General features: G+C 47.0%; 1 protein-coding gene across 1 annotated transcript; it reads left to right on the top strand.

Moving 5' to 3' along the window:
* Positions 1–13,607: 13,607 nt before the first annotated feature.
* MARCHF10 (membrane associated ring-CH-type finger 10) lies at positions 13,608–97,227 on the top strand. Its single transcript, XM_065897454.1, has 10 exons — positions 13,608–13,697; positions 22,671–22,790; positions 45,032–45,203; positions 58,039–58,182; positions 69,471–70,887; positions 75,596–75,762; positions 78,372–78,481; positions 87,916–88,029; positions 93,979–94,021; positions 97,166–97,227. The coding sequence occupies exons 1-10, from the start codon at positions 13,608–13,610 to the stop codon at positions 97,225–97,227; spliced, it is 2,439 nt and encodes an 812-aa protein (XP_065753526.1).
* The last annotated feature ends 8,377 nt before the right edge of the window (positions 97,228–105,604 follow it).

The following is a 105,604-nucleotide window of genomic DNA, read 5'->3' on the forward strand; positions in this document are numbered from 1 at the left end:
TTTGGCCTGAATATTCATCTGTCCAGAAGCGTGTTTAATAATCACATGAGATCCCTGATGTAGCTTTTCTGAAGCCCGAGTCTTGTTCAGAGCTTGGTGATCGGTCCACAAATTAAACTCTTGGCCAAACATATATGCCTTGAGTTTATCCAAAGTCCAAACAAATCAGATATCCCTTCTGGACAGAAGTCAAGTTCTTTCCTTTGGTAATAATTTCTCAGAAATTCAGAAAAGCAGTATGTTTTATGTTCTCAAAGTTCTTATAATCACATCCAATCCTGTATCAGCTGCATCAGTTGCCATAATGAAGGGTTTCAAAAAGTCTGAAGCTTCCAAACTGGATAAAGAAATCACAGCCTGTTTGAACTCTTGAGAAATATCCCAGCAAACTTTAATAAGTTTGCTCTCTCTTTGTAAAACAGCACAACAGACTGGCTACAATTCCAAATGAGGAAAATTCTGAGGGATCCCCCAAAGGACATGCTGTTTTAAACTTAATTGTAGAGAGTTTGCCAATCTCTAGTAGAGTCTACTTTATTCTACAAGAGAATCATATCTCAACTATTTGACCTATGAAAGCCCAACAGGCATTATGGCTGCAAGCCCCAAATTGGACACACCTTCACGATTAGGTATGAGGTCACAAAATGTCACTCCCTGAAATTCAGGATAAAAAAAAAATATCAATCTAAAATTAACCACCATGATATTAGCATTTTAAAAAAATAACAAGCTTTTGGAGATGTTTTATAAATTCATGGGGTGATGTACCTTGATGTATCCTCAGACTTCAACAAGGAGAATTAAATCTACATAATACAAATAATCATGATAGCTACCATTTGCTGAAGAAGCTATCACGTGGCAGGTTCAAGGCCAGAAACTTTGCACTTGCTATTTCATTAATCCTCACGCCAAGCTGGTGAGGAGGCTCTGACTGTTCCCATTGTAACAGTGAGGATCTCAGGGTGTGAAGAGGGATAAAAGCTGTTCACTAGCATACAGCAAGGGCCATCGATGAGATTCAAACCCAGGGCTTCTCAACTCCAAACTATGCTGTCAATGGTGTAAGTGGAAGAGAAATGGTCCCATAAAGTTGAGTAAAAAGGCAGTTAACTGAAACAAAGATGAGGTCAAAAAAAAAAAAAAATCTAAAGCTTTGAGGTGAATAGTCCAAATCAGTTATCTGGACTGAAACAGCTCTGGAGGGAAGGAAGGTTATTCCTTAAAGCCTCCTCGGCCTGCTAGATATATCACTCAAGAACACTCAATCCCCTTTGATTTAATTCAATACTCACCGAACCTTCAGATCTTTAATTTGATCTCCCAGGGATGCCTTTCCACCAGGAGGAAGTACCTTTTGTGGAGGAAGTACCTTGTGCATATGACCAGGGCTGCCAGCTTTAGTCTCTGGGATAAAGCATCAGCTTGGTCAGGTGGAGGACATTTAGTCTCTGCTGAGTGGAATTACTGGGAATCAGTTCCTATAAAGATCAGCGCTGAATTAACTAAAATGGCATTTCTGATCTTAAAAGACCAAGGACCCAATCCTGGGTCTTCAGTGACTTCCATCAAAATGTATACATAGCCTAGAGGGTTCACCTTGAAACAGCCTACTAGGCTCTCTAGCCACCTTAATTACATCAACAAAGGAGCACTTTTAATGAGTGACGTTGAGATGATCACATTGCATACCCACAGTCTGGCCAAATTATCTCTATGGGGTGAATGCAGAATGTCACAACAGCCCATGCCATATTCAATAAGCCGTTAGCTAGTTTTAAAAATTAATCAGATGAAACAGACTTATGGTTACCAAAGGGGATAGGAGGGCTGTGGGGGAGAGAGATATTAGGAGTTTGGGATTAACATATACACACTACTGAATATAAAACAGGTAAACAACAAGGACCTACTATATAGCACAGGGAACTATACTCAATATCTTGTAATAACCTATAATGGAAAAGAACCTGAAAAAGAATATATATATTATATATGAATATATTTTATATAAATATATATATATATATATATAAAAAACGGAATCACTTTGTTGTACCCTTGAAACTAATACAACATTGTAAATTTACTAAACTTTGATAAAAATTTTTTTTTAATTAATCAGATGAATCCCCTACCCAGAGGGGTTCTGGAGGAGAATCCATGAAGCTTTAAAGAACTACGTGCCCACAGTCCCCTTCTCAGGAAAGCCACTCCTAGAGATTCTATCTGTAAACAATCTGCCATGGCACATAGCTTGTGCATTGAATGAAGGCAACGTCACCTCATTGGCCTCAGCTGATGAGAACAGAAGCCTGTTAGTCACAGTGAGGCCCAGGTAAAAAAACGACCATGTTGTTTATGACGGAGCCCATCTCCTTCTGGGGCCACTTGGCCTGAAGCTCTATGCCCATCAGGGGAGCTCCTGATTGGATAATGACAAAGCGACCTAGTTAGACTCTCTCTTAGGAAGAGGAAATACTCAGTGGACAAAGAGAGCATGGGTTGTTCCAGATCAAGTGAGTAGCTGGGCCAGGTCTCATGAGGTGCCTAACACTTGGGAGGCTTAGAAAGCATAGCTACCCCTCTGCACAGCTTACTCTTTGCAATGAGTTCAACATTGCCCTCAAAAATGTGATTTCCAGGGCTTCCCTGGTGGCACAGTGGTTAAGAATCCTCCCGCCAATGCAGGGGACACGGGTTCGAGCCCTGGTCCAGGAAGATCCCACATGCTGTGGAGCAACTAAGCCTGTGCGCCACAACTACTGAGCCTGCGCCCTAGAGCCTGCAAGCTACAACTACTGAGCCCATGCACCTAGAGCCCATGCTCTGCAACAAGAGAAGCCACAGCAGTGAGAAGCCCACGCACCGCAACAAAGAGTAACCCCAGCTCACTGCAACTAAAGAAAGCGCACGTGCAGCAACGAAGGCCCAATGCAGCCAAAAATAAAAATAAATTTTAAAAGTGTGATTTCCAAAACCTAATGCAGAGTCTACTTCTGAAATTTTATACTTGAAGTTGCCCTTTGCAGAACTCTTAGATTAAACTGAAAATTTTCTTGACACTTATTTGCAAACACCAAATATCTCAGTCATTAGAATCTATTATCTACTTAAGTTGGTTTTTTTTCCTTAATTTATTTATCACCTATTAGGGACACCATGCAAAGAGCAACGAAGAGTAGGATCCTTTCCCCAACCAGGAATTGTGTTTCTTCCTCACTTTAATATTTTACTTTCTTGGCATTTTGCTCTTTAAAGCTAGAATGAATCTTATTGGTAATTTACATGCCAAGCTCAAGTTTACTCACTATACACTGAACCAGGAGTTGCTCAGTAAATTTTTACAGGCTGACCTCTGGCACTCTCACCCTCTTTCAAGGGCACCATGGTACTTTTCATAGAACTTAATTTTCAGAAACACTTGAAATGTAGAAGAGTTTAAAACTGAGACATGAAGTGATGTCTCCAAACTTTGTTATTTAAAAATCTTAAAAAATATATGATTGACACACATACACATTAAATAAAATCTTAAAATATGCCTCAGAAAGTAAGGCTACTGATTACTGAGTGCTTCCTGTACACCAAGTATGATGGTAAGTGCTTCACTTGTCCTGTCTCATTGAATCCCCACAGCAACCTTTTGAGGTAGAAACTATTATTTTATATAGATGTTGAAGTAGAAGGAGAAAAATCTGGGTCCAATATGTACCAAGATGTTTTTCTTACTAGGTAGGTAACATCAGGGATTTGGGAATGGGAAGCCCTGCTTTTTAATATATATATAAATTTATTTATTTTTGGCTGTGTTGGGTCTTCATTGCTGCGTGCGGCGTTCCCTAGTTGCGGCGAGCAGGGGCTACTCTTTGTTGCGGTGCGCGGGCTTCTCATTGCGATGGCTTCTCTTGTTGCGGAGCATGGGCTCTAGGTGCACGGGCTTCAGTAGTAGTGGCACGTGGGCTCAGTAGTTGTGGCTCACAGGCTCTAGAGCGCAGGCTCAGTGGTTGTGGTGCATGGTCTTAGTTGCTCTGTAGCATGTGGGATCTTCCCGGACCAGGGCTCGAACCCATGTCCCCTGCACTGGAAGGTGGATTCTTAACCACTGCACCACCAGGGAAGTCTAGAAGCCCTGCTTTTGAGCCCTGGTCTTCCACTTACCATGTGTCCTAGGGCAGGTCACTTCTCTTCGACTATCTCACCTGCCTTTCAACTTCCTTCACTGTTAATCATTAATCGTTATAATTATTTTTATTTGAGGGGGGCCTAGCTCCAACAGAACAAACTCTCTACCTACCATTTCCCTATTATAGTTTCAATGCAGTGTGTCTTAAAGATTTTGCGTTTTTAAGCATTTCCTTTTGAAAAGCACAAACCATGGGGAGAGGTCTTAGGTTAGTACCTACCAGTTAATGCTTCAGTTATCAGTTGATGCTTTAATAAGGATTACTCGATAGCTAGCTGAGAACAAGAACAGAATGTGGGTTGGGCTACTGGAGATGGAAAGGTACTAGGGGTTACGGAAGGACTAATAAAGGTTGGACGACAAAATGCCCAAAACAAAGACTTCACCGAAGTACGTTTGCTCTGGGCTCTGCCTGGCTCAGGATATGCCTTAGAAGTTGATATAAAGTCAGGGAGTAATACTCAGTGTGTAATAGAGTCTCATCTGGCTGAAGTATGATTGAAGAAGTGCTGAATGAGGAAAACCAAGAATGTGAGCCCTGGGGAAGGGATTTCACTCCCCAGGGAGTAAGGAGTTTTGAGAGCTTCATAACATGGGGCCAATGACATTGGATCTATGCCGATTATGGAACAGGGAAAATGGTGGCGATAGGGTGTGGAAGACAGGGGCCCAGGGTGTGGATAGGAGGCCCTTCTGATAATCCACTTAAAAGGTCATGCAGCCTAAAACTAGAGTGGTGGTGATAAGAATAGAAAGAAGGGTGTGATGCTGCAGGAGACATGGACGTCAGCTGGGTTTGTGGGTTGCTGAGAAGACACCCAAACCACAGACACCTGGGGATTCTGGGCACTGATGAAAGGTCCAAGAATTTCTATTCTCCTTTTTCCCTATTCTCTACCCAGTCAAAAATGCCCTAACTTGACACCAGTTGGCAAGTTATCAAGTGCCTAAATGTGCACAATAGATGAAAGAGAGTCATCTTTGCCTGTGAAAACCACAGACAGAAATAAACCTGGCAGAGGGTGTGTCTAGCACAGGTTCCAGTGCCTTCTTTCTAAACCTGTGGGCACTAGTCTAAGCCTCTAAGAACCTCCTACCTTGGGAAAGGCAGCCAAGATTACTGATAACCAAGATATAACTGGGTTCCTGTCTCGTTTCTGCCACTGATGGGGTGCCTCCCTTAATTATTTATTTCTTCCTTTTAATGTTGGATCAGATATTTCAGAGATCCCCTGCACAGCTCAAACTGCAGGGCTGCACTCTTTCCCTCCTCTATCCGTGTATTGCCTTTAATACTATTTTATTCAGTTAAAAATACTTTCCCCTCACGTTTTCTAATCTCATTTTTTGTAAATCACAGCACTGAGTCGGGGCAGGAGTGAAGGCCTCCATATCTGGGCTTTGGACTGGGCTTTGGACTTCAAGACAAAGCCATTCCGCCTCCTCCTGCTCGCCGCCATCACCGCTTTGCCTTCCCGACCGCATCCCGACTAGTTCCCAAGGCAACCGGCGCAGCGCCCACGTCCGGTTTCGGGACCGCCTGGCCGCAGCCCAACCCCGCCCCCACGGCCGCGCTCCCCGCACCCAGCTCCCGCGCGAGGGAGGAGGACCGGGTTGCCAAGGAAACGGGAGGACGCCAGGCAGCCGCCCCCACCGCCTCCGCCCCTAGAAAGCCCGGCCGCCGCTAAAAGCTGCCTCCGGGGAGGAGGAGGAAGAGGGGCCGGTAGAGGGAAGGGAGAAGAGCGAGGAGAAGGAAAAGGAGCACAGGGACGGCCCCCGCACGATTGATGGGCTGCTCCTCCGCCCTGGACCAGTCCGCCTGCCCCGCCCCTCGGCCCCTTTAGCCCCTCGCAGGGGGAAAAGACTGACCCGAAAGGTAACGGCCCGGCTCGGCCCGGCCCTCCCCAACCCTGCCCCCGCCTGATCCTCCGAGAAAGTCGGGGCAGTAGCGGGGGGATCACCTCTCCTTGCGACTTCTACGATTCTGGAGGGAAATCGGGCCTGAAGCCTGGGAGCCTGGCCGCTCCCTCCTTCCGGCTGACCAGAGCCTCCGTATTTTTCTGCCTCAAAGAGACAGGTTTGGGGGCTCTATGATCATTTATTTGCACCCTGGCAGCGGCCCCTCACGTACATAACTTCCCCGCAGACTACCCTTTTCTGCAGGTCCAGGAGAGGTATACGGATCACGGCCTTTCCAGCTCCTGAGTGCGAAATTATTGATATTGTTGAGAGCATCGAATTGCTTGTCCAGCCTGTGACATCCCGGCCCAGTCCCAAAGTTAACGAATTACACGTTGAGTCTCTCTTCTGGACTTGATGGTCAGTGTATGCCCGCCCAGCTCTTTCACGGTTACACAATAAAATGAAGAGTCACCGCCAAAGAGCTTTTCTCATAAGCCCTTTATAGCACAGCACCTCCCACCCCGCCCCCTGATTTCCTAAGCAAATTGGATGGAACCAATCTACCATCTACCCCGTCTTTTTCTTTGGTCACAGTATTCTCTGAGGAGTGCAGTGTTAGGAAGATTGAGCCCAAATCACTCATCTTTGTTGCTTATAACTCAAAATATTTTTATAAGTTAAGATTTAAAAACCCTTTAGACTTTATGTTTTGTTCAGATTTTCAAAGTTCTAAGATTTTTGAAAGCTAAACAAATTCTGTAATCTTTGTCATTACGTATTAATTAATTAATATTAATTGTGTAAAAGGATGAATAAGGTCTCCTGCAATGCTTCTTCCCAGCACCCAGTTATGGAAAGGGGGGTAATTTATAAACCTGATGGTCAAGTATAAATATAGCCATTTAGATTTTGGTTCAAAGGAACCCTCAGCCGAAAGAGGGGCTTACATTTACATTTTTCTTTATAACTGAACCAACAAAATATTCACTTTAACGACATTTCTAACATGAGAACACGGTAAGAAAACAGTGAAATCGCTTGATTGTTAATAAAATGAACTCCCTTCCAATCAATTCGTTTGACAAACGTAGCCATAGAACAGAAAGACAGCGCATATGATTGTTTTTTAGAGAACTGAAATACACTCTGCCATCAGATTTTGTTCTCCTTAGGGAAATTCGGTTTGAATTCATGGGAAGTGTACACTAGAGAGGAAGACATATGTCACAAAGTTCTTAGAATATTCCGCCCTAGAATTTTGAGGCCAAGATGAATCATGCTCACTTTTAGCAAAGCAGGACTTCCTTTCCCACATGCCTCCTCCTGCCTTCTCCTCTCCTGCCCCCTCTCCCTCATTTAACATGGCTTCTTACGTAGATTTCTAAAACACAAAATCGGTACATTATCGCCAGAGACTTAAAACAGAAGCGTGCATAACCGTGAGTGGATAGTAAATTGAAAAGCAGTTCAAAGGTGAGAAACGGAAGAGAATACAGAATGCTATTTTAGAAACATGTGCCCTGCCCACGTTTTATTATCACTCTCCTCCCCTCCACCTGTCTGTATTTGCTAAGAAAACAAATTTTTTTTTGGCTTCAAATGGCCATCTGGTTGAGGAAGGCCACAAAGCTGAGATCCACGAATTAAGCATGATCTCATGTGGATTTATTTCCATAGAGTTATTTCCGTTTCTTGTTCCTCCTGGTCCGTTTTTAAACCTGAAGTATAGTATGAAGTTCAAGTGACACTTGAGAATGTTTGCCTAAACTGTGGTGATCTACCTACTATCTCCTTGATCTGTCTATAATAATCTGTTTCCTTGGGGCCTGGAGTATTTGTTTAATCCCACAAAGCACTGACGTGCTTAAGAGATTAAATGTGGCACCATGATGCTTCTAAATATTCATTTTACAGTAGAGTACAATAATAGAGAGTTTATGGGAGGGCAAAGAGACTTTTGCAGGCAATTTTAAAGTCCTTTATTTGTTCGGTGATTGTGAAGTCAGAGGTAACCTAGCAAGGAGTAATTCAATAGTGTTATTTCCTACCTATTTAGACAAAGTGACTTCATGCCTCTTGATTTAGAAGCCTCCTTAAAATTACACTACATTAAAGCCAGGATAGATTAGTTGGCTTTTCTATGTTAATTTTGTAACCAAAATGTGTCATCCAAGTGGACTCTGGGATGTGCTCCCTTAGTGACCATTAACATATTTTCATTACGAATCCTTATGTACTCTGCCTGATTAATATTCAGACAGGTTTTTCTTTCCAACAGTAGCAGCAGGGGTCCATCTTTCTGCCGGTTTTAACACCATCGTTTTCTGAAAAGCGTTAGCAGCAGGGGTCCATCTTTCTGCCGGTTTTAACACCATCGTTTTCTGAAAAGCGTGGGAACATAACTTTATTCTATGCAGGTACAAATTCACATGAAAAGTTAAAAGTGGTCTTTTAAAGTAGAGTTCCATAAATGACTATTAAAATGCTCAGAGACAAAATTTAGATTTTGTGTGTCATCTGTGGATCTACCTATCAGAATGTAGTTTTAGATTCTGACTCACAAAGACCAACCTTCTATAATTGAGAGAAAATATTCCCCAAGGGACCAGAACAAGTTCTTAGATGATACTGCTTGGGGCTCATGATAAACCTTTTAAGAGTTCATAGTGACCAGACCAGACATTGGGCCACGGTGAGTCAGGGGCAACCTGATTCTGCCGATATCTGCACAAACGGAAAACAAAAACAAACACAAACCGGAAAAGGGAAAGAAAGCTATAGAATGTAGTCACTTGAGGTCAGGGATGTTGTCTGTCTTATCCTGCTGTTTCCCCAGAACCTAGAGCAGCACCTCTCACGTGGCTGTCATTAAAAAGTATGTGTAGGAAAGAAGAACCAAGCTGGAGAGATCACGCTTCCTGATTTCAAACTTACATTACAGACCTACAGTAATCAAAATAGTATGATATTGGAAGAAAAACAGACACACAGATGACTGCAACAGAATAGAGAATCCGAAATAAACCTATGCATATATGGTCAATTAATTTATGACAAAGGAATCAAGAATATACAATGGGGAAAAGACAGCCTCTTCAATAAATGGTGTTGGGAAAACTGGACAGCCACATGTAAAAGAATGAAACTGGACCCCTATCTTACACTGTACACAAAAATCAACTCAAAATGGATTAAAGACTTAAACATAAGAGATAAAACCATAAAACTCCTGGAAGAACACTTAGGTAGTAAGTTCTTTGATATTGGTCCTGGCAATGATTTTTTAAATGTGACATCAAAAGCAAAGGCAACAAAAGCAAAAATCAACTAGAACTACATCAAACTAAAAAGCTTCTGCACAGCAAAGAAAGCCATCAACAAAATGAAAAAGCAACCCACAGAATGGGAGAAAATATTTGCAAATCATATATCTAATAAGGGGTTAATATACAAAATATATAAAGAACTGAATAGTAAACAAACAACTCAATTTAAAAAATGGGCGGAAGATCTGGACAGACTTTTTCCCAAAGAAGATACACAGGTGGCCAACAGGTACATGAAAACGTGTTCAACATCACTAATCATCAGGGAAATGCAAATCAAAACCACGGTGAGCTATCACCTCACACTTACTCGAATGGCTTTTATCAAAACGATAAGAAATAACAAGTGATGGCGAGGTTGTGGAGAAAAGGAAACCCTTGTGCACTGTTGGTGGGAATGTAAATTGGTGCAGCCATTTCGGAAAACAGTATGGAGTTTCTTCCAAAAAATTAAAAATAGAATTACATGTGATACAGCAGTTTCACTCCAGGGTATTTACCCAAAGGAAATGAAAACATTCACTAACTCAAAAAGATATATGCACCCCTATATTCACTGCAGCATTATTTACAATAGCCAAGACATGGAAGCAACTGATGAACGTATAAAGAAAACGTGGTGTGTATCTATAGTGGAATATTATTCATCTATTAAAAAAAGAAGGAAATCTTGGCATTTGTGACAACATGATAGACCTTGAGGGCTATGTGAAATAAGTTAGAGAAAGACAAAATACCATATGATCTCACTCATATGTGGAATCTAACAAAACACCGAACTCATAGATACAGAGAACATAAAGAGAACATACAGAGAACATAAAGAGAACATACAGAGAACAGATTGGTGGCTGCCAGAGGCATGGAGTAGGAAGTGGGTGAAATGGCTGAAGGAAGCTAAAAATTACAAACTTCTAGTTATAAAATAAATAAGTACCGAGGATGTAATGTACATCATGGTAACTATAGTCAATAATAATGTATATGTCAAAATTGTTAAGAGAATAGATCTTAAAAGTTCTCATCACAAGAAGAAAAAGATTGTAATTATGTGGCTGACGGATGTTAACTAGACATACTGTGGTGATCCTTTTGCAATACATGCAAATATCGTTGTACACTTGTAACTGATATATTGTTATATGTCAGTTATATCTCAGTAAAAAAAATATGTAGAAATAGGACTTCCCTGGTGGCGCAGTGGTTGAGAGTCCACCTGCCGATGCAAGGGACACGGGTTCGTGCCCCGGTCCGGGAAGATCCCACGTGCCGCGGAGCGGCTGGGCCCGTGAGCCATGGCCGCTGAGCCTGCGCATCTGGAGCCTGTGCTCCGCAACGGGAGAGGACACGGCAGTGAGAGGCCCGCGTACCACAAAAAAAAAAAAAAAAAAAAAAAAATGTAGAAATAAATGAAAGAGCTTCACTGGACAATAAGCAGGAATAGCGTGGGACCTTTGATGACCTTATAGATGAGGTCTAGTAGACTCACTATGAACGGTGCCATTTACTAACTCAATGTTTTGGTCATAAATTTAGACAACACCAGTCAGAGACAAACTTCTTGAAAGCATCGTTTCCACGTCCTTACCTCCCATTTACGCAACTCAATGCAATCTATCTTCAGCCCTGTCATGCCACTAAATGCTCTCACCAAGGTTACTAATATTCCCCTCCTTGAAGCTTGCACTTGGCAGCATCTATGAAACTGCACCCACCTGATTCTCAGTTTTCCTCCTGCCTCTCTGGCTTCTTTCCAGAGCTCCTCTTCCGCTACCTACCTGTCCTTAAGATCCAGTGGTCCTCAGAATTTTGTCCTGGGTCATCCTCCTTTCTTCAATAGCCATCCTGCCTTCAATTTCAGTTGTGACCAAAATGCCAGCAACGCCCAATTCTTTTCTTCTCTAATCAGCTCCAGAGCCCTACGTCTAACTGCTTACTTAACATCTCCATTTGCTGTCCCCCAGCCCCTTCAAAGTTCACATTACCTTCTCACAAACTTCCTCGTCCCTGCGAGTTTTCTGAAGGGAATGTTGGCATCGACCAGCCAGCTGCCCAAGCCGGTAACCTGGGCCTCCATCTCCCATCTCATTCGTATTGTCAACAATTCCTGATGATTCCCTGCCCTGAGTATCCCTTGATTCCATCATGATTAGAGCGTGGGCACTGGCATGAGACTCTCAGGGTTCAAACCCCAACACTTGCACCTACCAGTTCTGTAACCTTAGGCAAGTTACTTAATCCCTTTGTGCCTCAGGTTCCTCATCTGCAAAACAGAGATATAATTCTTCTTTTTTTATTTTATTTTAAAATTTTTTGGCTGTGTTGGGTCTTCCTTGCTGTGCGCAGGCCTTCTCTAGTTGCGGCGAGCGGGGCTACTCCTCGTTGTGGTGCGCGGGCTTCTCATCGCAGTGGCTTCTCTTGTTGCGGAGCACGGGCTCTAGGTGCACGGGCTCCAGTAGTTATGGCACACAGGCTTCAGTAGTTGTGGCTCGCAGGATCTAGAAAGCAGGCTCAGTAGTTGTGGTGTGCGGGCTTAGCTGCTCTGCGGCATGTGGGATCTTCCTGGACCGGGGCTCGAACCGGTGTCCCCTGCATTGGCAGGCGGATTCTTAACCACTGCACCACCAGGGAAGTCCCTAGAGATATAATTCTTGCCTCAGTGTGGCTGTGAAGATTGCTTGAGCTAATATGTGTAAATGTTTAGACCAGTACATAGCACTTCCAGAGGCTCAATACCTCCCCCTCCCTCCCTCCAGTGTTGAGACCCAAGTCTGGGCACCACCTTATCGGGATTAGTCTAACATATCCCCAGTGGCCCATCCACTTCCCTTCATCCTCCGCCGCCCCCACGCTCCATCCAGTCTCTATACTACAGCTGGAGGGACCTCTTTTTTTTTTGGCCACGCCCTGCAGCTTGTGGGATCTTAGTTCCCCGACCAGGGACTGAACGCGGGCCCTTGGCAGTGAGAACCTGGAGTCCTAATCACTGGACCGCCAGGGAATTCCCTGGAGGGACCTTTAAACATGTAAATCTAATCATGTCCTCCCCCGATTGGAACCTGCCAGTGGCTTTACATGACTCTTTGAATCACGACCTCCAAGGCCCCTCATGAGCCAGCCCCTGCCTATCCTACAGCCCTTCTGTTACTGTTCTCTCCTCTCTCTGCTCCAGCCGTACCAGCCCCTGAAGCCCTGAAGCCTTGAAGCCTCTGTACCTGCTGTCCTTTCTGTCCCAGATCCTCTCTGTTCCACTTCTGGCCCAGCTCACTCCTTAGCAAACCCAGTGTCATTTCCTAAGGAAAACCTTGCCTCCCCCTCCCCCAATGACACTTTCTCAGAGAACCCCATATTTCTGCTCCATTGCACTTATCACCATCAGGGTCCACTTGTCAATGTTCAAAGACTTGGGATTTGAACCCAGAGAGTCTCACGCCAGTACCCATGCTCTGATCATGATGGATTCCAGGGATACTCAGGGGAGAAAATCATCAGGACTTGGTTTTTATATGGATGGGGCAGGAGAAGGAAGTGTGAAGAAAACTGCCCAGGTTACTGGCCGGGCAGCCGGCTGGTTGATGCCAACATTTCCTTCAGAAAACTTGGAAGGAGGAGCAAGTATGTGAGAAAGTCATGTGGAGTCTGAAGGGGTTGGGGGACAGCAACATTCATTGCCATTCTTCCAGGCTAGATGGTAGCAACACAAAGGCCGGGGCCATGTCATCTTGCCGACCGCCATACCCCAGAGCCCAGCAGAGTGTCTGAGTTGGAATAGGGGTGTGATCATTTGTTGAGTCAATGAATTTAAGTCACCAGGGGCTCAGAGCTTTGATCATTGCTGAGTTAGCTAGGTTCTTGCGTTTTCTCTTCTGTCGTGTGGTAGAACTGCTTCTGAATCAGGTGTCTGCCAGTCTAACTCCCTATGACTAACCAGAACAGGCTCACTGAAGCCAGCCCATGAAAGTGGCTGCATTACTTATGTCTGGAACAAGACGGCCGTAAAGGCATCGACACCCATACAAAGAGTCCTTTCAGTCTGAAAGGAGCATCTGTGCCTTTCCAACAATGGATATTAGATTAATAAGAGAATAAAAGCAATTATACTAAGAAAAATCCAAATATGGCAAAGCAACAAAGGATGATATCACAGCACATTTATTTATCTTTTATATGCAGGTCACGGATGAAGAATCATGTTGCATGAAGCAAAGGACAGGCAGAAGTTCGTCAGTGATGTTCAATATCTGCGGGACATGCAGCATAAGGCGGGCCCAGAATATCAGGTAATGGCAGGAAGTGGGAGTATCTTCTACTTTCACTTACGGTATTCGGAGAGAACTCAGGCTACAGTATCAGTATATGATAAGCAGTGATAGCTTTCTAAAATCCAAAACCCACACTGACTAGCTGTGTGACCTTGAAAAGCTACTTTACCTCTCTGAGTCTCAGTTTCCTCATCTGTACAATGGGGATAATAGTCTCCACCTGATAATATCGTCATGGAAATAACATTTTTCAACTAGTTAGCACAGAGCTTGGCACACAAACGTTATTAACCAATGACATGGGGCTTAACCTGGATAAACCAGCCACCAAGAAAAAAGACATTAAGGAGTTAACCGGGTTACCCTACCATTTATAAAATAACACGCCCTTCCTGTTGTCCTCCGGCCAGAAGAAAGGTGGTTAGCGCATTCTACAATAAGCTAACTCTTCGTCACCCTAGCTACAGTGTTTACAGGCAAAACCAAAACAGACAGGGAGCCTGAGGAGTCATGATGTAATTACCCAGAGCTGGCATAGGACAAACTTGCCAGGCTGGGTTGTGGGATTCTGGGAGCAGTTAGAAAGTGTCACTCAGCCTGCTGGCCGGAGGTCAGCCCTCGCCAATCAAGGAGGCAGGTCCTCAGCCTCAACTGAGGATCGAAAAGCGCTCCTTCCCTAAGGAAAATACAGGCCTGCCGTCATCAGGTTTTCCTCCTTCTTAGCAATCTCAAATATAACTGAACCTCCCGGGGCACCAAGGAAACCAGAGCGATCTCAGTAACCTGATTTCACCTGTGTAGCACAGCTTAGCTCTGAGCCTGGAAATGGAGCCAGCAACTTCCTCCTACACTTGCCAGTCCACCTCCAAGGCTGTAAAGTTGAGGGAGTCTCTACAAACTAAATAAGAACATAAACATCTAAACGGGTCACACTGGGGGACCCTCTCCTCTCCACAAAGATGCCTCTGCCACACAGCCCAGGTTTGGAAATACTTGTCTGAAATTGTCTCTAGAACAGGCACGTAAGAAAATCAATCTTATTATTTGATGGTCTCTGCTGAAGAAAACCGCACAACTGCATGGCTTGGAGCCACTGCAGCTTTATTTTCTAACTTCATCTGGGCTTTCAACACTGTCCTTGTTAATAAGGACACTTTCAACACCGTCCTTATAAGTAATAATATTTATTAAATGCCTACTATGTCCTGAACAAAGTCCCTGCTCTCCCGGAGTTCTTATTCTAGGATTGAGAAACAAACTACACACACAAAGTAAAGTAAATATGTAAGACAATATAATGTATATGATAAATATAATGAGGCCTATAAAAGCAGAGGCAGTAGGGCTGGGGAAGCCTCTTTGACGAAGTAGCATTTGGTCGTGGAGGTAAATGATGGGAAAGCGCCTACCAGAGCGTCCCGAGCAGAAAGAAAGCAAGCGCAGGGGCCCTGAGGCGGGAACTAACTTGGAGCGCTGGAGGAAACAAACGAAGGCCAGAGCGGCTGGAACACCAAGGGAGAATGCGGACGAGGTGGCTAGGACCAGATGGTGTGGAGTCTCTCAGGACAAAGCTTGGTATTTGGAGTTCATTCTTAGCCCAGTGAGAATTACTGAATGATTTTAAGCAGGGCAGTGGTATCATCTGCTTTACCTTTTTTTTTTTTTTTTTTTAAGATCACTGTGGCTGCTGTGTGGGTAAACAACTGAAAGGGGCAAGAGAAGCAGCAGAAAAACTTGTAAGGAACCTGATAGAAATTTAGGAGAGACCAGCGTGGTGGGAGCAGGGGTGGCGAGAAGTAGCCCGAACCAGGATATAGAAGCAGCGCAGACATCTTGCTGATGGACGGGGAGGCGGAGTGAGGGAAAGAGAGGAATAGAGGATGACTCACTTCAACATGTTTTCTTGTCCATTAGCTCCCTCCGTTATCACAGTTTAAACTTTACTTTTTTCAAACCTCCCGTCCCCATACTTTCAACAAGGACCGTCTCTTCCTGTTTTACATACACGTGTAACCAAACAGAGAATCTGAGGCCGTCAGGTGGGGAGCCACTCAGCTCTTCCCCTTCTATCCCAGGCTGCATGCCCGTCCAGCCCTCAAGTCTCGATGGGTGAAGGACAGTCTCCCTCCTGGTGCCGGACCTGAGATCTTGGTCCGTGGCCCTCTGTCTCCAGCCCCTCTCCATCCATGGACCTCTCTGCTGCATCCTTGGAATTTCTCTTCTTCTTACTGGCTCAGCCCACAAACATGCTCAACTCTCTCTCATACTGAGAACAAAAGAACAAAGCCGTCTGTGGACAATGTGTCCTTTTCTAGCCACAGCCCTGGCACTTCCCAGTCTCCAGATGTCCCCAAACAGTCAGCTACACTTCTGTCTCCACTCCGCCCCGCCATCCCATTCATGCCCTCACCTGCTGCAGCCTGGCGGTCTCCTCACCTCCCCTGAAACGGTGCTCGCCGAGGTCAGTAGCGAAATCAGCAGACGCCTTTGTAGTCTTTGTTTTCTGAAGCTTTACCTGCATTTGGCGCCATTACTCTTTCCCTCTCGCAACATTACTTCTCTGGCTTTCTGACATCGCACTCTCCTGGTTTTCCTCCTGTTTCACTCACATTCCTCTCCCTGCCCCTCACAGGTTAATTCCCCGAGCTTTCCATCAGCCCAATTTTCTCCTAATTCACAACGCCTGTGGCCCATCTCATCCCCTCCTATGTTTGTAACCACCACTCATACACTGATGACTTGTAATCCTGTGTCTTCTCAAAGTGTCAGAATCCCATGCACACCTGCCTGCTGGATGGTTCCATCTGGGTGTCACACGGGCACATTGAATTCAGTGTGTCCACAGTTGGACTCCATGTGTCCATCCCCTGCCATCCTCTTCTGTAGCCCCTCTCTGAAGACAGTGACGCAAGCCTTCCCTGACTCCTTCCTCGCCCTCACCACCCATATCCCCCAGCTACCAAGTCCTGCTGAGTTTACCTCAAACCTCATGAGCTTGTGCCTCCCTTCTCATCCTATGGCCATCGCCCTGGTTGCAACGTCCATAGTTTAGCTCCAAGACTATTACAATGTCCTCATAACTGGCCTCCTGGCCTCCAGCCTTGCCACCTTTCAGACTGAAATTTATGTAAAATGCAAACTATGTAATTCGGTTGTTTCCTCTCACGTAGAGGTGTGTCCCAGACCCAAGAACCACAGCAAGACCAGTCCAATCCTCGACCACTTCTCTAACCTCCTCTTCCCTCTTCCCTACTCTCTCGACAAGGGTGGTGAAGACCATAGTTGTTTGTTTTAATATTTATTTATTTGTTTGCACTGGGTCTTAGTTGCAGCAGCCAGGCTCCTTTAGCTGCAGCTTACAGGCTCCTTTAGTTGTGGCTCACCACCTCCTTAGTTGTGGCATGCGAACTCTTAGTTGTGGCATGCGGGATCTAGTTCCCTGACCAGGGATCAAACCCAGGCTCCCCTGCATTGGGAGCATGGAATCTTAACCACTGCGCCACCAGGGAAGTCCTAAGACCATAGTTTTAACTTAGAACTAAAGGGAACCTCTGTATTCCCAAAGCACCCTCTTTAAAAAACAAAAACAAAAACCCCTTATTGAGGTATAATTTACATAGCATAAAATTCACCTGTTTTAAGTTTAAATTGACCAAATTTGCCATCATTGCCATCAGCTGATTTTAGAACGTTTCCATCAGTCCAATACCAAAGCACCCTTTTCATACCTCTTTTTCATTGCTGATGAAATTGTATTGAAATTGTCTTTTGTGTGTTTTCCTATCAAACTGGACTGCAGCTTCCTAAGGGCAGGGACAGAGTCTCACTCTCCTCTGTGGAACCGAATGCCTTGTCATTGATGAAAGCCAGCGTTACCGAACTTGACCACCAACTCTTTATCAGACATAGATCCAGCTGACTTGTAACTAATCCTCAAAGTTAAATCCACCTTCACTGAGCATTTTCAAAACCACTCACCACAAGGTCTGCAAAGATAAATATGGTTGTCTTTCATATGTTCTGAGGATTGTCGAATTAAGTATATAGAAACCCACAGAAATGATTACTTTGACGGGAACAGCAATGAGTTATATTATTGACTCTGTCCCTTGCCTTGTTCCAGAAAAGATTTAAAGTTGGGGTTTAAGAATTGCATGGCTTTAATGACCCCTCAGTTACTTGGTCCATATACGACCTTTGTGTATTTAGATTATTTACTAAGGTAGAGTTTGCACTGAATGGATATTGAAACCTTGGGCCATCGATGAGCTTGGCCGGTTACTCGTGGACATCCCAGCTTTCACGAGCAGCCCAGCGATGTGCAAGGGATTCCCTGTTTCAGGGTGTACAAATAGTGTAAGACCTACTGACCAGATGTGACTCCCAAATCATAGACGTTTGCCACACATGCCTTCCTGAGATGGACTTGCCTTTAATGAACTGACTCAGATCGAGGCCCTTAGAAACCTCCTGTATACACTCTTCCTGCTATAGCCTAAAATATGGGTTGGTAGGTACCAAATTAGCAGTGACTTTATAGGTCTGTCTGCTAGTGGCAGGAGAGGAAGGTTAAACCCACCCTGAATTATTTTGATGCTACTCCTTTCAGTGGTTGGGTGGGACCCGTTTGAAAAAAACGAGAGGAGATAATTTGGCATATTACATGCTATTTCAGAATCGGGTGACTAGTACATAATTATACGACATCTCAGAATTTGGCTCTATGTCTTCAAGGGTGTTCATGCCGTGTAGCTTTCTTCCCCCTTCTTTCCGTCAAATGTGTTTATGTAACTTGTGGCGAAATTTAGCCATTAATGTCCACTGAAAGCTAGAGAGAAAGATTACACTTGGAGTTCCAGGATGATTTTCTAGACTACCACATGTGTTCAAGTGGGTTTTATTTCATGTCGCTTATTCATTCTGATTCTTCCAAGTGCAGATCAAACAACTAATATGATGATATAAACTTGTTCAAGGACGTGATGGGTGACTATACCAGGTGGCGAGGGTTTGGGGACTGTCCACTCAGGGGGTTGAGGGAATGGAGATAATTCAACTTTCCCTCCCGTAGGAGTCATGGGGAGGGACACGTGACATGTGTGTTTCTCTGCTCTTCACAGAAGAGAAAAATAAACTCAGGGGGATATCATGGCAAACTCTTTACACCTTTGATTTCTTAAAACCTCTTAAAACTAATGAACTTCGATAACGCCCCCAGTGACAATTAAAACCCCAAACTCTGAGACGTGTTGGATCGTAAAAACAACAACAACAAAAGAAGCGACTGAAGGCAGGTCCTACTTCCCAAAACACTCACAGGGTTCAAGTAACAATAACCTTGACAGAGGCCACTGCTGATGAAGAGGTAGAGTTGGGTCATAGTTACGATGTGGGTTTTTTTTTAATCTTTATTGGAGTATATTTGCTTCACAATACTGTGTTAGTTTCTCTCATACACCAAAGTGGATCAGCCATATGCGTACATATGTCCCCATATCCCCTCCCTCTTGAGCCTCCCTCCCACCCTCCCTATCCCACCCCTCTAGGTCATCACAAAGCACAGAGCTGATCTCCCTGTGCTACACTGCTGTTTCCCATTAGCTGACTATTTTACGTTCGGTAGTGTATATATGTCGATGCTACAATGCTTTTTAGGCCAGAACCATGAGGCTGGGAAGTGTCCCTGTGGTGCATGGCTTCTTAAGGTACCAGGAGCCCGGATGATGACTAAAAGAATGGGGCTGGTAATAAAGGGAACAAAAGAAACTTTGAGCATCGCTGTGGGTTCAGAAAGCTGTAATTCTGAAGAAAAAGCAGTTTGCAGAGCTCCCTCAGTTGGCTTCCTGGGGGAACGGGCAGTCTTAGGAAACAGACCTCTACGTCCAGGGGAGAAAAACAAGGATGAACTTCAAGTCTTTTTTCTTCCACAACCAAGATCAGAATCGCATTATTTAGCAAAGGCTGAGTTTAGAAAAAGGAGTAAACCAAGAAATGGGATTGGAAACAACCGCTAGAGCCTGATGGTGGTGGTGGTGGTGATGACGATGGTCATGATGATGAGTTTTATTGAACGCTCACCGCGAGCCGGTCACTCTGCTAAGCGTCTTACCAACAGAGCCTCATGCTCTCCCGGCAATCTTGCAGCATAGAGGCATCTCCCTCTCGCAGATGAGGGAAGCAAGAATCCATGGAGTTAGTCAGCCTGCCCAAGGTCACAACGCTAGAAAGTGGCAGAGCTGTGGTTTGTCGTGTTTACCTGTACTGAGTTACGGTGAGTCACAAAACCCATGTCATCCCCCACAGGCACAGATGCACATTCTGCGTCCTGCCCTACAGTGGTGGCTTCTGCACAGAAGGCAGCCTGACCGCGAGCACTGCAGTCAGAGGGACGGGCTTGGGGGGCGAGGGGGCGCGACGCGAAAGGAGGAAGCCCCGATTCTCCGCAGAAATAAGAAAGAAGAAGTTACTTGAAGCCTCCCGTTTCAAGACTCGGCCAGTTTTGTCACATGAACAGAAACTTATTTATAGCAATCTAGCTCCAGACACGTGAAATTGAAAGGGAAATAAAGTTCCAGAGTAAGGGGAGCCCCTGGTGATGATGAATTACAAATCTGTTCCTTCTCCCCTTCCTGTGGATTTCAGGCGCCTCTGCCCCTGTCCCTTCAGGACCCTCCAAGCAGAAACAAAACCAGCATCAAAAACACCAAAAACATCATTCACTTTACAAATAACAAGAAAACCAGCCCCTGACGGGGGTGCGGGGGGAGGTATGGCTAGGTTCTTGCTGTTTCTAGGACTGGAAGTCCGAACTTGGCTCTGTCCCCGTGTTCCTTCTCAGCGAAGCAATAACTTGGAGAGGGCTAACGTTTGATTTACACGGAAAGATTGCTTGGCTGTTTCAAGATAAAAATGAGGAAGTACCTACCTTGCCACTGGTTTCTTCTCCTGGTCCTCTGTGAGAGGAAGGATAAGGAATCAGAGGGGAAAAACATTTTTTTTTTCAACGTTGCAAACCATTCTATTCCTCCTCCCCTTTTGGTAAAGAAATACTTAAGTTGCATGCATTCTTGGAGAGAAGTTTCAAAAAACACTCCGCCCACAGGAATTCTGTTCATCCCACCAAGTCTGCCTCGGTCCTGCGTGCAATAGCTAACACAGGCTCCTCCACTTTCAGCCCATCAGCATTTTCTTCTTGTGCCTTTAATACAAGTGGGTTAGGATAACAGAGACATCTGTGGCTCCAGGAAACAATACTCTACTCCAGGCCAGAGCTCCCCCCTCAACAGGGAGCGCCAATCTGAAGTCATCGTAAAGGAATAAGAAAAAAGAGGCCCATATTTAGTTGAACTCCATTAAACTCTCCAGCTGGCTCTCTTTAGTTTTACCTTGGTTTATTCTATTATTTGGTGTCTGTTTGTGTAACTGATTTATTATAGTTACTACTATTCAGCATTGGGCGGTGGGGGGGACTTCTTATTTATTAAAACAAACACTATCCAGGATTATTAAAATGGGTTGCTGTCTATACGGCATCGTTTTTGAAAATAAACCCAAGGGGAAAAAGAACCCCACCATTTTGGGGTGCTCTCCCTTTCCAAGCAAGGCGGGGTGAAACAGCACCTTTCTCTTGGGAATCCAGGATTCCACTAGCTGTGGGTAACTGATTCACTGTTCCCAAGTCCAAGTGGTAAATGTTTTATTAATATCAGGTCATTTCTACTCTTAACCTTGTAGCAGAATATTGGCTTTCTCCTTGGCCGTGAAATTCTGGCAAGTCCTTCTACATCAAGGAAGGAGATGCATTTTCTAACAGAGGGGAAAAGATGGAGAAGGAGTCTTTCCTTTCTCAACACAGGCAGGAAGAGGGAGATGGAGGGCCTAGTTGAGAACAATAGTGTCCATCTTTACACTGTACTTCTTTACAGTGGGTAATTTGGCCCTGGTAGGACAAAGGTGAGTTCAGTCGTTGGATCTATAGAAATGCTGCAAGAAGTTTTGCTATTTTGGAGTATTTGAAATATCAGTTGAAAGGGAATTAAGCCAGGGACTTCCCTGGTGGCACAGTGGATAGGACTCCGCACTCCCAATGCAGGGGGCTCGGGTTCGATCCCTGGTCAGGGAACTAGATCCCACGTGCATGCCACAACTAAGAGTTCACATGCCACAACTAAGAAGCCAGTGAGCTGCAACTAAGGAGCCATAACTAAGACCCAGTGCAACCAAATAAATACATAAATATTAAAAAAAAAAAAGAAAGAAAGTGAATTAAGCCAGATAGAGAAAGACAAATAGCATGATATCACTGATATGTGGAATCTAAAAAAAGATACCAATAAACTTATCTACAAAACAGAAATAGACCCACAGACATAGAAAACAAACTTATGGTTATCAAAGGGGAAAGGGGGGAGGGATAAATTAGGAGTTTGGGATTAACATATACACACAACTATATATAAAATAGATAACCAACAAGGACCTACTATATAGCTCAGGGGACTATATTCAATATTTTGTAATAACCTATATGGGCAAAGAATCTGAAAAAGAATATGTATATACATGCACACATATATATGTATGTATAACTGAATTACTTTGCTGTACACCTGAAACTAACACAACATTGTAAATCAACTATACTTCAATTTAAAAAAGAGAGAAAGAGAACAGAAAGAGAAGTAAACGCAGTATATTGGGTACTTCCTTAAGACGGCAATTGTTGGGTAAGTACTTAACAAAACGCCTCTTAGTATGTCTGTTGTTTGAACTTATTAAGGCAGTGACTAATATTTTTTGACCTGACATTTTGGGCAAAGGGAGGAGGGAGTGATGCCTGGGGGAGTGTCTCCACACCTGGTGACAGGTATTGATGAACACTTAGAGATGGACGCCTGTATTGCATGTTTCTCACAACAGGAATTAAGTATAAAGTTATCAAAGCTAGCTGTGGACCTAAACCAAAGAAGCATCTTTTTTTTTGTTCTGCAGGCTTGCCTGAGACGACAGGAATACAGAAGAGACCCAAATGGGAAGAAACGAGATCCATTTTGGGGACAAGAGACAAATTTTGAGAGATCCCGGTTTTCAAGTGGGTCACCTTCCAAACAGGTACTTAGAATGCTGGGAGACGCTCTTTTGCTGCGGGGTGTGTGTGTGTCTGTGTGTGTGTCTGTGTGTGTGTGTATAACTGACTTAGGAAAAAGCCAGCCCCAAAAGGAGATGCTGAAGAATCTTAAAGGGCAGGGTAGGGAGAGGCAGGGGCAGGAGCTCTCGCCCTGGGTGCCACCCCTGCCCCTCCTCTGCTGTGTGACCTTCCCCCTTCACCCTGGTTGGGCCTCACTCTTCTCTCCTGTAGACCAATGGAGATGGTCTCTGAGGTACCACCCAAATCAGAAATGCTGCAATTCTTTGATTTTAAGAGTCGGAAGCACCGGGCCTTCTAAAGCACTGCATCATAATATACCTATATACCTATATCTATGCCTACTTGATCTGTCTACATTAATATAGACATATATATATATATATATATATATATGTAGGCTTATAGTCTTACCCATTGCGTGGCTTAGTATAGTTGTTATTTCAAATAGAGTAAAATGCAGTAATAATTGCATCAGGTAATAACTAGAAATTGTTCAAATATTTTTGTCTGGATGATAGCAGTAAATAATAAGATCAGTAAAAGATGATAACAATAGGGAAATGATGATTACAGTAGTAGTAGTTACCATTACCTGAGTGATTGCAATGTTCCAGTACCGTGCTAGGCGCTTTATACCTATTCACTTATTTAATTCTCATAAATCTCTCTATGTTTGCCTCATTTTACAGATGAGAAAACTGAGCCCTAGAAAAGTTAAGAAACTTTACTTAAGATTTCACAGCCAGTACGTGGTGGAGTAGAGTTTTTTTTCTAGGCAGTCTGACCCCTGAGAGGGTGCTCCGAACCCCTGAGCTATATGATCATATTTCATGTTTAAGATCTTGTCTGTGTAAGAGTTTTACTTCTCCTATGCAAGCACTGAATACCGCAAGCTGCGTTCAACAATGGTTGTTAGTATGGCAAATTAAGACGAGTAATATGCCTTTTATGAATTCTTATTTAATGTTTTATGCCTGAAATATACTCTAGAGGACGGACTCTCTTTTCTATCACTGGTGTGGATCCTCAAGATAGATCCTGGATACCTGATATCAATCAAGTTCTTGTTGGGGTTTCTTCTTTAATCGAGGATGTTCACATGGTGGTTATTTCATGTTCGAAGGACACCTTAAAAACATCAGTGATTGATGTTTATGGATGTATCCCTGGGAGAGATCTATATTCCCTATTAAGGAACATAAAATCACACAATAAAATATTCCACCTAAAGCCTGAAGGTGAAAGAGACTATCTCACAATGTCGGCAGCGCTGAGAAGAACACATTGCCTGCATCTTTTCATGTTAGCCAAGGACTAAATATAATGCCTGCTGCTGATTAAACTTAGGGAGTGAGATTAATCCAAAACTTAAATCTAGTTTGGCTCGAACAACACATTTTTAGCATTAAGATAAATTCTCACAGTTTTGCACTTAGAAACAAAAATCAAGGACAGATGAAAAAAATGTAATTTCAGTCAAACAGTAGCATGAAGCCATATTCCTAGTTTGGAATTACTAAACAGATGGGCAGCTGGGTTCTTCTGTTTTCATGCAAAGACTCATATGCAGAGTCCTGGCCATTTCGCATGGCAACACTCATGCATTTGGGATATTCTAGAACTTGAAGGTTCACGCTCCTCTCCACAAACTGTGTTTAGGGGACAAACTGGTGACAGATTCCTGTAGTTCCCTTCTTCATGCTACACAAATTACTCATTCTTTAAGGCATCATTGCAAAACACTCAGACCACATCTGAAAAAGGATGCAGCTGTACATATAAAAGTAATTATGAAATAAAGACAAAAATATGTGGTAAAGTGCATAAAACTGGCAATTTCTAAAGCACGCGAACAGGATTTTTCATGTTTGCTTTATGTCACCGCACCTCAGTTTGTCGGAGAACTTGGAACAACATTACTTGATACTCTCGATTTTTTCCAGATGATGCTATCCCAAGGGTTTGGGTACTGACTGTACAAGTAACTTCCAAGTTGCACCTTCTCTATCAGGAAGAGTGACAAGATTCGAATTTTCCACAGTGAATTTCACCTCTGCTTTGCTCCCTGTATTACAGATATTCTTTGGGGGATACTGGAGGATTTTGCCTCTGGATACAAAAGTGCAGGAAGGTCAGGGTGAGGGGAAGTGTCATGGAACGCATGCTTGTCAACAGCCATCAGGACTGTGTGTTTATAATCCCAATCCCTCCTCACTCAATCCTTCGACTTTTGCCTGGTACAAGTGAAGCCAGAGAGCCCTTATGACATTCAAACCAGAGCCCAGAAATCTTCAACTCCCACAATCATGGGCTAGTTTGAAGATTTCTCCTCCCAGGTTTGGACCCCCACCCAAATTCTGTGAAAATCTGGTTGTTCTTAAACCTTCATAATCTGGGGCTGCCCTGCTCTGTATCAAATCCTGAGGGAATGCAGAATTTATGAAACCTCTTTCTACAGGGTCCCCAAGGCGAGGGAGATCCTAGAGCTAGTTTCCCAGGATAAGAATGCTGGCACCAGGACTTCCCTGGTGGTCCAGTGATTAAGACTCTGTGCTCCCAATGCAGGGGGCCCGGGTTCGATCTCTGGCCAGGGAACTAGATCCCACATGCATGCTGCAACTAAGAGCCCGCATGCCACAACTAGGACCCGGCACAACCAAATAAATAAATAAATATTAAAAAAAAAAAAAAAAAAGAATGCTAGCACCTCCCAAAGGAGAACCCAGGCCGGACTGATGCAATTTCCAGAGCTTAGTGTATGGAATGTCACATCAGGCACTAGAGCTGCAAAAGATCCTCGGTCAATCAGAAAGTGGCAGGAGAAAGATAGAGTCCAATGAGACAGTGTAAACCCAACCCAAGCCCTCTTACCTAGGGAACATTTCCCTGAGTATTTTCCTTCTAGACATTGCTGTGGCTGAAAACTCAAAAGAACATTTTATCCCTGGTTTGAGAAGGCAAGTTCATTCCCTGGTTGAGTGGGCTGTGTGACAGTGGATTGCTTAATCCATGGAAATCTTTCCACTGTACAATCACGACGCGAAGCGTGCTACCACCAAATTTTGACCCTTGTATTGCAACTTCCATCACTTGTCCATTCCTTAACCCAGTCTTAAACCATCACAATGCTGATGGGCCTGGAAAAAGTGAGGCATTTACCATCAAGTAATAGATCCAGTATCAAGATGCCATTTCTAAACACCTGCCTGGGGGTGGGCAGATCCCCAGATAAATGCACAGTTAACATGGCAGCCCCTCCCTTATGGCACAACCTCTTCACTCCGACCCGTGGCTTTAACCGTTGGTTATGCAGAGATTGTGTTCAACCTAACACCAAGATAAAGCAATCACTACCAAGCCTGTGCTGAGGGGTTCTTTAAAGCATCACCTCCTAGAAAAGGGAACCCTCCTATATACGTTGTTGGTGGGAATGTAAGTTGGTGCAGCCACTATGCAGAACACTATGGATGTTCCTCATAAAACTAAAAAGAGAATAACCATATGATCCAGCAATCCCACTCCTGGGCATATATCCAGACGAAACTATAATTCAGGAAGATACACGCACCCCTATGTCCATAGCAGCACTATTCACAATAGCCAAGACAGGGAAACCACCTAAATGTCCATCGACAGAGGAATGGATAAAGAGGACACGATACGTATATACAATGGACTATTACTCAGCCATAAAAAAGAATGAAATAATGCCATTTGCAGCAAGATGGATGCAACTAGAGATTATCATAGAAGGGAAGTAAGTCAGAAAGAGAAAGACAAACACCATATGATAGCACTTATACGTGGAATCTAAAATATGACACAAATGAACTGAAATAGAAACAGACTCAGGGACATAAAGAACAGACTTGTGGTTACCAAGGGGGAGGGGCTTGGGGGAGGGATGGAGTGGGAGGTTGGGGTTAGCTGATGTAAGCTTTTATAAATAGAACGGATATACACACTGCTACATTTTAAATGGATAACCAACAAGGACCTACTGTATAACACAGGACCTTCTGTATAACACAGGGACCTACTGTATAACCTACTGCTCAATATTATGTAACAACCTAAACGGGAAAAGGATTTGAGAAAGAATAGGTACATGTATATGTATAACTAAATCACTTTGCTGTACACCCGAAACTATCACAACAGTGTTAATCAACTATACTCCAATATAAAATAAAAAGTTAAAAAAAAATCATTAGTAAAAACATACACACAGAAAAAACCCCACAAAAGCACACACGCACACACACACACACACAAAATAGAATGGATCAACAACAAGGTCTTACTGTATAGCACAGGGAACTATATTCAATATCATATGATATAACTGAATCACTTTGCTGTACAGAAGAAATTAATACAACATTGTAAATCAACTGTACTTCAAGTTGTAAAAATTACAAAAAATAATAATAAAGCAGCACCTCTTAAATACATTTAAGTTAGTTGTGTGACACAGTACAAAGAACACTTATCATCAAGGGTTCCCTCATTACAGTGTGAATTCGGACAAAGCACTTTACTTCTAAGTACTTCAATTTCTCGTCAAGGAGATCCTTATTATTATGCTATTATCTCATAGGATCACTGTGAGAACGTGTGAGATGCTCAAGTGTCATACTAACATTAGATTCGTTATAAGCTGCCTTGGTGTCCAGCTATGCTTGCAAATGATGCTCCAACATTTAGCGATAGAGGAGCAGCTCCTGAGGCTTCTAGAATACCTTCTTTCCTCTCAGCCCCATCTCAGGCCACATTTCGAAGAGCTAACCTAACGTAGCAACTTAATTTCACACCCTTTTCAAAGTTACCTACAACCCTGTGAGCTGTTTAATCAAATTAGAATTTAACAGGGAAATAAACAGCAGCTCTACAGAACCAACTACACCTTGGATGATTTAGTACATTAAAAAGCAAAGCAGTCTCTCAGTGTGAACAGGAAACAATGTCCCCGGTACACTGCTGGCCCAGAGGAGCCTGCTGTGGTGCCAGGGGCACCAGGATATTTTGACCTCTCAAAACTTCACAGAGGGGACTTCCCTGGTGGCGCAGTGGTTAAGAATCCACCTGCCAATACGGGGGACACGGGTTCGATCCCTGGTCTGGGAATAACCCTACATGCTGCGGAGCAACTAAGCCCATGCACCACAACTACAGAGCCCTGCGCTCTAGAGCCCACGAGCCACAACTACTGAAGCCCCTGAGCCTAGAGCCCACGCTCCGCAACAAGAGAAGCCAGCACAATGAGAAGCCCGTGCACTGCGACGAAGAGTAGCCCTCGCTCGCCGCAACTAGAGAAAGCCTGCGTGCAGCAATGAAGATCCAACGCAACCAAAATTACATAATAAAAATAAGTTCAAAAATAAAAATATTTTTAAAAAGAAATTGAATTTAAAAAAAAAAAAGACTTCACAGAGAAGGGCCAGGACCCCCAACTTCCCCAGAGAAAATGATGGAACTGATTAGCCCAGGACTTGGGGGACAGCAACCTTCAATGAAGAAAGTCATCATGGCCCCTTCTCATCTTCCAAGATCCTGCATCCTTGCTGGATGGGCCACTTCCAAGAGCACAAATCTCAAGGACTGAGGACATGTGGTCACTATATTTGGCAAAGAAGGTGGGCACCAGCCCTCAGTTTTTCAAGAGCACCGTTCGCTCCGATAATAGGAATAGGATTGTCATCCTTTCACCATCAGCAACCGAGTGGCTAAACGTTTAGATTCCAGGTCACCAGGACCCAGCGTTACACTGGAAGGAGGCGGCTAACCTGCCCCCAGCAGCAGCCGGCTCTGCCCCAGGCCTGGCTCAGCAAGATGGTTACATCCGTGAGATCGCCCGAACCTCCCAGAAGGCAAGGTGAGCTTAAGTGTGAAGGCGATTACCCAACATAAACATCTTAATTGTTTTGTTCGTGATCATCCACACAAACGTTGGAGGTTGAAATGAAAAATAAAGCTTCTTCAAGTAATCTGCAGTGGCTTAAAAAGTCAGAAAGTGCATTCCTACACGAGGGCAGCAAAAGCCTAAAACTGTGCTGTCCAATACAGCGGCCACTAGCCATGTGGGACTATTTAATTAAAATAACATTTTAAACGCAGTTCCGGGCTCAGGAGCCACATGTGGCCCATGGCTGCCATATAGGACATTTCCAACACTGAAGAAAATTCTATAGGACAGCACTGCTCCTGTTTATGGTCAAGTCCAAAAGATGAAACAAGACAAGATCCCACGGGCCAGCAAGGGGTTTTGTTTCCCAGAAACCGTCGTCACGTACTCCACACTACAATGCTTTTGCCCACCGCAGCTCTTTGCAAACGTTTGCTCTCCGTGGCTGAGTCAGGTGTCCGCGAAGGCTGGCTCGCTTTGCATTTGGTGTTTTCCTCCAACTTGGGTATATTCGCATGTCTCCTTTCATTACCTGCCTCTCCAGCCTCTCCTGCCTGTGAAACCTGCAGCTTCTCCTCTTTCAAACCGCTCTTGGGGAGCTGTTTGTTCTCCCATTAATCTGTCAGTGTCAACCTACCAACACCCTTGATGGTGTCACGGAAGCAGCCAGCTTAGCACACGGCATATGCGTTCTGTGACTCACACTTAATTTTCTCTAACTTCTACCTGTCCATTGTCAGACTCCCCGTGGGCCGGGCCTCCCGTCGTTCTGGCCCCGGGCCTGCGTGAAAATGAGGCAGGTCACACACATACATGCTGGCTCTGACTGCCGGGGGGGGGGGGGGGGGGGCGGCCCACCTGGGAGGCTGTGAGTCATCCCTAACACCTGGCCAGGTGCGGTCACCGCCGCCCCCTCGACTCGAGCGCAGATTCCGTGCCCTCCAGGTGCACCTGAGTCACAGTGCAGCTCCACACCCAGCATCTCGAGCCCAACACGGACGTCAGGAGGCAGAAAGTGCAGCCCATGGTTTGTCGGGAATTTTCGTTGGAGTTTGTTTTCCATTTTAGCTGCTGGTCTGTCCTCCTTGGCCTGTCCCACCACCCCCTCAGACTCAAGAGGCTGAATCCATTGTCTTCTCCCCTCAGATTGGTTCCTCTTCCTGACTTCATTGCTGCCCAGGCCGGAATTCTGGAGATTATCTCAGACGCCTCCTTCTGTTGCCCCTTCTCAACTTCATGGCCGTCAGACACCAGAGTTAGACTGTCTTCCCTCCTCTCTCTTGAATCTGTCCACTAGCACCTTCCTTTGCAGGGCCCTGTCTTTTTTTTTTTTTGCCTGGATTATTGTAGGAGCCATTTTCCTGATCGTTTTGATTTCACCTCACCCCTTCCAGCCAGTCTCCCAGGCAGCATTATGAGTGGATCCCTCTAGAAGCAAACTGGAACATGCCACTCCTCTATTAAAAGCTCTTTAGTGGTTCCCCATGTCTTTGGGATCAAGTTCAAACACCTTAGCAAAGTGTTTGATGGCTCTCAAGGCCCTGGATGGCCTGACCCTCAACTCTGAGGACACTTCCTCTGGGAATAGCTGCTCCTGGGGGTCAGGTGGCTTTGTTCTTGTCCCTCCTTTGTATTCCCCAGAACACCGTCTGGGCTCAAGCCCATCTTAGGATACGTCTTCCTGTCTGTCTCATCCTTCGGCTGGGAGCCACTCAGGCGCAGGCACTGGTTATTGCTCTTTTTTGATGGTTGGAATTTGCTTTAATAGACTTCAGCAAGAGGAAAAAAGAATAAATGAAGTAAATGTGCGAAAAATCATGCCAATTTTCGAATCTGAATGATGGGTATATAGGAGTTTATTATTATTCTCTCTACTTTGCCATGTTTCATATTTTAAAAAATCTGAGACAAAGGCCCCACCCAGGGGCAGGAAGTTATAAGGCAGGACCCAGGTGAGGTACCCAGGGAGGGCACAGGGCAAGGGAGATGGAGGGACAGAAGGAAGGAAGAGATGGTGCAGGGGGCCTGGAAGCAGAGATGATGCTGTCCCTCAGAGGGTGGCATTCTCTAGGACCTGCTGTCTTGTTGGGCAGGTCACCTCCCCACCAACAGCTCTCTGAGACTTCATTCTTCAGGACTCACTTCCAGACTCTTCCAGAAACCAAATCTGCTGGCACCTTGATCTTGGACTTCCAGCCTCTAGAACTGCTTGAGCGGGAACCGGTCCCGGGCGTTGGTGCACAGGGCGATGGCCAGGTGAGGGGCAGACAGGAGCACCCCGCTGAGTACCGCGGTCCGCGTGTGCACGGGCAGAAGCGTGTGGATGGTGTAGATGAAGAACACATTTTTTTGTTTTTTTTTAAATCATAGGTTCACAGCACAGGAAAGGGACCTTGAAGGACATTTAGTCTAGTCACCCATTGCAGTTTTAGACACACTAGTTGTTAGAAAGTTCTTTTTTTTAAAAATTTATTTATTTATTTATTTTTGGCTGTGTTAGGTCTTCGTTGCTGCGCGCGGGCTATCTCTAGTCGTGTTGCGCGGGCTTCTCATTGCGGTGGCTTCTCTCGTTGCGGAGCGTGGGCTCTAGGCACACAGGCTTCAGTAGTTGTGGCACGCGGGCTCCGTAGTTGTGGTTCATGGGCTCTAGAGCGCAGGCTCAGTAGTTGTGGCGCACGGGCTTAGTTGCTCTTTTTTCCACCACACGCTAGGAGCTCCATGAACGTTTGATGACCGCCAGTCACAGGAATGTTTTAGGAATGTGCACATGATGAAAATCACAGCAGTGTAGCCCCAACCGCCAGAGCAGGACCCTGCCTCGAGCGAGAGAAGAAGGTGGGCACCGTTACCACGAGTGGTGGGCAGACCCGGGCCTGGCCTGAAATCATCAAGAAGAGAGTGGTTTGCTGAGACCGCCAACGCGCAACGGCCAGTTTGGGTCTGAAGACTGAAACCGCATCAACCATTCGGAAACCACCTCCTCATCGGTGGCGACCAGAGTGACTGGCTAAAGAGAACGTTCTTTTCCTGGCCTACCACTCCGCAAAGCGACAGGTGGCTTCCTTAAAGCTCTGGGTAAGTTCCTTTTGTCACAGGTGGGCAAGCACACAGAGACAGAAGCAGCTCTCCGTGGACAGAGGAAACTCAGAACAGCCCAAAGTTGACCCAGGACTCACTCGCACTTCGTAAGAGGTCATCTTGGTGTGCTTAAATGTCCCACCGGGTAACTCACCAGACTGAACTGAAGGTTTCCTTTGTGATCATATTATAGAGTAATTGGAAGCCCTGGGGTGCAGGCCCCTGGGCAAACCAGGGTCCTGGAAGGCTTTCACAGCAGTAAATGGCACAAACGAGTGATAATTGGTCTGGGCAAAGCCGGCAGTGCTTCATTTCTCCTCCGCTTCTGCGCTTTACCTGAGCTCCACTAGGTAATTTAAAATAGGGCATGGCAGGGAAATGGGGCAGCTGTCAGTTTTAACTGCAGCTGCTTCCAGAACGTCCTCCTGCCTTTTGAACAGATAAGCAGGACGGCCTAGAGTCAATCCTTCCACGGGGTGATCCTGCCACTCGGCCCAGCGAGACAAACACCAATTGTCATCCCAGCTCAGTGAAATCGCCGGTGCCGAGCAACGTTGACCTCTGACCCCAAGAGGTCCCCGTGTTAATTAGACTCAGCAGCTCAGGAATCGCATGAGAGAAGATGATGATAAAGCGGCTTTTTTCGCATTTTATGTATATTTCAGTTTACAACATCTTATTAAAATCCCCTACTTAAAAAAAACGGTTCTACTTGCTTCTTAAAACCAAGAAACTTGTTAAAAACCTATTAAAATTCAGATATCAAAATTTTAAATGCTTTCAGTCAGTTGCGAGACATGATTATTCAGGGGCATACTCGCATTAAACATAACCTATAAATACAGCATTTCACCCTAAAACCTTCTTTTGTTGACAACAACAATTGCTTTATTTGTTAAGGAATTATAAATCACTGGTGTCCAAGACACTGTGTTGGGTGGTATGGGGATATAGTAATGAATAACCTCTGGTCCCTTGGTTCCTCTCCCTTTGTCCTTTCATTGTCCCCTCTCTACCAACTTTTCCCTTCCCAAGCAGCCTATGTTCTGTGCTTGATCCTCTTAACACTTCCCTTGCCCTCCGTTTTGTTGACACACCTCTCTGGCCAAATCCTGCCCATCCACGGTCTCTGGGTCTGCACCCATACCACTGGTGACTGCCGGAAAAAAATCACCCAACCTTGAAAAATGGTGCCCCTGGAAGGTCACGGCCACTAACCTCCTGCAACTCTTCGATGCTGCCCAGTTTCCCTGGTCAACTGTCCCTTCCACTTCAAGCCTTCTTCCCTTTCCCCAATCCCTCCTCTCTTCCACCCCACTCCACAGTGGTCCTCACGTGGAAGCTCCCTCAGCTCGCTGCTGCCCAACCCATCCACCCCTTTCCCTCTGCACCACCCTCCCCTCATTCCCACCCAGTTACCAACCCTTCCATCTCTGCTCAGGACCCTCACTCCATCCATTGTCCCTTCCGTTCCCGCGTCTCCAACTCTGTACCAGAGCCTTCCCTTCCCATCAGCATTTAATCATGATCCAAGGTTTCCTACCAAAAATCATGAGAGCAACAGAAGAGACCTTCCTTGAGCCCCCATCCCCTCCACTTACTGCTTCTCCCTCACAAAGCTCTCAAAAGAATCATTTACGCTGACTCAGTTTCCCCACCTCCTACTCACAACGCAACCCACTGCAATCTGGCTGCCACACAGGTCATTCCACAGAAACGGCTCTTCGTCAGATGCCTTCCACGTCTGTGATGCAGGGCGTCTCTCGCAGTCCTCACTGCACTGCACCTCTCGGCAGCTTTAGCTCGCCTGGCCACTCCACTGTCCTCAGAATGCTGCGTCCCCGCGCTTCTGCGAAGCCACGCTCTCCTGGCTTCTCCTCCTTCTCGGCGCTGAGTCCTGGGATTCCTCCAGGCTCGCTTCTCTTCTCACTCTACACCTGGGGGTTTATCCTGGTTTTGTATCACAGGCCTCTTAGGCAATACGGATGACCTCTCTGGATCCTCTTCTCACAATAATATTTTCAAATGCATAAAATAAGATGCACAGGATTTCAAAGGAAACCACAATCCTTGAAATAATCATCAAGATATTTTTAGAAATCTGTGACTCAGTAATATATGTGCTTCTTTTTTTTTTTTTTTTTTTTCTGTACGCGGGCCTCTCACTGTTGTGGCCTCTCCCGTTGCGGAGCACAGGCTCCGGACACGCAGGCTCAGCGGCCATGGCTCACGGGCCCAGCCGCTCCGCGGCATGTGAGATCCTCCCAGACCGGGGCACGAACTCGTGTCCCCTGCATCGGCAGGCGGACTCTCAACCACTGCGCCACCAGGGAAGCCCAGTTCCTTTTTTAAAATGTATCAAAATTCACTTTTTTAAACGAGTTTTGATAAATGCATGTAACCATGTTTCGAGTTTCCATCACCCCATGACCCTTTCCAGTCAATTCCTGTCTCTGTCCCTCTTAGAGGCAACCACTGTTCCGAGTATTTTCACCATAAATTAGTTTTGCCTTTTCTTTTTCTATTTCTTTACACTGTTTTCAGTTCAACTTTTAAGTCACTTTTTAGACATTGGTGGAATATAGATTCTAAATAGATGAGCTAAATAAATGAACCTACTTAATAATTAAATGAGGGGACTTCCCTGGTGGTCCGGTGGTTGAGATTCTACGCTTGCACTGCAGCGGGCACGCGTTCGACCACTGGCTGGGGAACTATCCTGCATGCCACATGGCGTGACCAAAAAATAATAATAATTAAATTAAAATTACATACAAGTTACAGATTAAAATTATAGTCGTTTCCCAAAATGACAAAGTCGCTTTTAAAAAGATAATACGTAGTTGGAAAAGTTATGTAGAAATTGGCATTCTCACGTACCTCTGGAAATGTAAATTGGTACAATGTTTCCGGAGGACAATTTGGGAACAAAATATTGTAAATCTTTGTGATGCTGTTAATCTACTAATATAAATTCCCACTTTGGGAACTTAAAGAAATAATTGATGATGTGCATAAATATATAAGAATATTCATCATAGCATTATTTATCATAGAAAAAGTTGGAAGCAACCTAAATGACCAACAGAAGTAAGTATGACAGAGCCATACAATAGGAATATATTGTAAAGACAAAGAGAACTGCCAAGAAACAATAAAGTTTTACTTAATGGGTCTATTCTTAGAGTATATTTGTACTGTGATTCTGAAATTATTTCATGTTCATTACAGAGTAAAACAAATGAATACATATATTAATATAATTAAGGAATAAAGATTTTAAATTAAATACATATATTAATTAATTAAGGAATAAAGATTTTAAATATAATTAAGGAATAAAAATTTTAAATAAAGATTTAAAATCTTTAAAAATAAGGATTTTAAAGATTTAAATAAAAAGATACAAATATAAAACAAAAGAAAGGAAGGGAAAACCCCTTCCACTAAATATGTATTAGCGTTAAATACGTATTTCTAATTAATTCCATTGAAATGACTTAGGAACAATGTCCCTCTAGGAGCAATGAACACACACAGCATGAAGATACTGATTTCTAAATAGCTTTCTAAACTAAAAGGAACCAGAGCTTATTGGGAAAATAGCTGATTCTAGGTCTGAGCCAGGTAAAGTACAAGGTGAAGCTATGAAATTCTATTGTGCCATAAAGCGTAGAAGTGCTCGGAGACTCAAGTCAGAGCAAACTTGAATGAACTCCCGTTCACCAATTTTGGGACGATTTGAGCCTCAAAAGATGTGACGAGACGATTGAATAAAATGTGTCCTTGAAACCACAGTGATGCTAACAAAGAGGCAAACAAACAAACAAGAAGGGAGGAAAGCTCTTCTTTAGAGAAGAATGCCAGCTAGTAATTGTAGAAGAAAGGACAGAAATAGAAAACTCATCATTTTGCGACCTTGACGTAATTATCAATCCAGGCAAAGCACATCAAAAGATGCTAAATCACTGGGTAAAATGTATCGTGAATAGGGTATTTAGTGTCAAAGAATCGTCTCACAGATTTCCGACTAATTACAAAAGGGAAAAATGTACTTTTATAGTGGAAAAATCTGGCAGTTACCGCCTTACCCTAGAGACCAAACAGCATTGTTAGGCACTGAGCTGATATTATAAAGAGGGATACCACACCACCTATGGAATATTCTAACCCCAAATGATTCACCTGAATTTTATTATGAGAAAGCCATCAAATTCAGAACGGTCGACCTTCTATGAGGCTGGGACTCTTCCAAAGAGTCAAAATCACGAAAAGACAAAAAGGGCCGAGAACAAAAGAGACATAATAACTGCGTGCAATGGGTGTATCTTGATTGGATCATAGATCAAAATACACAGCTAAAAACACATTTTTGGGACAGTTTGGTTTGAATATGCTCTACATAATAAATAATGTTATGGAACTATTAAATTCTCTTGGGTAAGATAATGGTATTGTGGCTTTGTAGGAGAATGTCCGTTTTGATAGGAGATGCGTATTGAGGTATTCAGGGGTAAAGTATTATGAAGTCTAGAGAGAGGGAGGGATGGGGGAGAGGGAGAGAAAGCCAGTTGGCAAGGCAAAGGGTAATGGATGTTATTTGTACTATTCTTTCAACTTCTCCATTGATTTGAAAATTTTCAAAATAAGGATGACAAAATTATAGAAAGGTATCTATTGATGCAATGTATTGTTAAGCGACAACGTATGTATGGCTCAATTCTATTTTTGTTAAAAAACAATATTTATACAGATGCATAAATATGTGTGCAAGAGTAATGTCAGCTGCTATAACAAAGGGACCAAAAATATGATGATTCAATCAAGAAAGAATTTATTTCTTGCACCTGTGATGGCCCAGCTGCCAGAGCAGGCCGCTCTCCTCCACCAGGACTTACAGGGATTCAGGCCAATGATGGTTCTCTTGTCTTCAACACGTGACTTTCAAAGTTGCTGCCTCTCCAGCCGAGAAGCAGGGCCAGAGATTATCTCTGAAGCAGGCTGTACATGTCAACTGTGCTCCCACTCCACTGGTGAGACTTTCCTCCTGAGGCCACACCTAGTTGCAGTGGAAACTGAGTCATTCGGTTCAAGGTGGGCAGCCACATCCAGCTGTAGCTCTTATCACTTGAGAAGGGATTTCAGTGGGAAGCTAGTAGTCTCCATCACACTCATTTGTTATACAGCAGAAACTAACACAACACTGTAAAGCAATTATACTCCAATAAAGATGTTTAAAAAAAGGGGGGGGGGTTGTCTGAAAGAACACAGACCAAGCTATTTGCAGTTTTTATTTCAAGGTTAATGGAGTTTTGAATGCTTTAAAATTTCTCTCTTTGTCTTTAGTTTTCCATTATGAACATGGATTTTTTTTTTTGGCAATAAAGAAAAGACTTACACTTTACAAAAATAAGCCATTGAAACTACAAAAAGATGCTTTGTTTTCTTCCTCTGAAAGAAACATACAAGCTAATCTTAAGTACCACATTAAGCATTTTTCTTCTCAGAAACCTTCAGTTGGACCCTATTCTCCATCACATTAACTCTCAATTCTTTGCTTGACTCTCAGAGCCCCCCACAATCTGACCCCAGCTTGCCAGCCAACTTTGTCTCTCACCTCTCCTTCTCACACCCTCTGCTCTGGCCATACGCCTTGCTGCCTGAGAATCACGCCGTGGGTGTCACTCCATCCGTACCTTGGCTCCCATGCTGCCTCCAGCCGAAGCTGGTCCCTACTGCTCCTTCAATTCCTAGAAAACACCATCCCCTTCATGAAGCCTCCCTTGACGTCTCACTTTTTTGCTGTGAGTTTCTTTGAAATTTAGAATTGGTGCCACCCAATGTATCACTTAATTAAACTTTGTTTTGCATTTTGCTAGTATGGTATAAATTGTGTCTCTCCCATTGCAAGTATCTTGTCTTTATATTGGGTTGAAGACACAGTAGATACATATGATGCTGTTCAATTAATTCCCATGTTTTATGACCTATTATTCTGAGTAGGAGGTATTTTCATGGATGACCTCCATTTAATGGCCAAGTCTTTCATGTTCTTCAAGTGTTCCTCTCAACTAAAAGGAGAATATGAATTCAAATAAAGAATGAAGGAGAGGGGCTTCCCTGGTGGCGCAGTGGTTGAGAGTCCACCTGCCGATGCAGGGGACACGGGTTCGTGCCCCGGTCCGGGAAGATCCCACATGCCGCGGAGCGGCTGGGCCCGTGAGCCATGGCCGCTGAGCCTGCGCATCCGGAGCCTGTGCTCCGCAACGGGAGAGGCCACAACAGTGAGAGGCCTGCGTACTGCAAAAACAAAAAAACAAAAAACAAAAGAAAAAAAAAGAACAAAGGAGAAATACATTGTAGCAAAACCACTCCTGAAAAATACCCAACGGAGGGCAACGTGCTACTAAACACTACACCTTAGTGCTCAGATTTTTTACATCCATCAATTTCCTGGCCACATGCCACTTCCTTACCCACTGCCCACCACACAGAACTCCATTTCAGAGAATACTACACATACTTGTTCCCCAAAGCATGAAAATGTATCGTCACCACCCATGTAAACCAACCAAGATTTCTGCAGCACACGAAGGATTCATTTGCATTTTAAGAAATACTAGCAAGTGTCATAAAACATGTCATATTTGCCATTTCAGTAGTTTGCAGCTCTGTTTCACCCAGAGGACCTTCCCTAGTGGGATAGCTTGTAATCAGGAAGCAAGTTCTATTAAAGTCCCACGTGCCTCTCCCTCAGAGAGCAGCCCCAATGGTGATAAAACATTATGAAGACTTTAACCACTGAGGCCACTGTTGCTCTCAGACCAGCGTCTCAGGCTGGGTCATTCCAACTTGCTGGCATGAGAATCAGAGAGAAGGTGGCACGTAGGAGAGAGTTCTCTACAGAATTCATTGGTAGAGACAACTGCCCATGAAATTTATGCACATGGCAGCCCAGCCAACTCCCAAAAGCTTCTTGTGGCAAAGTGGAAAGCAGGGGCTTCTACTGCTGAGCCTGGTCTTGCCCAGCCCCACCTGGGAGCCACGTCTCCAGGTGGGGAGATGCAAATGGGGTTAAGCAGCAGTTGGATTCAGGTGAGTGGTACCTGAGTCCAAACCCCGCCCCCAAATTACTAATCCATTCTGTATTGTTGTTCAAGTTTACAATCCTGGTAAACTCAAAATTGTCCTGAGGGCTCCCCTGGTGGCGCAGTGGTTGAGAGTTCACCTGTCAATGCAGGGGACACGGGTTCGTGCCCCGGTCCGGGAAGATCCCACATGCCGCGGAGCGGCTGGGCCCGTGAGCCATGGCCGCTGAGCCTGCGCGTCCGGAGCCTGTGCTCCACAACGGGAGAGGCCACAGCAGTGAGAGGCCCGCGTACCACAAAAAAATAAAAATAAAAATAATTGTCTTGAACATGGGAAGGACTTTGCTGCCCTTAGTTTCTTCTAGAAGAGAGAATGTTTAGCCAGCTTTGGGATATAACAGCACTCTGTGTAGGACATGCTAACTTTATATTTCTTGAATCCATAAAAGTCCCCATCCTGTCCAGAATGCTATTTATACAAGCTGCCCTTAATTCCCAAAGGCCATTTTTTGTGTTTGAGGCACGATATGAATGTGGACTTTGGGGACAGCACTCTGAAGATACTCATTTGCACCCACAGTTCCTTGGTCACCCTTCCCATGTTGTGACCGTTTGCATGTCGAGGTTCACAGCCTTGATCATTCTCTTTTGTGATCTCGGGAGAGCGTTTTATCTCAAATGTAATAAACACACCGTCTTTCTCTGGCACCAGCCTGACACTACTCTTTGTCTGTTTTCCTATTCAGAGCAAGTCGTGTCCTGATCTTTACACTATGTCATAAGATCCACTCAGCTCAGCCTTCCATCACATGACATGTGGCTACAATGCGTTTTGTACACGTCCATCAGAATTCATCAGCACACCTTGTGGGAGGGAGGGAGGTGGCATACCAGTTGAGAACCAGCTCTGTAGATCTTAGAAATGAGCCATCAGGCAAGAGCTGGAAAATGACTTGGTCTTTTCTGTCCCTGACTACTTCTGTCTCTTTGCCTTTCTGATCATCTGTGCTCACCGTCACCTTGCCATTTCAGACTCAACATTGTTAGGACCCAGTTTAAAAATCTAGGCCTTTTCTCACCTTCTGAGATGGCCCACACTCTGTCTGTGGAGTGTTTCTCTCTCTAAATAAATCCACTTCTTACCACTTTGTCTCTCACTGAATTCTTTCTGTGATGAGACATCAAGAACCTGGACTTCGCATTAAGTCCTGAAACCAGAGCAATGTACAACATCCAGGAAAGAAGAGATTTTACTTTCAGTTTTAATATTGGAATGGGTGACCAGTGCTAGAGACTGGGTAGGAGTCGTCAGGATTGAGGATTGTGGTCGAGAATCCCAGTTCATACTCCCCACAACGTGCCCAGCCACTCACTATCCAGCACAGGACTTGACCAGGCCTCCAGGTTCTGAGTGACATGGAGAGCAGCAATCAACTGGAAAAACAAGGCAGAAGCCATCCCAGGATAAGAACAATAAAAGTTTTTCTCCCACATATCCAGAACCATGAGGTGTCCTACATCTAAAATAGTTCCAAGAAGTTCCAATATCATAACCATGGTGGTGTTGTTTTAATTATATATACACTCAAAGACAGAAATATTAGAAAGAACTGCATTAAATACTAATGAAAGCTGTGTTTAAAAAAAAAAAATCTAGTCACTCTAACATCCCTGAAGAAACGCATCCCACTTGGCAATCCCTGGGTCTCCATCATCCAGGAGGTCTAACTAGAACCATTACCATGTTTCGAAGTCGCTACTGCAGTGCCCAATTCCCTAACGTAAGTCCCTTCTTTTCCTAGCGTGAGTCTTGCTCTGAACTTTTGAGAGTTTCTAGCAAGGTCATATCCCTACTTTATTATGGATGATGCCAAAAGAGCAAGTTGGGGATCTTTGGAAAATGTTGACTGAAAAAACCATAATACTCCAGAAAAATATTAATTTTGACAATAACTTCTTTCAGTTAATGTGGCTTTATTAGGACGCTCATCAGATTACCAACAGAGAACTTAAAGTCTACACATGGGGCTTCCCTGGTGGCGCAGTGGTTAAGAATCCACCTGCCAATGCAGGGGACATGGGTTTGAGCCCTGGTCCGGGAAGATCCCACATGCTGTGGAGCAACTAAGCCCGTACGCCACAACTACTGAGCCCTGCGCTCTAGAGCCTGCGAGCCACAACTACTGAGCCCACGTGCCACAACTACTGAAGCCCACGTGCCTAGAGCCCATGCTCTGCAGCAAGAGAAGCCACCGCAATGAGAAGCCTGTGTACCACAACGAAGAGTAGCCCCTGCTCGCTGCAACTAGAGAAGAGCCCATGCGCAGGAACGAAGACCCAAAGTAGCCAAAAATAAATAGATTAAATAAATAAATTAAAAAAAAAAGTCTACACATGTATTATGCAGTCTGGGTTTTTTAGTTTAGTTTTTTTTTTTCTTTTAATGTTTCAGGCTTTGATTTTGAAACACAGCGCTAGTTTTCTTCCCCTAAAGGAAGAGCAGTAGGCTCTTGCCTCCACCTCCATGTGACATTTCAACTTAGGAACATATGGGGGAAGAAAATTGTAATTACCCTTCAAAATTGCGAGAGGAGGGCTTCCCTGGTGGCACAGTGGTTGAGAGTCCGCCTGCCGATGCAGGGGACACGGGTTCGTGCCCCGGTTCGGGAAGATCCCACATGCCGCGGAGAGGCTGGGCCCGTGAGCCATGGCCGCTCAGCCTGTGCGTCCGGAGCCTGTGCTCCGCAATGGGAGAGGCCACAACAGTGAAAGGCCGGCGTACCGCAAAAAAAAAAAAAAAAAAAAAAATTGCGAGAGGAGGAGACAGTTTTAAAATCAGCTTAAAATCAACATAATTTAATTTTTATTGTCTGCTAATCTTTAAATGTTGTTAAATGTTTGCCATTAGAACTTTACTGTCTGAAAGAGAACTTGTACCACAGAACTGCCCCACCTTGCTGTCCATTGCTCTTTGAAGTAGGTGACAACCCATTTGAATTTTTCAGTGGGGTTTATGGTTTTGGTTTCAACAGCAGGTAGTTAATTTTCAGCAGTTAGCTGGTTACTTTTTTAAATGGCTGAACATGAATGGCTAATTGCAAAAGCCAACACTTACATGGCACTTTCTCAGTGCCTGGCACCACTACTCTTGGTGCTATAAACATACCTTAACTCATTTCATCCTCACAGAATCACCAAAAAGAAGGCACTATTGTTCACAGATGAGAAAATCTGAGAGGCAAAGAGATGAACTAAAACTAATCCTATGTCACACAGTCACTACGTGAAACGCCAGGATTCACTCCCAGGAAGCTGGGCTCCAGAGTCTTAAATACTGCATTTTATTGCCAGAATGAGTTACTTCAACTTCTTTCACCCAAGGAGCATCCTCCTTGGATAATATAATGGGCTTTCATGAGAAAGGATACATGAGAATGGCTGAATACATGACAGGACACGAATGAAGATACAAAAAGTTGAAGTGATTGGCTTAAGATTACTCAAAGCAAGCACAAAAAGACCCAGTAGCACATTCATAAATATGATAGTTCTCACCATTGTGGCTTTAGTTTCCAACTGACAAAACACCCACTTCCAGCTGTAATTTCTGGACTCAAGGGTGATTCCCAGGGACTTCCCTGGTGGTTCAGTGGTTAAGAATCTGCCTGCCAATGCAGGGGACATGGGTTTGAGCCCTGGTCCGGGAAGATCCTACATGCCACGGAGCAATGAAGCCTGTGAGCCACAACTACTGAGCCTGCATTCTAGAGCGCACGAGCCACAACTGCTGAGACCACGCACCTAGAGCCTGTGCTCCGCAACAGGAGAAGCCACTGCAATGAGAAGCCTGTGCACCGCCACGAAGAGTAGCCCCCACTCTCCGCAACTAGAGAAAAGCCCACACGCAGCAACGAAGACACAACGCAGCCAAAAATATAGATAGATAGATAGATAAGATTTGCAACTGGAAGTAAGGTTGATGGAACCAGGAACCAGAGAAGGATATACTTGGAAGGCAGGTGCATGATACCATATGTAATTGGCATGGTTTAATTGGCCAAGTTTTCTTCCACCTTTGGTGCTATTAATGCTGGAGGTACAATGAATGGGTGAAAGAAGGATAAACATGGCTTAACACCCCACCCAGTAAAAAGTCTCTTCACCAGCTCCTCCCGATTCACCACTGCCTGGGGTAAGCAAAGAATTCTAGTCCTGGCTGAGGGTGAAGGGGACGGACCCACCAGGAGTGGACACTGTTACTGCTCCTGATGCTGTAACCATGGATATTGGTAATCTTAGCCCAGAGCATCTTTCCTGCCTTTCCATTGGCTGAAAAACAGATGTGTGAGCAGGCTTCTCCATTCGCTAATGTAAGTTGTTTGTGTTGAGCAGTTTGTGGAAGAAATTCAGTCACATGTTCACCGCTGTTCTTCTTGCCTTATGACCATCTTAGGCACCAGAATTAAAATTTGCCCACATTTCCTTTTCTGAGAATGGAAAGCCTATCTCATGTTCAGAAATGACCTCATGTTTCATCTTTGACATTTCAGAATCATTTTCAAGGATTTCTGTTAAATTCCAGAACCAAGAGGGAAAAGGGAGAACAACCAACTCATTATGTCCTTTCCTTTTTCCCGTCCCTTTATCTGAGGGTGGTCTGTTTTCTGAAAATGCAGGGAGAAACAATAATTATTTGTTTGAAGGCTGTCACCAGGCTCTAAGTCACCAAACATGATTTCTAATCCTGGAGAATAATGATCTGTCCACCTGTAGATTTGTACCGACATCCTCGTAGAAAGACTGGCAGGTAGAGGACTTTTTTGAGAGTGTAGTTTGTCTTACGTTACCCCAATAATTCAAAGCTATTCAGAGTATTTTCCTGAGTCAGAAGGCTTAAAATGAAAATGCCACAACTGTCAGAGAGAACGGGAAGCAAAATCAATACCAATTGGCACCGCTGGGGAGGCGTGGAGGACGTTGATTTAGCACTCTGTGTCCGCAGAGGACGACACTTTCAGAGGACTTGCCGATATAGACCACTGTGCAGTGCAGGAGTATTTACTGACCCTGCCCCTGGGGCGGGGGGGAACCCCGTGGTTTTGTTTGTTGGGTGCATCGCCTAGCAAATCATATTAACACCAGGATCTAAGACCTTAAGGCAGGACTTAAATCGCCCTTCAGGACCAAGTTTCTCCTAATTGTTCATGTTTGTTTTCATTCATTTCTTTGGTGGGTGTAAGTGTGGCAAAGTGTAAAGCTATTGAATGCCTGGATAATTTTTATTGCGTCCGCAAGGCTGTGTTGAGATATTCTGACACCGCATGAGTCAGGATTTGTCCGTGCATAGATTTGTCCGTGCATAGATTTATACTGACTTCTTTATAGAAGACTGACAAGTAGGGGCCTTTTAAAAAGATTAATCTGGGCTTCCCTGGTGGCGCAGTGGTTGAGAGTCCGCCTGCCGATGCAGGGGATGCAGGTTCGTGCCCCGGTCCAGGAAGATCCTACATGCCGCGGAGCGGCTGGGCCCGTGAGCCATGGCCGCTGGGCCTGCGTGTCCGGAGCCTGTGCTCCGCAACGGGAGAGGCCGCAACAGCGAGAGGCCCGCGTACCGCAAAAAAAAAAAAAAAAAAAAGATTAATCTGTCTTATGTTGCACCCAATAATTCAGAGTATTAAACTGAGGTCTCATTGATTCAGTCCCAACACACTTATCTAAATTTCCTTTTCATTGTCAAGTATATGATTAACATAAGGAACATTTTTCCTCCCCCTCCCCACAAAGTAGTTCAAATAACAAATAGCAAGAAGTTTAAATGCACGATGGTTTCTCCTGTTTTCATATGTAGCTCTTAACGTGAGCTGTTTATTGGTCATCCGATTACTTAAGGGTCAGGAATTCATTCTTTTCATAATGTTCTACAAAACAGACTCATTAACTTTGCTATTATTTCTAAATTGATACGCCCAGTCCATGAAAATCTGATGAAATCTGGTGAAAGGGCACACTGAGCTCGCAGGATGCTCCAGTGTCTTTGTTGAGGGGTTGCTGCATTTGGCTTGTCTCTTCTTCCTCTGCCCAGCCAAGATGGCCTATTGACCACAGATACTCAGACACCTTTCATTTTCGGCAGAGTTCTGGTGAGAAGGATGCTCTAGCCGAACCAGGATTATCTGCCAAGAGTTCTGCGCATAAGAGTGATTCCAGACTTCCAGCAATTGACCAAACATCAGTCAAGCACAAACATAAAGGTACCATGACTCCAAAGAAATCAGAGAACGCGGGCCCCAGCAAACCCTCTCCAGGTGAGTGGCGGGTTTATTGAAATTCACAAGCTCTAAAATCCCAGCATCAGAGGGAAGGACAGCAATCAAATTCATGGTCCCGATTACACCTAGTGTTTTCCAAGCGGCCAATTCAGGTTTTGCAGGGTCTGATGATCTTATGCAAATGATAAAATCCATTTCGGAGTAGACCCTCAGGCCAAGGAGGTGTGAATTATGCAGAGTAACTGTCTCCACTGCCCACATTTTCTGCCCAGTCATCGGCTTTCTGTGGCACTGGCCCAGAATGGCTGCCTTTTCATCTTCTTCACCCTTCTGGGAGGGATAAAGGCATTTGGCCCCAGGTATCAGATTTTATGACTCAGTCCAGAGCATGAAGGGACGCTTTCAAAAGCTTCTGAATGGCATAATTTACGGCTGAGAAAGTCCTCCAGTTCTGGGGTTGTCCTCTCTGGGAAAAAAAAGGGGGGCTTGGTAAATCTTCCCCTTTGTGCAATTTGGTAAATAATTCACTCTTTAGCTGCCTTTGAAGCAAAGACCGGTCCTCTGCTTAAGGCAGGAGAAACTTAATAGTATCCAGAAAGGGGATAAATGCAACTGAAAGTTTAGAGTCCCTCAGGCTCATCCCCATTAAAGCCAACATCTGTAGGACAAACTTGATTCCCCTGGGAACTGACGTGGAAGTTGGGATAACGAGGCAGAAAGGTCTGCCTTCTGCTTGCGGTGGAATGGAAGCGATCCAGATGAACTGCCGAAGAATTCGTAAACAGCATGCAATTCGCTTAAATCCAAATCACGATGACTTTCTAATCCTAAATAGCTCCTGTCGTGCTACCACCCGTCTGGTTAAGTCTTAATGCATTTTTAGACAATGGCAGCTCTCACTTAGATTAACCACCCACATTTTATAGCTATAATGAAGTTTAAAGAAAAATTGACTTCCGAAATGATGTCCGTTCAGACAAAGCCCCAACTCTTTTTCCTTATTTAATCAGGGGAAAGTATCATCGTAGTTAACAACTTCTCATTTTGATTTAGTAGGAATTAGGACTTTAATTCAGCTGTTTAAGAATGAAATAGGGCAGGGGCTTCCCTGGTGGTGCAGTGGTTGAGAGTCCGCCTGCCGATGCAGGGGACACGGGTTCGTGCCCTGGTCCGGGAAGATCCCACATGCCGCGGAGCGGCTAGGCCCGTGAGCCATGGCCGCTGAGCCTGCGCGTCCGGAGCCTGTGCTCTGCAACGGGAGAGGCCACAACAGTGAGAGGCCTGCGTACCACAAAAAAAAAAAAGAAAAAAAAAAAAAGGAATGAAATAGGGCAGATAAGATCATTCCCCCAATATTTCAAAATCCATGTTGTCATGTATCAAATTGAGGATGTCTTTAATAGAAAAAAATAAATTTAAGTAAGGCAACACCAGTCACTCGATATAATTTTTAGCCTTCTTGCTAAAACTAGGTAGCTGTTTGCATGATGCGCTTTGCCCTCTGTAGAGATAAATCATTCTAATGGACAGTTTAGGCCCACTCCATCTTAGCTCGTCTGATTAATATAGATGTTCTTCCGACTGAGCGGATGCCACATGGGACTTACAACACTGACAGAGAGGGAGAATTAATTCACTTCACTTTCTATAAAACCTCAAATTCAAAGAATTACCAGACTAGAAAGCACCAAGGTTTAGGCAAGAGAGCCAAGTTGGCAGAAAGATATCTATTTCACCACATAACAGATGTTACTTGTAGTAAACAGCCTTTAAAAACCACCAGCTTAAAAATAATGATAATAAAATAAATAAATTTTAAAACACCAGCTTTATCACCATATTATAGCTCTAGACCGTGTCCAAGCCCCATGCAGCCATGAGCTGGACTGTGGCCTGGCCGTCCAGCAAGTGTAACAGCCCTGCTGGTTGATGTCAGTTACTACAGAAGCCGACTCAGTTCTATAGCAAACTGGGTTGATCATGTGAGCTAAAAGCAAAGCCTTGGTGTGTTAAGATCCATTCGTTTTACATGTAGAGTCTCACCCTCAGAGTTTCTTCATCAGCACAGTGAAATGACAGACCAGGGACATGGCAAGAATTTAAGCTGAGTCCATTCAGGCAAAGTTAAGTCCAGTGGTGGTGACAACTCAGATATTATAGAAAAAGAGTCTTGGGGACCTGAATTATCTGGACACATTGATCCAATTCACTGGGTAAACTCATAGGTTCCTGCTTTCCTTCACCTCTGTAGGGAAATATTTTTCTAAAGCATTTTGTGGGGGGGTGGTCACCCAAAGTTGGCAGTAGGTCACCAAAACTTCTTCCATGTCAGACCTGAGTTCTGTGCAAAACTGAAGCATTAAGACAGTGAAATCCCTTTGCAACATCTGCCTAATAGGCTCACCTTCCATACTGTGTTACGCCAGACCTTTCCTGCATAAAACAATACAGCTGGGGAATGTGGCTTGACTTACATGCAAATGTATGTAATGATACTCCCTTATAATCCTTCTATGTGAATGATTTCTGGAACGCCTAAAACAGCTAGTTATCAATACAACAGAGGAGCCATCAGTGCCCTCTACTAACAGATGTATAACAGATCTTCATTGTACTTCGCACTCTGTTAGAAGAGATTCACGCGTTTTAAATTCATTCGTACACGCCATGGAACTATTTCTAAATGAGTTGGCTTGGGATTCTCCTTGTTATCTCCCTCCATGCAGTTTTGGGCAAGTGCTTTAGCGTCAAGATGCTTGGATTAGCATCTGAGCCCCGTTTCTCATCTGCTGTTACTTGGAGCAAGTAACTTCCCTGTGCCTCAGTGTTTTCATCTGTAAAACGGCAGAGCCTGGGCGTCAGCACAGACCCTACCTGCTGGGATGGCTGTGAGGACTCAATGATAAACATATGGTCAGCCATTAGAACGGCCCCCGACGCCATAGCTCATACGTGACAGCCTTAAGGTATCGGGTACGAGGCAGCTGTATTCAGTAGGGAGAATGGACCAGAAAACTTTGTTTTCTTTGTCTTCACGTTACCTCCTCCCCACCTCCCACCCCAATCTTTTCTCCTTTACCAAAAATCAGGGTTATATTTTTAAACTCCTAACACAAACGCAGGTACAGACACTTCTACTGTGCCCCGAATTTCCAAAGCAAAACACCAAATGGAAAAAGATGAACAATCAGAAAGCATTCACCAAGCGAGAGGTTTGCTTCCCCCCCAAAAAGACGTGGAAAACTCAGTGAGTCAAGACCCAGCTGGGTCTGATGTGCATTTGATTCAGAAATCCTATTTCATGATCAAGGTGAACACTGACACAGGGTGAGAAATAAGCCTGGCCGAGTTACATATTCTGCTTTCAAGCAGAGGGAGGCTTGGGGATTAACCTTTACCGAAAGCCCAGTCTGTATGCAGGATCTGCATCCTCCCATGAATGAATCAGGGGGAAGCAGAGCTGACAGCAGGCCCCGTGAGTGCAGGGAGCTGTGGTGGCCATCAGCTCCTGGACTCCTGCCTGTTCCCAAAACCCCTACCAGCCCCATCCTGCCTTGGAAAGGAGCCACCTCTCCTTTCCAGGACACGCAGAGGCATCCAAAGGCCATTGTGCTGTGGGGGTCTGGCACCTGGAGTCCTAAGTCACTCTTGATCCCCGTGCCAGGCTCACAGGAAGTAAGTACCCTCTCCTGCCCTTTCCTCTCACCTGGAGCCCGGGCAGAGTCCTGCTAGTTACGTGCCAGGAAAATGGATCTGGATGGAGTCTGGTGAGCCTGCTTCCAAAACCTTGCCCTTTAAAACAAAGCCAAATGTTCTGAAATTCTCCTCACTCCTTATTGAGTTCAGTGTTAGTCATTACCAGATTCGAATTTGTAGGAGTAGCAAAACCTAGTCAGATTAATAGTGGCTTATAGTGGAGACTGTAAAACTAAGAAAAAGCAGTAAACTCAGATTTTAAAATGTACACATCTAAGACAACTGTGGTCTCTTTTGGATTGGGAACTATTCATTTGAAGAGCAGCCTGGAAGGGAATTTTGAGGGCAAATCCCAATCTTCATGACTTACCTGGCAAATAAATTCTGTTGAAGATGTCCTCTGAAAGGCCAAGATTGATGGGTTTCCAGGCAAGTCCATTGGCATCCAACAACTTTCCAAGCTGTCTGCCCAAGTTAGAAAACAACCAACATAAGCAAATGCTCCCACATTTGTAGAGAGAACCATAATTCTCAGTCCATTTACAGTAACGCTCCTAAGACAGAGGGGCCTGGGGCATCACAGAGCCCGGAATTTGAAGCTCTGGCTCAGATTCCTGGTCTACCACATACCAGCCCTATAAATGTAAACTGGCAACTTCTCCAAACTCTGTTTCCTCGTCAGTAAAATGGAGTTGTTACCAACCCCACCAGGTAGACAGGAGGACTGAAATCCTGGGTATAGACTGGGCTTCAGGTAAAGGTTAATCCCGAAGCCTCCCTCTATGTATGAAGCCTGCTTCCAACACCATAGACTGCTCCCAGGTTAGCACCTTTATAAGAGAATAGCTCAACCAAAGAAATTTTAGTTTGAGATGTGAGAGGTCATAACTTGGTTATTAAAAAATTTACCTCTTTGATTACCAATAAACTCATCCATTTGTACCCCCAGTACCTATGGGATGTTAGCATAGGTACATTCAACTGCCCCACACACAGGACCTGCCCTCCAGGGGCTCACTGCCTAGTGGGAGGGCAGGACACCAACACGCCCCAGCCAAGGCAAGTTCTAAGGATGTGTGGGGAGGGGCCGGCGGGGTGAAAATCCTGAAGGAGGGGATTGAGCCAGGGCCCGGGGAGGAAGGCGAGAAAGGTGCGCCCAGCAGGAGGTACCGAGGGTGCGAAGGCATGGAGGAGAGAGCAAGGAAGAGGGGGAAGCGATGACAGACAGACAGACACGGAGGAACTACAAAGAGTCTAGGGCCTCAAAGGATCCCCAGACTAGGGGCAGAGGCATCACGGGAGAGCTTGTTAAAAATGCATGAATCCCAGCCCGGCCTTACTGACTCAGAACCTGCATTTAACAGGCCCCCGGGAGATTTGTGTGCACATTTGAGCTTGAGAAGCGCTGGTTTAGGGTCAGGCTACAAGTTAGGAAGTATAAAGTTGACGCCCTACGTGTAGGCAAGGACCAGGCCACCAAGGGCCTTGAACGTCATGCTGGAGGCGATGGAGCATCAGATCGGCATCGTTAAAAGCTGACTGTGTTGGGCTTCCCTGGTGGCTCAGTGGTCAAGAGTCTGCCTGCCGATGCAGGGGACACGGGTTCGTGCCCCGGTCCGGGAAGATCCCACATGCTGCGGAGAGGCTGGGCCCGTGAGCCATGGCCACTGAGGCTGCACGTCCGGAGCCTGTGCCCCGCAACGGGAGAGGCCACAACAGTGAGAGGCCCGCGTACCGCAAAAAAAAAAAAAAAAAGAAAAAGAAATCTGACTGTGTTCATGAAAGGGGGCTGGCTGGCTGGGAGGGTGAGGGCAGACAGAAGCCGAGAGACAAGCTGCAAGCTGCTGTGGACCTGGAGAGAAATGAGAAGGGCTTGACCTGAAGCAAAAGCAGAGAGAGAGGGCCTGGGCTGGAGGGATGTTTAAGGACGTAAGCCTGGCACAACTTGGTGAGCACTGGGGATGGGGAGAAGGAAAAAGGAGGAATCAAAGAGATCTTGGAGGTCTGGCCCAGAAAACTAAGCCAATGGCAGTTTCCTTTGCAAGGCTGACAAAGCAAGAAGTAGGTGGGGCCCATCCTGTGGCCGTTGTCCGTGAATGAACAGCCAGGACGGGCCAGGAGGAGATGCCAGGAAGCACCTGCGTACACAGGTCTGCTGCTCAGCAGAGAACTCTTGGCCACCGGAAGGAAGCCAAGGGCCTGGAGTGAGTAAGAGGTGGCTGGAACTACAGGAACGTCTCCCCTGCGAGAGTGGACAGGGTAACGAGAGATGATGAAGGAGCCTCGGGAAATACGAACACCTGAGGAGGGAAGGGAGAAGACAACTACGGAGAAATGGTCCGAGAAGTAGGAGCCACTCCAGGAGCCAAGGGAGGCCTTTGGAGATGAGTGGGTTAGAGTGTCAGCTCCTACAGCGGATTCAAGTAAATAAGGACCGAGAGCCCTCCGTTATAGGTAATGGTTTTCAACCGGATGGCATCTTAGCATAGGAACTGAGTTCAGCCGCAGCATTTCCCCAGGTTCTCTGATAAGAATCGCCAGGGAGGTCCTTAATAAAACACACACACCTGGGTCCCGTCCTGACCCAGAGCATTGGACTCTCCAAGGAAGGGGCCTGCAGAGCTGGTTTTTCCACAAGCTCTACAGCTGATTCTCATCCCAGAGGTTTGGACCTCATAGCCTTGCTTCTCAAACTTCAGAAGTTCTTGAGAAATACCTGGGGACCTCAGTCAACTGCAGGTTCTGATTCGGTAGGTTTGAGTGGGTAGCAAGACTGCACTTCTAAGAAGCCGCCAGGTGACAGCCATGCTGCTGGTCTCGGGACCACCCTGGCAGGAGCAGGGCTAGAGAAAACAGGTTTTGAGGAGGTAAGCCGTTGATCCAAGGTGACCCGGCTTGGCTAGTGGCAGAGCTGAGAGATCTGTCATGCTTGAGGGGTCTCTCTGGATCGTGACTGCATCACGTGCCCATATTCTGCGTCCAGCAAGGATGGCAGATGGAGTGTGAGGTTAGCGAACAAATCATTAACTTCACTTGGACACCTCCCCCGTCCACCTGCTTCTCCCTGCTTGCTCTCTCCCCCTTGCCGTGAGCCCACCAGGATCTCTCTGCTCCTTTCTCTTTCCCCGAGCTTCCCCTCTGCAGCAGAAAGGCCAGATTAGGGCATGACCACAACCTCCCAACCCGGGGCATCTGGAAAATCAGGGGAGAGAGCGTTACCGAAGTGAGACCCAGTGGGCCACCATATGTTGCCGCCAGAACAGCTAATTAGACTGGCTGTGGGAGGGGGGAAGGGCCCACGAGCTTCCACATGGGAACTTAGTGGGAAAGAACTTTCCTGCATCTGTCAGGGACGCCGGAGACCATCGGCTGGAGGAGGGGTGATGCCATTGCCCTGGTTAGCTCTTCAGTGACTCTGAGCTCCAAGCCAGGCACCTCCTGGGCAGGAGCCAGGCCGGCTGCCCCCAGGCCACCTAGACACACCACCCCCAGCCCCCGAAGAACGAGTTTTGCGTTTAGATTCATTCACAGCCTTTTCCAAATGTCCTTTCCCACCGTGAGGGCTGCCTCCTGACTGCTCTTTTTCTTTCGTGCAGGTGACAGCAGCCAGGACCCCCTGTTCTGTGTTGAATATTCCCCTTACTGCTCCGTCTTTGCTTTCTCCCCCGTCCTGCAGCCCAATACGAACTTCTGCAGCCTCCGGCTGCCCCTACTGCCGCCCGCCTCCCCGGGGGCCCGGGACTCTTCCCCGCCGCTGCCTCCGGTCTCCTTTCCCTCCTCTCCGGGCCCCGCGCCCGAGTCACCGGCAGCCCTGTGCTACTTCCCCATCTCCTGCCCCAGCCCGGCCGAGACCCCTGTGCTGTGCCTGCCGGACCCCCGAAGGCCCAGTAGAATTTACCTCGTGTGGTAAGTCGCCCTCGGCGAAGGACACAGCACAGTGGAGTCAGGGAGTGGGAACGGGGGGACGTTAAGCTTCCGGAGGGCAGCGCCGGGACCGACGGCAGGAGGTGTAACGGCGGGGAAGCAGGAAGACCAAGACAGCTGCTCCCACTTCACTCGGCCTTCTTCTAGCACCTAAAGGAGTGAGCGACCAATAAAAGCCCATCCTCTCTCGAGACTCATCTGATTTCTTCACTCCCGCGTCTGGCGCAGTTTGGATCGTTAACCACCAGAAACGCATCAGGCTCCTCCGGGTCTACTCGTAGCCTTGGGGGTGTGACTATGCCCGCCGAGCCGGCCCTGAGAGGGTGGCACCAGGGACAGGCCTCTGGGGGAAGCCCACGCTGGATCTGATTGTTGGTTCAGGACCACACGGAGGAGAGACAAATTCAAGGGCTCAGTCGCTGCTTACGGTTTCTTTCCTGACTCCTTATTAGGCCCTACACCTCCCCAGATCAAAAATCCCACCTCCTGGGGCCCCAAATAAAACATATTTATGGTGCATAATGAAGCTTTAATTAAGAGCTCCTCTGGGGATGCGAGACAACACTCATTTCCAGCACACTCAGACTGGCAAACAGACAGGGCCTGTTATTTGTGACTGTACCGAGAGCTGCCTACTACACCAAGGCAACAGCAGCTCCTGCGATTAAGCTGTAATTCTTCCCACGATCTGAAAGAAGCAATAAATCTTTTCAAAAGGCGTCTCAGGCAGAGCCTTGGCACCTCCTGGGCACCGGGCATCGAAGTGAAGATGGTGTGGGGTAGGGTAAAGGTTCAGGAATTGTCTTTTTCTCTTCACCTTGCTTTTCAAACTTGGTCTATCCAGAACCGTGTCTGGGTACAGCAGGTGATGTGAGGGGCGGAACAATGATCAGGTGCGTGGAATTAACGTGGACCGTTAAATGGACTCGGCTCTCAGCCATCAGAGTCTTGTATAAATATAAGGTTTCTACCTTTTTCTCCCTTTCCTGGTCAAATTAAGAACAATTCAGTCAACAATTAGTGTCCCAGCACTGTCAAGAGAACTGAGGCAGGACTACCCTGGTGGTGCAGTGGTTAAGAATCTGCCTGCCACGTGGTGGGGGGGAAGGGTAAGCTGGGACGAAGTGAGAGAGTGGTATGGACATATATACACTACCAAATGTAAAACAGCTAGCTAGTGGGAAGCAGCCGCATAGCACAGGGAGATCAGCTCGGTGCTTTGTGACCCCCTAGAGGGGTGGGATAGGGAGGGTGGGAGGGAGACGCAAGAGGGAGAGGATATGGGGATATATGTATACGTACAGCTGATTCACTTTGTTACAAGGCAGAAAGTAACACACCATTGTAAAGCAATTATACTCCAATAAAGATGTTAGAAAAAAAAAAGAATCCGCCTGCCAATGCAGGGGACACGGGTTCGAGCCCTGGTCCGGGAAGATCCCACATGCCGCGGAGCAACTAAGCCCGTGCACCACAACTACTGAGCCTGTGCTCTAGAGCCCGTGAGCCACAACTACTGAGCCCGCGTGCTACAACTACTGAAGCCCACGCGCCTAGAGCCCGTGCTCCACAACAAGAGAAGCCACTGCAATGAGAAGCCCGCACACCGCAACGAAGAGTAGCCCCCGCTCGCCGCAACTAGAGAAAGCCCGTGCGCAGCAACGAAGACCCAACGCAGCCATAAATAAATAAATAAATAAATAAACTTATTTTAAAAAAGAGAGAGAACGGAGGCAGACACCTTCTATGTAAACAGCTGTTTGGTTTTCTTGCTACTGGAGGTACCCCTTTGCCCAGATACTAGAAGGTGTGGGCTTCACGGTGCCCAAAGCAAGCCACAGTCTTCCCCAAATTCACCTACAAACTTCAGGATGTTAGGTTGGCTGGCAATGAAACTCCTGAACACAACCCCCTCCGTTCTCTGTAAGGCAAAGCGTCTGTCCTCCTACCTGGAGAGGAAGTTACATTTCACCTTTCAGTGTAAATATAACTTGGCCTTCCTGCAGATTAATATATGTAACATGCCACGGTGAGGACCATCTTAGAAAGGCCCCAGAGGTCTGAGGTTTGGTTCACTTTGGATGCGGGTAAGGTGATTAGGAACTGGAATTCATGGAAATACAAACTAGGCAGCTTAGGTCACCTCATCTGTAACTTCAGTTGCAGATGGAGAAGAAGGAATAATTCCCAGGAGTTTGCTTTCCACTGAACCTAAAGCGTATCACAGGGAAGAAGTCAGTGGTGCGGCCAAGTTAGATTATAATCTTTAGGCCAAAATGTGTTACTCATCTCTGTGAACCCTTGGATCATTACATAGCAAAGGCACACGGGTATTTGTTGAACAAATTATAATAAAAAACAAGTTGCTGTTTGCCTCTTGGATTTTATAACAGGATTAAGGAAGAGAGCAAGAATAACACAGGGGCTTCCCTAGTGGTGCAGTGGTTGAGAGTCCGCCTGCCGATGCAGGGGACACGGGTTCGTGCCCCAGTCTGGGAAGATCCCACATGCCGCGGAGCGGCTGGGCCCGTGAGCCATGGCCGCTGAGCCTGCGCGTCCGGAGCCTGTGCTCCGCAACGGGAGAGGCCACAACAGTGAGAGGCCCGCGTACCGCAAAAAAAAAAAAAAGAATAACACAGAAATAAAGGCTGCTGAATAAGTTATTCTCAACCTATAAAGCCTGCATAATAATAAATTTCTGGTCAAATTCAGTTCTCTCAGGGGAGTGACTTCAGATTCCCAGTTATTATTATTAGTAGTAGTAGAATCACTATTTGTGGTGGAAGCAGCAGTTACCGTTTTTAGCAGCTAATGAGCACCAGACACTGAGTTAGAGCGTTTACATACATTATTGCTAATCTCCACAATAACTCTACAAGATGGGAATATTCCCACTTAACAGGTGCAGATACTGAGATTCAAACTGCCCAGAGTCAGAGGATTCTGCGTACAGTACCAGCAGTGTTTTCACTGCCAGACCCGGTCAAACAGCCTCTAGTGTTTCAGCTTTATTACTTTAGTTTGCTGAGAACTCAGTTAGAGGAGACAGGGTTATGGAAATCATTTAAGAGATCTGACGCTTTGAAGAAAGTACTTTTTTTGAACAAGAAAACAGACTAACCTTTTATCTTAAGTCATCCTTGGTGTTCAGCACAAGAAAAAACAAATGGTTCTACTTTAGGAATTTCCCCATAGTTTCAGCTGAATACATCTTCTCAAGGCCTGCTAGGCGATTGTGATTTGCCCTGCAGTAGAATTTGAGGCAACACACAGGATGGCTAAGACAGGGTCCTCACCCTTAAGGAGCTTACAGTCTAGTTGGAGAGAAAAGACACACACCTGAGGCAATTTTGGAATATTTAAATGCTAAAGGCCCTAAGGACCCTGAACGTTCCGGCCAAAGCAGACTCCTAAAGCTGGAAACAGACCTCCAGGGACTTGCTGGCTGGCACATGTTAGCGCAGGCGGAAGAAGAAAGGCCCTCTGGGAGGGCGTTCACTCCCCCGAGGGTGTGCAGGTGTGAAGCAGGGGGAGTAGGGGGCTGCAGGCAGCGTGAAGTTCTGCTGCCTGGGCTGTGAAGGAAATTTGAATATTCTGCTGGGAATCAGAGTAAAATCCTTGTGACAAGGACCTTTGAGCCAGGTCCTGAACACACACTGGACTTGGCCTGTGCCCCGAGCCGGGCCCCTCCCAGATCCTCCCTCTGTTTCCTCCTCAGTTAAGTAATAACCCTGCTGCTTTCTCCCCGGTCAGCCAGGTGCTTAGGCAGGAGGCAGCTGTTGACTTCTGAGCACTGGACAGGAACGAGGCCTCAGGTGATGGGGAGAAGTCTGTGGACCAGAGGAACACAGCTCCTGGGGCTAAGTGCCTCCCCACTTTCCTCCGTGCCCGGTCCCTTAGTGTAAAGCCCTTGATCCCTCCCCCTCTCTCCCCACACTTGGTCAGTGAGATCCTGTCTAATCACGATCCTACACCATCTCATTTCCTGGAGGATTCTCTTCTCTCCTTTCTGGTCAGGCCCACAACCCCTCTGGGCTCCACCGACGTGCCCTAAGCTGGAACCCACACCACCGGCAGCTCCCCCTGTTAGTAAGTTCCCTGTGGAACACGATCCTCTCTGTCTTAGAGCACAGAACCCACTGCCTTCCCCTACCAGGGCCTGTCAGGGAAAGTAGGTAGTACCTAATCACTGTTTTAAATGAGGTTTCACGGACTGCCAAGGAGAGCTTTCATTCCTTCCCTGAATCTGGATGAAAACTATTCACCCAACCACAGCTTACACCATGGAACATAAATTCAGTTGTCTTCACGTGCCAAGAAAGGCTGTTCTCTCGCACAGGACTCAGGGACCTTTCCCAGCTTGACCCCCGTGGCCTGCTGGCTACGGCTATTTGTGAAATTTCTGAACTGTCCAAAAGGGGATGAGCCATGCAACTTCTCTTGGAAGCATTTAATCTAGATATTCACAATTTAACTGCCTGTGAACTTGAGAACTTGTAGAGATGCATGGAAAATAACAAAACTCTTTCCCTAAACTCACGTGCACTGACACTTAATACGTGTGAGGAAGAAACTTGAGATTATTCATACTAATTAGCAAACTAATTCAAAATGTGAATCTTAAAAAAAAATATTGGGAACTCAATCCAAGTTAGCGCTCCAGCTACCATCCTCCTGTGAGTGTATCATCCAAGCCCAGTGGTGGGTAGCACACAGGCAAGAGAAAGGGTATGTGGTCCCCAGATGCTTGGAACCTTTCTGGAAAGCCAGATTAGCTGCTAAAAAACAACCTGAGGATATGAATATGCAGGTGTAAAACAGGTTGTGATTCAAACTTGGATGAACACGTGGGGAGCAGGGCTTGTGGTGTGTCCCAAATGTAAAAGGCTCTTGACGGTTTTACCAACAGGCCCATCCCAACATCTAAGAACTGGAAGCCAGAAACTTCTTAGTCAAAGGAAACACCCCCTACAGACTCCACATTGCAGGTGTCAGGGGTGCTCATTAATGGTGATAAAAGCGTTGTGAAGTAGGTACTATTATTCCCATGTCACAGGTGGGAAAACTGAGGCTTCCAGAAGTGATTTGTCCAAGCCCACATGGCTACAAGGTCATAGAACCAGATTTCAAATCCAGCTCTTCCCTGACCTCCTGGGTCTATTTCCTTAAAAGCCTTCCCCACCCTTTGAGCATTCTTTCTACAGAAGATGTTTTCCTGTAAAAATTATTGAAAAGATTTTGCATCTTTCAGCAGCCCAGGCATCGCAGATTTTATCAAGGAAGAAGAGGCCAAACCTCATAGTCAGCCCAGAAATGCAGAGCCCGAGAGCTTCTGGGGACAGAAGCAGAGAGAAACTGCAGCTGCCCAGGAAGGCGCCAGCCCTCAGGGGAGTAGGTAAGGACCTGCAGCTCGTGCACCTCAGTCCTCAGAGAGACCGACTTGTGCTGTAACCTGGTGAATTCCGTGTGGTTTTTAGACACTTCCGTTTTTATGGGAAGAGTGTGTACCTTACAGTGAAACACTTAAAAGCAAACTATTGGATCCAATTTCCTTCTCCAAGGGAGGCTGCTGGGAAAAGGCAGGGCAGGGAGGAGTTTTAATTTTCTCTGCCATTACTCCATAAATGAGACTGTGCATGGTTTTGAGTGGGTGCCCGCCATCAGGCTTCTGGAGAGGGTATTTGGGTGGTGGGTGGTAGGTGTTGGGGGATGGGGTGGGGGTGGGGGGTGGAGAGGCAGTCTGCAGCCCAGGGATGTCTCACCTGGCCACAGTTCCTGCCCACTCCCCAGGAGAGAAGGATAGGGGGGTCTGTGGATGGCCGACAACTCACCTCCCACGGAGATCTTCTCCCCTCTGATCCAAGGCGTCAAGACCTTACCATGTAAGAAATAACATCGAAGCAAATATATGCTTTATTTCAAAGCCCTGGTTGGCGGATACCTCCTCTTTCAGTCTTGAGCGTTCATCCCAAGGCCTAAGCCACGCTTGTCCTCTCCTGCGGTGGCAGAAGGAAAGGAGGAACAGGTCCTAAGGACCCCCCTTGGGATTCAAGGAAAGGGATGCTTGGCAGCTCACCTTGCCAAGGATCTGTTCTTCCCCTTGGGGAAGCCACCGAGCATCACACTTCCTTGCTACCGGATAAACACAGGAGCCTTTATTTAAAAATATGATATATACTGTGGTGGACACACGCAAATATAGAACATGTATTTGGATGGCTTGAAGTTAGGGACGATTAGAGCATATGTGAATCCCTAGCAACTAGATGTCCACGGGTTCCCAGTGATCTAATGCCTTCTGTTGGGAAGGGCAGATCTCACTTCTAATTCCAGCTCTTCTTCCTCCCAGCGGTGGAGTCTTGGGTGGTCAAGTAGCCAGTCTGGGTTACAGTTCCCTTGTCTTAAAATAAGGATAATGATATCTACCTCACTGCATTGCTGTAATAACTAAAGGAGATAATAGTCTGACCAGGACTTGACTATAGTGGGCACTCAACTCCTGTAAGTTTCTCTCCTGCCATCTCCCCAACAGTCCTCAGTGAACTGTAGACTGTTATTTGAAAGGTGAGGTTCCCTATGCAGCAGACGTTCCTGGACCCAGGAGGCTCATCTAATCCACCACCTGCACCCAGAAGACATCTTCCATGATCCTGAGATTCACTGAGATTTTGTTCCAACTTTCTATTATACCAGGACTGCTTATCTTCCCCCAATTATTCCCTCAGTCGTCTCTCTGTAGTCCTTTTTTTCACATTCTAAGTGGTTTGCATAAGTGGGAGTAGGAGCCACATGTTTGAATTGTACCAGTGAGAGATTCGAAGCAAATGGGACAGAGAGGTAATACATAGAAAGCTCTTACAAATCAATAAGAAAAACACAAATGCCTAATAGAAAAGTTGGGGAAGAGGCACAGCAGACAACTTCACAGAAGAAGAAATACAGATGGCTGACAGAATTGGAGGGAAAAGAAGTTCAAGCTCACTCAGTAATGAACGTAAACTTACATGAGATAAATTTGGCCTAACTTAGCTAGGCTAAGGTTTTTTCAAATAATGTTCAATACTGGTAGTGAAACTAATAACTAACATTTCCTGGGCACTGATGTGTCAGGTGCTTGCCAAGCCCTTGGCATGCATTCCTGATGACACAGTTATGAGAGATGCTTTCATAGTCTACCTGTAGGGTAACTTGGTACAAAGTGGAATTTGGCAACATGTGTCAAAGTCTTCAGAAAGCTTGCAATTCCACTCCTATGAATCTATTCTAAGAAAATAAGACATATAATCAAGGAGTTATAAGCAAGGACATCTATCCTGGTGTAATTTGTGGCAGCAAAAAAACTTAAAATAATCTATATACCAAACAATAGGAGAAAGGTTATACAAATTATGATATTTTATATAATGTACCCTTGCAGTATAATTATTATTGTGTTCTTCACAATTAATGGCAGGAGATGATGCTCACAATAAAATGTTTAGGGAAAGGAAGCAGGACGTAAAGTCGTATATACCCAGATATCCCAGTTTTGTTTTTTAAGACAATATTTCTAGATAAGAGAGCCCTGGGTTGTAAATTCAAATGTCTTCAGGGAACAGGCAGGTATGGCAGGAGAAATACATGACAAAGGCTGTGGGGCCTGTGGTGAACCAGACATGCTCCCCCTAAAGGCAGGTAACTCAGTGTTCAAACACTGAGCCAGCAGACAAGTACAGGATGAAAATAGCCCATGGGTCTTGAGTTTGCAACCCACCTCTGAATTCCAGAACAGTAGCAATGGTCTTCTGAGTTTTGATTATTGGGTGATTTTTATTTCTTCTTCATCCTCTTCTGTGTCTTCCAAATTTCCCACAATGGGCATCGACTACTTTTTTAACCAGAGGAAAACAAAACTCTATGGCTGTCGGAACGGATGAAACTGTTGGTCAAGCACATGCGGAAGTCTAGGCCAAAGACATAGTCTTAGGGCAGAGAGATGCTTTTTCCGGTTTCATCTCACTGCACCCACAACATTCGGTTGCACCTAGTCGGACTCCTGGAAACGGCAGGCACTCCAGTCAGGGCTGGAGTCCATGCAGGGCCTCAGAGAGGCATTCAGCAGCGTCTGCAGGGCCTAGTCTATGAAGAGCATATCCCTGGCCTACCCAATCGAGTGTTTGTTCACTGGCCTAGAGCTACGAAATCTGCTCCCTATTTGATAGACACAAGAAAAAGGATTATAATAACACAAATATAGAATAGCACAGTCTACCACCTGTAGGGGAAACACACACACACAGACACACACAGACATACACACACACACACACACACACAAGGGATTGAAATTTTAAAGAGGAAGGCTGTTGTGATGACAAGAAAGGGTGGAGATGCATTCCCAGGGTGTCTCCAGAATCCGCAGGAGCTGCAGGACAGCACTTAGCCTGTGACTTCTCCTGCCCCAGAAGCCAGTGTCACCAAGTGACAGCTCGGTGGCTTCTGTGAAATAAGCTATGATTCCTGCTGTTTCCAGTTTCTGAGTTTCAGAAGCTGCTCTAGCTGATTCTTTTGCCTATTAGGGGTCTCCCAAAGCCTGACCTAAACAGGCTGAGGGCAGAGGGGGCTCAGGTGCGTTCAGGGAACAGCCAGAAGATTCAGGTCCCAGCACTTGTTAGCTAATCTCTGAGGCTCTTCATCACATTCAAAACAAAAAGTAATTGGTCTCTCACTGAACTATTTCTGTGATGAGACATCAAGAACCTGAGCTGCTTTAAGTCATGAGACCAGGTGTGTGAGCTCAGTTAAAGGACTGTGGATTCAAGTCCCAATCTGGATTTTGGCTGGGTTCAAGTCCCGGCTCGTGGGTTCAAGTCCTAATCTGACTTGCACGGTTTCAGCTGGTGACCACGAAGGGACAGTGATAAGACTACAACAAATTGGAAGGAAATTTTTGCAAAAAAGTGAGACAGACCTTAAGATCTTGGCACCAAATATTGTTGACTCTATCATTGTATAGAAAATTTCATCTCTAGAAGCAAGAGGAACTACAATCCTGCAGCCTGTGGAACAAAAACCACATTCACAGAAAGACAGACAAGATGAAAAGGCAGAGGGCTACGTACCAGATGAAGGAACAAGATAAAACCCCAGAAAAACAACTAAATGAAGTGGAGGTAGGCAATCTTCAACAAAAAGAATTCAGAATAATGATAGTGAAGATGATCCAGGACCTCAGAAGAAGAATGGAGGCAAAGATCGAGAAGATGCAAGAAATGTTTAACAAAGACCTAGAATAATTAAAGAACAAACAAACAGAGATGAACAACACAATAATTGAAATGAGAAATACACTAGAAGGGGCTTCCCTGGTGGCGCAGTGGTTGAGAGTCTGCCTGCCGATGCAAGGGACGCGGGTTTGTGCCCCAGTCCAGGAAGATCCCACATGCCACGGAGCGGCTGGGCCCGTGAGCCATGGCCGCTGAGCCTGCGTGTCCGGAGCCTGTGCTCCGCAACGGGAGAGGCCACAACAGTGAGAGGCCCGCATACCGCAAAAAAAAAAAAAAAAACAAAAACAATACACTAGAAGGAAACAATAGCAGAGCAACTGAGGCAGGAGAATGGATAAGTGACCTGGAAGACAGAATGGTGGAATTCACTGCTGCAGAACAGAATAAAAAAGAAGGAAAAGAAATGAAGACAGCCTAAGAGACCTCTGGGACAACATTAAATGCAACAACATTCGCATTATAGGGGTCCCAGAAGGAGAAGAGAGAGAGAAAGGACCCGAGAAAACATTTGAAGAGATTATAGTCGAAAACTTCCCTAACATGGGAAAGGAAATAGCCACTCAAGTCCAGGAAGTGCAGAGAGTCCCATACAGGATAAACCCAAGGAGAAACACGCCAAGACACATAGTAATCAAATTGGCAAAATTTAAAGACAAAGAAAACTTATTTAAAGCAGCAAGGGGAAAATGACAAATAATATACAAGGGAACTCCCATAAGGTTAACAGCTGATTTCTCAGCAGAAACTCTACAAGCCAGAAGGGAGTGGTATGATATACTTAAAGTGATGAAAAGGAAGAACCTACAACCAAGATTACTCTACCCAGCAAGGATCTCATTCAGATTCGATGGAGAAATCAAAAGCTTTACAGACAAGCAAAATCTAAGAGGATTCAGCACCACCAAACCAGCTCTACAACAGATGCTAAAGGAACTTCTCTAAGTGGGAAACACAAGAGAAGAAAAGGACCTACAAAAACACACCCAAAACAATTGAGCAAATGGTCATAGAAACATACATATTGATAATTACCTTAAACGTGAATGGATTAAATTCTCCAACCAAAAGACACAGGCTTGCTGAATGGATACAAAAACAAGACCCATATATATGCTGTCTACAAGAGACGGACCTCAGACCTAGGGACACATTCAGACTGAAAGTGAGGGGATGGAAAAAGATATTCCATGCAAATGGAAATCAAAAGAAAGCTGGAGTAGCAATACTCATATCAGATAAAATAGACTTTAAAATAAAGAATGTTACAAGAGACAAGGAAGGACAATACATAATGATCAAGGGAACAATCCAAGAAGAAGATATAACAATGATAAATATATATGCACCCAACATAGGAGCATCATAAGGCAAATGCTAACAGCTGTAAAGGGGAAATTGACAGTAACACATTAAAACTGGGGACCTTAACACCTCACTTACACCAATGGACAGATCATCCAAACAGAAAGTTAACAAGGAAACACAAGCTTTAAATGACATAAAAGACCAGATAGATTTAATTGATATTTATAGGACATTCCATCCAAAAACAGCAGATTACACTTTCTTCTCAAGTGCACATGGAACATTCTCCAGGATAGATCACATCGTGGGTCACAAATCAAGCCTCAGTAAATTTAAGAAAATTGACATCATATCAAGCATCTTTTCTGACCAAAATGCTATGAGATTAGAAATCAATTACAGGGAAAAAAACATAAAAAACACAAACACATGGAGGCTAAACAATACATTACTAAATAACCAAGAGATCACTGAAGAAATCAAAGAGGAAATCAAAAAATACCTAGAGACAAATGACAATGAAAACACAACGATCCAAAACCTATGGGATGCAGCAAAAGCAGTTCTAAGAGGGAAGTTTATAGCTATACAGGCCTACCTCAAGAAACAAGAAAAATCTCAAATAAAGAATCTAACCTTACCCCTAAAGGAACTAGAGAAAGAAGAACAAACAAAACCCAAAGTTAGCAGAAGGAAAGAAATCATAAAGATCAGAGCAGAAATAAATGAAATAGAAACAAAGAAAACAATAGCAAAGATCAATAAAACTAAAAGCTGGTTCTTTGAGAAGATAAACAAAACGGATAAACCATTAGCCAGACTCACCAAGGAAAAGAGGGAGAGGACTCAATTCAATAAAATTAGAAATGAAAAAGGAAAAGTTACAACAGACACTGCAGAAAAACAAAGCATCCTAAGAGACTACTACAAGCAACTCTATGCCAATAAAATGGACAACCTGGAAGAAATGGACAAATTCTTAGAAATGTATAACCTTCCAAGACTGAACCAAGAAGAAATAGAAAATATGAACAGACCAATCACAAGTAATGAAATTGAAACTGTGATTAAAAATCTTCCAACAAACAAAAGTCCAGGACCAGATGGCTTAACAGGTGAATTCTATCAAACATTTAGAGAAGAGCTAACACCCATCCTTCTCAAACTCTTCCAAAGAACTGTGGAGGAAGGAACACTCCGAAACTCATTCTATGAGGCCACCATCACCTTGATACCAAAACCAGACAAAGATACTACAAAAAAAGAAAATTAGAGACCAATATCACTGATGGATATAGGTGCAAAAATCCTCAAGAAAATACTAGCAAACAGAATCCAACAACACATTAAAAGGATCATACACCATGAGCAAGTGGGATTTATCCCAGGGATGCAAGGATTCTTCAATATACACAAATCAATCAATGTGATACACCATATTAACAAAGTGAAGAATAAAAACCATATGATCGGGCTTCCCTGGTGGCGCAGTGGTTGAGAGTCCGCCTGCCGATGCAGGGGACACGGGTTTGTGCCCCAGTCCGGGAAGATCCCACATGCTGCGGAGTGGCTGGGCCCATGGGCCATGGCTGCTGAGCCTGCATGTCTGGAGCCTGTGCTCCACAATGGGAGAGGCCACAACAGTGAGGGGCCAGCATGCCGCAAAAAACAAACAACAAACAAACAAACAAACAAAAACATACGATCATCTCAATAGATGCAGAAAAAGCTTTTGACAAAATTCAACACCCATTTATGATAAAACCTCTCCAGAAAGTGGGCATAGAGGGAACCTACCTCAACATCATAAAGGCCATATATGACAAACCCACAGCAAACATCATTCTCAATGGTGAAAAACTGAAAGCATTTCCTCTAAAATCAGGAACAAGACAAGGATGTCCACTCTCACCACTATTATTCAACATAGTTTTGGATGTCCTAGCCACAGCAATCAGAGAAGAAAAAGAAATAAAAGGAATACAAATTGAAAAAGAAGAAGTAAAACTGCCACTGTTTGCAGATGACATGATACTATACATAGAGAATCCTAAAGATGCCACCAGAAAACTACTAGAGCTAATCAATGAATTTGGTAGAGTAGCAGGATACAAAATTTAATGCACAAAAATGTCTTGCATTCCTATACACTAATGATGAAAAATCTGAAAGAGAAATTAAGGAAACACTCCCATTTACCTTTGCAACAAAAAGAATAAAATACCTAGGAATAAACCTACCTAGGGAGACAAAAAACCTGTATGCAGAAAACTGTAAGACACTGTTGAAAGAAATTAAAGATGATACCAACAGATGAAGAGATATACCATGTTCTTGGATTGGAAGAATCAATATTGTGAAAATGACTATACTACCCAAAGCAATCTACAGATTCAATGCAATCCCTATCAAATTACCAGTGGCATTTTTTACAGAACTAAAACAAAATATCTTAAAATTTGTATGGAGACACAAAAGACCCAGAATAGCCAAAGCAGTCTTGAGGGAAAAAAAGACAGAGCTGGAGGAATCAGACTCCCTGACTTCAGACTATACTACAAAGCTACAGTAATCAAGACAATATGGTACTGGCACAAAAACAGAAATATAGGTCAATGGAACAGGATAGAAAGCCCAGAGATAAACCCACGCACCTATGGTCAACTAATCTATGACAAAGGAGGCAAGGATATACAATGCAGAAAAGACAGTCTCCTCGATAGATGGTGCTGGGAAAACTGGACAGCTACATGTAAAAGAATGAAATTAGAATACTCCCTAACACCATACACAAAAATAAACTCAAAATGGATTAGAGACCTAAATTTAAGACCAGACACTATAAAACTCTTAGAGGAAAACATAGGAAAAACACTCTTTGACATAAATCACAGCAAGATCTTTTTTGATCCACCTCCTAGAGGAATGGAAATGAAAACAAAATAAACAAATGGGACTTAATGAAACTTAAAAGCTTTTGCAAAGCAAAGGAAACTACAAACAAGAAGAAAAGACAACCCTCAGAATGGGAAAAAATATTTGCAAATGAATCAATGGACAAAGGATTAATCTTTAAAATATATAAACAGCTCATGAAGCTCAATATTAAAAAAACAAACAACCCAATCAAAAAATGGGCAGAAGACCTAAATAGACATTTCTCCAAAGAGGACATACTGATGGCCAAGAAGCACGTGAAAAGCTGCTCAAACATCACTAATTATTAGAGAAATGCAAATCAAAACTACAATGAGGTATCACCTCACACCAGTTAGAATGGGCATCATCAGAAAATCTACAAACAACAAATGCTGGAGAGGGTGTGGAGAAAAGGGAACCTCTTGCACTGCTGGTGGGAATGTAAATTGATACAGCCACTATGGAGAACAGTATGGAGGTCCCTCAAAAAACTAAAAATAGAATTACCATATGACCCAGCAATCCCACTACTGGGCATATACCCAGAGAAAACCATAATTCAAAAAGACACATGCACCCCAATGTTCATTGCTGCGCTATTTACAATAGCCAGGTCATGGAAGCAACCTAAATGCCCATTGACAGATGAATGGATAAAGAAGATGTGGTACATATATACAATGGAATATTACTCAGCCATAAAAAGGAACGAAATTGAGTCATTTGTAGAGACATGGATGAATCTAGAGACTGTCATACAGAGTGAATGAGAAGAACAAATATCGTATATTAACGCATATATGTGGAACCTAGAAAAATGGTACAGATGAACCAGTTTGCAGGGCAGAGATAGAGACACAGATGTAGAGAACAAACGTATGGAGAGCAAGGGGGGAAAGCAGTGGTGGGAGGGGGTGGTGGTGTGATGAATTGGGTGATTGGGATTGACATGTATACACTGATGTGTATAAAATGGATGACTAATAAGAACCTGCTGTATAAAAAAATTAAATTAAAAACAAACTAACAAAAAATGTATTTAACCAAAGCCTACCCTTCCGAATCCTCCATATCATTTTTTTCTTAAAAAAAAAAAAAAAAAGGGCTTCCCTGGTGGCGCAGTGGTTGAGAGCCCGCCTGCCGATGCAGGGGACATGGGTTCGTGCCCTGGTCCGCGAAGATCCCACATGCCACGGAGCGGCTGGGCCCGTGAGCCATGGCCGTTGAGACTGCGCGTCCAAAGCCTGTGCTCCGCAACGGGAGAGGCCACAACAGTGAGAGGCCCACATACCGCAAAAAAAAAAAAAAAAAAAATATATATATATATATATATATATATATATATATATGGAGAGAGAGAGAATTCAGATTGTCACATAGAAGCATTTGTTCCTTAAAACGCCATCAGCCCAGCCTGGGTGGGCACACAGCTCCAATCCTTTACATCCATAGCCAGACGCCCAGAGCATCCTAGGATCACTGCTACGTCTCTTACTGGGGTTTATAAAAACTTAGGAGGGGCCTGATAAGAAAGCTTAACTGATTTCTAGAAGAGCCGATGAGTAAAGATTCTCACTGCGTCCCTGATTGTCCCATGCAGTTAACAATAAAAGGAGGCTTACGGAGTATCGGGATGTTGGAGACGCAGACTGCTGCTCCCGAGAGGCGCCTCCACTAAAGCAAGTCTGTATTGACTTGGTCTTCGGCTAAGCCAGACGCTTGGAGGATTTCTGTTTCACCTGCCTGAGCTGTTACCACACAGGCCTTGCCGAAGCTGTGGAGTCCTGTCCACTCTACAGGGTGAACCGCTTTGGGAGCCGAACGATAAGGATGGCAGCGCCTTACCAGATCCTACAGGATAGCAGAGGGGGGAGCAGAAGGGGGTGGCCAATGGCAGGAGGGAACACAGGACAGTGGAATCAGAGAAGTAGGTCCAGTGTCCTATCCACGTTGAGAGGGTAAAAACCCTCAACAGTGCACACACTAGGAATGAAGTGGATTCTTGTTTTTACAAGGAAATTGTTAGTCCAGCCAGTGCAGGGTAGTGGTTACAAACTGTAGCATCAGGCAGATCTGAGTTCAAATGTTCACTCCATCACTTACTGGAAATAGGATCTTGGGCAACTTATGTGACTCCCTAAGCCTTGGTGCTCTCACTTATGATGTGGTGTGATTGTGGCACCTGTTCCACAGGGTTGTGAGCCTAACTGTGTACATGTAACACAATTAGCATGGTGCCCTCAATAGTGCTTATGCATTATTTTTATAAGGCAAGTTTTGACCAAACCATTTCACCCATAGACATTCCTACCCCTTTGGGCACTTGACCTCTCTCCTCTTTCTACATCTCCTCATACTTTAGATTCAGGGGGCAACGGAGAGGAATTCTATCACAGTCAGAGGTTACAAACTGACTAGGGGCTAGTGACAAAGAGGAGATCATGATTTCATCAGAGGGTTATGATTTTTATTTGCACTGAGTAGTAAATGTAACCATGATCATCAATTTAACAGGGCAGCAGCTTCTAGAGCCTTCCTCCCAATCTGCCAGAGTAGACTGTACATTTCTTAATGTTTTGTAAAGCTGTATGTGAAGCAGGAGTGTCCTGAATGTATGTTGAACAAATTGGGATGAGAAAGCACTGGTGGGTTTTGTAGTAGTCATTCCTGGAGTGTTGGTTTTCCTTCTCAGTAAATACTGGTATGGAAACCATCATTTGAGAGATTTTACCCATCATCAGCCCTGACTGATGTGGGGCTGGACAGTCTTCCCAGAGCTTCTGCAGAAAGGATCTGTATCCTCAGGGTCATTGTGCTGCCCCAGGACCAACCTGAGCTCCACAAGTGTACAAAAGAGAGTTCATAGGGACTTCCCTGGCGGCCCAGTGGTTAAGACTCGGTGCTTTCATTGCAAAGGGCAAGGATTCGATCCCTGGTCAGGGAACCAAGATCCCGCATGTCACACGGCACAGACAAAAAAAAAAAAAAGAAACAAAAACAAAACAGAGTTCATACGCGGTAAACTGAAACTAACTGTCCCGTACTCCTTCAGTACCTCCAGTCATTTTAACCATGCCTGTTTTCCTCTCCAGGGCTTGTTTGTTGCTTTATGGGACCCTCACCCTTGGTGTTAGAGGTCTCTCATCTGTGAGCACCTACAGTAAAATGATAAGCTTATCTTTTCTCAATACAGATCCAATCGTTCAACAAGAAGGTCCAATGTGGGCAAGTGACACCAAGCTGAAGAGGCCAACTCGAGAGAGAAGAAACTTGGTCCCATCCTCACAGCTAGTAACGGTGATGGAGAATACCCCCGAGAAAGCCAAAAAAAAAGACCTGAGTGCTCTCTCCCAGAAGGAACCACACCCAGCCCTATCCCAGGCCTTCCAAGGAACAAACAGTCCTCAAGAGTTGACCGAGTCCTTGGGGCCACCACTCGTAGCTACCACCTTGGAAGGGCCAAGAAGAAGGATGTTTCGGTTCAGAGATGAAGATTTTTATTCCGTTTTATCCTCAAACTCTGAAGAAGAAAATGATGACACTGAAGAGGAAACCCATGCAGAGGAAGAACTTTTGTTGGCTGGTATGCACCCGCTCCGTTCTCCTTCCAATCATAAGAGAAGTAGATTTCTTGGGACATTGGCCACTCAGGCCAAAAATAAAAGTTTTGAAGAAAGTCCTGCAAATTGCAGAGCGAATTCTGTAAGAAGAAGTGAGTCCAGTCATGGCTCATTACGAATTAGCAGTGCAATGCAGCTAGTGACAGGGCAGCCTTCCATCAGGCAAGGGATATTCCAAGACCCTGGGCAGCCTGATGGGGGGTCTGCTAAAGAGAAAGACAGCAGTGACAGTGAAAATGAGAAGACCTTTCATTCATGGGACACCAAATCCAAAAGCAGTCTGGAGGATGACCTTAATGCTGGAAATGTATTTCGTGATGTTATTTCTATGGAAGACAGGCCTGGAACCCATGATTATGGAAGAGATTGGCAGGCCCATTTAAGTGATTCTAATAATCCTCTTGGCTGTTTTCTTGCTGGTAGACCAACAGCTCCAAGATCATCAATGAATTCATCCTATAACACTCCAGGATCATTCATGCATTCTGCTCTGAGAGACGATACTCCAATAGACCTGTCCGCATCATCTACCTTAGCTCCCCGTTCAGACTCGGAGGGAAGCTCCAGGTTTAATGTTCGTCAACCACTGTCCCCCATTAGAAATAGGAATCTATTTGCCAGTGCTGAAAACCACAGTTATTTTCCTGTAAACAGTGTGCATGAATTTGATGTCAGGGGAGCAGAACATATTACTTTAACAAGCCAATCTCAGGAGGCTCCATTACATACAGAAGATCTCTTACTAAATCCTCAAAGCAGCTTGTCCTTGGTGGAGTCTTCCAGCTCCTCTCCATCAGAAACAAATTTACAAGGCCACTTACATGTGCCCAGGTCCCTGCAAGAAAATATACCTTTTAATTTCTTTGCAGTGTCTGAGTTCCCAAATCAAAATGACAATGGGAGCAGAATGGAGGTCCCTGGCGTCACCGATGAAAAGGAAGCCACTAAAATAAAGGCAGACCCTGAGAAACTCAAGAAATTACAAGAAAGGTGAGGAGTTTTCATAATTATATGAATATACATATATATTTCTAAATTCTATTTCTCTAACATGAAAATAAGCAGTGCTTTCCTTAAAGGGTCATGGGGATTCTAAGTCAAGGGAGGCCCTTCCTTGACATTTTAATGATTTCTTCTTTCAAGAAAATTGTCTAGTTTGTTGCTTTTAAAATATATGTCTCTACAAAGAAACGTTTGGTGTTCCAGCCCAATTTCTTCAGTATTCCCAAAGTGTTTTTTTCCTTGAATACCATAACTTTAAGAAAGGCAAGCAACTATATTCCAATAAAAAATAAATAAAATTTTTAAAAACAAAGAAAATAAAAGGCAAGTTTGCCAAATATAAGGGTTTTGGGGTTTGCTTGTTTGTTTTTGGCCGCACCTTGAAGCTTACAGTTTCTTAGTTCCCCGACCAGGGATCGAACCCGTGCCCCCTGCAGTGGAAGCATGGAGTCTTAACCACTGAACCTCCAGGGAAGTCCCAAGGGTTTCTGACTTCTACATAGGGCTTCCCTTTCCCCCTAGCAATTAGGAACCAAGATTTTTTTATGAAATGGTTGTTATCTCCCCAGAGAAGGAGCCATTCAGCACTTGGAAGTTCACCAGCTCTCCCCCATGAGCTCTGCGCAAATCCAACCAACAGTTCTAGAATTTGAACCTTCCAAACTAAAAGGCCGGTCTCCAACAGTTGCCATAGCTACCTCAGTTCTCTGAAGGGCCACGCTGGGTGACCACTGCTTCCATTTTACGTGCTGCTTCTCATGCACAAGAAAGAGAGAAATAAGATCTTTTTTGAATTGCTCTTTTCTTTGATCTCTCCTTTCTTGTGAGATGATTTTGGGATATTTCACAACTATGAAATGCAATACTTTTTAAAGCTGTCGTTAAACACCATGTCGGGATTTGACCATTTAATTTATGATAGGTGTTACCATGCCCTGATATTGGCTTACTGATCTGGAAAGTGATTCTTTGAATGCAAGCCCTCTTTTTTGTGTTAGTATGGCTCACTGGGTCATTAATTATCCCGTTGATATTCATCTGTAAGTGGGAAAATTCCATGGCAATGAATCTGAATGCAAAAAGAAGGAAAAGATACGACTTAGAATGCTCACACACTCCTGTCTATCATTCGACTGCAGGAATGAAGTAATTTCCTTGTTAGCAGCACCTTTTTTTTTTCCATATCAAACAAACTACCAAAAGACAGACCCAGGGTTAAGGGCCAAAAGGTCTCAGCACCCATCCATCCTCACCTACCCAAAAATACTCTTCAAACCCACTTGGCAGGGGTCTGGACCTCCACCATCCCAAAGCAATGCCTTCGGGCTAAAAATGACTTCTTTTAAAAATGCACCCACTTCTAGGTGTAGTAATGCATTAAACAGCTACTATTTGTGTACTTCGTTTATCACTGTCTTTTTTTTCTGTATACAATAAACCTTATGCTTTTCTTATTATTTCAAAATTATTCATTTTAGGAAGTATTAAAAATATAAACTTAAAAGAAAAATCACCAATAACCCTATAATCCAGAGAAAAGCACTGTAAAAAACTCTTTCCAGTCTTTTATCTTTGCATATAAATGCAATTTTTAGTAAACATCGGTTCATATTTTATAATATGCCTTATTTTAAGATTTCAAGCCCATTTCTCAATGCCACTTACACTCTTTAAAATGTTCGCTTGAGTTAAAAAAAATAAATAAATAAAAATAAAGACATCCCCAAATCTCTAAAAAAAAAAAGAAAAAAAATGTTCGCTTGATTAGTTAGTTTGATACATACAAACAAGCATATAACATACGCACACTCTAGAGAATTAGAAGCAGAACAAAACCCGGGCATCCCTGTGCCCACCTTCCAGCGAACAGAACATCACTGGAGCTTGGGAGCCCCTCACTCACTCTATCTCCTCATCTCCCTCCTTCATCTCCTCCCTCCCAACCCCCTAAACCCTCTGGAAATCATTCTTGCATTGCAATTATCATTCCTTTGCTTTTTAGTTTCTTGTTGGAAGTTTTTTTGCTTCATGGCTTCACCATATGAGCATATGTATTCCTAAACAACACATTGTATATATTTTTGAATTCTGTAGAAATGTTACTATTATTTTTGAACTCCCTAGAAATGGAATATCTGTTCTTCCGTGACTCGCTTTTTCCCCTTACATCGTTAGCCAGATGCATCCTGGTTGATGTTTTGGGGCTTTAATGCATTTGCTTTCACCACTACAGACAATTTCGCCATTCTCCTGTCGATGGACATTTGGGTCCTTTACTGTTTTCTGTACACAGTGCTACATGAACATTCTTGTAAACGTCTCCTGGTGCACATGGGAAGAGTTCTCTGGGATATTTATGCAGGAGCGGACTTGCTGGACTGGTGGGTAGCACAGCTTCCACCATACAAGTAATGCCAATGTATTGTCTCAACAGTGATGTATACTGTTGTCCATCCTTGTCAGCACTTGTATTGATTGGCTTTACAAATTGTCACCAGTCGCACGGGAGTAAAATGATACCGTGGCTTTAATTTACATTTTCATGACTGTTAGTAAGGTTAGGTGTTCTGTTGGCTCTTTTTAAATTTTTTTTGGCCACGTTGTGTGGCATGCGGCATCTTAGTTCCCTGATCAGGGATCGAACCTGTGGCCCCTGCATTGGGAGCAGGGAGTCTTAACCACTGGAGCACAAGGGAAGTCCCTGTTGGCTCTTTTAAATGTTAAATGACCATTTCTATTTCTTCTTCTATAAAATGCTTATCTATGTCTTCTGCCCATTTTTCTTTTAGAATATATATATATTTAAATCCTTTATACAGTCTAGCTGTTAATCTGATTCTCTGACAGTTATGTATTGGAAATATCTTTTCTCAATTTGTAGTTTGTCTCTCCTCTTTCTTGATGTTTTTTAATGAAAATAAATTCTTAATTTTAATGTAGCCAACTGTATCCATCTTCTTTACAGGTTGTGATTTGTACCTTGTTGTCTTAAGAAATCCTTTGCTAACCTGGGGTCATTATGACATTCTTCCTATTTTCTTCCAAAATCTCTACAGTTTTCCTGTGCACGTTTAGGACTTCATGTGAAATGAATTTTGGACTTAAGTGTGATATTTAATTTGTGGTGTGAGGTATGCATTGTGAATACCAATGTGTCCCAGGATCTTTCCCCTGCAGAGCCACATCTGTCACATAACATAACTATAAATATATAAGTCTGTCTCAGGGCTCTCTGTTCTTTTTGTTGTTGTTTTTCCCTAAGGCACACCATCTCAATGACTGAAGATTTATAAGTTTATAAGTGCAAAAGCCTCCCTCCCCACTTTGTTCCTTAAGAGTCCTTGACTATATACATTTAAAAATCAGCTTTTGGGGATGTTCATTGGAACTGCATTGAATCTATAGATTATTTGGGGGAGAACTGACATCTTGGAGACATCGAGTCTTTCTTTGGTAAACGTGGCATATCTCTTCTTTTATTTGTGCCCACCATGAGATAGTATAATTCTGTTCCTTTTCATTGAACTTCCCTTTCTTGGGGAGAAAACTCTTTTAAGACACTGAGCATACACTCCTATATCCACAGTAATGTCCATTTCTTCCTCTCCTTTGATTTTAGTCTCTAGCCAGTTTTGCTTTCCTTGACCAGAGATTCCCTAGGCCCATGAGGATTCTAAATAACAAAAAATTAGCCTTAGATTCCTCAAAAGCCTCCCTACAGGAACATCAACCAGCTATTGACTCACCATTTATGAGACACAAATACGTTTGCTTACATTTTCATTAATTCCATCTTCATCACATTCCAGCAGCTTATATTCTGGAATGTTAGCAGTTTATTGGCAAGGGTTGAGTTACTGGTGAGTTCACGTCCAAGTTCACTGGTTCATCACTCATCCCAACCAACATCTACCGAGTGGTCTCCACATGCCAATACTTTACCAGACTCCAGATGCACTTTATTGTCTGCACAACAGGTTCACCCTCATCACCCCCTCCAGGCCGCCCCATGACCCTATAAGTGGGTAGCAGTAGTCGGATCATCATGGCTTTACACATGAGGAAACAGAGACCTGGAAAGCTCAAGCGCCTTGTCCAAAGTCATCAAACTCACAAGTTTTAGAAGCAAACCTCAAAGGCAGGCCCTGGCGGGTGCGGGGAGAAGAGCTCCTAGCCTCTGGCTCAGTTTCCCTCTGGAGCTCTTGCCCAACCTTTGGATGTGTGATAGGAGCGCTGATGCTCCTGGTTAGCTCACACGGATCAACAACTGCAAAGGAGCCTGACTTAAAAATCGTGAACCTAGGGACTTCCCTGATGGTCCAGTGGTTTAGACTCTGCGCTTCCACTACAGCGGGGGCGGGCTTCGATCCCTGGTGAGGGAATTAAGATCCCACATGCTGCGGGGTGTGGCCTAAAAAAAAGGAAATTAAAAAAAATTTTAAATACCTCTACCACCTGCCTGCTGCGGCCTAAAAAGAAAAGAAAAAGAATCCCTGACCCTGTTATCAGTAACCGTCATACCGGGAAGAATCTTCAGCAGGGTCAGAGGGAGCAGTGGGTTAGACCCCAGGACAGCATGGGGGCGGGGGGGATGGCTCCCTTTTCCTCCCCGCCCCACCCTACGCTCTGGGAGCTGGTATTTGCGGAAACTGCAAACATGTAGACTCCTAGTGACGAGGGCTTGTTTTCCACTTAGTCTCCTGGAGGAGGACTCTGAGGAGGAGGGAGACTTGTGTCGCATCTGTCAGATAGCCGGGGGTTCCCCCGCCAATCCCCTCGTGGAGCCGTGCGGCTGCGTGGGAAGCCTGCGGTCTGTCCATCCGGAGTGCCTGAAAAGATGGCTGAAAGTGAAAATAACATCAGGTAGGTGGGAAAGTAGGAACGACACACGTGCCGCATACTTAACACGAGGCGCCGCCCTGTGGGACTCGCAGCCTTGACGACAGCTCACGGCAGCAGTCGCTCGGGGGGAAGGGGGCCCTTGCTCACAGCCCCCGAAGGACAGGGGCAGGACTAAGCTGCCTTCAAATTATGGGAGGGAAATGAGTTTTGTTTTGTTTTGTTTTCAAGGCTCAGGGAAGAATCCTGGAACGTGCTGTCGAATTTTACCCCTGTCCGAGGCCTGAGCAGAGATGCTAAGATTGCCTCCCAGGAGGAAGGAAACTAGAATTGGGTCTATGGCTGGGTCTCAGCAAACACACAGCGGCCACGGCAGCTGGTAGACAGACCAGTTCTGCTTCCTTTTACTTGGGGAGAGGGGTTGGGGTAGCACCTAGGAGCTGAGCCCAGCTGCCCTTTTGCGGCAACGAAAAGAGCAGTGATCTAATTTTTCTGCCGCCATATTAGATAAAGAGAGTCCCATTGTGCTCATTTTGTCAGCTCTGTCTTTAACAGATCTTGTAACTGGGTGTGAAACCCCGTTCTCAACTCCCGAGGGAGGTTATAACCTAAATACAGCCATGTCAGTAGGTCGGCTGTAGTTTCCTTGGCAGAGAACAGGAGATTTCTTCAAAACATTTGGGAACAAGAGCAACTTGAATAACAACAACAAAAAAAATAGGACGCCAGGGCTTCCCTGGGGGCGCAGTGGTTGAGAGTCCGCCTGCCGAGGCAGGGGACGCGGGTTCGTGCCCCTGTCCGGGAAGATCCCACATGCCGCGGAGCGGCTGGGCCCGTGAGCCATGGCCGCTGAGCCTGCGCGTCTGGAGCCTGTGCTCCGCAACGGGAGAGGCCACAACAGTGAGAGGCCCGCGTACCGCAAAAAAAAAAAGGACGTCAATGCAAAGAACACTTCGCTTCAAAAAGACCTAAGGCTTTTAGACTCCCCTTTCTGAGAACTTTTTACCCCAGAGCCAGATGCTGTTTCGCTTCTCCTCCATGTTCTCCTCCTTGGTTATCATTGTGCCAGACAGCCCAGGAGACCTAGAACTTGACCCTGTCCCCGTGGCGTGTCACCACGCCCCCTCAGCAAGCACAGCACACCATTTAATCAGGCGATGAACACACAGGATGATCCCGTTAACTGTCTCCTCCCTGAGGCCCTTTCTCCACGTCTGCAGGAGAAATGTAGGAGCGCCCACTGCCCGAGCTACTTAAATGCATCTCCACACAGTGAGCAGGGTACCCAGCCCTTCAGAGAGCAAAGAACAAGTGGATCTCAGCCGCTAATGACTATGCTGTGCATTGCTTTATCTTACGAGAAATGTGGGCTAATTAAACATCTAGCACAGAAAAAATTACTCATGAGATGTGTGATGAAAGTACTGCTAAATGCTTGTAAATGCTAATGCTGGTCTGGGTGTGATCTGGCAGGATTAGATTGGAGGACACATGGGACCTTCCACAGCCTTAAGTATTATAGAATGATGCTTAAAAAAAAAAAAAATCAAGTCAACAAAATGCAGATAAGGGATCGCTGTTCATCCTTGTCTTTTGAAATTCTCTATTATTTACTACTTCTTTGTATCCCCAGTGGGGAAAAATAGAACTGGGGTATAAAACCCTATTAGTCCTCTGTTTTGTTTTTTGGCTGTACCTCTTGGCTTGTGGAATCTTAGTTCCCAACCAGGGATTGAACCCGGGGCCCCCTGCAGTGAAAGTGCAGAGTCCTAACCACTGGGCCGCCAAGGAATTCCCAGTCCTCTGTTTTCTAATGCATAAAATAAACACTAGTACATCATTAGCCAAAATGCAGCACCTACACCAGGGGGAAAGGGCATATGGCAACACGCTTGCTTAGACATAACAGCCACAGATCTGCATCTTCCACTTTTGCACTGGGGAATAGGATAAGTGGAGGAAAAAGTGCTGATCTAGAATTCACGTTAAAAAAAAACCCAACAAACCAGCAACAAAGGAAGCCTTCTCCTGTTTCTTTTCCCAAATGAGGCTGAACTCAGGCTCAAGCATTGGCCCCAGATACTGCCATACCAGTGCCCACACATGGCCCCAGGGTCCCTCCCTCTTCTCAGGTGGCAAGTCACCTGGGCAGGAGTAAGACAGATTTTTAAGCCACAGATCGAGGATAGCTTCTGCCACCAATTCGGTCCTTACTAATTTATTTGCTTGGACCGGTGTTAGATCTGCCAGGAAAAACAACAGTAACATAGACATAATATTCACTCTTCTGGCAAACACTTGTGTTACCGACTCTCAGCCTCCATGTAGTAATTCTAATTTTATGAACCAATATGTTTATATTTAAACACAAAGCAAGACCTGTTATTTAAAACAGGTGAAATTCCTGGGAATTTCACTCACAGGAAGCTTGCATAATAATGAAAATGATGACAAAGGAAATTTTTTGGATCTCAGGTTCAAGGTCATTTTCTACCTTGAGCCTGAAGAAAAGAAAACTGACTGACTTTAAAAAGGAAGGCCACTGAAATGCAGAATTCCTAGCACACACACAAATTCGCTCGCAAAATGTCAACACCAAAAGGGTTACGTGTAACAAAATTCTTTAATTTAAGGAGCAGATCTTGGCGCTGTGAAGACCTGTGAGATGTGTAAACAAAGCCTGCTGGTCGACCTGGATGATTTTAATGTGGCCGAGTTCTACCAGAAGCACCAGCAGTCCCGGGTAAGAGCTGCTCACACCCGCTCTGGGTCCACAGGCTAGAGTCGGGTAGAGGCACAAGGTAGGAAGAAACTTGCCCTGATACAAGGAACGTAGAAGCCCTGTGCAGGGGGTGAGTCTGGGAGTCTCCTAATTTAGCTTGCTTTTCTGAGAAGGTCTGTTACTAAATTGGACCACTGGAGAGTTGGAAGACTTGGTTGCCCTTGGTTGCTTGGTTGCTGAGGTCCCACTGCCGTCAGGGACAAAGTAGGAAGCTACAGTAGCTGACTGGACACACAGAAACAGGAATAGTCTGGCAAGCTTCATGCCCAAATTTGCTGAAATAATTTAATAACAAGAGAAAAAAATTAGGGTCTTGGAGGAAATAGTCTCCAATTTATATATCAAGTAACTCTGGGGTAACAAGGAACTGCTTTGCTCAAGGTTTAAAACCATGTAGTAAGCACCTACTGTGTGCTTTTTTTTTTTTTTTTTGGCTGTGCTGCTCGTCTTGTGAGATCTTAGTTCCCCGACCAGGGACTGAACTCAGGTCCTTAGCAGTGAAAGCACCGAGTCCTCACCACTGGACCACCAGGGAATTCCCCTACTGGTTAAAAAGGTGCTTTTTAACACCTCGTGAATTAATTCTCCTGGGGCATTTGGATTGAAGTTCTAATACTGTGAAAGAGTTAACCTTAGGTGGGAAGGTGATTTATGCCCAGGATAATAGTTCACCGCCCAATTCTCAGGCAAACAATCTTCTCTTTAGAGCTGTACTGCCCAATATAGAAGCCACAAGCCACAGGTAGCTCACGAACAAGTGGTTACTTCCAGCTGAGATGTGTTGGGTTATACACCAAATTTCAAAGGCTCAGTATAAAAAAAAAAGAGTAAAATATCACATAAATAATTTTATATTAATTATGTGTTGAAATGATAACATTTAAAATATACTGGGTTAAATAAAATATATTGCTGAAATTAATTTTACCAGTTTCTTTTTACTACTTTAATGTGGCTCCTAGAAATTTTCAGGTTACATATATGGCTTGCATTGGTGGCTCAGACTGTATTTCTACTGGGTGGTGGTGCTGATCTGGAAGATGCCTTGAACCACATAAGCAGTCAGTAGATATTTTATCAAAAGAAGAGAGCCCATCATTACCATTAAAATTCAAGACTGACCTCCCTCATCACACAATTAGGAAAAACATGATTAATAATCACGACTGTAAAGCACATAATTTAAAAACTATAAAATCACTGTTAGCAACTAAAATGTCACTCTTCAGAGGAGTCACTTTGGCTTTCAGATCATTAGCCTGTCTGTATCCAGACCTTTTTTTGCAAAAAGCACAGCTGAGTCAAAATGGTGCCCGTGAGTGTGGGCAATCCTGTAGTTACCTTTTTAAAATCCTAAGGTTGCTAGACAAGAAAGGAAGAAAGGATGAAAGGAAGGAAGGAAAGGGAGGGAAGGAGAGAGAGAGAGAGAGAAAGAAGGGAAGGAGAGAAGGGAGAAAAGAATGGAGATTTGAGCAGCACAACCAATAAGTGTGATATAATGGACATAACGCCATCCCAGCCTTGAAGATTGGGCGTCAGGAAGTTGAGGGGAGGGAGGCGGAGAGAAAGGAAGAAAAAAGTAGTTTCCTGAGAAAACAATTCAGTATTTTGAGTCCCTACATTTTGAGGCCTGAGGGTCTCAAATCACTCAGTCGTAACCCCCAGGCCCTGAGATCTGAGATGAGAAACAGAAGCGACTCACATTCTTGGACCCTGAGGATGCTGCAGTCAAACAACTGAAAGGAACCAGGCCCTCTTGAGTGCCTGAGGTCAGGGTGCCAGCTAGATGCAGACAGCTTCTCTGAGGTCATTTCAAAGAATGGATTATTTCAGGGAGTGGAGCCTGCGGGACTTCCCGGGAAGGACAAGACCAGGCAAGGCCAGGTTACCCGGATCCCACCAGCATATTCTGCAGGGATCACCACCTCCATGCAGCCCAGGGGAAAGTCTTGTCTAGTAAAGACCCCTGTTGGTCCCAAGCATTTTCACCTTGTTCTCCCTCTGCGAAGCTGCTGCCGCCACCACATACAGCTGGCTCACCAGTGGCGCTTGTAGAACTGGCTCTCTAACAGCAGCTTTTTCCAGTTGCACAAAAATGTGTGCATGCGTGTAGCCCGAGGCAGCCCACCCCGCCAAAAAGCACACCAACTTTGACTAAGATGTGAACCTAAATCCTATTCCCTTCCCCAGAGTGGCCCTGTGGCCTTGAGGAAACTACACCAACCCTGGATATCTCAGTTCTCTCATCTGTAGGAAGTGGGAGATGATAATTCCTACCCCGAAGGATTGGATGTAGGAAAGGACCCCAGTACATCACCTAAGACAGTGACTGAGCAGAGAAGATTCTTGGTGAATGAGGACCGTCATATTACAGCCCCAGAGATGCCTGACCTCTTTAGACTCAAGGGAGAAAGCTAAGGGTACCCGGACCAAGCCAGAATCCATCACGGAGCAAAGCCAACTGGCCCCCACAGGGGTCATACCTGTAACCTCGGCCTCACTGCATCCTACCAGCTGAGAGAATGGGCTATGAGCATATTCTAAAAAGAACCGTGAAAGTAATCGTGTCAGCCAGGGTCTGGGCAGGAAAGAGATGATGGCACATGCACAAGGGGCGAGTGATGAGAGCTGAATGAAGGGCCAAAATGTGGACAGTAAAAGCAACGAGGAATGATTAGGCACTCTGGGACCGGCAATTGACCACCCCTAGGCCTGGAGTGACAAGGGGAGGGGGCAGTTATCAGGAGGGCTGTTGCTACGGGAGAGAGTCACCACCAGCCTGCGACCTTCAGTAGGGGAAAGCTGCCATGGCCACACCACTGCCCAGCAGAGAGGGAACGAGGGGAATAACTACCCCAGCCCCTCTCTCTTCTCCCGCCCTCTGGTCTCCAGCTAGGGTCTCCCATTGGTTGAACCCAGTGGGGAGCCAATGATGGGCCACAGAGCAGGGTGGAAAGTGTATCTGGAGGGGAAAATGGAAAATATCCAGCACGGTAATTACACGACATAGAGGCAGAAGAGAGTTCAAATTAGTTTCAGTGAGAACTTGACAGGCTGTCAAAGCCTTTTGAAAATGCCCTTCATTATAATCACAGGAAGAAACGAGATTGACAGACCCACCCTGGTGGGAGAACAACGGTCCCAAGGACCAATGTGCAATATTTATCTGCTGATGGAAAGCAATTCGGCTCGCACTTTTACAGCAGTTCTGTTCCGATGGCCCGTGGTGAATCCACTGCTGTCTGTTTGCTAACAGTCTGAGTTAAACTTGAGACACTAGGGAAGTGTGACTTCGACAAGTTCAGAAACTCTCCATGGATGAAGACCAGAGTAACTGTCATTTAGCACAAAGATAACAAGGATGGAATACAATCTCCGCTCGTCCCCAGGTGGGAGACCCTTGACCCTTGGAGGCTGATGTGCACACCTGTGCTTCTGAGGTCCAGGCCCTTCTTCCGACTCCCAAACCCTGGTTCCTCTGGGCCCTCTAAGCCAACCCTCAACGCCGTTCACTCCTTGGCAAATGGGTTCCCTTCTTGAGAAGTGGGGTAGCTGATGCCAAACGCAGACACGTACCCAGAGAGGGTCAAAACCAGAAGAGGCTTAGAACTGGTTTCCGCTCAGACTGGCCTGCACTTAACCTCAACTCACTAACTAGCAAACTAACTCACTAACTTATTTTCTTGTGCATTTTTCACATTTAGATTTTTTTTGGTTTTCCTTAGTTATAAAAATCACAAAAGTCTCCCATAATTGAAATTAACATTTAGCTGCATGTGTGTGTGTGTTTTTTTTTTTTTTCTATTAAAATACTGATGCCTGGGCTCAGCCCCGGAGATTCTGATTTAATTAGTCTGGGATGGGACCAGGGGTCAACTTTTTTTTTTTTTTAAGTGTGGAAAAATACACATAACATAGAAGTTTAACTCAATAACTTTTTTTTTTTTTTTTTTTTCAGTACGCAGGCCTCTCCCACTGCGGAGCACATGCTCCAGACGCGCAGGCCCAGCGGCCATGGCCCACGGGCCCAGCTGCCCCATGGCACGCGGGATCCCCCCGGGCCAGGGCACAAACCCACGTCCCCAGCATCGGCAGGTGGACTCTCAACCACTGCGCCACCAGGAAAGCCCAAACTTTTAAGACACATGTTGAGTGCCTGCTGTATGCCAGATACTGTGCTGGGAGATACAGCAGTGCCCACAGTCAACACAGTCACTGACGTATAGTGGGGAAGTGGACCAGCAGGCAGGGACCCCGGTGTGGGAGGATCAGAGCAGGGGGTGGACGAGCAGCTGTGGACACAGCGCAGAGAGGCCTGACCTGCTCTCAGGACCAGAGAGACCCTCCCCACAGAGGAGCCATTTAAGACCGGAGAGGAAAAAGAGTGAGCCCTCCATGGCAGAGGCTCTTGAGGGCAAAACCCTCTACTCACGTGGGAGACAGACACCTCACCCAGCCTCTGACCACAGGCTGTGGACACACCCAGCAGGTGCCCAGTCCGCACTCTCAGTGGTCTCTGAGGTGCGCATGGGCTCGGATTAGTGTATGTTTTCCTGGTTTGGTTCATTGCTGCCCGTGGCCTCTAACACTGAAATTCGATTATCCCTCCATCTCTCAGACACTGAGCGGTTCCCTTGGGCCCCGTAGGGTCAAGGCTTGCTACCAGACTTGGAGCAGCTAGATTAGGAGCTCCTATAGGCCTGGAGAGCGGCCCCCTGAGGCTAAAGCAGCCGGAGTGGGGGGGTGCCCAGGACCTGGACTAAGCGCCTTGGGCTACGGGCATCCAGTGGTCCAGTCACTGGCTGGCAGCAGTTCACCCCCGCCCTAACTCAGAGATGCCTGAGGGCTTCCCTGGTGGCGCAGTGGTTGAGAGTCCACCTGCCGATGCAGGGGCCGCGGGTTCGTGCCCCGGTCCGGGAAGATCCCACCTGCCGCGGAGCGGCTGGGCCCGTGAGACATGGCCGCTGAGCCTGTGCTCCGCAACGGGAGAGGCCACAACAGGGAGAGGCCCGCGTTCCGCAAAAAAAAAAAAAGATGCCTGAAAATTCAGCCCAGCAGGCATTCCACACCCACCACCCACCTCCCAGCAGTGCTGCCCGCGAAGCAGCCCCACATCTTCCCATGTGCTCTTTAACCTGGATGTGGGACTCACGCTTGACTGACTGGTTGGTTGATTGGTTTCTGAGTGGAAGGAAGAACTCCAGGATGACAGCAGGTAGAGCTCCAAGGAACATTCCAGGTTGCAAAATGGACCAGGAGAAAACAGGTTTAAGAATAGTTTAGGTCACAGATTGTACACTCAAATGCAATAGAGGCCAGGCAGGTAAACAAATGATCAGAATCTCCCAAGTGGCATCAGTTGGGAGTGGTGGCCATTGTGACAAAATTGCGAATACTCTGTCCAACGGAAGAAGTTCATGTCTGTCCTTCTTTCCTTCCTTCCTTCCAACCAGAGCACATCCACAGGCCGGATTCAGCTTACTGGCTACCAACTGTTGATCCTTAGTTTAAAGCAGGGGTTCTCAAAGATGGGTGGTCCCCAGACCACTAGCAATAGCATCACCTAGGAATTCATTAGAAATGCACATTCTTGGGACACACTCAGACCCACTGAATAAGAATCTGGGGAAAGGGGTGCCCAGCAACTGTATTTTAAAAGGCCTTTTCAGTAATCCTGATACATGTTAAAGTTGGGGCCACTAGAGTCAACAGTCATCACTGGTCCAAAATTATACATTTTTTCCTCATTCTTTCATCTGTGCATATACTTATTGAGCACATACCATATACCCGGCATGGGCTAGGCACAGGGCAGGGGCAGGCGAGGCACATGTGGTCCTTGCCCTGAATTTTAGCTCTTGCCTCTTGTTGGATGTTTTCTCGGTTTTGCAAAATATCATGTCCACTCGTATTAGCTCATTTTGCCATAATGCCTTGTGAAACAGGCAGAACAGAGGCTACTTCTCCCCGTTTATCAATGGAGTCCCTTTGTCCATGCACAGTTAAAAGTCTGCCCAACATCGCAGGGCACGGTGGCCCCAGGCTGCCTATTCTGGGGGCCCAGGCCCCCTGTGTGATGGAGACGTGCCCTTGGCCCTGCCGCACAGGAGGGGCTCAGAGGGCCTCTGGCTGTCATTGCTCAGAAGCACAGGCCTGACTCGCTCCATCCTGGCCTCAGACGGATGTCCTTGGACACACGCAGTCACCTAATCACCCTCACTCCTGGGAGCATCCCATGAATATATCTGAAGACTTGACAGAACGTTCAGCCAGGCTGTTTCTTCAAACGGATTGTGTTGAGAATTTTCACCCGTAGCAAATCTCTTGACTGAAGTGAATTTTAACAAAATGAAGGGGCAGGAGAATAGGAAGAAAAACATCTGGCAGGTGGGCTGAGTGCTCCCGAGCCCCCGTCCACTGCTTCACATGCCTCTCCCTCCCCTGAAAGTCTCCCAGCGCCCATCCCCACCTCTGCTGCTGCACGTGGGCAGGAAAGGGTGATGCAACTGGGTTGGGGCTGGGAGGGGAGGGAGCAGCTCCAGTAAATAACGCTCCAAAAACTAGCTCATTCTGCCCTTACCGAACAAATACCATGGACGGAACTCTTTCTGATAACAAATCCCTCCCACTTGTGGCTCCGAGTGTAAAGGATGACTCTGAGCTGACTATGAAATGCCTGCACCGATTGGCTGGCCCGGCCCTTTTGTCCAGCATCACAGGCTCTGCAAAGGGCACACATAAAGGAGCCGGGCCAGTGAGATTTATGGCACCGAGGAACAGGTTCCCTCCCACAGACCAGAGAAGAGACACAATCTGCTGGAAGTGACTTTTCAAATGATCTGCAGAAAACATTAGTGGATATTTTCCCATCTGCATGCCTCCAGGTCTTATGGAGTCATAAAAAGTAAATGATTTCCCTGAACGCTGTGACAAACCTGATAGTTCCAAGCCATTTTCTAGCTGATTGATTTGCCATTACGCATCGGAGTGTCTGTGAGCAGAAAGGCTTCCTGGCGAAGTGAGCGCTGGGGAGAGGGAGCCATCGGGAGCTCACAGGAGGCCACCGCACCAGGAAAAGCGAATGAGGGACAAGGCTTGGTTTGTGTGGAGGAGCTAAACAGTAGGTAGTCTGGGAAAGCTTCCCAGAGGCAGTGGCTCCTGAGAAAGACGGCAAAGGAGGCACCAGCTCTTGGGGAAGATGGGAGGAGGCCATTAACACAGAAAAAACGTAGCAACAAGCAACTTCCTCTCTGCCTGCTCTAGGCCAAGGTCAGGAGAGAAAGGCTAAAATAGGAGGCAAACCGCTCAGGACAGTTGGCTAGAGCCTTTAAAGACGGGTCTGTCTGTAGGGTGGTGGAGGGGTCTCGAGCAGTGACCTTGGGGCCAGCGGTCACCAAGATCTGGAGCTGGCCCCAATGCAGAAGGAAGAAGGAAGAAGAGCAAATCGATCTTTGCTCAGCTTGGGTACCTTTTCGGGCAGCTGTTTCGTCCTGGAAGAGGTGTGTTCTGCGCCAGCTTCCTGAGCTGCCCTCGACGGGATGGGAACAGGATGATGGGCCTGGGAAGCACCTCGGGCCACCGAAGAAGGAAGGAGGAGGCACTGAGATGCTCACTGGGTCAAGTCCGAGCTTCGGTTCTCCTGGGAAAATGGTGCCAAGCTTTCCCAAGGGTGATGCCAAGGGCCATGCCCTCTGCAGGGGATTTTACTCCCCCAGGGCTTCCTGAGCACCATCTGGCCCATCCCCGACCCTCCCACCCTGGAGATTGGACATGAGGACAGATGGGGCAATAAAGTGGCAGGCAAGGAGGAGTCATCACTAATCCACGAATTTACTGAGGGTCGATACAGGTCCACAGGGTGAGGCTCTGGAGGACAGATGCCCAAAGGAGCCGAGGACAGAGGCACCGTGGTCATCCAGACAGCCAGATCCTCCCTGGGAACCTCCCCGTGCTCTCAGCACCAGTGAGAAAAATACAACCCACCCCACCCACCGAGAAAAAGCAAAAACATTAACACGTGCGAAATGCTGTGTACAGAGTAAAGACAAATGCTTAGGACTCGGGGGGGGAATGACTAGATCAAATGAGGGTATCGTCAGGAAGCCTTCTGCAAGGAGGTGACGCTGTGACAGCTGTAGAGGAAGTCGTGCACACAGCCTTAGAAAGGCGGGGAGCGGCAGAGGAGTATATGCACAACGGAGGTACCAAAACAAGCCAAGAGACCACACAAGACAGAGCATGAGCAAAGGCCCTGAGGTTCACAGGGCACGCCCTCTCTGGGGGTCAAATGGTCATAGAACAGCCGGGGCGGGTGGGGAGTCGGGGAGCCCCTAGGTGAGACCATCGTCACGCCCATTTGTAAAGGGAGAAACGTACAGAACTAAGGCCTGAGGCCCTTTCCCTGGGCAAACGAGGGATCTAGGAGAATCAAGTGCCCCCTCCCACCCCCGTGGCACCTGTGCCCCAGATTCTCCTACAGACAAGCCTGCCTTCCTAAGACACACATCTCATCGTGTTTACCTCTCTACTCAGAGGCCAGCAGCTACACACATACATATACACAGCATGACGTCCAAACACCTCAGTTCTGCCTAACACGGTCTCCCACCTTACCATCTCCCCGGCCCATGCCAAGATTTTTTAAAAATTCAAAACACCCTCCCCATATACTCCAGCCACACCAGCGAGCAGAGAATTTTGCCCAACATACGCTCTGCCCTCTGTGTGTGTGCCAGCATGCAGTGCCTCTGTCTGAAAGGCCCCGACCGCCCCCCATAGCCACCTACCGAAGTCCCTCCCATCCTTTAAGGACTAAAGATGCCATCCCCCACGTCACACGCAACCAGGCTCTTTCTTCCCCTTCGCATCTCCCTCGTGGCCGTTGACACATCCAGCTGCTACCGGAGCCATCTATGAATGAGGCGCTCTCTCCCACATCACAGGAAGGGGTCCCAGCAGGGAGATGAGACCTTTTGCCCTGTGTTCTCCAAACACCCAGCTCAAGGCCGTGGCAGGTAGCTGCTCAGTAAATGTCCACGGGGACTCCCTGGTGGCACAGAGGTTAAGAATCCGCCTGCCAATGCAGGAGACAGGGGTGTAAGCCCTGGTCCTGGAAGATCCCATATGCCGTGGAGTAAATGTCCACGGCCTGGGACTAAGCCTGGAGCTTTTTCAAGCATCTTCTACTAGGCAGTAAAGGGTTCCAGGATGGCTGCCCGGCCTCCACCCTGGATTCCCCTTCTGCTCTGTTCTCTGGTCCTCCAGGACAGGGCTTGCCTTGGGGCTTGGGCTCTTGTCCTGTTTCTTGTCCCCCCTTGGCCTGGTACCCTCCACCCCATGATTTAGACCATGTGTATTTTACAGATGAACTTAAGAGCTTCCTCGTCCACATGCAGGCACAGAACGAGCTGATGAATTCAGGCTTGTGCCTGGTGCTGCTGCTCCGTCTCTATGAACAGAGGTTTGCAGAACTCATGAGACTCAACCACGGTCAGGATGCAAGAGAGAGGGTGAGTCCGGCCCTGCCTGGACCGTCGGGCAGCAGTCCCACCAGCCTTGCCTTGCCGTTTATTAGATGTGCATCCACTGAGGTCCTCAAGGTCAGCTGGTGGGATATGGCACTGTCATCGTTAGGACTAAGACTTAGTGGCTGCTAGGTGTAGGCACAGTGGCCCTCCGGCTGAAAAGTAAGTGACAGTCACGTAATTGTTAAACAGGAGCCGTAATTAAATGGTCATGAATGGTCATATAAGCAAGTGAGTGTCTAGGGATATTTGCCCCCCCAGAATAGAGGCCAGCAAGGTTGCGGGGTCTGGGTGTACATTACGTGTGGATGCCCCCTGCCCAAGCAAGGAGGATCCGTGAGAAACAGGAACCCTCCCTGCCCCCAGCCAGGGAAGCTGTTTATTTTGCTTTGGATCCTAGGGTGTGTTATTCCAGCGTCTGTGTGTGTGTATGCCAAGAAACAAAGGTGCTGATGGGGTCCCATCTGTCATTAGAGAAGTGACAGTGTATTTACCAGAAATGATCATCTGTGGCTGCCCTTCCATTAATAAGAGAACCGAGGCCCTCCAGGAGGCCCTGTGGCGTGGAGAGAGAAGCCTAGATCCGCTACTCTACCAAAACGCGGGCGATGGACAGGCCGACCTCTGAAATGTACAAGCACACTTGGCTGTTGCCAGTCAGAACCCTGAGCCCCAGGGGACTGCCCTCCTGGTTAAATGCCTCCCTGTGGCCAGGCCAGGAAAGAGCACTGGCAGCTCAGGGGCACCTCCCTTACCTTAAAGCCACGCCAGGCGCTCACATTTTCTTAGTTGCGGGGTTGCCCGTACACCCCTTGAGGCTTGGAACTCAACCTCTGCTCACATCAGAAGGTCACCAGTGGAAAGAAAGCCAGTATGGCAGTGGGCAAGCCACTGACGGGGCCGCGAGACAGCTTTAGTGATGCTCTGCCCCCTTATCTGTTCCTCACCTCTTCGCTTTCCTCTCCGTGTCTCTCCTCTTCTACCTCAAGTGGACAAGAGGCATCTGTCGGCCCCAGTCACTGCCTGGAGGCTGGACCCCACTGGCTCCAACCCAGTCCTCCACCATGGCCCCAGTCCTCGCACCACTGGAGGCCGAGGTGATCCGTTTGGAGCCGTCCCCTCTAGAAATGCTGGGTTCAAACCATTAATCGTAAGAACTCGAGATCTGTCCCTACATCTTTCTGACTTCAATTCTCCCCTTAGACCCTAAGCTCTCAATTAAGACAAAAGGCTGGGTCTTTGCCAAAGTTGTCTCCTCAGGAATCTCACCCTCTTTCTGACCCAGGCCTGTCCTTCCTTTCACTCTTCTGTAGTTTTAGTGGTGACATAAATTCCTCAGAGAAATACATTTTTTTTGAGAAAGAAGTACAGGAAGCAGGAAATGATCCTTTGTTTAACATGTCTGTAAACTCATTTTCATGATTCCACATCTTTTGAATGAACTTTTTATTGCATGCTGAACTTCAAAGCACCCAGGGTTTGAGAGAGGTTACAGATGGCCACAACATCAACAAACAAATGCAAGTGACATTAGCCTCCAGGACTGCAAAGCACACGCAAGGAGGCAACAAACAGTACAACAGTTGGATGGAAACCTAGGCCCTAAAGCATTGGCTCTAGAGAACGTTCTGGTAAAAACTATCCTAGAGAAGCAGTAAGTGATGCCAGGAGCAGGCCGGGAGCCAGAGAGGAAGGAAGCAGAAGGGACAGGGCAACGCTCTTCTCTCCCCACAAGCTTACATGTAATTTGAGATTCCCTGAAATAGATCTCACCCATTTAAACCACCAAGCAATAACCGGCACAAATAATCAGTTAAGACGTACCCGGAGGGCTTCCCTGGTGGCGCAGTGGTTAAGAATCCGCCTGCCAGTGCAGGGGACACGGGTTCGAGCCCTGGTCCGGGAAGATCCCACATGCCGCGGAGCAACTAAGCCCGTGCACCACAACTCCTGAGCCTGCGTTCTAGAGCCCGTGCTCGGCAACAAGAGAAGCCACCGCAATGAGAAGCCCGCGCACCGAAACGAAGAGTAGCCCCCACTCGCCACAACTAGAGAAAGCCCGCGTGCAGCAACGAAGACCCAGCACAGCCAAAAATAAATTAATTTAAAAAAAAATTTTTAAAAAAGAGGTACCTGAATGGAACTCGGAAGACAAGTGCCTTCTGTCAAATTCACACTCTTCTGGATTTAAGTCTCAGTATTTTCTTGTAGAAAACACCCACACTCTAAGGGTAACGTTTAGCAAAAGAGAGGCACTACGATGGCAAAGGAACACTCCTTCCCTCTCCTTTACCTACCAGAACTAAAAAAACCATTCATGCCAGGCTTCTGGTTGTGTCTCAATAAGACACCCAGTGATGAGTGCCTGTCAACGGTAGTGATCATTCATTCACTCCTTTATTCATGCCCTGGCCTGTATCAGATGCTGAGATGGGAATCTGGGAAAGTGGCTACCAAACATGATACCATGATGTCTCTTTCTTTGAGGAGCTTATGATCAAGTGGGAAGATGTGACTCACATATTTAGAAAACCAGTTAATAATCAGAAAGTAGCCCTTGGTCAAGAGAACCAACGGGACCCACTGAATTCCCAGAGGCTGTGATATTGATAACCCAAGATCTTCCCTGACTGTGGCTTCCTGGGGTTTCCAGTGATCCTATAAACAAATAATTTGCCTCCTCATTGAGGCTGTGAGCTTTTTGAAGGCAAAGCCAGATCTTCTACACTTGTCTCCCATGATGCTGGGCACACAATGAATAATATTTGACCGATGACCAAGTCCCAGGCACTATGGATGCCAGGAGCACTGAGTGCTTACAAACTTGCTAAATTTTGTAAATTTCGCTAAACTGTCGGATAAGGATGCGGTCTGCTAAGGGTTACAGAGGCGGGGTGCGGGGAGGATGTGGTCACTGGCAACTTGGGACATGGACCCCTTATCTCTTTTGTACATCACAGTCCTCCAGTGCCTAGAAAATGCCTGGCACATAGTAGGTGCTCAGTAACCTTCTGATACTCAAACAACGAACTAATGAACCAATACCTGCTTCTTCCAGGAGGCGCGTCTTGAGTTATGTTTTGGAGAAAGTGATAGGACAAATTTGTGGAGAGAAAAAGGTATTCTAGGTAAAGGAACACTCCCAAGTTCAAGGCATATTTATGTATTCAAAGATTTTCTGCGTGCCTACTATGTGCCAGGTTCTAAACTAGATTCTGGGAATACAAAGATGATCAAGACAGGCTTTGGGGACTTCCCTGGTGGCGCAGTGGTTAAGAATCTGCCTGCCAGTGCAGGGAACACGGGTTCGTTCCCTGGTCCGGGAAGATCCCACATGCCACGGAGCAACTAAGCCTGTGCGCCACAAATACTGAAGCCCGTGCACCACAACTACTGAAGCCCATGCACCTAGAGCCCATGTGCCTAGAGCCCGTGCTCCACAACAAAGAGAAGCCACCGCCATGAGAAGCCTGCACACCACAACTAGAGAAAGCCCGCACAGCAACAAAGACACAACGCAGCCAAAAATTAATTAATTAATTAATTAAAGAAAAAAAGACACGCTTTGCCTAAAAGGGACTCAAGAGTCTAAAGAGACAGACATGTAACCAAGATTATCAAAAAGTGTACCTTGTGTTATGACAGGAGATGGAGCCATATGTGAAGGAACACAGAACAGAGTTAGAGGATGGGAGGGGCCGCTGTTCTCACCCCCTCCTTCCACTCCTTCTCCAGGACAGACTCTCCAGTCAGGGCCTTCAGGGACACAAGCCAACGTTTCAGACGGCTTGCTTTTCACCCAGTTAGGTTGTACTCTTTGCCCTCAGTCTTCCCACTGCTTTGGGAGCCTGGTGGCAAAGCTGCTTCCATTATTGCTCTTGTCCACTGATCAGCTGAGGGATGATGCTTGAGCTGAATCTCGGACCAGGGTTGTTGGGGAGGGAAGGGCATTCCACGCAGAAGCGAACGCAAAGGCTCAGAAAGGAAAAGACTTGCGCGTCTGGGAAAGTCAAGGAGCTGAGCGAGGCCGGAGCTGGCAGGAAGCAAGCAGGATGTGAAGGGTTTGTGTGAAGCTCTGGGAGGCCACTGAAGGCTTTCTAGCCTGGGGCTGGCAGGCCGGGAGATCTGCGTTTCCGAGAGAGAACTCGAGCGGCCATGTGGAGGGTGGGCTGGAGGGGGAAAAGCCCGGCTGGGTGGCTGATGCCCTGGGACAGGGTGAGAGGCCCCACGTGGGGAGCACCGAAGGTGGGGGGCAGGTTTAGGAGGGCACAGAGTGAGGTACAGGCTGAAGGGAGCATTGCCTGTTATTCTCTGCAAATGCCCAGCAGGAAAGTGGCCTTTTCTCACTTCAGCTGTTCACGATGGGAGCGTCTCCAGAGAACACAGCGCCCCACCAGCCTCACCTGATCCCACTTGGGCTCACTCTTTAGTGGGGACACAGGGCTGTCCTGCGGGGTGAAGCTAAATGGGCTTGCCTTTCCTCCCCGTTCTCCCTTTCCGCGCCTACGCGGGACACTCCGGTATTCAGGGCCTACACCCCGGGGCCCCTGTCCTGGGCTTCTTCCTAGCCCTGGGCTTTGTCTGTACCACACTCTCGATTCCCCCCAGTGAAATGACCCGGGACCCCGAATTCCTCTCCCTGCCTGCCCATAGCAGCTCCCCTAAACCCCTCAAGTTCCTAATCTGCTAAACTAGGTAAAATAGAAAGAATCCCTGTCGGTGTGTCCAAAGGCAGAGCGCTGAAGGGACCCCAGGCCTTCCATGAGGCCCTCCTGGCGTGAGCACCCGCCTCTGTCTTCTGCCCCAGGTGCGCTGCACTAACACCTCCCCTGTAGGAAAATGTTCACCTGGAGGGGAGGGCTGGCCTGGGGGGCAGGGAGGGTCTCGAAGTAGCTCTGCAACCCCACTGGCCCATTCACGAGTGAGGCTAGACGGACTTACTCTAGGCCCTCCCCATTCACACCTTTTCTACAAAACCGAAAACCCTTGCCTCAGAGGACCGAATCTACCCAAAGGATGCAAGGCCCAGGCTTGGCCCACAGTTGGGAAAGCTTCCCCACTCACCAAGATGGCGCTTCCTGGTGGCGTGTGAGAGTTGGTTTAGAAAGATGCCATCCCCTGGCATGGAATCTAGAGGCAGGATGAGGTCATCCTAGCAGCCTGGAGAAAATGGAGGCCATTGCTAGCACAGTCCTGATGTATCATTTACCAGGTAACCAGGACTGCTGCTCTAGAAGAAATTCCATCCTTCTCCTGCCCTCCCCCTGGCCTTCTGGTGAGAGGGACCCAGAGGCCACAGCTGCCTCCACGCTGGCCAGGCAGTTGCCCTAGTAACAGTGTCCAGCACCCCTTATTTTGTCCCCCAGCCTGTCACAAAGCCCCTCTTCCCCCTGGGGGAAGAGCACCGGCCCCTCTGCAGCCTGGCACAATGGGCTCCCGTGGAGTACACAGTGTTTCTTATTGTGGCATAAAAGGCCATAAAGTCAGAACAAAGAGGGAGGCCAGAGCCCTGATGGGCCCGCTGCTTCCTGCCAGGCAGAGAATACAACCGATTGTTTAAAAGCCAGTGGTGAGGCAAGTGGCCAGTTAGCACGGCCTTCACCCCACGGCCTGTAAATGCGATTTGGACCATCAGGATGGGATTCTGCTATTCAGATCAGTTGCTGAAAGGAAGCAAGTCTGTTCACACCGCCAAATTTAGAAGCCCCAAACCGGCGACGGTGACCCGGGCTATGGCCAAGGCTCTCGTTAGGAGGAACCTAAGCCTCACAGGTGGTGATTATCAGCACTGCCCTCGGCACCTCCACGCATTTACTCTGCCCCTTTAAGGTGACGTAAGGGATTCCTAGAACATCCCCGAGACTGGGGAATTAGACATCTGTTCACAATTGCTTTGGAAAAGTGATTCATTTTTCATTGTCTCCTTTCTCATAGTTGTCAAGAAATTACCCACAACCCAGATCGGAAGAAAATGAAAGTAGGTTTGGGGATCAGTCCTGCCATGTTGCGGGTGTTTGCTAATTGGCTCTCTTTCGGTGACGGTGTTGAACCTAATGGTGTGGAAGGAAGTAATGACCACCACCCAGAGGCAAAAATAACCCCACAAAGCCTGGGAAACTCTAACTGCAGCAATCGTGAAGGCGTGTCCAAGTATGCTGGATGCAGAGGATTTTAATTCATCCCGAAAGCGAGGGGAAAGGCCAACAAAGGGAGGACGGCCTCCTCGGGTGTAGGTTAACTTGCTACAGGTTTTTTCCTTTCCCTTTGCTGGGGTTCTCCAGTGTCCAGCCCTTGGGGAGCCCCTTGGGTTTTCTTCTAAACCTTGGAAAGGCACTGTTTAGCCATTACCTGAGGGGACAACAGTCATTCACAAGCTAGTACTGGATTTTCTCACTATTTGGCCCATTCAAGTGGGCCTGTTGGATTCAGAAGTTGAACAAGGAAAACAGGTGTCGGGCAAAGTCAAAGGCGGCGGGACAGCTGTCTTCAAGCGGGTTCATTATCCCATAGAAAACCCAACTGAAGAAAACGTGCTCAATTAAAGCAGGCGGGCTGGCAGTCAGACTTGGGAAGAACTTCTCCATCAGCTGGGAGAACAAACATTACAGTGAACTGGGGGGGGGGTGACAATTCCATGCCCAGAGGCTGTTCTGGCGAGAAATTTCACAACTGCTTGCCTTCGAAGGTTTAGAACAGCGATTTCCACGCTGGCTCCGCCATGGGAATCACCTGGGGAACTTACCAAAAGTACAGATTCCTGGGCCCCTCCCTGAGATTCCGTTTCAGGTGATGGGGTGGGCCCCTGGTGATCCTGATGCAGCCGGTCACGGTGATGCTTTGGGAACCCCCAACAGACCCATCTGCAGGAGAAGCTAAACCAGCTCAGAGCTCCGCAGGGTGGGGCCCAGATGACGACCTTACAGCACCCAATCTATTATTCAGGGCGCGCAGTCCCGAGAACCCGGGCTGACCATTTTCAGAGCGGGGTGGGTGGGGGGAGGGCCCTTCCCTCCGTTCACAAAAGGAACCCGCAAAGTCCCCGTCCCGGGCGCCACCGCGGGGGTCCAGCCGAGCCGGGTGAGGGCCCAGCGCCCCCCTGCGCCCTCGCAAGGCCCTGGGGCCACTCGGGGCGGCCGGCCCGACCCCCGGCGCCGTCGCCTGGGCCAACCCCGAGCGGCTGCTCCCCCTCGGGCAGCCGGGAAGGGAGAGCGGGCAGGGAGCTGTGAAGTCTAGGACGGACCATTGTGTGCGGGCGCACGCACCCGCTCTGCGCCCGGCCTTTGGCGAGAGCCCCTGCTCCGGAAAGGGCCCCCGCGCCTCGGCCAGGACGACTTGGTGGCCCGAGGCACCGGACAGGGTCTCGGCGCCGCGCCCGGCTGCACCCCTCCCCAGCGCACGCCCCGGAGGCGCCCGCGGTCTTCCCGGTTGGAGGAAACCTGCTGCTGCCGGGCGCGCCCGGGTGGGTCTGGCTGGGCAGGGGCGACCCCTAGTGCCCAGCGGGGGCCGCTGCCGCCCTGCTGCCCGGGGAGGCCCTGAGCAGGATGGAGAGCCTCCCACCCACACCCCAGCTTGGGGATGGGGAAGGGGCACCCCGGCTCCAAGCCTGAGCCCCAGGGAAGGGGGACGTCTCTAGAGGGCAGGAGAAGAGCACCCCTGGGGTGGTGCTTAAAAAGGAGTCTCCGCCGAGGGCACCCAGCCTTCCCGTGTTGCTCTGAGGCAGATGGTCCCCTGATGTCACTTACATCCCTCTTCAGGAAGCTGGGACTAGCTCTAGGATCCACCGCTCCCCCGTCCCGGTCCCAATGTAGGGGCTGCCAATTCTCCCCTGGAAACAGGTCTAGGCCCTCTCTACCTGCCCTGAGCCCTGCACACACCCCAGACGCTGGCAGGGGCAGCCCTGCACAGACACCGTCCTGGCACGCTGGTCGGACGCCGCCGTTGCCTGGCTTCCCGCCCGAGCCATGATCAAGACAGGAGCCAGGGCAGCCAGAGGCAGATCCACATGCCTCCCGCCCTCCCCCGGGGCCACCCTTCTTTGGTCTCCGGCAGCCTGGCATGACTCACCTGGTTGGCAGCGCCTTGTTAAGTTGGGTTGTCAGAGCTGAGTCACAGCTGTGACCTGCTGCCCTAGCTCGATGCAGGTAAACAGGGAGGGAAAAAGGCAGAACATCAGGGCACACCAGGTGACACAAAGAGATGCCAGCCTCTCTGTGGCTCTGTGGTGCCCATGCCAACCTCCTCACCCTGTCCCCTGCACCTGGGAACCGAGGCCACACACAAGATGCCACAGGTGGCACAGAGGTCAGGGCAGCTGGCGAGAGTCCCTGGTTGGGTGCGCCTGGGTCTAACAGCCTGTCACACAGCTCTGTACCCCAGCGCCCCCCCCCCACCGACAACCGCTCCCCAGTTGGCACGAATAACTGTCACCACAGCCATGTCCGAGTCCAGGGAGGGGAACAATGCCTCTGGCAGCCACCAGGACAGGTGTGACAGGAGTAGGCTTGAGAGCCTTCAAGCCAAAGGTTGGGCCAGAGCTCCTCCCCCCCATACATAAGAGTCAAGGCAACTAGATTTGGGGGAAAGAACAGGAGGAGTGAAAGAATGGGGGCAGCTCATGGGGCTGGGGCCTCCTTGTGGTGGAGGTAGATGCTGAGAGGGTCCAGGTAGGGATGGAGGGATAGTAATTACTCCTGCTCCCCTGCCCTTCTTCACCAGTCAGAAACCGCTTCCAAATAGTCAGGGAGCGCTCACTCAGGCCAATGGGGAAAGAAATGTACTGAGAACAAGAGTTTTCCCCAAGAATAAAGAAAAGCCCGCACCCCACCCCACATCCTCCACTCTGACCCCACTGCCATCTCCCTGCCTCTTTGCCCTCCTGCCCTCCCTCCCATCACGTGACCATCTGTTTCCAGCCAATTTGATCTCTGAAAGACTGGGGTTCCTCTTCTCCGCACTGTTCCGGGCACTGTAGTGCATATGTGCACGTGTGTGTGTGGGTAGGTGGGGGGTCACTGGGGCTGGCGGAGGAGGGGGCAGGAAGGGCAGAGATGCCACGCCCATCCATGCCAGATCCCACGGCCTGCCGTGGCTCCACAGCCTGAGAGATGCTCTTGCTTTCCAGGTTCCGAGTGGAGAGATGGGAACGAAAGTAGCATTTGTGAAAGCAACAGCCAAGTGGTCTAGCAAGGGAGCTGGCCATGGAGCTGGGCGGAAACCTCTCCCCCCAGCAGCCCTCCCTACGTCCCCACATGCCTCCCTTCCTGCTCCTCTCTACTGAAACTGAAACCAATGTGTTGGCAATTATCTTTTTCAACCTTCTGCCACTCTCTTCTTGGGGTCTGGCTTGAGCATCTACAGACGGCAACAGCGACCAGCCTAGTCCCAGACAGCGCAGACCAAGCGACCTGGGCTTGCTGAGCCCCCGCAGGCTGCCCTGCTGCTGCCCCTCAGCCCAGAAGCCCAAGGGGACCCAGCAGCCCTGGCGGGCCCCGTGGCCTCAGGTGCCCCTGCTGAGGGCGCCCATTCAGGCCTCACTCCACCCCGAGTAGAATCAGTAAACCGACTTTATTCACCCAGCTTCGTTTGGTGCTCATTCCAGTCTCCTTGGACAAAGGCTCAGGGCCTCAACTTCCACTTCTCCTTGCTCCCCACCATCACTGCCACGACGGATGACACATCCTGGGGCCCCACGGGCAGGGACAGGCTAGCTGGCTAGCCGCCCTCTGTAGGTGCCCACTTAAGAAGTTTTGGTACATGGACTCCACACTTCTCTCCTAATTATGTCTTAGGGCCCAAAGACCAGATCAAGAGTTAGGATGCAAAAAGGGCAGAGAATTTAGTAAGAAAAGTGTGTGTGTGTGTGTGTGTGTGTGTGTGTGTCAGAGAGAGAGAAAGAGAGAAAGAGAGAAAAAAGACAGGTCAAAAAAAAAAAAAAGATGGAGGGAATGAACTGCTGATACCTGCAAAAACATTAAGTGAAAGAAGCCAGACACGAAAGACTGCATACTGTATGATTCTACTGAAATGCAATTTCTAGAAAAGGTACAACTATAGAGACAGAGCAGTGGTTGCTGGGGGTTGGGGAGAGGAGCGGAGATTGACTGCGCAAGGGCTCGAGGGGACTTTATGGGGTGATGAAGGGGTTCTAAAAGCTGGTCTGTGGTTATGTTCACACAACCGGATGCATTTACTAACGCTCATTGAACTGTGTGCTTAACATGGGTGAACTCTGTGGTATAATTGTAAAATATGCCTCAATAGATCTGAGAAAGGGTAAGAGAGAGGGGGGGGAAAAAGGTGAAAGGAAGAGGAAGACAGGCTTCCCGTCCCACCTTCAAGACCCGCCCTTCTCAGACCAGGAGTGACCATTGAAGATGTTGCTGCCAAGGGGGTCCCCCAAATAAATTATGATGCCAATAGGGTTTAGGAAAGCTAGCCTTGAATTACATCAAAATCTTGTCCCACTTCTCTGACCTGTTCCACAGTTAGACAGAGACTCAGGGACTGCAAACAAGTAGATTCCACCAAGATCCATGCGCCAAACAAAGGGGCATCTTTGAATGTGAATAGAGCCTAGAAGAGCCACTCAAGTTGAAAATATCTCCATGCTGTACACAAAATTCCTAAAGCCTCAGGTTCCTCCATTTACAAATGGAGCCCCAAGCCCTGATCATTCTATGAGAAAATGGGTCTTTATTTTTAACCGAACTTTAAGGTTGACTGAAGATAAAAGATCTGTCCAGGAGCCAATACTGAGAAACATCTAAGAAGGGACAATGCATATTTTAAAAATAAGGTTTATAGAGAGCTTGATGGAATGTGAGGCAGTCGGGTAAACATTCCGACAGCCCAAACCCCCAGTAAGATGTGGCAGGGTTTGAGGCAGCTACCCTGAGACCGTTACAGGTTCATCAGTCAACGTTGGGTTTTGGGAAACTATATGAAGGATTTACGCACGCAAGCAGGAGGGCCTCCTGTGAGGTCTGGGTGGGGAGAGATGCAACAGAACAGACATCTACCTGCACCATCAATTCAACATCACGGCAGCCCAAAGATCTGCCGGTGGGGCTTCTCATGGCCCGAGGTGCCCTAAGGACCAAGTCTCATTTATTAAAAGACAGTGATGAAAAGGGCTATCTCCCCCCTCCATAACTGGCTAAATATTGACAGAACCTATTAGAGGCTGAATCACACTGGATAGGACACAGGGTCTTTCTAAGCCTTTAGCTCTTTAGGCAGTTTTACCAACCATTAACTATGTGCTATGTTGTGAGGACACAGGAAAAATGCACGATGCCCATCTTCTTGGAGCTCAGTCTTACTGGGACAGCAGGACATATACAGAAAAAGTCAAGCTGAGGTGACAGGAGCCCACATGTGCCACTTCCTAGGAGCTGAGCCTGGGGATAAGCATTTTATATTTACCTTTAATCCACACGATAAGCCTATGAGGCAGATATTAGTAACCCCATGTTACGTGGGAGGAAACGTAGATTAGGGTTCTCCAGAGAAACAGAGCTAATAGGATATAGAGAGAGATATAAAGAGATTTATTATGAGGGATTGGCTCACATGATTATGGAGTTTGAGAAGTCCCACAGTCTGCCATCTTCAAGCTGAGGACCCAGGGAAGCCAGTGATGTGGTTCCAGTTCAAACTAGGCCTGAGAACCAGGACAGCCAGGAGTATGAATCCTGGTCCAAGTCCCAAGGCCCGAGAACCAGAAGTGCTGAGGGCAGGAGAAGATGAATGGCCTAGCTCAACAGAGAGAAAGTGTGCCCTTACTCTCCCTTTTTTTTTTTTTTTTTTTTTTTTGCGGTACGCGGGGTTCTCACTGCTGTGGTCCCTCCCGCTGTGGAGCACAGGCTCCGGACGCCAGCGGCCATGGCTCACGGGCCCAGCCGCTCCTGCGGCATGTGGGATCTTCCCGCACCGGGGCACGAACCCGGGTCCCCTGCATCAGCAGGCGGACTCTCAACCACTGCGCCACCAGGGAAGCCCTTACTCTCCCTTTTTGTTCTTTTCAGGCCCTCGATGCTCACCCTCACTGGGGAGGGCGATCTTCTTTACTCCGTTTATTGATTCAAATGCTAATCTCCTCCAGAAACACCCTCACAGACTCACCCAGAAATAATGATTTACCAGCTATATGGGCATCATTTAGCCCAGTCAAGTTGACACAGAAATTAAACCATCATGAAAACTAACCTCAGGGAAGTTAAGTGATGCCCCCAAGTTTATAGGGTGAAGTCAGTCTACTGGCCAAGGCCATGCTCCTGGCCTGCCCGAAAGAGAGGACAACATCCCTGACCAGCCCAGGAAGCCAGGGGAATAGGTGGTCCCCAGAGCCAAGGGGTGCAGAAAAGGGCCTTGAAGGATGGTGGGGCCCAGGCAAGCAGAGGGGTGGCGGAGAGAAGGGAAACAGGGAGCCCACACAGATGAAGGGCATGGTGGGAGCAACCAGCTAGAATGGGGCTGCTGGGCAGGGGAGCTGGGGAGCCCCCAGGCCGGGTCAGGGAGCTGAGGGTCCACACATAGGCAGCAGGGAGCCACCAAAAGCCAAACCCAAGCAGGCGAGATGAAGAAGAGCCGGCAGGAGGAGAGAGAGGAGAGCACGCTGCTGCAGCAGTGCCTTGGGGGGAGTTGACTCCCACTGGGGAGGTGAGTGTGAGCTTTAAAATATCCATAATAGTTTAAATGTCTAGTACACACACCAAACCCCCACTTCATTTCTAGGCATACTACACAATTCTCCGTTTTTTTTTCTGCACCACACTGCTCGTCATTCCCCAACCAGAGCTCGAACCCGTGCCCCCTGCGGTGGAGGCGCTGAGTCTCAGCTACTGGACCGCCAGGGAAGTCCCCATTCTATGCAAGGCTATCGAAGTCTGACCCCAGTCCAGGGTACCCAGGTGTCCCTCCCCCACTGCCTTGGGAAAGGAGGCCGTAGAAGAAGAAAAGTAAAGAGGCCACTCAGCCCTTATACTCAAAATAGGCTTCTGAAACTCGGCAGAGATGTCTCAGATTGAGACAAAGTTCTTGAGCCTCAGAGGCTGACTATAGGATCACAGAGGGGTTCTCTCCAGTTGCCCACCCCCCCAACCTTTTTATAGAGCAGGGAGGATGGAGGAGAAGTGGCATGGCAGGTCCTTCCCGTCTCTGTGCCTCTGTTTTCTCTTCTGTAAAGGGGGACAGTAGCACCCAGCTGATGATGTGTTGAGAGGATAAAATGAGTTAATTCATGGTAAGAATTAGTTAGAACAAGTCCCAGAGAGAGATACAGACAGGCCTCCTTGCATAAGCTAATAGGGCCATGCAATGACTGAGGGCCAGATCCCCAGACACCCCACAAGACCTCAGAACTTAGCGGTGCTGGGCAGGAAAGAAAAAAAAGCCAACTGGACTAGAAAACCTGAGCTGACCAGGATTTCCCTGAAATGGCTAAAACTACAGTCCTGCCATCAGCCAATATCAGAAGCCAGTTAATTTTTTTGCACTGACTGCAGCAACGAATCCACTTCAAGGGGGAAACGCCTGCATGCTGCTTCGCCCCTTTCCTTTCTCCAGGGCTGGCACCCCGCCTGCTTTTCTGGACAAGGATTGAGATCCGCAGCTGCAGCAGGCCGATTCTGGGGGAGAGTCAAGTCTGAAGTCAGCCTTCCCTGGGCCTCTTGGCAGCCGTGACCCCTGAGATAAAGGCCTGAACATCTGGGCACTTTCATCTCATGCTGGTCTTGCTTGAGGCCCCTCCATGTTCCCTCCATCTCCTTTCCCTTTCCTCCCCCTTCCTGCCTGCCTTTCTTGGGGTTCTCCCTCTGGATGCAATTCTTTACCTTGTCCCTGCAACAGATTCCAGCCCTAGTGCTCGAGGCAGCTTGGCAGGGCCCGGCCAGCCCCGTTCCTGGAGAGCCGTGTGATGTGGCTGGCAGACTCCTCACCCCGCAGCCTTGCAGCACTGCCCGCTGGGCCAGGTCAGCTCTGCCAGGACACCTGGGAGGAAGCCGTCTCTGGCTTGACAAGGAGAGGTTGTGAGAACGCCTGACACCGTTCTCTGGAGAGCCGCCCGTTCGCCCATTCATTCATGGATTCAGCGAGCTGTCACGGCATCCAGGTGGCCAGAGCTGAGCCGGTTTAGCCCCGCAAGTGCAGGTTGGGCTCAGTGCCTGGGATACAGTGCCCTTTGCCCAGGCCTCTGGGGCTGGGTCTCAAGGCATCAAAGATGGAATGCAGAGGAGGTGCTTAACACTTATTACATTGAAATGAGCAAAAAGAAAGGAGTTTCTGCCACGGACTGTACCAGAACCAGCACTGGCCTGGAGCCAGAGGCAGATGGCCCCGGGCCCAGAGCCCTCCTACTGTCCTACAGAGAGCTGCCCAGAGTCCCCCTGCCCTCCTCTGGGCAGGCAGGAGCCCGCAAGCAGAACAAGGTCTACGGGGAGCCCCCAGGTGCATGCGAAACTGTTTAAAATGCTTTTGGGTGGGGTTCAGGGCTCTGGTGAGGACTAAAGCCACCTGAGGGAAGGAGAGAGGAGTGGGGACAGGTATTTCTGGCGTGATTTAAACCTCTGGACACACACCAGCTACTGCCCTCACTATTTGGGTTCTCACTCTCTCAGCTGCTCCTCCCACCCAGAGCCCATGCCCCTGCCTTCACCCCTGGGCTTTTCTTCTCTCTCAGGGCAAGGGTCAGCTGCCAGCTTCCCAGGGGGCTTCTGCCCAACGTGGCTCCCTGCAGCCTGGTCAGGCGACCTTTGAGCTGTGGCTAATGGCAGGGCACTTAACTCACAAAGGGAGCTGTTCCCCAGTTTGGAGAACTAATCACTTCAGGGTGAAGTGGATTAATCATTCAGGACCCAGGGACTTCCCTGGTGGTCCAGTGGTTAGGACTTCACCTTCCAATGCAGGGGGTGCAGGTTCAATCCCTGGTGGGGGAGCTAGGATCCCACATGCCTTGTGGCCAAAAAACCAAAACATAAAACAGAAGCAATATTGTAACAAATTCAATAAAGACTTTAAAAATGGTCCACATTAAAAAAAAAAAATCACTGGCGCTTCCCTGGTGGCGGAGTGGTTGAGAATCCACCTGCCAATTCAGGGGACATGGGTTTGAGCCCTGGTCCGGGAAGATCCCACACACCACGGAGCAATGAAGCCCGTGCGCCACAACTACTGAGCCTGCGCTCTAGAGCCCGCGAGCCACAACTACTGAGCCCGCGTGCTGCAACTATGGAAGCCCGTGCACCTCGAGCCCGTGCTCCGCAATGAGAAGCCCGCGCATTGCAACGAAGGGTAGACCTCGCTTGCCATAACTAGAGAAAGCCCGCGCAGCAGCGAAAACCCAACAGCCCCCAAAAATAAATTAAAAAAAAAATCATTAAGGACCCGCCACAGGATTGGGGCTCCCTCCCTGAAGCTGACCAGGCCCCTCCATGTTTCCTGCTGCTGCTATAGAGACAGAAGAGCTGGATGGAGGAGGGCCTCGGGTTTGGCCTCAGCCTTGGCCTCAGAAAATTCAGGAGTTCACAAACCCTCTCTCAGGGCTCCCCGACTCAGTAAATGGCACCCCGTTTACCCTACTGTCCAGGCCAAAAGCTTAGGACTTCTCAATGTGTATCTTTTTATATCATTTGGGTTTAGGCTTTGAACAATGTGACAGTATTACCTATTCAGAAAATTATAAACTTTAAAAAAATTCACGAACAAGGCAAAAACGCACATGCACGCATGCGCACAGAATCTTACCATTTGTCGCAGTCCGGATCCAAAGCACCATCTGAAAAGGTCAGACTAGCTGTTCCTACTGACTTCCTGCTCTGCTTAACATCCACACTCTCTACCACTGCCCTCAAGGCCTCGGGCAATCAGGCCCCGCCCAGCTCCCCTGCCCCCTCCCCCACCATCCCTCACCTCCTCAGGTGCCAGTCTCACTGCGGCTGGTGAGATCCTCCCCATCCACCCCGTCCAAACTGGCCCTCACGCAGCCCCCTCGGCCTGTGTTAAGCCTCCTCACGGCACCTAGCGTGACCTGGCATGGTTGACCAACCTGGGCTGGCAGGGCCTTCTCTCTGTTCATGGCTGTCTCCAGCTCAAACACCCTAAATCATTGGGTAGATGAGTGAAGGTGGGCGGGGGGAGGTCCTGTGATCCACTGCCCCGCCTCCTGCCGGTTCCAGAGCCCATGCTCCCCAGGGACGAAGGTGCACTCGCTTTCTCGAAGCTCAAATGCAGGTCTGACTGCCTTGGAAGGATGGTGGTATGCGTCCCCCACCCCTGACTGACCTGGGCGCCTCACACCCTCCCCTGGGAGCTGCAGCCCAGAAACAGCAGTAACAGCTGACGTTTATGGGGCAATTACTGCACGAGCTCGCAGGCGCCGACTGCTTTGCACAGGTGATCTCATTTAATCCTCAAACATCCTTAAAGGAACCCTAGGAGATGCGTCCTGTTCTCCCGTCTTACACATTGAAAGGTGAGACGTTGCACAAGCTCACACTGTTGTCCAGCAGCTCCAGAGCCCTCAACCCTCACACATATCCCCAGGAACAGAGAGAAGGGTGTGGTCCCGAGGTAGAGGCAAAATGGATGCAAGCCCCCCAAAAGACATTTATCTTGAAAAGATATGAAGGACAAGGCTCACAGCAGGGCAGAGCAGGAACCCTTCTCTCTCAAGCCTCTTAAAGGTGTTTTATTTGTTTGCTTTTCTTTTTTCTCTTTTTTAAAACAATAATGGCACATTAAAAAAATTAAGAACTACAAAAAAGGACCATGTCTTCGAGTCCATGTTCACATTGTCCTGGGTCGCGGCACCAGGACTGGTGACTCCTGCTGGGATTTCGGCCTCTTGGAAAGGTGCTGGGTGGCTCGGCTCCACCCGCATGGGGCCACTCGGGGTACTCAGGCGCTCTTCTTCTGGGCCCCACTAGAGGGCGTCCCTGGGCTCTCGCTTCTGAAGCCCCTAGGACCCTGGCCAAACACCACCTCTCTCCAAACTAGAGCCAGGAGCTGGAAACGTTAGGGAACTTATTTTGGTCCCCACAGGGGACTCTTTAGGGACACAGCCCTCCCCCGGCCGGCAGGAGATGACACCCAGCCCAGCCTGGTCACCCCCAGGAGGTCAGGGTGTCTCTCCCCTGTCCTGTCTCCAGCCCAAGCCCAGCTGACGCCACAGTGATGCTCTCGTTCTCCATCCGGCCCAGGCCCCCCTGCCATGTCCCACGGCCACCCCAGCAGGCACAGGAGTGACAAATGCTCGGCCCCCTCAGCCGACCCCCACCAAGAGCAAGAGGACTCCCCAAACCCCAGGGCCCTGGCTCAGAAGGGAGGGCTGTGTGACAAGGGGGGCAGGGAGGGAAAGGAGCTGGCGTGAGGGGCTCAGAGCTGAGGCTGCCAGGGAAGGAGAGAAGCAAGAGGCCGGCTGAGGGCTCAGGGCAGGTTCCTCAGACTCTGCAGCGAGAAGCAGGTCCTGGGGCCTGGGGCACAGACCTGGGCAGGCGGGCCCGGGGAGGAAGAGGCAGAAAGGGGCTCCCGTCCTGCCTCTGGTTACCATGGGGGCACAGGCCTG

The sequence above is a fragment of the Phocoena phocoena genome, chromosome 19, assembly GCF_963924675.1.
Source record: "Phocoena phocoena chromosome 19, mPhoPho1.1, whole genome shotgun sequence".
NCBI classification, from domain to species: domain Eukaryota; kingdom Metazoa; phylum Chordata; class Mammalia; order Artiodactyla; family Phocoenidae; genus Phocoena; species Phocoena phocoena.

Coding starts and splice junctions, on each gene's coding strand:
- MARCHF10 (XM_065897454.1), top strand. CDS start 13,608: ATGTTGCATGAAGCAAAGGACAGGCAGAAGTTCGTCAGTGATGTTCAA. Junction 58,183..69,470: donor GCCAGCCCTCAGGGGAGTAG/GTAAGGACCTGC, acceptor TTCTCAATACAG/ATCCAATCGTTCAACAAGAA. Junction 88,030..93,978: donor GTCAGGATGCAAGAGAGAGG/GTGAGTCCGGCC, acceptor CCTTTCTCATAG/TTGTCAAGAAATTACCCACA.